Source organism: Dermochelys coriacea, chromosome 9 (assembly GCF_009764565.3).
Source record: "Dermochelys coriacea isolate rDerCor1 chromosome 9, rDerCor1.pri.v4, whole genome shotgun sequence".
NCBI classification, from domain to species: domain Eukaryota; kingdom Metazoa; phylum Chordata; order Testudines; family Dermochelyidae; genus Dermochelys; species Dermochelys coriacea.
The window spans coordinates 13,194,480-13,338,658 of NC_050076.1; the positions used below are offsets into that span (position 1 = coordinate 13,194,480).

Genomic DNA, 144,179 nt, shown 5'->3' on the forward strand with positions numbered 1-144,179 from the left:
TACCAGAAGTACCACTCCACAAAGCCTACACTTTCTGCAGTTTTTATTTATGTAATTTCATTTTTCAATGTTTAATATGTGCACATGAGTGCAAGACCTGGGCATGCAAAAATGTACTATTTTAAACACTATTTGAGCAATATAGACTCTCAGTAATAATCCCCTCTCCATCACTTGTGATAAAACTTAATTATACAGATGGGCTTTGCGTCATGCCCTGAAGTTTAATAAAGATGGGGTAGGTCAGACCCACGTGGCTAGAAAGTTCAAAACCAAAGACCATACTTTAGAACTGGTCAGAAAATTCCATTTTGAGGAAACCAGCATTTTTTGTGAGTTTGTTTTGATTTAGACCATATATATATATATATTATTATTATTATTATTTATTATTATCCCCCCCCCCCAAAAAAAACCTTGTTTCATGAAAATTTTTGGCCTGATCTGGATGAATCCTCCCTCCCTCCCCCCCATCCATCTTTTCTTCTCAGGATGGAAAATTTGTTTTCTGACCAACTGTACTGTACGCAATATTACCTGTACCCAAACTTGGAACTCTGAAGACTAATAGCAAGAGGTAATCAGCTGATCTTACCTATGTCAAAACCCAGGAGGAGAGACAGTCTCTTACTTATCTAGAGCAGCAAGGCATTCCTGAATATTCACCAATACTCACTCAAAATTCAGTGTTTCCACAAACAATCCAGCCAATAGACTAATTCACTGGAATATTTGCTGAAGGTGAATCAAACAGGGCCCATACACACATTCAGTTTTTTGTCTGAGGAAATAATGACAGTTTTTGAAATATTATCGGAGTTTAGAAAACATGACCTGTAATGAAATATTAAAAAACAAACAAACTGGTCACATGTAGTCTTGAGAACAGATTGGGGGAGTAGGAGTACTTGTGGCACCTTAGAGACTAACAAATTTATTAGAGCATAAGCTTTCGTGAGCTACAGCTCACTTCATCCAATGCATTTGATGGAAAAAACAGAGGGGAGATTTTTCCACCAAATGCATCCGATGAAGTGAGCTGTAGCTCACGAAAGCTTATGTTCTAATAAATTTGTTAGTCTCTAAGGTGCCACAAGTACTCCTTTTCTTTTTGCGAATACAGACCAACATGGCTGCTACTCTGAAGATTGGGGGAGTGTGTGTGTTGGGGGGGACCTAATGAGTTTTTAAATATAAGGCTGTTATAAAGAGGATTGTGATCAATTTTCACCATGTCTGCTGACAGTAGGACAGGAAATAATTGGCTTTATCTGAAGCCAGGGAGATTTAAATTATACATTAGGGGGAAAATTGTAAGTATAATGAGTAGTTAAGTACTGGAATAGGTTACTAACAGAGCTTGTGGAGTCCCTGCCACTGGAGGTTTTTAAGAACAGGTTAGATAATACCTGTCAGGGATGGTCTAGATATACTTGTTCAGGCCTTAGTGCAGGGGGATGGACTAAATGACCCCTTGAAGTCCCTTTCAGCCCTAAATTTCTATGATTCAACCTTTTATTCCAAAGCCTTTTCTTTGTCTTGTTAGGCCTTTGCTACCCATTTGAACCAGTACATGTAAATCACCCCATGGGTGGTATTTCTCTGGAGCTGTTTACGCTGTCAGGGTCTGCAGTAATCATCTCCCACTGTTTTTAGTCCCTGGAGGAGCTGTGGTAACCCTCTCCCATGGAGTTGAATACAATTCCTAGCTCACAATGATCCATAGACTGTTCATTAATTTAATACAATATGGTCTCCGAAGACTCTGCATGTGGCTGCAATATCTGTCATGTGGTATAATTATTTCCCAACCTAAAAAAAAACCTCTGCAGCTTTTACTTTGTAAATACAGTCACCTAACTTAAATGGAATAGACTGGTGTGCTTTAAAATAACCACCAGGAAAGTTGCCTTCCAACAATTCATAGCACATTAGAGGTGAATGTGGTTGTTATTTCCCTTAAAATTTGGAAGTTGACATTACTGAAATAGTCCAATTCTTCCTGGCTATCATTAGAAGCTCTGTTAAATTGGCATTTTTATGTATTTACAGTCAGCTGGAGCTACTTGTTGCTTCTCAGATCCTGTAATGACAGAGGGATCACATCAAGGCTGCATACCTACAGAACAATGATCAATTTCTAAAAACTCTAATCAAGTCTTGTTACTTATGAGGCCGTATAGCTGCTATATAGGATTTGTATGCATTTTATTATTATTATTTTATTAGGTGAAATATTTCTAGCATTCTATTTTATAAAATTGTCCCAAAGGGTAACTAAAGAAGCATGAAGAAAAGGAGTACTTGTGGCACCTTAGAGACTAACAAATTTATTAGAGCATAAGCTTTCGTGAGCTACAGCTCACTTCATCGGATGCATTTGGTGGAAAAAACAGAGGGCTGTTAAAGAAGCATGGTGATACAGCATCAAAACTATTCGAGAGTTTAGTTTTTTAGTAGCTTTATTATTCTGAAGTCAAATACAGTCACTGGCCAATTCCCCTTCCAGTCATGATTACAAGGACCCAGTTCCTATCTAATCCATAATGACACATCCCACATCCATTTGCCATCACAGGCTAACTACAGCTAGAGACTGGGAGTGGATGGGTCATTACACAAAGTAAAACTATTTCCCCATGTTATTTCTCCCCCCCATCCCCCACTGTTCCTCAGACGTTCTTGTTAACTGCTGGAAATGGCCCACCTTGATTATCACCATGAAAGGTTTTCCTCCTCCCCTCCCCCCCCCCCACTTCCTGCTGGTAATAGCTCATCTTCAGTGATCACTCTCCTTACAGTGTGTATGATAAAACCCATTGTTTCATGTTCTCTGTGTGTGTACATAAATCTCCCCACTGTATTTTCCACTGAATGCATCCGATGAAGTGAGCTGTAGATCACAAAAGCTTATGCTCAAATAAATTTGTTAGTCTCCAAGGTGCCACAAGTACTCCTTTCCTTTATACATGGAAAAGTAGAGTTAGGAAAGCATTTAGGTGTCTTTAATGTGCTAAGTGTTTGGAACCTACTTTTGAAAAAAGTTCATTGTGCTGTTGGCTTTTGCTCTTTCTTTAATCTCCCCCTCTCATCTGGTCTGTTCATCAGGTTTGTGGGGGCAAGAGGAAAGCCAGCACCATGTGACCAGTCAGCTTGCCACGTCTAACACCAAGCACTCCAAACACCGTAGGCCAGGGTTAGAGGACCTCCAATCAAGAATAAATCTGGATTGATTGTATTTTTTAAAATAGCTTTAAACCTAGTGGCTTCTTTATACCAGTGAAATATACAGGATCCCATTCCAACCCAGTCATGAAAGAGACTGGAGACATGGATGTGTTCCTCAGCCCACTCTACTGCCACGCTTGCCATCTTCCCTTTCTCTCGTGTAAATTGCTGCTTTATTATTCAGCATCTGACAATCTCTGGGTTTATAATCACTTTCTGCAAGTAATCCTTCTGAGTGGAGAGAGTCAACTAGTTCTGGAGTAATCCTAGTGAAGTACCTTGTGTGTCTCCGATGCAAGCGTTGCAAGAGCATATAGAGAATATTGTGTGTTGGCTAAGAGCATGGCTAGTGGTTTCTGAAAACTATATCATTGGCCAAAAACCTTCCCTAAGGTGCTACAACCCTTTGTTCTGTAATAGCAGTTCTAGGCTGGCTGTGCAGGTGCTCTGTCTTGGCATTCCAGAGGAATTTTTTTCTCTTTCAGTCTTCTGTACACCCCCTGCATAAAAGCTATTCACTCAGAACATGTAGGAAAGTTGAAATCCTGCTGTCTCTGATCTCTTAAGAAAAGCTTTCTCAAACAGTGACATATTTGTGAGGATTAGAGCAAGACAAATTTTTTCAGATAAATAGATTATTTGCCGAAAAATGTAGTTTTGGGTCGAGTGAATTCAGGTCAAATTCTGCAAATAATCCAGACTAAAGGAAAAGTGTAAATAAAGAATGTCAAAAATGTTGAAATATTTTGACTTTTCTTTTCAAAACATTTTGTTTCAAATTGTAGCTAGATTTAATCTTTAAAAAGAATTTAAAAAACAAAACGAAGTATTTATCCTCAGAAGCAGTGACTCTGAAAAAAAAGTTTGGGGGGTCATAGTGGATTATCAGCTGAACATGGACTCCCCGTGTGATGCAGTGACCAAAAGAACTAATGTGATCCTTGGATCCATAAATGGGAATCTCAAGTAGGAGTAAAGAGGTTATTTTAACTTTGTATTTGGCACTCATGCTACCACTGCTGGAATACTGGGTCCAGTCCTGATTACCAAGGTTCAATAAGGATTAGGGTGTCCAGATGTCCTGATTTTATAGGGACAGTCCCTATTTTGGGGTCTTTTTCTTATATAGGCTCCTATTACCCCCCCCACCCCCATCCCAATTTTTCACATTTGCTGTCTGGTCACCCTAATAAGGATGTTGATTAAACTGAAGAGGAAAGAGAAAATCCATGAATGATTAAAAGATTAGAAAATCCTTATAATGCCTCATAATAATAGATAAAGCCTCGTTGGTTTTTTGGGGAACTTTCTTATTTAATTTTATTCATTTCTCCCTACACCTTGGGGGTTGGGTTTTGTTCCCGGAGAGGGATCGTAGGCTTGGATGGAGTGTGGGGGGTCAGGTCCCTCCTGAGAGGTTGGGAGGCTCGTGGGGGATGGAGGAGGGAGTGGGGGAGGAGGGTTGCCGAATGGCCTGCCCTACAGTTTGCCGTACAATGGCAGTGCTTGCAGTATTGACAAACCTAGCTGTTCAAAAATCATGAGTCAGGCTCAACAAAAGGCATGAGATTGGCTTTAAAATCATGAGATTATGTAAAAATAATAGATTTGGTGTTCTTTATTTGCCTTCTGGTTTTTGAGCCTTTTAAGGTGCACTGGGGTCACATTTTGAAGCTTTCTCACAGCCAGGAGGGCTAGAAACTTATTTTTTCTCTAAGAATGAAGGCTGAAATCTCACATAGCCACTTGACTCCAGCAGCTGGAGCTTTAAGGAAATGTAGTGGGGCAATTGCCCCACTTTGGCAGAGGAGGGGTTAATAGCAGCTGTTGGAGCGGTTGCGCAGAACCCAGCCAATCAGAGAAGGGCAGAAAGGAAACCAATCAGGGCTAGGCTGGGCTCTATATAAAGGCTGCAAAGCAGAAAAGACAGGAGTCTCTCCCTGCCAAGCAAGGGAGGAGGATTGGCTCCCAGGGATAGCACATTAGATACAGCTGTGCTGGGTATGCTCAATGGAGCAGAGGAAAAGCTTTAGCCTGATACTTGCCAGGCTGGGGACCCTGATGGAAAGGGCTAAGAAGGTGTAAAGGCCAAAGAGAAGTGGCCCAGGGAGCATGAGCAGTAGAGGGGAGAGAAGGAGAGCAGGACCTGGCTGCCACCAGAGGGTCCCTGGGCTGGGACCCAGAGTAGTGGGTTCTGGGTAGCCCTGGGTCCCTCCCTTAGACGGCACCTATCCGTGGATAAGCGTGGACCAATACAGACTGTGGCTTGCCCCTGAGGCAAAGGGATAGACTTTGGGGCTGCAGTTGGCCATGATGGCAGGTAGAGACTGAAGACTGCTGATCCCCCGGAATGGCAGAGAACCGAGTGGGGTACAGCTGGAGGGCTGTGTCCAGAAGGGGACGCCACAAGCCAGGGAGCAACTGGGGTCCCAGACAGCCCAGCAGCGCAGACAATGGGCGAGACACTACTTGCAGAGGGCGCTTCACAGCTGGATAGAGCTAATTCCCTGAGCAACCAGTAGGAGGCGCCATGGTGGTGAGTCAGCACTCCATTACAGGGAAACAATAATTATCATGAGACTCATGACAAAATCATGGGAGTTGGCAACACTGTGCTTGTGTAGTTCTCTGTTCTGGGTGTTGGGACCTGCTATGTGGGTTTGCAGCACCGTTCTGGTTTGGTTCAGCTGCCTTCCTGCCATGATGATGAGGTGGGGAGGGCAAATTTGAGGGAGTGGCTCTCCAACGTTGTGTTCCAGGTTACAACACCTGGATGGGCAGCCAGGCCCAGCCCCATGTGATGGGAGATGCTGCTGAATGGTGTGTCTTTCATTTTATTTGGTTCTCCATTTGTGATAAACGCAAGGCTCTAGTGATAAACTCAAGGAGTGCAATCTATTTAGTTTAAAAAGATAAGGTTAAGCCATCACTTGATTACAATCTATGTGTACCTATATTGATAATGAGCCCTTCAATCTCACAGACAAAGGTGTAACATGATCCAATGGTTGGAAGTTGAAGCTAGACAAATTTTGACTAGAAGTAAGGTGTACATTTTTACAGTGAGAGTAATTAACCGTTGGAATAATTTACCAAGGATTGTGATGCATTCTCCATCACTGGCCATTTTTTAAATCAAATTTGGATGTTTTTCTAAAAGGAAACATAATTTCTAGGAATTGTTTAGGGGCAGTTCTATGACCTTAGAATCTATTTTTTCATTTTGACAAGAAACCAAAAATTATAGTTTTGAGTCAATGGAAAAAACAAATTTCTTCTGATTTATTTTATTTTTTGGTTGGCCACAACCAAAAAATTAGTGATTTGCCCAGCTCTAGTTAGGAACGCAGCTGAGCTTGTTGAAAGCAGTTTTCCAAATGATTTCCCTTCCGAGCAGCTATCATTTCCCAGTTTAACTTTAGCGGGTGAGGGCTGATTAGTTATTTTGTAGCCATGGATGCATATCTCAGGGTTTCATCAAAACTCCAAGAGATGGTGGGAAAAATCACACCATTAATATTTATTTTGAGGAGGGAACACTTAATTACTTTTCTCCATTTAAGCAGAATATCTAGAGTATTATAATAAAGAGCAGTAATGAACATGGGTGGCAGGTATCAAAGGCCAGGGGAGGCTAAGCCTCCCCTAATACAGGCCGTGGCCCTGCCCACGCTCTGCCCTGAGGCTGACAGGGGCTCAGCTCCAGTCAGTGGCCTGTAGCTCAGGGTTCAGGCCAGGGGCTGGGATGCCAGGGGCAGCTCAAGGATCGGGTCAGCTGGGGAGGCTCGGGCCTGCTCAGAGCTCCTTTGTCTGTGGGGTGAGGGGAAGGAGCAGGTCCTCAGGCAGAAGGGATGGGGCCGGGGCTAGCCTCCATGATGGGAGGGTTCACCCACTGTCCATGGTTATGAAAATAATACTATAGGGTTCTAGCCTCATCTGAGTATCAAGTGTTTTCCTCTTGATCACTGAAATAATTGATTTTGCTAAACAGTGCATGTTAATGATGTCCAGTTCAATTAGGGCATTGGTGTGGGAAACCAAGGCTTAAAGTATACTGGATTCAAGAGGGTCATGGCCATCCTTGCCTCCCTCTACCAGCATGAGCTCAGCTATATTAAACCTGACAGATTTAATTCTCAGGAGCATTATGTTCGATTCCATGTTTGCTTTCAGTTTATATGGGTTTGCATTTACTTGAACTTTTACTTCACTTCAAATATGTTCTAAGAATAAAATTAAAATTTAATCAAAGCCTATTTTCCCTGCATAAAATCAAAATATGAAACTAGGGAATTTCTGGGTGAAACAGCTTTCATTAAAGTTGTAGCCTGTACAGGAACTGAAAGGAGACACATTTTTGGAACTGGGTTTTTATAAATATTCGACCATCTCTAGTTACTTGCCTTTTATTGTCTTGTCTATTAACTGCTGAAACTTAACCAGGTACAAGTTTTTATAGATTGGCTGGGCTAACATTTACCAATTGCATGTGTTAACTCAAGTTAATTGGCAATTAATTCAATTTACAACCAAACCAAAATTTCTAGACAGACCTTTACTCTGGCATCTTTTTGGTGTCTCTTGAGCTTCTGCACTCCTGTTTCCTCCTTTTCCCCATTCACCCATAATTCTTTTCTGTAATTCTCAAAATCCAAGCAACCGAGGTGCTATCAGTGTTTAACCCTGTGCAGTCTTTTCCTATGACACTCCAGGGTAGAAGTGGTTTTATTTTTTTTATAATAATCAGTTACATTTTTTTCTGCTGAGGGACAATACAATCCATTGCTTACTAGCATCCATCTGTTGCAGAGCACACAGCACCTGACATTGGGGTGGGTTTATGAACAGAGCCCTGAGAGCAATTAGCATTTGAATTAAAGCTACCTGTGGATAACAGGTGATTACCCTATTTAACAGCTGCTATGTTGTGCTATCTGCCAGCTATAGACAACAGGCTGAGTGAACTGTATGCATACAACTGGGAGTTACTGTGCATACAAATAGAGCAAAATTGACTGAATATTTTTTAAAATTGCAATTATATTTGGGCATTAATTCTAAACATGCAGTCACTGGCAGTGTGTTTAGGTATATGAGGTATTTGGGGAACAACATTTAATGTTAAAGTTTTTAAACATTTTGCAATCTAGCATTTTGTTCAAGTCAAAGCTTGATGTCAACAATCATTTTAAAGTTATTCAGCTTACTGTGAACTGGAAAAACTGTAATAACAAAACACTTAGAGCAAAGCAAAGAAAAATAACACAACTACGACATAGGCTTATCAATTGTGAGCCTTTTAAAAGTACGGTGTTGTTGTTCACCCAGCTGTCTCTTTGCATATATAGCAAGAGGTAGCATGTTATTAACTCTCCCTCCGTAGAAGGAGGGTCTTCTTGAACGTTTGCTTAGCATATGAATGTTCAACTTCATTTTGAGTACATGCAGGTTCTGCCCACTGGTTCTGCATCCAGTGCTATCCTTGAACATTTTCCTTCTTGGTTGCATTTTCATCAGCAACTTTTTCTTTTACTCGAAGTTGTCCTTGTTAATTTATTTGATACATGACTTTTTCAGGTTGTTTTTTAAAAAGCTTTCAAAATAGATTCTATTCCAAAATCTGTTCTAACTGATGGTTTCCTTAAATGATCACTTACATTTTTAAAGTTGTTTTTGCTGGATGTGTGCAATGTCACTGATATCAAGTAGCTTCCTGAGCATGCTAAAAACACAGTCCTCACAAGTGGAAGCACCTCATGTCTTATCCCTTTCCTGGGGAGTATTGCATGCCACATTGCGTGAATCATATGACCAGGGGTGCAACTTGCCCAGAGTGGAGACAGTGTTGCATGATGGGAGATGTAATCCTGCCAGGGAAGCCAGCCTATGTGAGCAAATGGGGGCATCAGGCACCTGAATTACAATTTCCATGAGGCAGTGTGGTACCACAGGAAGATTCAGTTTAATATTGACCTGATTCAAAACAAAATATTTTGGATCACTTCAACAAACTAAAATCTTTTTATATGGATCAAACTAACACGAAATGATTTGGTGTTTTTGATGGAAAACTGAAACATTTTGGCAAAATCAAAATGTCAGTTTTCTGGAAACTACCGTTTCCATTGAAAGCCATCTTCACCAGCTCTATTTTTCAGCAGATGCACTGCCTGCTCTTAGGGTGTGGTTTTTCAGGCAAATGCTGCTGGCCTCTTACAGTCACTAAAACCATTAAAATTATGTCAATCAGAACAAGGAGCTTTTTAGGTATGAAGTACAAATACAGAGGAAAGAATAAAATGCTAATAGCAGTTGACACATGTTCCTATGAGATCAGTGTTTATATAAACTTGCATTAATATATTAGTATAGAAGTACACTTTCTAACATCCTACATCTCCTGGAGTTCAAAGTGATTAACATTAATTGTGCATGTGGAAAACTTAAAATTCTTCGTATTCATTCTAATCCATTTAATAACATGTGATATGCAGTATCATTGTACCCATGTTGGTCTCAGGATATTAGAGAGACAAGGTGGGTGAAGAAATATCTTTTATTGGACCAACTTCACTTGTTAAGAGACAAGCTTTCAACTTACACAGAGCTTAAGCAGTCAGGAAGAAGAGTTCTGTGTAAGCTCGAAAGCTTGTCCCTCTCCCCAGCAGAAGCTGGTCCAATAAAAAATGCCTACCTTGTCTTATTAATAAGACACCTAGATGAATATGATATGTTGAGAAAGAGTTAACAAGACTTTTGTGAATGGAAATCATTAATGTTAGAATTCTTTGAAGCGTCAACAAATGTGTGGATAGGGGTTATTAAGTTGATATGTCTGTCTGGACTTCCAGGAAGCCTTTGACAAGGTCCCACACCACAGGCTCTTAAGCATGGTAATCAGTCTTGGGATAAGAGGGAAGGTTCTGTCATGGATCAGTAACTGGTTTAAAAAATAGGAAACAAAGGGTAGGAATAAATGGTCAGTATTCAAAATAGAGAGAGGTAAATAGAGGGGTCCTCTAAGGATATGCACTAGGATCAGTGCTGTTCAACATAGTCATAAATGACTTGGGAAAAGGGGTAAACAGTGAGGTAGCAAAGTTTGCAGAAAATACAAAATTACCTAAGGACAGGTTTCAGAGTAGCAGCCGTGTTAGTCTGTATCCACAAAAAGAACAGGAGTACTTGTGGCACATTAGAGACTAACAAATTTATTAGAACATAAGCTTTCATGGGCCACAGCCCACTTCATCGGATGTATAGAATGGAACATATAGTAAGAAGATATATACACACATACAGAAAAGTTGGAAGTTGCCATACAAACTGTGAGAAGCTAATTAGTTAAGATGAGCTATTATCAGCAGGAGAAAAAAACTTTTGTAATGATAATCAAGATGGCCCATTTAGACAGTTGACAAGAAGGTGTGAGGATACTTAACTTGGGGAAATAGATTCAATATGTGTAATGACCCAGCCACTCCCAGTTTCTATACAAACCCAAGTTAATGGTATCTAGTTTGCATATTAATTCAAGCTCAGCAGTTTCTCATTGGAGTCTGTTTTTGAAGCTCTTCTGTTGCAAAATTGCCACCCTTAAATCTTTTACTGAGTGGCCAGAGCAGTTGAAATGTTCTCCTACCGGTTTTTTAATGTTATGATTCCTGATGTCAGATTTGTGTCCATTTATTCTTTTGCATAGAGACTGTCTGGTTTGGCCAATGTACAATGTTGCAATGTTTAAACTGCTGAGCTTGAATTAATATGCAAACTAGATACCATTAACTTGGGTTTGAATAGAGACAGGGAGTGGCTGGGTCATTACACATATTGAATCTATTTCCCCATGTTAAGTATCCTCAGACCTTCTTGTCAACTGTCTAAATGGGCCATCTTGATTATCACTACAAAAAAAATTTTTTTTCCTCCTGCCGCTGATAGCTCATCTTAACTAATTAGCCTCTCACAGTCTGTATGGCCACTTCCAACTTCTCTGTATGTGTATATATATCTTCTTACTAAATGCTCCATTCTATGCATCCGATGAAGTGGGCTGTAGCCCACGAAAGCTTACTGTTCCTCTGATATTCTTGTTAACTGCTGGAATTAGCCTACCTGCTTGTCACCATGAAAGGTTTTCCTCCTTTCCCCCCCCTGCTGTTGGTGATGGCTTATCTTAAGTGATCACTCTCCTTACAGTGTGTATGATAAACCCATTGTTTCATGTTCTCTGTGTGTGTGTATATAAATCTCTCCTCTGTTTTTTCCACCAAATGCATCCGATGAAGTGAGCTGTAGCTCACGAAAGCTTATGCTCTAATAAATTTGTTAGTCTTTAAGGTGCCACAAGTACTCCTTTTCTTTTTGCGAATACAGACTAACACGGCTGCTACTCTGAAACCTCTAATAAATTTGTTAGTCTAAGGTGCCACAAGTACTCCTGTTCAAAATTACCGAAGATAATTAAGTGCAAAGTTCACTGCAAAGAATTACAAAGAGATCTCACAAAACTAGATGACTGGGCAAGAAAATGGTAGATGAAAGTGTTGATAAGTGGAAAGTAATGGCTAGTTCTCTGAAAACAACAAGGAGTCCGGTGGCACCTTAAAGACTAACAGATTTATTTGGGCAAAAGCTTTTGTGGGTAAAAAACCACTTCAGGTGCATCAGAAGAAATGGGTTTTTACCCATGAAAGCTTATGCCCAAATAAATCTGTTAGCCTTTCAGGTGCCACCAGACTCCTTGTTGTTTTTGTGGATACAGACTAACATGGCTACACCCTGATACTTCTCTGAAAACATCTGCTCAATGTGCAGCAGCAGTCAAAAAAGCTGCTAATGTTAGAAACTATTAGGAAAGGGATAGATAAGACAGAAAATATCAGAATGCCACTGTATAAATCCACAGTATGCATACCATGGATTTATACACAGTGGCATTCTGATATTTTCTGTCTTGAATACTGCATGCAGTTCTGGTCACCCCACCTCAAAAAAGATGCATTAGAAATGGAAAAAGTGCAGAAAAGGGCAACAAAAATGGTTAAGGGTATGGAGCAGCTTCCATATGAGGAGAGATTAAAAAGACTGGGACTGTTGAGTTTGGAAAAGAGATGCCTAAGGGAGGATATGATAGAGGTCTATCAAATCATGCATGGTGTCAAGAAACTGAATAGGGAAGTGTTATTTATCCCTTCACATAACTCAGGAACCAGGGGGGTCACCTAATGAAATTAATATTCAGCAGCTTAAAACTAACATAAGGAAGTACTACTTGACACAATGCCAGAGTCAACCTATGGAACTCATTTCCAGGGAATGCTGTGAAGGTCAAAGACATAATTCAGTTCCAAAAAGAACTAGACAAGTTCATGGAGGATAGGTCCATCAATGGCTATTAGCTAAGATGGTCAGGGATGCAAGTCAATGCTCTGACTGTCAAACTGGGACTGGATAACAAGGGGATTGATCACTTGATTGCCCTGTTCTGTTCATTCCCTCTGAGGCATCTGGCACTGGCCACTGTTGGGATACAGGATACTGGATTAGATGGACCATTGGTCTGACCCAGTATGGTCATTCTTATGGCATCCACACTACAACATGAAGAAAAATGTAATGCATTTAATTTATCTTGTATCTTTGATCAACTTGTGTACATTCTATCTAATTCATCTCTGCAGGACTAGTTCTTATTTCAACCCCATTCCCCAACAGCTGCCTTTTTAAAAAATTAACTAGCCAGGGAACATTTTCTTCTTCCTCCCTTCCCTACTCCCCCCCAAAAAAACAAACAAACAAAAAGCTTGATGTGCTCTAAGAACAATAGTCTATTCTTGACCAGTGACACGTTTCAGGTCCAGTATTTCACCAATCACCAGGACTTGACATAAATGATTTAAATGTTGTTAGAGATCTGAGTCTGTCTTTTTTCCAGGAGGATGAGGCATTTGTTTACACAGAGATTGGGATACTGAAACTTTAAATTCACTATATCTTAGAGAACTTATTTCAGATCATTCTTAAAGGTGTATATATGTGTCTTTAATACTGTGAATATTAATAGCTCTTCTGGAGATTGTAGTTCATGTGACACATGGTTCATATGAAACATGCATTTGATTCACAAGCTTACACTTTACTTAATCATTACAATATACAATAACCTGCTGTGCCGTTTAATGCCAATATTTTGATTTGCGTGGCAGTTTTTTTTCCAGTGAAACACCGATTCATCATATGTAGATCTTAGAAAATGCAAATACACCCTTATTAGAGTTACTAACATATTAATATATGAAAAGCATATGTCATTTTTGATGCTTTCTTGGTGCTGCAGCTCATTTTTGTGTGTTGTGCATGAAAACTTAACAAAGCATTAATAGCAACTTTAATGCCAGAGCTATTGATAGAATAGCCATTTAATAACACTGTAATGAACATTCAGCTGTTACAGCTTTGGAAGGCTTAATGTGGTGGTTTAAAACAACATTATTTTTTCTCATAATTGTTCTTGGGCTATATTTAATACCAGTCTCACTTCTGCTTACCTGTATCTAACACTAAAGAGAGAAGCATGCAAAAGCAAAAGCTTTGTTTTTCATTTTAAAGAAGGAATCGGCCTCCCTACGTAAAAAGTAATAAGCCTTCAAATTATGTTTTCGCACAATACAGCTACAGAAGAATTAATGCTGAAGCTAAACTAAAGGTTCAAAACCTACAGCAAATGCATCATGCTAAAGGAATACAACATGTTTCTTTTAGAGCAGGGCCAGACTAAAACAACTGACCTGTCTGGACACACCTGAGTACCTGATCTTATTATGCGAATTAGGCAAAATAATTATGCCACAACTTTCCCTGTTATAGTGAAACTTCCCCATGTGGGACACCAATTATCAAAATATATGGTTACAAATTATATCTCAAATCTAAGGAATAGAGGAAATAAGACAAAATATATGGGACAACCACAGAAAGCTCTCTCTCTAGAATAAATCAGCTTTTTACTAAGAGACATTTAAAAAAAAAAAAAAAAAGTGGGGAGAAAATTAGGACCTGAAGTGGGAAATAGCATAATAACTGTTACGCGGAGGAATAAAAAAACCGTGCCATAAATATAATGCATAGATATCTTGTATTTCATCACTTACCCTGAAAATATATAGGGGGTTTCTGATTTTAGGTTTTAAGTGATAACCCTAAATGCAAACAAACAGTAAACACTGTTTCAGAGTAGCAGCCGTGTTAGTCTGTATTCGCAAAAAGAAAAGGAGTACTTGTGGCACCTTAGAGACTAACAAATTTATTAGAGCATAAGCTTTCGTGAGCTACAGCTCACTTCATCGGATGCAGCTCACGAAAGCTTATGCTCAAATAAATTTTAGTCTCTAAGGTGCCACAAGTGCTCCTTTTCTTTTTGCGAATACAGACTAACACGGCTGCTACTATGAAACCTGTCATTATTAAAGGGTCCCAGGTGCACTTAACATAGTGCTGTTTTGAAACAAGACTCAGGCTGGACAAAACATTGAAACCACAAGTTCTCATTAATCAGCCTTGCCCTGCTACACCTGTAATAGGTGTCAGGCCTGGAAGAATGAGTTAAAAAGGAAAAACTGGCTCAGTGACTCACTGAGGAAAGCAGATCTTTAGCTCTTACTTGGTGAGAATAGCCTGGCTAGAGTTAGGAAGCTCACTTGGGCTGCTGCTGGTCAAGATCTCCCTGAGGGAAAGAGGCCTGAAGCCAGATGTTCATTTGAATTCATTTGTAATGACTCATCTCTTGTTGCTGAGGGAGACTGGTGCCTGTCAGAAACTCCTTAATGGAAGATTGGCCTGTACCAGGGACCCCAGATGAGCATTAGCTAGAAAAGACGGACTCACAGTAGAAAGGCAGTGTCTAGCTGTGGATTGGGATAGAGGACTCTCCTTTTTGATTGATATATTTGTTTTGGAACTTTGATACTCCAAAAGGTGTAGAACTTTGGTGTGATTTAACCAGAAGGCTTCATCACCTCAGCAGTAGACCCCTTGCAGATGGTTGAAGACTTTGAGGGAAACTGAAGCAGGGTAAGTGTCATGGTTGGTGAGAAGGGGTGCTGTAGAGGCCAACCCTGCTACATATACAAAAATCATTAACATCCATTGTAATTACTTTCTGACTTGTCTGAATTGGCCTTGTTCACATGCAGTACGAGTTTTTGTTGGCTAACGCTATCGTGGGGGCTGGGGGGGGCTGTGTGTGTGGGGGGGTATCTTTTCTGCACAGAACTTTGACACTTGAACTTCTCAGAGTCCACTGTTTTGATCAAATCTAATCCAAACTGCGTACATATCTGGTACACATAGTGTTCACAGCTGAAACCTCCCAGCATCCTTAAACCTGCAGATTTGTGGTTCACTGACTACCTGAATGAATTATTTTCAATTAATTTGGCACATCTTCAGAGGAACAGATGGCTTCATGTTTATTGCAAAAACAGTATCAAATAAACAAAAACAAAAAATCATTCATGAATCTCCCTGGGAACTCTTCAAATAGAAGAGATCTTGATGATGGTCTTATGATTCCTACTGAAGTATCTAAAGAAAAGGAGTGTTTAACAAGAAAATAACATGTATCCTTTACTAAGCAAAGTATCATATACATGGAGCAGTTGGTTGCATAATAAAGCTGTTATGCATGAAGTTTCTAATAGGACTGCCCCTAGAGTCTAGCAGCTGGGAAGAGAGAAATTAGGGAAATGTGATGTTGAGTGACTTGAGGAAAGAAAAACTTAAAAAATAAACAAACAATAAAGAAACAGAACACAAGGAGAAAGCCCAAGTAATGTGATTGGGAGTATGCATCAGAAGGTTCATATATTTAATTGTCAAAGTTCAAATATGGAAACACAACCTACCCAAACTACTGGTCAAAACTGTTTTCATTGAAATGTTGTTGTTGTTGTTTTCTGTGGAAAATGACTCTTACAGCTGCCCCATTCTAGTAGCATTTGTTCTAGTTGGGTGTTTTATTTTTTCTCTTAGTTATATCTTTGGGAAAGTATACTATTGAAGTTGCTGTTTAATTGCTAATATTTTAGTGAAGAGAAACAGAATATTGATGCTACAAATTATTTTCTCATTTAAGCAATAAAAAAGGAGGACTTCAGATATAGAAGAGAAATGAGAATTGGAGGCAAAGCAATAAACATTATGCATAACATTAAGTGTAACACTGTTCTGCAAGTTGTATCTGGTTTATATCACACAGGTAACATTTATTGTTGAGAGAGAGACCTCTGCCTTCCCCCTCCCCCAGATACGCTGTTACAGTGAGAGGGCAACGTAAGCTTGGCACTGCTCTTAGAGGATTTCTGGTGTGGACAATGTATGAGGGAGTGATACTTTTCACTTCCTCTAGGAAGCTTTTCAGTGAAACCCTCCAAATACAAGAGCCAACTCCAACAGTCTTTACTTAGTCAAAGTCCCATTGACTTCTATTTGATTTCCTCCCAACCCCCAAAGTAAGGACTGTGTAAAGGCCCCAGGATTTGGTGTCATATTTGGGGAATAGAAAATTCTTATGGAAGTGCAGCTGCTCAGATAATTTCCAACCTAGATATCGTCTGTAAGCAGTGCCAAGTTTAATTTTCCATCTTCTCTTAACACTGATTTATTGTTGTGACAGTGGTCTCTGAAAATGTCTGCATATGGAAATAGTTAATAGATGAGGTGCCAGTAAATGGTGTTCAAAAAAATGCAGCGTTCTTCCTGGTTTTGGCCTTACGAATGTCATCTTGTGAGTAGTTCTTTATATGGAGCTCTTAGTCAATTGTGGCACGGATCATACTCAATGTTATGGAGATTTAAGTAGTCAACATTACTGTCAGAAGGTGAGCTGGGCCTGAAAGCCTCTGTTCTGACCTGTGCTTGAATCAGGTGACCAAAAGATAAGTGACAGAAATCTGGATGAGGCCATTGCTATACGAGGGGCTGACTATTTTTTTTTCCACAGAGGGAGGTAGACCAGGGTATGGGCTCTCCATGGCACTCTGAAGCTAGGCAGCTAACTTCTGGGGAAAAAGCAGTCTCCCAGGGGGGAGCCAAAACAACTGTTGGGCTTAAGCAGAAACAAGCCATGGAAGAAATGAGAAGTCTGTGAACCTGAAAAGCCAGGTTGCAGATAGGTGCAGGACAGATAAGAGAGGAAGCATCTGGCCACTCCTCTGTGTAGGACCTGGGGCTCGAACGCAGGATTGAGGTATCGACTGTGCTCCCCAGTATCTCAGCGGTGCCAACAGAAGATGGGGTAAAGCCTTAGTCTTTCTGTCTCTGGAGCTCAAGATTGGTGGGGTGGAGAGGATGGACTATGTGTGAACCTCTGTTAGAAGAGGAAGGAACAACACAAAATGGAGGTGAAGTGGCAGACTAAGATGTGTAGTGTTTAGCAGTTGCCATGTCTCCATGGAGAGAGTGGTCTTATTTCCTATGGATGTAAACAGGGAGTAACCCTAAAGGAAAGGAGATAATGACACCAGCCCTTGTTGTAAAGTTCCTTGAGAACTACTGATGGAAAGCATATAGATAAGAAGAAAAGGAGTACTTGTGGCACCTTAGAGACTAACAAATTTATTAGAGCATAAGCTTTCGTGAGCCACAGCTCACTTCATCGGATGCATATAGATAAGAGCGAGGTGTTATTAATTCTGCTGCTACAGTGGTATAAAACCAGTTTGAGCAAGAGCAGCATCAAGTCCAATGTGAAAAATGGCAGCACCATGGTTTGCTGCCTCTGATGCAACTATTGGAATGCATCCGATGAAGTGAGCTGTAGCTCACGAAAGCTTATGCTCTAATAAATTTGTTAGTCTCTAAGGTGCCACAAGTACTCCTTTTCTTTTTGCGAATACAGACTAACACGGCTGCTACTCTGAAACCTATTGGAATGCTGTAACAATGCTGTTTCAGAGCGAGCAGACACATTGAATCAGTCCAACCAGGGTACTGCAAGCTGTGCACATGTGTGTTGTGCTGAGTGAGCCCAGCATTAAGAACATATTTTATCTTAAGTACTGCAGGGAGGTGGGCTAATATTGATATCACAGCAACATTGTGTGAACCCTAACAAGGGCTAGGGGTACTATCGGTACCAGCAGGTAAGTCAACAAAGTCTCTGATGGAGGGATCTTGCATTCCAAGGCCCTGATCCTGCACTGTGGTCCACCTGCATGGATCACAATGTAGATTCAGGGCTTAGGAAGACAAGTGATATCTCAAGCGTGAATGTATTCAGCTGCAATTAAAAACAGTTATGGAATGATAACTCAGTGTCAGCTATCTCCATGGAATGTAAATGGTTAAATTCAAAGGGGGAGGGGTGGAAATGTAACTGATTTTATTTTAAAGAATGTAGTGTAGTACATGCTTTGCATGAGTAATGTGATTTTTTTATTGATCACTGTTTTACTATGATATAAATGGGGAAAAGTAGATACCCTCTAATGAAGAAACAAGGAAGATAGAATTCAATAATACAGTCATCCACTTCCCATTCTTCCTCGTCTACAGTTCCTTGCTCTTATCTGATTGATTAATGGAATGTCTTCCACAAGGAGAACAGCTTCACGACAGAACTGTTTTGTTGTACAGTAATACCTCATAGTTTGGTAAGAGTTGCCTTTCAATTAACCATTCATTTCCTGGAAGATGCATGCATGTAATTAAAAAAAGTAAAATTATAATTTCTAAAAAACGAACAACCTTCCCCACTGATTGATTTAATAATAGGAAATGAAATCCAATTTTGTAAAGATAAATTAAGGTGTAATTTCTCCACCATTCCCTGCCTCCTTAAAGATTTAAGTAGAGTATGTATGTCTTTGTAATGTGATGCAGTGGTTGCCATGGAAATATTTTTTAAGTTTTAGTGAAAAGTCATGCAGTCAAAGGCATATATAGCCAGAACCTTTGGCAAGGTAATTTGGACAATGGCATTTCTGAATAAATTTTAATGGGCTCTTTTTTAAATGTGGACTCTAGACATCATTCATTCTTTATGAGCAAAAACATTTCATTTTCATTACAGATGGGCAACTATAATCTTGTAACTGCTTCAGGTAAGAGGTAATTTTTGTATTTTCATAGGCTATAGCTCCTTGAAAGACAGTGATCCAGGCTTTTCTGTGGGAGCCCCAGTGAATCTAGCCTATGTGAAATACTTTTCTGTACCCGTTCTATCTTTCAATGGCTTCTTTTTACTCTCTCTCCCCCACTTTTGCCTTCATGCTTTATGCCGTCATTTTACCACTTAGTTTGGCACAATAATGATTCTTGTTTTGAAAAAAACCCCCACAATTCTTACATACTAGAATAATGGAAGGAATTAGATCAAAACCCAAATGGGACCAAATAGCCTTGAACTCGTGTTTTATCTGCACTAAATGAAATCTGAACATCAAAAATATCATGTTCTGTTTTCAAATCTAGAATATGTTCTACACCTGACAATTCAGAGAGGTTTTTTTGTTAGGTTAAAAGAAATCATTTTGATCACTCTCTGACCTCTTGTGTAACAGCGCCTTATCCAGGAATTTCTGCATCCCACCCATAACTTCTGTTAAGCTCAACAGTTAGTTTCCTTCTTTAAAATTGTGCTTGCTTTAAGGATTTTTGTTGTTGGTTGATTGGTTTTAAGAGCTGTGAGAATGTGGATTGTTTGACTTGAGGAAAGTCGCTTTAAGGATACAAAGTTTCCAAGAATAGGAGGAGATGGACAATTTTTAACCCATTCACTGCTATTCCCCATATATACCTCTGCTGTGCTACCATATTCAGCGGCACACAACAGGTGCACTTTACCTAAGAGATCCAGGAATGCAGAGGTCAAGTAGCTAATGGACAAAGGAATGCTGAGACCATTGGGCTGAGAAAGTCTACCCCAAAGGAAGTGACAGCCAGTTGCTGGAGTGATTTCTCATATCCCACAGACACCTGCATCCCGCTCCTAAACCAATGCTATAACCTTGTGTTGTGCTATTGAAATCGATGGAACTATGCCAGTTTACATCACCTGAGAATTTGGCCCCTTGAGAATGTTGTGAAGGGGTGTAGGCTGGACTAATTGTAATAAGCCTTTCCATCTTGAAAACCTGTGTTTCTATGCAAGCCATTTAAATCTGTTAGTGTGCAGTTTGCCTTCTACCCTCACAAAGCCTGTTTCCCTGTCAGTTGTAAGTGAAGTGTCTTCAGGGGAAGGGGAAATAAATCCACTGTTTATCTCTCCACTTTACCACAATCCAAGCAAGCTAGCACCTTCCTTACAATTGTCCATAGCCATTTATAAACTGTTATGATCCTAGGTTGCTGGGTTTTCATTATTTCTATTTATGATCAGAATAAAATTAAGCTAATTTGAGAGAGAACACTCGTGCTGCGAAGCTTCATAACAAGTTGTATGTATTTGACAGACCATAACTGCCTTTATTTTTCTTAGTTTTTTTGACATTTTTTTTTTAATATCAGCATTTCAATTATGCTTTAATCTTCATGGCACTAAACTACATTAAAAGGACTTTTATGATGTTGCTCTGGTAGTGAGGAAGAAAAGGAAAAAACTCCCTTATCTATTTATGCACCTACTTACACTGTGAACATCCAACTGGCCCTGGTCTTCAATCTGTTCATTTTCATTTTGACTGCAATATAACTGAGCCCAGAGAAGAAGTATTATTACTTGTATTACAGCCATGCCTAGAAGCCTTCACTGAAAGCTCAGTGTGTTGGGTACTGTACAAACACATAGAAAAAGATGGTCTTTGCCCCCCAAGAGATTAATTGCAGTCTAAGTAGCCAAGACAAAGGATGGGAAGAGAAACAGGTACAGGAAGGTAAAGCTGGAAAAGATTTTTCAGGTGAATAGTTTGTTTGACAGAAAATGCAGTTTCTGTTGATCAGAAACTATTGACAGACTTGACTTGATTATTTCAGCCATTCACAAAGCAGCAGCAGCAGGAGGAAGTGGAGCTGCTAATGCTGCTTCCTTCTGCCCTTTTATAACTTTTAGCCCAGTAGTTAGGACATGTCCCTGCTTCTCTGCCTACCTCCAGGCACTTCCCCCACCAAATAGCTGTTTGGTGGCACTTAGCAATTTCCATGAGGGAGGGGGGAGGAACGGGGAGCTGCGTGCTCAGGGGAGGAGGCAAAGAAGAGGCTGGTACGGGGCAGGGATTTGGGGAAGGGTTTGGAATGGGTGCAGAGTTGGGGTGGGGACTTTGGGAAAGGGGTTGAAATGGGTGTGGGGAAGGGGTGGGAAGAGGCGGGGCCTCATGGAGTGGGTCGGGGCCAGGGGCTTTTGTACCTTTATGAAAAGGTCAGTGATGCAGCCCTCAGGCCAAAGTACTAGTCCTCGTGTGGCTCTCGTGGTGGTCTGAGTTTGAGATCCCTGGTCCAAAACAAAAAATCTGTTTGTCCCTGGCCATTACATCTATAAAAAATGGCTAGCTGCGGTAGCCTGCAAACAGCACTTAATCTGAGTTCAGTTGGGGCTGTTTGGACACAGCCCTACATTGAGGGGCATCACAAAGTGCATCACTTTAGTGAGAGATATAGGAGGGGTGTGTGTGGGCACTTTTCCTTCTAGAGTGCAGGGATCAAGAGCCCAGCATCATCCCATTGTGGAGATGGGATAGGTCATAACCCTCCATCACCTGTCAGAAGTCTAATGCTGCTTTTGACACTAGCCTTAAGACTCTCAGGGTGAAATCCTGGTCCCATTTGAGGCTGATGAGTGCTTTGCCATTGACTGCAATGGAGACCGGGTTTCACCCCCTGAGCACAAGGTATCTGGTTGTTTCCAGTCTCTGTGCAGGGGCACAAGGGAAGGGTAAGGATGACCCTTGCATCTGCACAACTGACTGTTACTGCCAACCCTTGCCTCTTATACACAATTTATTTGTACACATTTTCAGACAAGCAATATCTTCACCAAAGAAAGAATTTTGAAAATCTTTCAGTAGAGGCACAATGTATAGGATCACCGTATAAGTGATGCCATACTCTAGCAACTTGTCATGTACAGTGTGCATTTCAGGCCTCATTTCACGATTCTTGTTGACTCTCTGGATATGTATTTTTCAAGTGCTGTTAGCTAAGCAGCTGCAGCTTTCAATCTGCCACCACCTTACAGAAGCTAAATCACTCCTTAACTCTGTGTGTTTGACTTCTTCCTTTTTAAAATAAATGGTTAGTTAGCAATGAGGATGCAAAAAGCACAGAAAGGAAAGCTTTATGGAAAGCTTTCCATATCAAAGCTGACCTTGCAGTACTGATTGTAACTAGTTTTTGAATTTTAAACTAAATAAATGCAACATCAAAGGCCAAGACATAAGATTTATAATAGGTTGCCATCAAGCTGTGTGACAAAGTGACTCTTCTCACCAAAGACCCATCTTCTTCTCCCACTGAGAAATCCTAAATTTGAGGTTGAACACACTCCAAGAATGACAGAATAGGTAGCAGTGATATCAATAGTTTGCTCAGTGAGATTTCTCTGTTGGAGATTTTGATGGACACCAAAATGTTGTAAAGTTACAAATCCTTTAGAAGAAGAGAAAAGAAAGGTGATAAAGTGAAACATACAGAATAATAAACTTACCAGCCGTCAGCCCCTGAATACATGAGGAGCAAAAATATGAATTATTTTATTTCCTTTGTTACATAGTGTAACAATTTTTACTGAAACCTCTGTTCATTAAATATCTAGATTTTCTTTTTTTGATGGTAATTAATTCATGTAAGAGACAATTTAAGAATCTCTAAAACACATGTATAAATAGGGTTAATGAAGTCCTAATTAATGAAATCTAAATAGATTATTAAAACAAGTTACCAACTTTGAGCAGGCATTAAACAGAACTTTTTCCCTTCTATATTTAAACATACATTGGTTATATTGTGTAAGCAGACCAGTTTTGTTGATATAGGCAACTAACTGGTCATTTATGTTGTGTATTTTCTGAATTGTGCTTAGAATGTCTCAATAGTAAGGAATGTTTAAGTTGGAATTTAGTAGAATAGCTTTGCCCTGTTCCATATTGACTTCCAAATTATTGCAGTAGCCATATTTAACGTTTATGGCCCAATCTTATGCTCTTTACTAGGTAAAACTCGCACTGAAGTTACCTGAAGTGTGTAATCAGGAAACTTTGCAAATGTTAGTGGTTCCAGAGCTCATGAGCATTGTTAGATATACCTACATCCTCGTAGATAGTTTATACAAAGAAAGCCATCTACGTATATTCACACGCACAGAAAAATATAGTTGTAACTCGTGTAACAATCAGGTCTTGCTGACTGCATACAATTGAAGCTGACAGACTATCAACTGCATATAGAAAAACCAAATAAATGGAAGGACAAGCAAAAAAAACTGCAAGCACTCTGGGATATTTCTTGGTAAGAATTTTCATGGGAGATTTACTAATTATTAGGCCACATTTACTGATTGGCCTAATTAGTTCCTTCAGTCAAATAGTCCTCTTAAGTAAAATAACATGTTGTTGATTAACTAAAGCACTGTATGGAATAACTGACTGCCATGACTCATCAAATCACCTTGTGGCACTCTGGTGTTTAATCATAAGACATGCATCATAAGCTTGGTATGTAATGCTCAGGCTGGGGAAACGCTTAAAGAGCTAGAGTTTGTCATAGGGACATGTGAAACATCTAGCTGCATGTAGTGTCTGATTCACTGGTTACTGAAGTTAATGGAAAGATTCCCATTTACGTCAGAGGACATTGGGTAAGGTCCATGATACACCCTTCAGTAGCTGAAGTTCTGAGGCTTGGAATGGCAAGAATTAAAAGTAGCAAAGTCGTACTTAAAAGGAAGAAAGTGGTGGAAAATGGGAGAGACTGATGGTGGAAATACCCTCCATGTTAATTCAACACACCTCTGCTCAAAATATCCATGTAATAATACGTAGCACTAATATTAGCATTTTCAAAGCACTGCTTACACATTAGTACTCCTGCAAGACAGGAGTATCCTCCTCTCAAACATTGGAAAGGTGAGACATTCATAAGGTGATGCTCTCTCTCTAAATTGTACCAATGTAATTATGAACAAAATTTAGACCAAGGAAGATATGGGGCACTAGATAGGGAGGGCTCTGAGTTACCACTAAGAATTCTTTCCCAGGTGTCTGACTGGTGGGTCTTGCCCACAAGCTGAGGGTCTAACTGATTGCCATATTTGGGGTTTCGGGAAGGAATTTTTCCCCAGGTTAGATTGGCAGAGACTCTGGAGGTTATTTGCCTTCTTCTGAAACATGGGGAATGGGTCACTTGCAGGTTTAAACTAGTGTAAATGGTGGATTCTCTGTAACTTGAAGTCTTTAACCCATGATTTGAGGACTTTAGTAACTCAGCTAGAGGCTAGGGGTCTATTATAGTAGTGGGGGTGTGAGGTTGTGTGGCCTGCAATGTGCAGGAGATCAGATAAGATGATCATGATGATCCCTTCTGACCTTAACATCTATGGGACATGCCCAAGACCACACAACTCAGTTGGGGAGCCCTTTGAGGGCAGGACCACGTTTTTGTTTTCTTTGAACAGCCCTAGCACAACGGGGTCCTACTGATCCATGTTCGGGGTTCCATGGCACTATCATAATACAACTAATAAAAAAACCAAGAAGTTAATATTACAGCTTTCAGAGTAGCAGCCGTGTTAGTCTGTATTCGCAAAAAGAAAAGGAGTACTTGTGGCACCTTAGAGACTAACAAATTTATTAGAGCATAAGCTTTCGTGAGCTACAGCTCACTTCATCAGATGCATTTGGTGGAAAAAGCAGAGGAGAGATTTATATATACACACACACACACACACACACAGAACATGAAACAATGGGTTTATCATACACACTGTAAGGAGAGTGATCACTTAAGATAAGCCATCACCAACAGCAGGGGGGGGAAAGGAGGAAAACCTTTCATGGTGACAAGCAAGGTAGGCTATTTCCAGCAGTTAACAAGAATATCAGAGGAACAGTGGGGGGTGGGGTGGGAGGGAGAAATACCATGGGGAAATAGTTTTACTTTGTGTAATGACTCATCCATTCCCAGTCTCTATTCAAGCCTAAGTTAATTGTATCCAGTTTGCAAATTAATTCCAATTCAGCAGTCTCTCGTCTGTTTTTGAAGCTTTTTTGTTGAAGTATAGCCACTTTTAGGTCTGTGATCGAGTGACCAGAGAGATTGAAGTGTTCTCCAACTGGTTTTTGAATGTTATAATTCTTGACGTCTGATTTGTGTCCATTCATTCTTTTACGTAGAGAGTGTCCAGTTTGGCCAACGTACATGGCAGAGGGGCATTGCTGGCACATGATGACATATATCACATTGGTAGATGCGCAGGTGAACGAGCCTCTGATAGTGTGGCTGATGTGATTAGGCCCTATGATGGTATCCCCTGAATAGATATGTGGACAGAGTTGGCAACGGGCTTTGTTGCAAGGATAGGTTCCTGGGTTAGTGGTTCTGTTGTGTGGTGTGTGGTTACTGGTGCTGAGATTAGAACCTAAAACCAATAGCCAATCTGGTATGAAGGACCCAAATATTGTGTATTATGCTGCAGCAGTGCTAGGAGCTAACAGAGACCAACTCTTCAGAGCTGTAGTGAGTTTGATGGCATTACACCGACCTGGATATATATTAAACAGAGTCCTGTTTACTTCTGCTGCATAAGAATCACAAGGGAAACTGAAATCAATGTTTTCCAAATGGAAAAGAGCAAAGCCATTAGGGAAAGAAATGGTACTTTCAAGCATCTTTGAAAGGTAACACAAACAATGCAGAGAGGAAAAAAAATCTTAAAAATAAAATTTAAAAAGCACTTGCCAGTTCCTTTTCACTCTAAATTTAGCTTGCTTTTCAGGGTTTCAGACAATGTAGACCCTTAACATTATTTTAGAAGTGTTTTTATGCATGTGTGACTAAATATACTTTGGGAATGGTTTTGTTTTGAATTGCAAGATATACAGATGCTTTGTGACAGGTTTCAGAGTAGCAGCCGTGTTAATCTGTATTTGCAAAAAGAAAAGGAGTACTTGTGGCACCTTAGAGACTTTGTGTATCTCAAGCAACAGAAGGCGCTTAGGGACAGGGGGACACGGAGATGACACAAGGAGTGCATGATACAATGGTGTAATGAAACCGAGATCAATGTTAAAACGAATGTAGCACCACCGATGAATACACACAGATCAATACTCTTATAAGCCATAGAGTATAATCCTGCTAAACAGGTCTTGTTGGATAGTACAGTCAATTCTACTAAGACACATTTTTCTACAATTTACTGAATGCGCCCTTGACTTATTTGTCCCAGAGGCTGTATTAAAATGTCCTCCTTTTGGAATTTAAAGGTTCAGAGCTCTGTCTGCCCATCTATAAGATGAGGTATGCATCGCAAAATATGCGTCTGTAAAGGTAAATTCTCAGTCCTCGGGCATATAGAATGGGAGGATGGAGGGGGAAGTCAAAGATGGCTGGAGTTTCATTAAGACTTTGGAAATATTACCTTCCTTTGTTGTTTGTTTGTAGAGAAACATCTTCAGTAGAGCTGGCAGGAAATTTTTTTGTTGAAACAGTTTTGATGAAAGATACCATTTTAACTAAAAGTGAAATGTTTGGGAAAATGTTTCATCTTTGTCAAAATTTCATTTTGGGAGCGGGGGGAGGGAACTGAGCATTTTGATGTTGAAATGTCAACACTATGAAAAATCTAAATGAAAATTAGTTTAGAATCCATCAAAATGTTTCATTTTGGTTGACTTTTGTGGGGGGAGGGGTGGTCATTTTGTGGGAAATTTTTGGGTTTCATAGACGTATAGGGTTGAAAGGGACCTTGAAAAGGCAAGTCCCAGCCCCCTGCACTGTGGCAGGACCAAGAAAACTAGACCATCCCTAATGGGTGTTTGTCCAACTTTGTTTTTTAAAAGATTGCAGTGATGACTACTCTCTGACCTCCCTTGGAAACCTATTCCAGAGCTTAACTACCCCTACAAGTTAGAAAGTTTTTCCTTATCTCTAACCCAGGAGTTGGCAACCTTCGGCACGCAGCCCTTCAGGGTAACCCGCTGGCAGGCCGCAAGACATTTTGTTTACATTGACCATCTGCAGGCACAGTCCACTGCAGTTCACTGTTCCTGGCCAATGGGAGCCAAAGGAAGCGGAAAGCACATCCCTGCAGCCTGCGCCACTTCCAGATTACCCTGATGGGCCACATGCCGAAGATTGCTGACCCCTGGTCTAACTGAAATCTCCCTTCCTGAAGATTAAGCATTTGACTACTTGTCCTACTGTCAGTGGACATGGAGAACAATTGATCACCCTCCTCTTTATAAGAGCCCATTATAAAACGACTGTTATCAGGTCCCACCGCCATCTTTTTTTCCTCAGAACGAAACATGCCCAGGTTTTTTCCCTCATAGGTCAAGTTTTCTAAACCTTCTATCATTTTTGTTGCTCTCCTCTGGACTCTTCCAATTTGTCCACATCTTTCCTAGATTGTGGTTCCCAGAATTGGAAACAGTACTCCAGATGGGGTCTCACCAGTCTTGAGTAGAGCATGACAATTATCTCCAGTATCTTACATACAACACTCCTGTCAATACACCCGAGAATCATATTAGCCTTTTTTGCAGCTCCATCACACTGATGACTCGTATTCAGTTGGTGGTCCACTATAACTCCAGATCATTTTCACCTAGACATTTATTCCTCATTTTCTGTGCATTTGATTTTTTTTCCCCCTTACAATGTGACTTGTCTTTATTTAATTTAATCTTACTGAATTCAGAACATATTCTCCAATTTGTCAATGTCATTTTGAATTTTAAATCTGTCCTCTAAAGTGCGTGCAACCCCTCCCAGGCTGGAGTCATCTGCAAATTTTATAAGCATGCCCTCTACTCCATTATCCAAGTCATTAATGAAAATATTGAATACTACCAGACCTAGGACTGACCCCCCATGTCTACATTAGATACGTCTTTCCAATTTTACATCAAACCATTGATAACTACTCTTTGAGTGTGGTCTTTCAAGCAGTTGTCCTCCCACCTTCTAGTAATTTCATCTAGACCACATCTCCCTAGTTTTCTTGCAGAACAGTGTCAAAACCCTTACTAAAAACAAGGTATAGCACGTCTACTCCCCCCCCCACCACCCCGCATCCATGAAGTCAGTAATCCTATCAAAAAATGGCTTGGCATTATTTGTTTTTGACAAATCCATGCTGACTATTCCTTAAAACTCTAATGTCCTCCTGGTGCTTACAAACTGATTTGACTAAACAATTTTGGAATGGAATAAAAAGTTTAAAAAATCATGAAATTTCCTGCAAAACAGAACATTTGATTTCCACCTCAGCTCTAATGTTTAAGCACAGTCACTAATGCAATATGAGGGCTCAAATCCTACAGAACTTGTCTGAGTTGTGCTCAGAGCTGGCTTTGGGGTGTTACCCATCCCTGGTATTTTAAAGCTTATGAATGTCCTTTTTAAAAAGCTCAGCAAGTTTCCATCTCTCTTTAATGAATAGATAGCCTTGAAAATATAATCTGGTTTCTAGTGTTTTGAAGGATTTTTCTATGTCCCCCCTGGCCCATTAAAGATCTCAGGTTTTCCATATTTCTCCTGCTGCATCCCCACTCCTGATTGCCCCCTTCCAATCCGATGGCTGGTCTTTGGGGTTGGTGAAACCTACAGTCATTGTTCTCTCATTTTTGTAGTGTGATACCAAGACACACCTTGCAGGATTTGGTGACAGCATGTTGCTGCTAATGGCTCTAGCAACTCCAAAGCAACCTGCTTTCTGTAGGGGCACCGGCAAGGCGAATGTCTCTGCTTTACATTTTCTCTTTGAATACGACTTAACAATGGGCGAAGTGCCAATTAAAGAAGCAGTAATCTGCTCCAATTTGGCCCTTTTGTGATGGCATCAACATCCGCTGGCAAGATCATGGCGTAGCTCAGCAAACTACCCCAACAACCACATGTGTTCCTCATGCAATCACAGGTGTACTCACCAAGGGCTGTGCTGCCTGTTAACCTGGGAGTCAGCAATTGTGTGATCAACAATGTTCAGCATCTGCTGTGCAGCGGTGGTTAACCTTAGTGCTCATTGCTACTGTCCAGCATGCTCTTGCTGCTGGATGTTTAAGCTTCAGAGGCCACCCCTTTAGTCCCTGTGTCCTAAAATTTTCCCTATCACGTGTCTAGATGGAGGGTCTGCTTTACTGTCTTCTGTACTGCTTTTCCGAAAGCTTGGGAACTCCAGTGCAATTTGCTCCCCTATACTAGCACTTCTTCCCCCAGCATGTACAATGCTGCTATCTTGTTGGCTGTTGTAAATTCCTTTCTAACTATGGCGTTCTGATTTGTGGGCTCTGTGGGACACTACAACTGCAGTAGGGCCTGCGGATGGAGGACTCCAACTGTGATTCCCCACGTGGCTATCAGTGCCCTACTCTCTGCTGTCAGTGCAAGCGGTCCTGGTGAGAACGTGCTCCACCAGCAGAAGGAGGGTAGCGTGGACACCAACAGCCGATTGAAGTATTGTGTTGGCTGTAGGTCGACTTAAATTAAGTTGACCTAATTTTGTAGTGTAGACAAGCCCTGATAGTTACATCTGCTGCTTTTCTTAGCTTTTTGAGGCCAGAAGGACTATTGTAATAAGATCTGACTTGCTGCATAATACAGGCCATCGAATTTTACTTAGTAACTTCTGCATCAGGCCCATAACTTTTTGTTGAGTTATGAGGCATCTTTCAATACAGATTCAAAGTTTGTCTAAAAGGCTTTGTATAGTGATGGTGAATCCCACACATGCCCTGGCAAACTGTTCAGTGGTTACCCTAGCTATTAAAATGTGCCCTTTATTTCTAGTCTGAGTTTATATTGCTTCTTGTATTTGAAATTCCTAGTCCTTTGGGGTGCCGCATTGCTGTGAAAGAGCCACATAGTCTCAGTAGAGCCTCTTGTGACATTTTTCATTATTGTTGGCACCCTTCAAGACCTTGTTCTCACATTTCATAACATGCCATTCCTTTCCTCCCAGGACCCTATGCGTTTCACTCAGCATTAGCTCTTCTGTCTCTACCAAGTTTGATACTACCAGCTCACTATGATAATTTTCAGTTCCACTGACACTTCCCCTTCCCCTCCTCTTCCAAGGCCATGATTGAACCTATCTACTACAATTGGGTTAGCTGCGTGGTGAAATGGAGGAAAGGAATTGAATTGTCACTGTGACCGACAGCACTCTTTGGGGGATGGCTTCCCTAATGGAATTCTAACTTCCAAAGGTGCGGTGTTGTTTGAAAATCTTAAGCCCACATTCCTTCCAGAATTCTTTCCTTCTGCCCCATGCAAAACCAGAAAAACTGTTAAGGGATCACTTCCTTACAGTACTAACCTGACATCTGCACTGATGATGTAGATGAGTAACTGCAAGTAGTAAGTCTATCCCCCCCCCCCAACAGAAAGAAGCAATGCCAAGTAACACACAAAGTAAAATGTTAGCTGCATAGTTTTAGTCTAATCTGTCACTCCTGGCTGAACTTCTGTGGGAATTATTGCAAGTTAGATAGCATTCCTCTCTGTATACTGATTTGATTGAAAGGGTAATTTATCAAGACTCAGCACCACATTGAATGCTGCACTCTGGTCTGGAGGGTAATGAGTTGTACCCACATCTCTCTCTCCTTTCTCATGTGACCATGAAAGATCATAAGATAAGGTGAGCCTTTGACATCTCATGCAGAGACAGCTCCTCTGGCTGCTCAAAGAGGGACCCTTCATAACGGCTTCAGAATCAGCCAGATCATTTGACCCTCCCAGGAAGATGTGAAATGCATTAATTAGGAGCTCTCAGAAAGCTGCAGAAAGACAATGGGAGTAAAGATACGATCTCCTTGGGCTTCCCTTTTATGAAACAGCCCTGGTATTTGTTTCAATCACAAGAGTGTCCATCATATAACCTTAATTTAAGAAAACATAATAAACAGTATTTCTGTTCAGTATAAAGAGCACATTGGAATACATGCCACTATGTATCAACTGTAATGTATTTTTATAAAGGTCTTATGTGAGCAAAAAATTAAAATGCAATGATGATCTCACAATAAATTCCTTAATCCTTTATTGCCTATTTATGGGATAATCTTTCTACATTTGTGCAATATATGGCTGTGTAGAAAAGGCTTCAGAATGCAGTTATGTGGTTTATTTACCAGAAGATGGCAATGGTGATCTACTACAGTATTCACCTGTATCCACAGGATCCATGAGATTCTGGTGCAACACATCAGACCCCAGTATGAATGAACTGGAGTGTTCAAGAACTGTTTTCCATTCCATTCCTTGTTTCTGAATTGTTTGAGTTGTTGCTAATCATAAGACTTGTTTTGATTGGAACTACAGCTTTCTGGATGTATCTAAACAATCATTCCCAGCATTCTGGAAGCCAGGGTGTTTAAAAAAAACAGGGGTAATACTGTTGAATTAAGCATGCTAAGTGTCAGAAAAATCTAATCATCTATGGATGCGAATGATAAAAGAACATGTTTAGTTTGCTAGTATTGAACATGAACTTCAGCAGTTAATGCATGGAGAGTATATTTGGGGTAAACTATTAAGTCATGTTATCTTTGTCAGTAAAATGGTTTGAAATATAGCCCCAAAGTGTGTACACAGAAACCATATTATAGCATCTGAAATGGAACATGGCCTGCAATACAGTCTGAACTGTCATGTTAACTAACTTTTCAAACTCTTCAATCAGCAGGAATTTTGGCTTAATAAGGGCTGCAGCAGTGATCCCTATGAAATGTGCAGAGTAGTGCTGTGTGCTCTAATGGGTATAGAGCACTTCAGTAGGGGAAGAAAAAGTCTGTGAATATCCTGTGTAATGTTTAAAGGCCGAATTGTTATCCCCTTATCTTATTGGTGAGCACAGACTTGTCTGAATAGTACTATTGGCTTTGTTGGGATGAGTCCTGCAAGTCACTGCTCACCATGGAGATTCAGGTTTCAGAGTAGCAGCCGTGTTAGTCAGTATTCGCAAAAAGAAAAGGAGTACTTGTGGCACCTTAGAGACTAACAAATTTATTTGAGCATAAGCTTTCGTGAGCTATAGCTCACTTCATCGGATGCATCCGATGAAGTGAGCTGTAGCTCACGAAAGCTTATGCTCTAATAAATTTGTTAGTCTCTAAGATGCCACAAGTACTCCTTTTCTTTTTGCGAATACTGATTAACACAGCTGCTACTCTGAAACCTCTCTCAAAGTTGCGACAGAATTTGAATAACTTCAAATTATAAATACATGTCAAAAAGTCATCAGGTGCTTGTGGTTTCTTCACAAGCAGCTAGAGACTAAATCCATGTAATTACTGTTTTCTATTAGACATTTATTCAACCTTAGTGCAGATATGCACCACTATTGAAACGTAGCATCTTCTGGGTTAGGATGTGACATCTATATAATGGTGTATAGCAACATGGCAGAAATGGAAGTGAATTAGATAATTATCCAATGGAAATTGCAGGGAGAATTTTAGGGAAGGCAAATACATTTACCCATCTGGCCCAAACGTTAGGTTTAACTACCTCAGGACTTGTCTGCCCTTAGAATGTTCCAGTGGTGCTGGTATAGCTCTACAGTAAATATACTACCTATGCCAATGGGGGGGGGTTCCTCATTGGCATAGATACTCCTTCTCCCAAAGATGTGGTAGCTAGGTTGGAGGGAGAATTCTCCCATCAACCTAGTGCAGTCTACATCTGTTTAACTGCATTTAACTGGATTTTTCACACCCCTCAGTGATATAGTTACAGTGACCTTATTTCCTAGTGTAGACCGGGCCTCAAGCTCCCACCCTGAACCTACTGAAGACCAAAGCAAATCTACTCTTAACTTCACTTAACTTGGCACAGCAGTGCCAAGCCTTTAGGCCTGATGTATGCTAGAAAATTAGGTTGTGTAAGTCAGGGATGGGAAAAATCCACACCCCTTTAGCAGCGTAATTAATCCAACTTAAGTCCTGCCGTAGACAGCGCTAGGTCAATGGAAGAATTCTTGCACCGACTTGGCTACCGCCTCTCAGGTAGATGGATAACCTATGCCAACAGGAGAATCCTTATTGGCGTAGGTAGTGTCTACACTTGAAGAACTATAACAGCGCTGCTGCAGAAGCTCAGCTGTGCCACTGTAGCATTTTAAGCACAAATAAGCCCTGGGTTTGTTAACGACAAGCATGCAAGACGGTGGTTCTACATCTCCTATAAAGAAGAGATACAGGATAAATGCATTTATTTTACCTTCTTTTATTAAAAAAAAAAAAAACCAGATGGCAGTCTCTTTGTCACCAGTTGTAAAAGGAGTTCAGAGTGGGTTCTGATTGTCACTTAAAAAAGACATGATCTGAGAAAAATCCCCCCCCCCTTTAGTTTATTGTGTAGCAAATGAAGCAATGTGACATACAACCACACTACTTTTAAAAAAACTTTTCTATTATATAGAAAACTAGGTCTTTAAAGCTAGATTTGCTGTACTTTGTGCTCTTGATCTCTTTCTTCTAATCTAGGGTGTAGCTGGCTAGAGAAAAGCACCAATAGACAGAGTTGCAATAATCTTGCTGCTCATAAGTCCCAAGGCAACACTTTCCCAAAGTGTGGGGTGTATTTCTTTGAAGAGAGGCAAATTACTGTTATTGTAGTAATTATTCCTCAGAATGTCTGTTTGTCATATATAAAAAGGCAAACAGACATTCTGAGGAATAATTACTACAATAACAGTAATTTTTATTTTTATATATAAGAAAATAGGTCTCTAAACTCTCATGGTTGCAAAGAAAATCGTCGAAGTCTGAAGGGAGTGTAACAAAAGCAGATATACCTGCCTGCCTTTTCAGAAAGCCTGAAACAATAGCTCTAAGGTGTTAACTGCCCCATTCATTTCAAGGGCTGCTAACTTGGATGACAACAATGTTGGCATTTAAAGTATCCTCATTGACTACTTCACTGTTTATCAAAGCATGCAGGAATGGAGACTATTATGAAGATTCTTAGTGTAAAATGTGGAAGGTTTATTTGGAGGGAAAAACCAAAACCTTTAAGATGTGTATTCCTTTAACAGTTATGTGGGAGGATTACAAGGTGTGTGTGATTGGTTTCTTTTCCCCAAAGAAGGGCTTGGCTTTCAAAGAGTTGGGAAACACTCCCCTAAAATATCTAGTCTTTTAAAGTTCTCTTTCATTAATCCTATCTATAGGGTACTCATCTGCTCTCTGTTAACTTAACATATTAACATAATGTATGACTCCCCTATGGAGTAGGAAAGTCCTATTATCATTTTTTCAATAGAGAATTGAGTCCTATAGAGACTAAGTGACTTGCCGAAGGTCACACAGGTAGTTTTAACTTGGATCATTACTGTTGGGGCTTCTTGCGTTCCGTGTTCTGTCTCTGTGGAGCTCAAGAACAAGCAGCATGCTGTCTGGCTATGGACTCTTTATCAGCTACCTGGTAGTTGGATGCCCTCAACCTCTCTGGGTGATACTGCCATGATAGAGTAACTACATCATTTACATGACATGTAATTCATTGTTTAAGCTGTCAGAAGCCATACACCAGAAGACACCGGGAAGTCTGGGGGCAGAGCAGGGAACTGAAGGCAAGTCTCTTCTTCAGTGCCCTAACCACTGAACTATCCTTCCACACTCATGTTCTGTGTCTGCCCTCACTCTACCACCTCCAGTACCAGGAAGAAAATACAAAATTGAAGCTCATATCCATAACCCTGATTGCAATTGAGGCCTTGATCCTACAATGAACTCCACATTGGAGAACTTTGGTGCAGGGATCTGGTTAGGAGCTCATGGTAAGACCCACTGCCTAAAGGAACAGCTCCACCTTGTCAGCCAACAGGGAGAGTTGCTCTATATTAATCTTTGTCACACTCTCTGGAGTGGTTCATGACCATGAGTGCCAATCTCAGGACAAACTATCAAGAAGTCTCAGGGCACCAACTGGTTGTATGTTCTATCATTAAATTTCACCAACTCACTACAAATGTCAACTCCTGAAGCACTCTAACATGGAGTCACAGGCAGTCACCTTGGGCATTCTGGTCTGGTAACATACATCTTCAACATAGCTTTCAAAGTCCCATTACATCTTTTCACCAGATCATTAGTTTCTGGATGATAGGGGATGGCCTTTGTGCCTCACTCCAAGCAATTCCTATAATGTTTTGAAAACTACTGATGCAAAATTTGCAACATGGTCTGACAAGATTTCAGTGGCGAAAACCTACTCTGCTAAAAATGGAAAATAGGGCAGTAGCAACTGTCACTGCATCTACATTACATAGAGCTATTGCTACAGGGCATCTGGTGGCAGAGTCCACCACAAGTATATATATATCGTTCCATTTCTGGAAGATTTAGTTTGGGGAGCTCTAATGTCTACAATCACTTTGGCAAACACCTCCTTGATTATGGGCAACAGACGAAAAGGATTCTTGCAGGGTTCCTTCAAGCTCTTAAGTGTCTGATATAAGTCTCAACACTTACAGTAATTTTTTATTGTCTGAGAACATGTGAGGCCAATAGAAATTCTGTTTAAACCTGTCACAGGTTCTACACTCCTGAGTGTCCAGCAAACGGGCAATCCATGAGTTAACTGCAGCAACTTCATTCTTTAATTATCAGGCGCAACTACTTGCTTGCAGACTTCTCCTTTTTTCCCTATGGGAACCTTGGTATACAACAAACCTACTTCTACAAAAAATCTATATTTCCCTTCCCCAGCCAGGGCATTATTCTGAGCCAGAACCCTCTCCTGGTACAGGAAATGGTCAGACAATTGAGCTTAAATAAACTCCTTTTGAGTTTGACTTAAATTCAGAGTAGACTCTGGCAAAGCAGTGGAATTCTCAAATCCCTCCTCTGAGACAAACTGCTACTCTCAACAGATGAAGGACTCAGGGCAGCCTTCCTTGCAGCCTTCCCTGCTTTCCACAGACAGCGCAGGTACATGAGGGGAGATCTCACTTAAAACGCTGCACTGCTGTAGCACTGAAGTGAAATGCTCTGACACCAACGGGAGAGCTTCTCCTGTCAGTGTAATTAATCCATCTCCACAAGAGACAGTAGCTAAATCAATGGGAGATGGTCTCTCACCAACATAGCTCTGTCTACACCGGGGGTGAGGTCGGTATAACTGTGTTGCTAGGGGGTGTGGATTTTTCACACCCCGAGCGATGTAGTTATAACGATATGAGTCTGTATTGTAGACCTGTCCTTAGAACCATACTCTCTCTGGCTATCGGTTATAACATTATACTGCTCAGGCATAGCTAAAATGTTGTTGCCTATTAAAATATCATCAGGAAGCAAATTTCTAATGCCTACAATGACCTCAGGCCTCTAGGTGGACCTTAGCCAGAGGCACAATTACAGAGAACTCAGCCAAAGCTAATATATTTAAACTCTGGCCAGGGAGTTGCTCTTCCTCCCTTATCAAAAGTTCCTTAACCAAAGTGACTTGGGACGTTGTGTCCCTCTAGCCCTTAAAATCTGTGACATTTACCTTAGCATCCTTAATAAACTCTTCACTGCCTTCCCAAGACTCAGCCCTAACATAGTTCACTCGGACTTTCACCTCCTGTACTGCTGCTACTGGGGCAATGATAGTGGCACTCACACTGGGGCTTGTGGGTGCAGATCATGGGCTGACCTTCCGTTCTGGACAATTTGCTTTTATGTCGCCAGGAACCCCACAGTGATCACAGAACTACCTTAGTATAGAGGGATTTAAAACCTGGCCTTCCTTGGGTTTTTTATTTCCAGACCTCTCCTCCCTCTTAGTCTTGGGAACAGGGAGATTGGCCCCCTCCCCCTTGATTCAACATATTCATCAGCAAATTCTGCAGCTTCCAAAACTGGAAGTTGTTTTGTCACAGATAGCTGCCTTCACCTTATCTGTAGCTACTCAGAACAATTGCTCGTGGGCTGTCAGATCAGCTTTTAATCATCAACTTCAGGCCCTGCTCCCATTATCCATTTTCTCATCAAATTACACATTTTATTCACGTATTCAACATGAGTGATATTGTCAAACATTTTAAGATTTCTATACTTCAATCAATAGGACTCAGGTGCACTCTTAAGCTTTTCAATACATTTCCATATCACTAAAAACTTGTCTCGCATTACTAGTTAATCTGGTCAAGAGGCTAGGCATCCACTTTATCGTCTGGGATCTTTGGGATCCCACACAGTCTCTCAAAGACAGACAGGAAGTCTTCTACACAGTCAGTCTCTTTTTTTATAAATTGGGCAGACTTCCTCCCACTGCTTGGTGGAGTGTATTCACTGACTAAGGATACTCCAGGTCTTTCAGCCGCAATGTGTGAGCTCTCTCCTCCACTTCTAGTTGTTCGATGCCTCTCTGGTAGGCTTCTTCATCAGTTTCAGCATTGGCTTTGACCGTTGCCGTAGGTTCCATGCGTCTTTGGTGGGCTCTCTCCTCAGTTTCCTCATTGGCTTTGACTGCTGTGTGGGATGCCTCATTCTGTGTCACTCACGTTCTTCTCGGGCTCTCAGGTACTCCAATCAAGTCAACCGCATTGCACTGTCTGAGACAGCAAGGCCATTGCTGCCTGGCCAAAGTTTATGAGCCAAGCTTTCAGTGCCTGATCTGATGCTTTCTTTTTATGGGATATTCCCCTATCTTTACATAACATTTCAAGGTCTTTTGTGTTAAGACCCTCCTCTGACTGATTTACTCATTGTGACTAATCTTTAACCCTTAACTCTCAATATCAAATTTAAACTTGTAACAGCACTGGGGTTATGATCTATAAGCCCAGTTGACCTGTGGCATGTGAATTCTGCCAAGATATCCCCAACTGTCACGCTGTCTGGGGTGGTTCATGACCATGAGTGCAAGCCTTGGGGCAGACTATCAAAAAGCAGGGCAGACACCCCAAACTGGTTGTATATTCTATAATTAGATTTTACTAATCTAGTAACAAATGTGAACTTCTGAAGCACTAGAACAGTCTTACCCTGGAGTCACAGACAGTCCCTGTGAACACTACAATCTTGCCACCCAGGGAAGCTGGACTTAGTGATAGTTGGTTGCTGTACACCAAAGATTCAGGTTGCTTCCAGTCCTCAGAGACCAGTCACTTATACTTCAGATCTCAAACCAAAGACAATGCTTGTAGCCAATCCTATAGTAACTAAGGATTTATTAAGTAGAAAAAGAAATGTTATTTACAGGTTAGAGCAGTCAAACATATAAACACAAATGAGTTACAGTCTATGGTTCCAAAAAGTGACAGAGTTGTAGCAATCTGTTAGCACTGAATGTATTTTAGGGCTAACCCAGGTTGACTCTGGGGAGCTCTGCTTCTGTTTTGTAGCTCCAGCTCTGTGAGAGCCCAAACAGCAAAACAGATGAAAAATTTTCTTGTCATTTTCTTTCTTTCTTCCAGAATTCAAGATGATGGGATGAGCCCTTTTGCACCTAGCCTTTTCATGGGTGTGAAGGGACACACAACAAAGTCTTTGAACAGTGATGTCCCATAGTGGCCCATTTAGTTTTGATAGCACAAGTTTCTTGTTGAGCAGGAGACGATCCCTCCAGACAGGTTCAGGGTTCTAGAGCAGCCTTTTTTTACAGTTGTAATGTAAAAACTTAAATATTTACCTTGTAGCATATGATAAAGATAAGTGAGATTAGTTCATACAGCTATTTATAAGCATTTCATAAAGTCTAAACACAATGTTGTAAGTTCAATACCCATCTTAACATACTAACCCATAGGGAGAAACAGACTGGTTTCCAGCAATGAATTTGTCAGTGTTCGGCTGAGGTCTAACGCCTTGGAAAGAATTGGTACCTGGTTTTCCAGAGTCACAATCGTGCCTCTCACTTCTGTAACATCATCTACTCAGGAATCTCAGATCATGTTGCTTAGGTGGGTAATTGTTGTTGGCCCTATTTTGTAGATGGGGAAATTGAGGCATGGGATGTGAAGTGACTTGCCCAATATAACACACCAAGTCAGTGGCAGAGAATAGAATCCAAGTCTCAGGAGTCCCTGTCCCTTTTTATAAACACTGGACACAACACTCCATGACATAAAGAAACCTGTCATATTCCACCAGAATCCAATGCAGTGCAAGTCAGTACATCATGCTTCCCTACCTCCAGGCACCTACAGCCATGTAGGGAGGCTTCAACCACAGTTTCAACTCTTGAAAAGTTTGTGAATACCTTTGATGCTGATCTGACCTCGTCAAAGCATTTCTCCGGGGAAAGGCAAAGAGGTGCTCATACTAGCAGTTTCACTCCCAAAGTGTATTCCCTCTCCGCTAGAGCTGGACAGGAATTTTTTGATTAAAGGATTTTTTTGTTTTTTGCCCCCCCCCAAAAACACGGATTCATCAAAACTGAAACTGTTTGAGGGAAAGGGTCAGTTTTGACAAATTTCCCAACAAAGTTGCTTTCTTTTAATTATCAGCACATCCCATTTGACATTTTCAGAATGAAGATTTGTGGATTTTCAGTTGGAAATGATTTTTTGTTTAGAAGTTCAGCTTATTGTATACTTTATTAAAAAAAATGGGAGGGAGAGAAAGATCAAACCCAAAATGTTTTGATTGAGCTGAACCAATTTTTTTCCTGTTTGGAATCTCAAATTTTTGTGTGCAAACTATCAGTTTACATATCTCAAAAATCAGGAGGAAGAGGGAAACAATTTCCTAATCCAGCCTGTTGAATTTTGATGCTCTGATTGCAGCACTCATCTTGGGTGTAAGGAGGAATCATGAGAGAGACAGATAAGGACGATCAGTGCTATTCTGTGGATTAACCAGCAGGAAACATTCATGCAGAAATCAGGTTTTTCCCACCTGTCACCTGTTTCCCTTTCCAAACTTATCCATCTTGTCTGTACGCTCTTTGGGACCGGGATTGTCTCTTCCTGTCTTTTTATAGTGCCTAGCACAATGGAACCCCAAACTGGTGGAATTCTCCATGCTACTGTACCATATATAACAATCCCAGTGACCTATAGAGAATCAGGGCTAGACACAGAATTAAGCAATTCATATAGGAGAAAGGGAAGTAAAAATTTGGAATGATAAAGTTGTAAAAAAAGATTCAAAGGGAACCAAAGGGCATCCTCAGCCCACTCTTTGGTAGTAAATACATAAATAGATTTTGTAGGAGTATCATAAAAAACAGACACAAGTCTGAAAAATTCATTAGTTCCTATCGCAACTAAAATAAGCTCTATGAAAACTACTTTGCAATGGTAATATAAAGCATTTGAGAAATTTTTAAAAATTCAAATACGCCATGGTGAACAATGTTTTTGATAACCACATCAAATTTCCTGTTCCTCCCAAACATTATTTTATTGTACAGTTTTCCCAGTAATTATGAAATCAGCAGAACCCTAACTAGCATTACCACAGTCTGGCTAAATATATATATTAAATGATATAAATGGCTGCATAATTTCATTTTCCCTGTAATGTTAACTTCCTGTGCCTGAAGACAAAAGACAGCCCCCCCCTTTTTTTTTGAGCTAGAGAGAGAGCGTTAGAGAGATTGAATGTGATGATATTGAGATGTATTGTAATCCAAAAGGGATCTGAAGTAATTTACAACCAAAAGTTGATCCGCAACACCTTACATAATGTAACTTGATGGAAAGAGCCTTCTAGATATGAATATATTTTTATGAAAAAAGAAAAGGAGTACTTGTGGCACCTTAGAGACTAGCAAATTTATTTGAGCATAAGCTTTCGTGAGCTACAGCTCACTTCATTGGACACTATCTTACAGCCCGTTCAGTATAAGAGCTTATGATGGAAGAGATGATAATTCAACCCTTGAGCAATGCAAACACTTGCCATCTATGTTGAAAATAATTATAATAATAATAGTACCTAGCTCTCGTATAGTTCTTTTCATCAGTAGATCTCAGAGTGCTTTACAAAAGGGTACCATTGTTCTCATGTAACAGATGGGGAAACCGAGGCACAGAATGTTGACGTGATTTGCTCTAGGTCACCCAGTAGGTCCTTTGTAGATTATAACCCAGCTCTCCTCAGTCCCACTCCAGCACACTCACCTGAAAACACAGCCTCCCATATAGTGTAATGAACATAAGGATGAGTGGCTGAGATGATTGTTTCCAACCCCAAGTTTTATAATTAGGATGTTGGTAGTTTCTGGTTACTCTGGCAACTATCACAAAGCAGGTGTTCACAAATAGTAATTCAATAAAAGCCATAAATATGCTTTGATAATATTCACAGTTCTTTTTATTACTGTTTTTATTATATGTCTTTCCTATGAGCATTTGTAAAAGTGATTTATCGAATTCACAAGAATGTTCATGGAAAGTGAAAGTATGCTGAATGCGGCTTGTAAATGTCTTAAAATCTATTATTCTCTGTGTTTATTTAAAAAAAAATCAGACAACCAATTCAACTAGGAAACTGAAACAATACAGTGTATCTTATGTGGCTGGGTGATGCAACAAAAATAATAAATGAAGAATAGTAAATAATCATGGTCATAATCAAAGTGAATGGGTCACAATCCATAGGCTGAAATGTGTGCAAATGAAATGTTTGTACAACTTCGAATAATTTTTAAAAATCGGATGGAATTTCTGAAGGCTCTTTGTTGACCAAACTGTGCTGCTGCTGAAGATACTGGGAGTTGTACCATTGACTTCAATGAGGGCTTTTGAAAACTCCACCTTTTGCTGATCATTCAGAAACAGAAAAGAGGCTCAAGTCATTGAACAACTCATTTGCTAGGATTACTTCACCTACTGTACTGCTAGACAGAAATGTTTCTTCCTTTCATTTTTAATGTTTTGTTTAATTTCCATGTGACCTTGTTCATTCTTTATGATAACATTGCGACAGAAATGTAGTTTGTGGGCAAACTGAACGTTAAGCATTTTAGTAATTCAGTTCAATAATTCATACTTAGTTCAGGTATTTGAAAATGAGACAAATGCAAAGAGAACTCCATTGGCTTCAGAGGTTGCCAGATAACTTCATTACAGTAGTAATAGTTTCTAGAACTGGCTGGAGGACGACAATTCCATTTCATAAAGGACTGCAAGATGGTGAAATGTCTTTATTCCAAATTGGAATCAAACCCCCAAATCTTAAAAATTAGCCAAAAAAAGAATTATCCAGGAAAAAAAAATCCAGAAAATCTTTTGTTTTGGTATAACTGAAATGTTTCATTTAGACATTGACATTTTATATTAACATAAAATTTAAAGGTTTCAGAGTGGTAGCTGTATTAGTCTGTATCGGCAAAAAGAATGGGAGTACTTGTGGTGCCTTAGAGACTAACAAATTTATTTGGGCATAAGCTTTCGTGGGCTAAAACTCACTTCATCGGATGCATGCAGTGGAAAATACAGTAGGAAGATGTGTATATACACAGAGAACATGGAAAAAATGAGCGTTGCCATACCAACACTAACAAGACCAATTAATTAAGGTGGGCTATTATCAGCAGGAGAAGAAAAACCTTTTGTAGTGATAATCAGGATGTCCCATTTCAAAAAGTTGACAAGAAGGTGTGAGTAACAGTAGGGGGGAAAAATTAGTATGGGGAAATAGTTTTTACTTTGTGTAATGACCCATCCACTCCCAGACTTTATTCAAGCCTAATTTAGAAAGTCTTGGGAAAAAAACCCACTGCTTCAAAACCAAACTTCTGAAAAATGTTTCAACATTGTTGAATCTTTTTTTCCAGTTCCAGTTTTTCCAGTTGCGAAATTGATGTGATTTGGCAAAGTGCTTTGATGTCAACAGAACTGCATTTTCTGACCAGAAAAAGGGTTCAGTGGAAGTTTTTTCCAAGCAACTATCCTAGTAATGTTACTACTAATACCTAGTTTTTATATAATATCACTCATCATCTATAGAAATCAAAGCATTTTACAGAGGAGGTAAGTATCGCCCCCCTTTTAAAGATAAACACTTTTGGTTCTTAAAACAAGTAGAATTAAATAATAAAAATTACAGTTCTTCAAAAGTTCCTACTCTTTCTGAATGGGATTTTCAAAAGTGCTTAGTATTGGCCAAGTCTGTAGTTTTATGCTTGTATTTCCTGATTCCTACCACAATTTCAAATGAATTTCAGCAAATTCTCAATAAAATCAGGGAATCTGATCCAACAAACCCAAAAATATTGAAGAAAGTTTGTGGAAAAGATTTGGGCAGTAGAAAACCTGAGGCTTTCTTCCACTCACCATAAGCAACAAGGTGGGTGAGGTAATAACTTTTATTGGACCAATTTTTATTGGTTACACAGAGCTCTTCTTCAGATCAAGGAAGTGTAGAAACATTTTTCTCAAACACTGGATCAATGAAAACAAATCTAGCAGGTCTGAGGATCTGGCTCCCCAGACTCTAAGCTTCATGTTGAATGAATAATGTCAGTACGCAGCAAAGAGTCTGTCCACCTGTTGCTGCTACTGATACCCTGGATGTATTTGAACATTGCCAGTTTATAGAAATTGTCAATGAATATTTTAAACCAAAAGTGTGGAAAGCATAACTCTGTCTTGTCATGAATTAATTTAAGCTAATCTCTTTTTGAGAGGTTTATTATTTATACTGAACCCATAGCATCCCCTCTACACCCCCACATGCACCAACAAGGCTCCAATACTTAAGCTTCCCAATGTTGCAAATAAGATTTTTATACAAACTGATTAAAGTTCTTAGTTTGATTTATCTCTCTAAGCGAAAATAGTCTGGTAGTTTGCCTTGAAGTTAAAAGAAAAAACATACTCTGTCAAATACTATATATGCCTTTTTATGTATTTTGTCATTTCCCCTCTATTAACTATGTCCTACGGTTGGAAAGAAGACTGCACTCTAGCTTATATTTACATACTGTACTTCAGCTTTATTTTTTTGGTTGCAGCCTGTTAAATGTATTGACTGTAAGTCCCTTGAGCAATTTAAGAGTATATGGCTTACATTGTATATCTTTTGAAAGATGCTACTGGTAGCCTATCTTAATGTGTTTATACTTTCTCCTGTTTTTTGTACCAGATGCAATTTGTCTTACATATTCATTGTTTTGTTTAGTACCAAGAAACCATTTCTTCATTGTAAAAATTGTCCACAATAGTTACTGCATACATTAAGGTTAAGGTTTTTCATTGATACCTAAGGGATTTGGGTGACAAGTGAAAAAAATGAATGGGAGCTGCATATCTAAATCCCTTAAGCAAATCCATTCTCCTAATAGTGGGGAAAAAAAAATTTGAGACAGCATGAGACACTCATTCAATTTGCACTGTGCAATATACTGATGACCTCCAATCGTCTCACAAAATTAGAGTGGAATCCAGACCTTCCCCATCCTTTGATGCAGAATTGTGCTTCAGAGTCTGTTTTATGCTGTAAACATCTCTCTCTCCTGCCACTCCCATTCATGGAGTGAACATAACCTTGAAAATGTGTCTCAAATGCAAACTGATGCAGTGTTGTCTATCTGAAACACTAGCCCTCTTACTGGAGCGTACTGTCTTTCATTTCAGTGGAATGTAAATGCTGAAATTTAAATATATCAAGTTGAAGATTCAGATTCTTAACTTACTAACAATCATTTTAGTAGATAATCCTGTTTCTCTTCATATCCCACAATCTCAACAATTCTCCCTAGATGACAAAAGTCCCAGATGTCCTCAACCTGGCTGCCAAGACCACTCTTCCCTTTGAAAGCTTCTACAATGAAATGATGCATTTTCAGTAAAACAAACAAAAGTATAAATGTTTTATTTTTGATTTTTATTCATTTTCATTTTTAGTTAACTAAACAAATGCAAGAGTCTAAATTTAATGAAGTGCCGTGGAATCTAGGGACTTTGTTGAAAAATTTAGGTCTATCTTGCTTGGTGCTTTGAATATACTACACAAAGGGAATTCACCAAAGGCTGTAAATATGTATTGATTCTGCTTTACTGTAATCTGCCACAATGGAACAGGAAGCAAGTGAACTTCTGACTCAGTACTATGTGTAATATTTATTTTCTAACTGAAGTTTCTGGGCTTGGAGGGTACAAAATATAATATGGGAGATGAATCCATTCATCCCTAAATTTGTGGTGTTGATGAGAAGCTCAGAATTGCCCTGTTGAAACTAAGGTTCTGTGTGAAATCCTGGGAGTTTTGTCATTGTCTTCAGTAGAGCCAGGACTTCACCATCTAACTTCAATGTGCATTAGATCAAGACTAATATTTGCGTTTTATGGCTGGATGTTAATTCATACTTAAAGATCACCTCCTCCCCACCATAACTAAGCAATCAATTCATAGCTCATAATTTGTTATGTTGATTTAACCTCATTTTCATATGTAGCAATACACTTTAGAGACAATGGAGTTACAGAAGAGATGAGTTTGGGTCTATATTTAAGGGGCCAATCCAATGCCCATGGAAGTCGATGAGAAGCCAGATCATTTTTACAGGTTTGAGTTATTTACTTTGGTCTTATTTTAATTTTGGGAGTTGTCCTGAAGCATTTTTAATGGATTTCATCCTGACCCCTATATAGTCTAAAAATAACGCATAATGTTTAGGAAGGAAATGTACCTGGCAAAACAAAAGATATATCCATTTTATCTCTCTCATGGATCCATCCTAAGGCATCAGGAAAGATAATTGCCTTAGTTGTATTGTAAATGAATTTATTTTTTCTATAGCTGCCTCTTGTAACAGAAATCGCGATAGAGCAATTTAACTTTGTGTGTAAAGATTGATTTGGACCTCCTGCATCTTCCATGTAAAGTATATACGTGTTTGTATGTAGAATATGTTAGATATTTGGCCAAATTCAAGATGACACCTCTAAACTTCAAAAGTAAGATATCCATCTATTAATAACAGTCAGCATCACCATGGTGTCTGAGTTCCTCACAAAGAATGATAAAATTATCCTTACCTGCTATAATGTAGATGTGTGTATGGCAGTAGTATAACCCCCATTTTATAGATGGGAACAGAGGCAAAGAGAGATTAAGGGCCAGATGATGTAAAAAAGCTTGTTAGGTGCCTAAACTCCTATTGATTTCAATGGGAAGGAGGCTGCTAATATGTGTACGTGCTTTTGAATATCCCACCAGGTGTCTATCCCTATCCTTAGTTCCTAAAGACCCTTGAAAATCTGGCCTTAAACAACTTGCCCAAGGTCATTTAAGAAGGATGTGGTAACGGTGGGAACTAAACTCAAATCTTCTACATCTATGACTTAACTATGAGACCATCTCTCTCATAGATATGCATATAGAAAATAAATACCAAAGGACAGATTCTCATCTCCATGAACCCCATGATAAGGAAGCCAGAAAACTCCATGAGGTGAACCTTGCCTATAGTGAATGACATCTCTAAGCACTTTGAATCCAAGTTCAATGTAGACTGGAGTAATCTCTTTAGCTTGTACTTGTCTTCCTGCTGCTCTGCTTGGCCACTTCTACCTATCAGGGGAAGTTTAAAATGGAGATGAGAAAATTCAGGGAGTCTACTGGCTTTTGGTGCCAGAAATGGCTAGTCTCCCTATTTTTAAGTCCCAGACTGCATTAAGTTCCAACCTAGGTACAGGGAGCTCTTTGAATGGTGGGTGCCCTCTCCATACATGAATTCCAGGGGGATGATCCAGACTATCAATCACTGCGGTTAGTGCTTCAGGCAAATATAGCTGAAAGACCTTGTCTTAGCCAATAGCATAAAAACTATTCATGAAATAATATAGATTTAAGTTATATCAGTCTCTGGTGTTTTAGGGGTGGTTTGGGCTTATGTTGTACTTGTCAAAGAAATATAATTCTCTCTCTCTCTCTCAGTATTTATGGCCCTATCAACATAATTAGCTTAAGTGAAGCTGTATTTAGTTTGATGATAGTTTCAATTTGCTACAACCTAAATCACTGAAATAAATCAATAATTTACAACATAGCAAACACTTGCACAAACCCCCCATTATGCTTGGGAATTGCCAAATGCAGCACAACCACTTGCTTAGCTTCTTCAAGAGCGTTGTGATAATTTTGGATACCAGATATTTTCATTTGCGCAAGCTGAAGATATGTAAAACTGCACAAATAATGACACTGAATGAGGCTTTGATTAGGAGGCAATGACATGATCCTGTTCAAATATTAGTGTTTGGTGTATTTAACATGTTTCACATTTTAAATGATTCAAGCAAGTTACACTGACAAGATTTTTGGTATTGAGGGAAGCACACTTTAATAAAGAGGGAACCTTGTCAGGGCTTGGTGCCAATCAGCTTCGATCAGCTATGTTGCAAACACATTGGATGCCCTCATTCTGAGATGCAAGAGAGAACATGTTTGATATTTTGCACTTTCCTGCTCTATTCTCCTGTGAACTCATATGAGGCAAGTGCTAATTCTCTCTTGTTTCCTATAGTGTATTACTTAAAAATAAAGAAAACGTGCCCATTCTTTTTGTTCTGGTATAGACAAATCATAGGCCTACATTTTTTTTTTAAAAAGTCTCCCCTAATTTTGGGTGCCTCAGTAAGATGAGACATGACAGTGGTGCACAAATTAATGAAAAGTCTAGAGGGAGGGTAAATTGGGTGATCATATTTATCCTTCTTTTTTTCATACTGCAAGAACAAGGTGAGATTCAATGAATTTGAAAGGTGGCAAGGTAAAAACTAATGAAAGGAAATGCCTTTCTCACATATGCCTCCTTAAACTGTGGAACAGGCTTTAAGCAGTCATTGGATAAGAAAGGAGATCATTTTATGGATCAAGAAAAGGAGTACTTGTGGCACCTTAGAGACTAACAAATTTATTAGAGCATAAGGCACTGCCTTATGCATCAGTAACTAGTTAAAAGACGGGAGACAAAGGGTAGGAATAAATACTCAGTTTTCAGACTGGAGAGAGGTAAATAGTGGAGGCCCTCAGGGATCAGTACTGGGATTAGTGCTGTTCATCATATTCGTAAATAATCTGGAAAAAGAGGTAAACAGTGAGTTGATAAAGCTTGCAGATGACACAAAATTACTCAAGGTAGTTAAGTCCAAAAGTAGACTACAGAAAGTAATAAAGAGATCTCACAAAACTGGGTGTCTGGGTAAGAAAGCAGCAGATGTTGATAAATGCAAAGTAAGGCGTGTTGGAAAACATAATCCCAACCATACGTAGAAAATGATGAAGTCTAAACTAGCTGTTACCACTCAAGAAAAAGTTCTCAGTGTCATTGTGGCTAGTTCTCTAAAAACATCTGCTCAATGTGCAGCAGAAGTTTAAAAAAAAAACTCATAGAATGTTAGAATCATTAAGATGGGATCAGATTTCAGAGTAGCAGCCATGTTAGTCTGTATCCGCAAAAAGAAAAGGAGGACTTGTGGCACCTTAGAGACTAACAAATTTATTTGAGCATAAGATTTCGTGAGCTACAGCTCACTTCAAGGGAATAGATAATAAAACAGTAAATATCACAATGTCATTTATGTACACCCATAGTATGTCCACATCTTGAATACTGTGTGCAATTCTGATCAGCCCACCCCCAAAAATATATTAGAATTGGAAAAAATACAGAGAAGGACAACAAAAATGTTTAATGGTATAGAACAGCTTCTATATGAGGAGAGATTAAGAGACCTGGACTGTTCCACTTGGAAAAGAGACGAATAAGGAGGGACGTGATAGAGGTCAATAAAACCATGAATGATATGGAGAAGGTGAAAAAGGAAGTGTTGTTTACGCCTTCTCATAACACAAGAACTTGGGGTCACCCAATGAAATTAATAGGCAGCAGATTTAAATCAAACAAAAGGAAATACTTCTTCACACCTTTCACTGTCAGCTTGTGGAACTTATTGCCAAGGGATATGGTGAAGGCCAAAACTATAACTGGGTTCAAAAAGAATTAGATAAGTTCATGAAGGATACGTCCATCAATGGCTATTAGTCAAGATGGTCAGGGATACAATCCAATGCTCTGGGTGTCCCTAAGCCTCTGTGTGCCAGAAGCTGGGACTGGATGACAGGGGATGGATGGCTTCATAATTGTTCTGTTCTGTTAATTCCCTTTGAAGCATCTGTCATTGGCCATTGTTGGAAGACAGGATACTGGGCTAGATGGACCATAGGTCTGAGCCAATGTGGCCATTCTTATCATCTTAACTCACTGACACAGGATATCATTGAGAGCAAGATAGACAGGGAAACTTTTTTCCCATTCCATTAATATTTTCAAGAGCAACACTTTTTCCCCATCTCGCATTGGGTTCCTTTTTCATGAATTGAAAAATGTACTTTTTTTCATTCTAGATCAATTGAAATGTTTCATTTTGATTTAGATCTTTTTTCTGTCTAATAGCTTACATTTTGAAAGAAAAAGTTGTTTTGACCAGAAAACCAGAATATTTCATTTAAAAAGTGTAATAACAAAACATATTCACAATTTCAAAACTTTTTTTCTAAATATTTTTTTCAAGTTGGGAAATTCATTGAACCTGACTCTTTTGTTAAGAGCATTGGTTCCAAGGGAGGTGGGAAATCTGTCAGGAAATCAGGCAAACAGGATGGCCAGTCATCCTGTTTACCTGCAAAAAGTTTTGACACACCACTTTCCAGTGGGATGTGTCAATTCCATTGAATCAGCATTTCCCAACAAAAAACTGTTTCACTGGAAAAAATTTCAACCAGCAACTGAAAACGGGCTTATAATGGGAAGGGTTTGACAACCTTAAGAGTGGTGCTACCAGCCCTGGCTATAACAGTGTCAAAACTTTTTGTGATGGCAACCTCATTAATCTTTCCATGTATTTCAACAGCATTAACGTGCTGTGTGCAAGTGGAGCTAACTTAGTAAACATACACTCCAGTAACAGAAAATAACTGAGTGTTGTTGCTAGGATTAATTAATTAGGGAATGTTTGTAAAGCACTTTGAAGATGAAAGCAGCATATTAGCATTCAGTGTACAGGAGCTGTGCTTCCTGCCATAACAGAGAGCCTGTGATTAATAACAAAGTCTTCCCCTTTTCCTGGGATGTTGGAATTATGTACCTGAACAAAACACAAGACACAGCAAAGACATTGCTACCTAAAGTCCCAGCTCAGGTGCCTCCTCCACACTCCACATCACTGAACTGTATTAAGTGAACAAGAGGAAACCATTCCAGATCCTTAGCTGGTGTAAATCGGCAGCGCTCCACTGACTTCAGTAGAACCAAGCTGATTGACACCAGCACCCAAAATCCAAACCACATGCATTTTCCTCTTCCTGTCTATCTGGATCAAAGTCCTTACTACAGGCTTTCTGGTTATCACTGTGATCTTTTAGGGGCTCCTCCCCAGAGAAGATCAGGAGGCTATGTATTTTCTGCTGGGTTAACTGGCAGAGTAACAAGGCTACATGCCACGCAAACAGAGTTGGTTAACCTTTGCTTGTCCTGGATAAAGATCCACAGTAGATACAAGTACAAAGTGGGTTTTCATAGTAGGGATCAGCATGATGCAAGGTGGTGTTGGTCCAAGAGACTTCAACTGCTGACACACAAAGGGCCAGTGCACCCCCGCACAAGTATTGGAAAGGCAATGTATTATGGAGATGAGACACCCTTTCATAATTAAGGTTGTAACCAGCTTTCCGTTATAAGTCTGACTTTTTCTTGTTGTGGTGGGGGTTTTTTTTGTGTTTTTGTTTTGTTCCCCTCTATCCTAAAATAAAAATATCCTAAAAGCAAAACAAAACTTTCTGCTTCACATTTTGCTTTAGTATTACATGTACATGTACAGACCGTTTTTTAGTAGTACATGTACCTATAGAGACCTTTTCAGTGCCAAAATTTATCATGAATTGGACATGGCATTTCTGAGAGATGGGATCAAGAAAAAACTACATGTATATCATGATTGGGAAATTCTTTTTTCTTTTTCTTATAGCTCAAAATTGGCTTAGTGAAGAGAGCTCAGAGTTGGATCAATCAATAATCGGTTGAAAGATTTAGAGCCCAGACCCGTATCTGAGAAATTAGACTGAGTTACAAAGTGTACCGTTTGGGCAGAGTTTGGAAAAGTCTGAAATGGTGTGGAGGACATTTGCATTGTGCTGGACTCTCTCCAGCCAACATAATGACTCTTCCTAAATCCTCATGCAGGCATCTGCAGACACACAACTGACAACTCTCACAAACGCAGAACCCATCAACAGTCCACCCTTCCCACACACACACAACACTTGTGAATACAAATCTGTGCTAATGCATTCACTTTTGCACAGTTTTTAATTACCATACAGACTTCTGAGGTGCTCATAATCCATACAACTGTTTTAGAGTACCTTCTACGCTCCTTGTGGGGTTATCTGGACTGTCTAAGACCTACATAGATTCCAGTTAGGTGGAGTAGAACAAAGACTCGTGTTTCTACCAACCCATGCATATTTGATTTTCCCACTCCTCCTTTACACACACTAACATTTTCCACCCTTGTAATTGTTAACTTGACTGCCCTCTGTTATTGGAAGAACTGGTCAGATTAAAGAATTTAAGGTAGCCATTGGTTTTGTCTCCATAGATGTAGTGAAGGTAAAGTCCAGAATTTAATTTGTTTGAGTTATAGACTTTAAGACTTCGACATAGGTTTGAAGAAACTATGGTACATTTCTACAGTAGCGAGCCAATGGCGAATAACAAATTGTCATGCGGGATATATTTTAAGAATCTAATTGGCAGAGATATAATTATCATGATTTGTAGGTTCATAGATTTTTAAAATCCAGAAGGAACAACCATCTAGTCAGACCTCCTGAATAACACAGACCCAATAACTTCAACCAGTAATTACTACATCAAGCCCCAAACTTCTGTGTGAGCTATAGCTTAGCTTTTAGAAAGATATTCAGTCTTGATTTAAAGATGTCAAGGTATGGAGAATCCACCTCATACCCAGGTAAGTTGTTTCAGTAGTTAATTACCCTGATGCTTAAAAATGTGCACCTTATTTCTATTTCTACTTCTATCTATTTCTATTATGTTTATATGAGTACTTCCATGAGACATTTTTCATTGACAGCTTTATAAAAAAAAAAAACTAAAAGCATCCAGGCACAAACTTAATTATTCTGGAGTTAATAAATACATATTTTTAACATAAGTGGTAAAACCCTCAAAGATCATTGAAGTTTTGCCCTCCACTTCTCCCCACCTTCATCATCCCTCAAAAAGCAGTGGAAAGCCAGGTCATTCTAAATCTCTATGCCTTTTCAGAGTGATAGTGGCTAGGAATTTGTTATCTTTGGAGTGAGGAAGGTAGAAAAATACTGTTTTGCAAACCTGCCCCAAAATAATGCAGCCATTTCTGATGATACAAAAGAGCTATAGAATGCTTTTCCCCCTTTGTTATATAACACTACCTCTTTCCCTTTCTTCTCTGGCCTTCCAGTATTCATCCTGAGCCTGAATCTGAGTTTTGGGGGCTTTAAGGGGGCCACTATGTGGATAAGGAGAACCTATGCAGAAGCAACATGGGAGTGGCATGTCTCTTAGGGTATGTCTACACTGCAATAAAAGATGCATGGCACAACTGCAGCTGGCCCAAGTCAAGGGTTTGTGGAGGCTGCAGGGCTAAAATGGCAGAGTCGATGTTCAGACTCAGGCTGCAGCCCAGGCTCTGAAATCCCACAAGGGGAGCGGGTCTCAGAGCTTCTGAGACTCGATGCCACAGGATTTTTATTGCAGTGTAGACGTACATTGCCTTCTGAGGCAACTCTTTTTGTCTACCCCTTACTCATGGCCATGCCTGCAGTCAAAACCTAGCCCAGAATAAGGGCCAAATTCTTCCATCCTCTACTATTTTGAATAGTACCTTCCTCTGCAAATAGTTCCATTGATTTAAATGGGAGTACTTGTGGAATAAAACTACTACACAATGAGCCAGGTTTCAGAGTGGTAGCCATGTTAGTCTGTATCAGCAAAAACAACAAGGAGTCCTTGTGGCCAAGGACTAAAGTGGCCAAGGACCAAGGTCTAAGGTGCTACAAGGACTCCTTTTTGTTGTTACAAGGAGCCAGGCTAGTTTCTAAATAAATAAGTGCAAGAGTGTGCTTGAATTTATATATACAACAAAAACAAGCTGATGTGATTAAACAGTCTCCCAATAACTTGGCCCTTTTCTCTTCTCCATCTGACAGGCAAGCAATCAGACTAAATTTATTCCATATGTTTATTTTCCTTGTAACAATATGAGTTTTGTTTACATTTCTAGTTACTGTGAGGTAGTAACAACCTTGCAAAATATATTTATTCACCTTTTTAAAAATGAGGATTTAGCAGAAACCCAACAAAGTGTCACCCAAGACACAGTATATTATTTAAGGGAAATAGCAGTTAAAAAGAAAAAGACAAAAGCAAGCTCAATTACAATCCTTAAAGAAAATTAAATTCCGAGTTAAGCTTCGGAGTTTTTTTGAGCTACCAGTAGTTTCCTGGAAGTCACTATCTGAAATTAGTTTTGGGAAATCAGGTTAGTATTGACTTAGTTCATAATGGTTGGCTGTTGCATTTTTGTTGTTTTTGTTTGTTTGTTGTAGAAGATTGATTAAATTATTTTGAACAAGTTCCAAGTCTACGTCCTTATCTGAGGTCGTCTGTGAATAGACCACTAACACACTCTCTAAAAAAGTATTTCAGAGAGTAAATAATCCCTGAAGCCCAAAGCATGTTGTAAATGTCATTATAAATGACAAATACATTGAATTTGGTTCCTGGTCTTTAATATACATCTTTTCTTTGTTTATACCAGCCACTTTCCTGGGCCAAATGGATAGTTGCTCAGATTTCTGTACAATAAAAGGTAATTTTGGCTGTAGTTTAATGAAAGAAATTGTTAGGGATAAATCAAGAGTAATGAGTATTGGGCAACTGAGCTTCAGAGATTTGATTTCAGCATTCATCTTCTGCCCCTCTACCTGACTGACTCTTCTTATTTATTATTTTTACTACAGTCACATTTAGAGGCCACAAGTAAGACCACGGCCACATTGTGCTATGTACTGTACAAATAAATAGCAAAGGACAGTCCCTGCCACCAAAGAGCTTACAGGAAAAATGGACAAGACAGGGGGAAAGTGAGAGAGGAAACATGGAGGTGAAGAGACATGGGCAAAGTCACCTAGTAGGGCAGTGACGAGCTGGGAATAGAACTCAATTCTCCTAAGTCCCAGTCCAGTGCCTCAGTGGACCATGATGCCTCTTGGTTAGTTGACTTGTGGTAGCTCTCAAAGACCGCAATCTGAATCTGGTCTCCATGGTGCGAGCTGTTGTACAAGCACATAGGGAGATATGGTCCATTTCCCAAGAAGTTTATGATCTAACAAGGCAATTAGCAAAGAGGGTACAAAATATAAGCAAAGGGACCTGGGCAATGGTGGGCGCATATCTGATCAGCACCACTTCTTTTTATTAATTATGGAGAGAAGGGTGAGGGAATGGCAAGAGAGGGTGAGTGAATAGGAGCCAAGGGGAAGTGGGACACAGAGAGAGAGAGACAGAAAGGGAATGGAAATAGGAGCCAAGAGGTAGAGGAGTAAGGATGGGTCAAGGGGAAAGATTGAGGCTGGTAGCAGAGGGGGGAAGTTGGTATGAACAACCAGACAGAAAAGTGTCCCATCTTCAAATTGTGACTAGCATTCTACCACTGTGAAGGTATGAGAACATCCCAACTAGGCCCCTCCCAGCCTTGCTACTGCTGCTTCCAACTTCTGCTGTGGGAAGTCCCTACTACTCTGGGGCCTATTTCCATCCCTGAGAGATCCTGCTCTGTTTCCATGTGCCGGGGAGATAGTCTGTGAAGTCTGAAGTTTTCTGCCACACGGAGAAGGTCAGTTTCCCTTCTGGAGTCTAGATCTATGGAGCCTGGGGTTCGTAGATGTGCCTCACTCTACAATACTGTTGCTGCTCCCATCAGTTAGGAAATCTTTACCTATGATTGGGACTGGTGTCATGCTTAGGAGGCTATGCTCTGCTTCGTCAGCCTGTGAGATGTGGGCAGGGTTGGGGGAGATTGCCAGGAACTGATGGCCTCTGAGGTTGTGATTTGGTTCTTCCTATTCTGATTGACCTTTGCTCATACCATACTGGGCATCCATTTAGAGACTTAGGGGTTTTAATTAAACAGGAACCCCATGGGGCTCAGGTTAAATATGTAAGTGGAGGACACCATAGCTATGCTATGCTTGTAGTCATGAATGCACTACATTCAGTGCTTATTGCTCTAGTCTTATTTTAGTGCAACCCAAAGAGGAGGTGAAATTTGTTTCCTAACATTTTCAGTTCTGTAGATGATCCTCTTTAGATCTTTAAGTTAGAGACAAATCCTCCTGAGTCTGTTTCCAAAGCTGATTGAAGCATAAGGAGTGAATCAGTTGAATTAATGACAGGTTTCAGAGTAGCAGCCATGTTAGTCTGTATTCGCAAAAAGAAAAGGAGTACTTGTGGCACCTTATTTGTTAGTCTCTAAGGTGCCACAAGTACTCCTTTTCTAGTTGAGTTAATGTGGCAAAAAACAGCAAACCTGTATCAGGTTTTCTGTTGAGCTTTTTATTTATTTATCTTCAGGTTCTGTCTCGGGTAGAGAGAAAATCATGTAATTTAATGCCTTAAATTTTAGCTGTAATGTCACTTTTTTTTAATTATGCAGATTTTTTTTAACTTGCATAAGGAGGAGCAATATTTTCATGGTGAATGTGCTGATTTTCTCTGTATTAATCTGAATATATTATTGCTAAACTGAATGTAGTGTCGTCTCATAAACAAGGTGGATCCGGACATTTCTCTCTCTTTTCCCGAAGGTGGCTTGGAACATGGGGTTAAATGTACATGGAATCTCAGTGCAAGGAACAAAGGATATTTCAGTTCATCAAAAGTTACCTTCCACACATCTCTTCCTACCTTCCACACATCATTTGATTGGTCTTGGGATCAATACAGCTCACATAGTGACAGTAGTTTCCCTGAAGAGCTTACAGTCTAAATAGACAAGATAGACAAAGGGTAGGAGAACGGGATGGTACATACAAGCAGATGATTGGGAACAGGGGCCCATGGAAATACTTAATACATTTGCAGTCAACAGAGCTCATGTGCTTAAAGTTAAGCATGTGCTGAAGTACCTTGCTCAGGGCGGACAAGACTTATCCAAAGTCCCGAAAGAGAGTCTGTGGCAGAGTTGAAAACTGAACCCAAATCTCCTGTGTCCCTGTCTAGTGCCGTAATCCCAACACAGTCTTTACTCCATCCTTCCACACTACCCTTTGCAGTAGAGGAAACAGTGGGGCAGCAGTTTCAAGAGGTGGATTTTGAGAACTCTTCATTCACCGCCAAGTGAGCATGCATTAAAGCAAATATAATTCCTTATGCTTTAGGTATAAATACAATTTCATTGCCTGTACTAAGGGTGAAGCGTGGTCAATAAATAGCGTAATTTCCTTGCCTTCCATATTGTACAGTAGTTTTTTTGTACATACGCAGTGAAGTTGTACGGCTATGGGGGTTGTATAATGGTAAATAGCTGGTTGCATAGTTGCTTTCCCTGATTTAAATGTATTTTGCACTTGATATGGTGGAAACCTCATAGTTTTCGATTCTTTGGCTTCATTTTCCTTTCACAAGGTTCTGACTTTAATGAGAATCATTGAGCAGAACTGAGCCACATATTTTCTATGGGAAAAGCTACAGGAGGAGAATGCATTTCTATTTATTGATCTCTCTTAACATCTACGTTCCACCAGAAGATGAAGCTGGGGACCAAAATGGGGAGAATTAAGACTGCAGGATGCAAGAACTTTCATATATGCGGAGCCTATTGAGCTCACGAGGTTAGAATGTCCTTAGGCCTCCTTGTATTCAGAATTAAATGCAAAACCTATTTCTTAGCTTTCCCCCAATGATTTCTTTGCATACATACAGAGATGCAACACTCCCATTCACTCATGCAGCAAGCAAACCATAGGGCTAGTTCAAAATTTTCTGTTTAAACTATATTTGATGGAAAATTGGGTTTTTAAATTAATTGTTGCAAAAAATCACTACTATTTTTTTTTAATGACAGGTTTCAGAGTAGCAGCCGTGTTAGTCTGTATTCGCAAAAAGAAAAGGAGTACTTGTGGCACCTTAGAGACTAACAAATTTATTAGAGCATAAGCTTTCGTGAGCTACAGCTCACTTCATCGGATGCATTTGGTGGAAAAAGCAGAGGAGAGATTTATATACACACACACACACACAGAGAATCATGTTCTCTGTGTGTGTGTCTGTATATAAATCTCTACTCTGCTTTTTCCACCAAATGCATCCGATGAAGTGAGCTGTAGCTCACGAAAGCTTATGCTCTAATAAATTTGTTAGTCTCTAAGGTGCCACAAGTACTCCTTTTCTTTTTATTTTTTTTAAATGTTTTGTCAACATTTTCAGGGGTAGAGAGTGGGAAAGACACCCTGTGTTCCAACGAGCTGTACTATAAAATGTTGTCTCTGGGAAGACAGGAAAAATTGTTTTAATTTTTAATATTTTAATAATATGTAGGTGCTCAGATATTATGGGATTGGGGGGGCATACATTACCACCAAAAAAGTTTTAATTGTATTTTGGAATGTTGGTGGCCATATAAGTACCCAAATAGATGTATGGAAACAACATACACAGTATTCCCTTTTTATTACTTGATATCTGACAACTGTCTGCTCTGCGTTATACAAACCATACAGGAAGAAACAACTCTACCTCAAAGGAGCTTAAGACCCAAGTTCTAATTGTGCGCCTATATGATAAGTAATTCTTATTGATGTAAGGTTTTCTTGTGACCCCAGTAATTTTTCCCTTTGGAAATAGATATTTATCCCTTCCTTACTCCATCAGAGCTACTCCAGAAAACAACAGTTTGCCAAATCAGGCCCTTTCAAGGTGGTTGCTTACTATCTAAATAACCTACTACTTTTACTGACAAGTCTCTTGTTGGTGATGGATGTTTTTGTCAGCTGTAAAAGATAAATAATTACATTTGAAACAATGTGTAACGGAAGTCTCTCTCTTAGAGTTCTGTTATCCCAGGAGGGGACCAGTGAGGCAAAAAGATTGGAAAGAGCTTTAGGAGCAGGAGGGAAGGGGAGAAAGGAGAACACACACACAGTAGGTAGGAAACATCCAGCAAAGCCTGTTCTTTAAGGATTACCACCACAGTTTGCATCCCCAAGAACTCTGGAGAACATTCCCAAACTGTACAGGGACTCCTTTTGTGATTTACCAATTCTGACGCCTAACCACTTGGCACCCATCCCACTCTTTTTAGTCCTCACCAAATACAGGCATCAGACTCTTGAATATCAAATGAACCATTAATCTGAGAAAGGACCACAGGTTCCCAGGTAATATACTAAATATCTCATATTTTACTGTCTCTGGAAGTGACCAATTGTGAGCTTGTAACACTGATATAACACACCGAGCATAAAACACCGACACGTACTACATAAATACCACTTGGACCTCTCTTGATACAAGCAGGATATAAATGATGATAGTTTAGTTTCTGGTAAAGCTACAGCCTTTTCCTAAGCAGAAAAAGAGAGTGGGTATATTTTAGATGACAGTTACAGTAAGTAAATGCATACGGTGCTGGTGCTCTCTCTTGCTATTTAGTGATTCATTCTCTGACCTTTCTCCATAGCATCTTACTGTTTTAGTTCCCCAGACTAAAACCTCTGATTATAGCCAGAGCTTTTCCTTAGCCTTCTCTCTTCCCTTATCATTTTTCCTTTCCCTGGGGGAAGGCTTCTATAGTCTGTCTTCTTTTTTTGTTTTATAACCAACAACAGGCCAGGTTCTTGCAGCTAAAGCTGGACAAATTCTTTGTTGCAAGTAATGCTGCAGATTTAGCTGACGTTCAAAAACAAAGCTGTGTGTTTGTGTGATGCCCCCAAATTCTTGTGAAGGGCAATTAACAAAGGGCATGATGAACTTGTCTGAACCAACCAGCATTTCTGAACCCAGATAAATGATCACAAAAGCTATTTTGCAGTATTTAATGCCAGAAGGGTCCCTGGTGGCCATTTTGTCTGCCCCCACATAACACAGGCCACAGAACTTCACCCAGTGACTCCTGACCTCAGCTTGTAGCTGTGCTACAATACATCTTTGAGAAAGGCATCCAATCTTGAACTCCTACCCACTCTACTTGCAAGGCACTTTGTGATGGGATAACCCCAACTCCAGTTGCCAAGGGTTTAAATAATCAGATTACAATGCTTATATTTTATCAATATTTTCTGAATGGAAAAGCACTTATAAAGTCAACATCTGATTTTTTTTAACCCCCTATTCATGTGGCTGCATCACATCTTCAGTATAGTACAAAACAGAAAAAGGCCTTTAAAAATCCTTGGTGAATTTAAAGGAGGTGGTGAAGTTGACTCTGCTTTGTTTAATTTTGGTGGTTAATGTGCCACCCAGAAAATCTGGGAAATGATTTTGCTGCTTTTTTTCCCTAAATGAAAAAGGCATTGTACATCAATTTCAATGACATTGCCATATGTGGCTTTTTACATGACTGCTGAATTTTCTACATTAAAAATCAGGATGATCTAACTGAAAATCTGTTTGTTGATCAAGATGAGAGAGTGATTATATATTTTAAGCCTGAGGTTTTCCAAGGGGCATAAGGAATCAAAACCACCCAAGGTAGGACTTTAGAAAGTGCTTAAGGGAGCTAGGCACTGGGGAGAAGATTTTCAAAGGCACAAATAACACTTAGGCACTGAACTCCCATTGACTTTCATTGAGCGTTAGGCACCTAACTGCCAGATGTGCCTTTGAAATTCTTCCCCCTTAACTCTTGTTGACCATGGCAAAATTTTGAAAAATACTAGTCTTGTGTTAGGCTCCTAAATCATTTTTAGGTGACAAAGGGGCTTGTGCTTCTAAGTCACTTAAGCACTTTTGAAAATCCCATATTTAGGTGCCACAACATGGATTTGGGAAAATGAAAATCATGAAAATTTTGCTCTAACCATCTTTGAAAATCTCCCCAAAGGTGTCTAAAACCTTTAGGGCTCTTTGAAAATTTGAGCCTTAAAATAGAGGCCGGTACAATCAGCATCTCATCACCCTGTCAGCGTGGACCAAGGGATGTGCTGGCCGCCACTTCCTGCAGCTCCCATTGGCCTGGAACAGCGAACCGTGGCCAGTGGGAGCCGTGATCGGCTGAACCTGTGGACGCTACAGGTAAACAAACCTGGCGGGCCACATGCCAAAGGTTGATGATCCCTGCACTACAGTATTAGATCTCCAGTGATGAACCATCCTTATCTAAGGAACAGAGCGGCTTCCATCACAATAGTGAAGCATCATAGGACTTAGAGATGGAAAAGCAGTATCGGCAATCCCAAGAATTCAAACGTCAGGAGTCAGGCCCCCAAAATTATGATATTGCTTTTAAAACCATATTCTTAAAATTGAGTTATTTGCCTTCTGGTTGTTGTGCTTAATTTGTGCTAGGGCTTGCCAGGCATGGCAGTTCATAGCCTCAGCACTTCTTTCAATTATGAAAGTGAAAAAATTGCTTGAGCCCCAGTACCTCTTTCATTACAAATTAACCACTGGTTTGTGGTATGAGCTTTTCTCCAAACCATGGGGACTAGAACTCTACTTTTTAATTATTTAATTAAAGATAGGATTCTCCTATATTTACATGACTCCAGGAACTGGGTCTTCAGAAAAGCACACCAAATACTGTGTGCATTATTTATTATTATGTTTGTATTGCAGTAGGGCATAAAGGCCCCTGCCATGGAGCAGAACCCCATTGTGCTGTGAAACACAGAAGAACAACAACAAAAAGTCTCTGTCCTAAATTTGGCAACATTAGAAAAGTCCTGCACTTATTTATTACATTCATTTAGTGGATCTCCCTCGCTAATGCAAGCTTGTACATTTTCTAGTGGTTTTGATACAAGAAAACACTATTTTCTAGTGTTTTTGTCCACTTTTAAATGTCGCAATCAATTAGCAAATAAAACAGTTTCCCTAGAGATTTAAATAAGTGAGAATGTTTTGGTTGTTTCATAATGAGAAAAAGCGTCAGCTGAAGCACTATTTCCCCTCTTTTAACCCTTTGTATGTTAGTTCATTTTCTAGCTTTTCCTAATATCAATTACTTTCCAAAGCTGCCTTCAATAATACAAAAAAGTATTTACGGAAGTTTCCCCCCCCTTTTTCTCCTGAACATGTGATGAGAAACTGAAGACCACCTTAAGGAAACAAATGTCAGAAAGACCTTTTTTTTGGGGGGGGGGGGGAAATATCAAAACAACTGCCAAGTCATTGCTCGTTTCATGAGCCTTCAGTAACCCAGAAAAGCTTGTCAAAGTCAAAACAGTAGCTCTGCTGCCATGGCAGTCTGCCTGAGCTCTCATCAGAAAGCTTCCTGACAAAAATTTTTTTGGGGAAACAAGACAGTTAAGAAACAGACTTTAGATTGTGAGCTGTTAACTTCAGCACAGAAGAGCATGTAACTTGTAAATGTCACACTCAAACCAGATATTTATTAGTTTAAACTGACATACTTTAGCTTCCCAGTAAGTAGAGAGAAAATATGCCCTATCGCTTGAGATGCTTAAAATTGCAGTACATTGGACAAAGCACTAGAAAATGTTTTCTCTAGCTATTTCTACTGCACAGGCAAAAGGAAAGGCAAAATGAAGTATTCAGTTTTTTGCCCCCAGTTGCTGTGCTGCTATCATTTCTATTTTACAGTAAACTCGGTTTGTGGAAGGTTAGAGTAATTGGCCAAACTCACTTGTCCAGTATATACAGGAAGGATGCTCTAGCGGTAGGGTGACAGCCTTGGGTTTAGGAGACCTAAATTCAATTCCCTGCTCTGCCTCAGACATTCTGCATGACCTTGGGTAAGTCATTTAATCTCTCTGCGCCTCTGTTCCCCATCAGTAAAACATACTTCCCTACCTCACAAGGGGGTTGTATTATCCTCGCATTAAAGATTGTGTCATGCTCAGATACGACAGTGTGAAGGGCTGTAAGTATTTATCTATATAGTTAGCAAAAGCACAGATTATAGACAAGAGCCTGAGCTGGTGTAAATTGGCATGACTCCATTTACTTCTGCTGGTTTACACCACCTGGGGATGCAGCCCTGCATAATTACTGCTCAGACCTCAATATGAATGCAGAGAGTTTCCCCAAATGAAATAGTGGGTTCTTAATTGAAATGGTGGCCATGGCCATTCACCGTCTTTCTTTCATTTTGTTGGTGAGTCTGAGTTTTGTAACTTTTTCATTGTATTAGCAATGAAGACTCACTTTGTGCTGTGAGTCAGGAGACTGCCACAGGGATCTGAGGAGATTAAAATTCACTGACACATATACTCTCTTACAGGGAGAGAAATAAGATTTTATAGCACCATATTTGTGTTGATAACTTCTCCTTGTGGTAGTTAATGTTGTCAGGTTTGCTTGATGTGAAACAGTGAAAATAAAATGTAAATACGAAGCATAGAACTTTCAAACACACCTTTCCCTTTTGACTTAATGTTTAGAGTAAAGAAACAGATTGACAGAGCCAGAAGAGTACCGAGAAGTCACCTACTACAGGACAGGCCCAACAAAGAAAATAACAGAACGCCACTAGCCATCACCTTCAGCCCCCAACTAAAACCTCTCCAACGCATCATCAAGGATCTACAACCTATCCTGAAGGACGAGCCATCACTCTCACAGATCTTGGGAGACAGGCCAGTCCTTGCTTACAGACAACCCCCCAATCTGAAGCAAATACTCACCAGCAACCACACACCACACAACAGAACCACTAACCCAGGAACCTATCCTTGCAACAAAGCCCGTTGCCAACTCTGTCCACATATCTATTCAGGGGATACCATCATAGGGCCTAATCACATCAGCCACACTATCAGAGGCTCGTTCACCTGCGCATCTACCAATGTGATATATGCCATCATGTGCCAGCAATGCCCCTCTGCCATGTACATTGGCCAAACTGGACAGTCTCTACGTAAAAGAATGAATGGACACAAATCAGACGTTAAGAATTATAACATTCAAAAACCAGTTGGAGAACACTTCAATCTCTCTGGTCACTCGATCACAGACCTAAGAGTGGCTATACTTTAACAAAAAAGCTTCAAAAACAGACTCCAACGAGAGACTGCTGAATTGGAATTAATTTGCAAACTGGATACAATTAACTTAGGCTTGAATAGAGACTGGGAATGGATGAGTCATTACACAAAGTAAAACTATTTCCCCATGGTATTTCTCCCTCCCACCCCACCCCCCACTGTTCCTCTGATATTCTTGTTAACTGCTGGAATTAGCCTACCTTGCTTGTCACCATGAAAGGTTTTCCTCCTTTCCCCCCCCTGCTGCTGGTGATGGCTCATCTTAAGTGATCACTCTCCTTACAGTGCGTACGATAAAACGCATTGTTTCATGTTCTCTGTGTGTGTATATAAATCTCCCCACTGTATTTTCCACCAAATGCATCCGATGAAGTGAGCTGTAGCTCACGAAAGCTTATGCTCAAATAAATTTGTTAGTCTCTAAGGTGCCACAAGTCCTCCTTTTCTTTCTGTTTAGAATGTGTGACTTGGCCCTGATTCAACATATGCGCAGGCATATGCCTACTTTGAAGGTGGTGAGAAGTTCACTGACTGCTCATCTGCCTACAATTAGATATGTGCTAAAGTACCTTGACCTTTAGTTTTATCATAGCTCGGGAGGGAGGGCGAAAAATGAAATGTGATGCACAGTCTACCCAGAAATAAAGTACTTTTCAAGAACAAGGATGAAGTTTCTTCTTCTTAGTTTAATAACTACAGAATGTGTACCAAGAGAATAGGAGGAATCATAGAATGACTCATAATCTCTAGAGAGGAAAAAGATTCACAGGTCATTTGTCAGTGGTCTGATCTAAGACTCTTTATTAGAAAAACACCTTGCATCTGTATGGAAAATCTCATTCAAAGAAAACAATTAAACATAAAGACATGAATCAACCTACCACAACCACAGCTATGATCTTCTCTGGACTAAGGTGCTGCTCTTGGATTATATATAGAGCTCCCATTAGTTATCAGCTGGAGTTGCATACACAGATTTCAGTAGGATTTACATCAGGTCCTCATTTCAGACCAAAGTGAAATTAAGAAGCAAACCCACTCAGAAAAAAAGCATAAAATGCTAGGGCTAAGGATTATTTTTGAATCTTCTCTTTAGTTTTAGCATTCATTTGGAATCACCTATCTTTTTTCATTTTAGTCAACATCCTTGATGTTTGTTTTTAATGGAATTTCGTGAACCAAGTTCTCAAATACTGTGGCCTTAATAGAACAACCTAACCCTGTCTTTGGATGCTGATAGAGGCATGTGGGCAAGCTTAATAAAAGTATTTACATTTTTAAGAGATTTTTACAATTTTATAGGTATGCTGTGTGTTCTACTAAAGTCCCTTGTTTGAAAATGGGCTCTCTCTGTGTGAATATGACATATGCTCCATAAAATAATGTCTTACAGTTTTCTTTTTAGTCTATGTAAGCACTGTATTATTAGCCTGGGGCAATCTCTGTGTGTGTCCTCTCAATCAGTGAAATGTCTTTATCTCAATGCTTATCTCACAAGTGAAAATGAAATGAGAATTTTTGATTAGTGAAGAAAGCAGATCTTTTGTAGAAAAGAGTGAGTCTCAAAAGTTTTATAGCGTCAGCTGGTACTAGACAGGCACAAAGAAGATTGGAGGCCTGTTCAAAGCTTTTCTGTTATGTAAAACTGGGCGGAAGATGTCACAAAAATTAGGTTTGTTCCTTGTACTTACTGTTTCTGGATAGGCTGGCCACACCCTCAGAGCAACTTCTTGTCATTTTTGGTATATGTGTGTACAGCATCTAGCACAATGGGGTTCTGATCCTACCCTAATAAATAGGGTTTCTCGATACTACCCTAATAAATAATTATCCTTATTTTAGCATTTCTGCTTCTGATCCTGAGTGGAACCACTGAAAAATGAGGCATGAGAAAATGGGAAAGAGAAGCTTTTTAAAAATTCATTAATCTTTTCTCAACAACAAAAAAGACTTGCTTAGTGGGGAAGGGCAAGATTTTGTCTTGTGTTCTTCAAGCTATCTCATCCATCCTTAATCTGAAATTGCTTTCATATCTGAACCTTCAAAGGAATCCAAAGAGAGACTGGAGGGAGCACACTGTGACCAGTACATTCTTCAGCAAAACACTTTTCCACATGTTTAGTGCAGAGAGCTGACCACAGAAGTATGCTGCATTTTATTCATGTGAGGCATGAACAGGAGAACACAGGAAAACAGCTATTATCCCTAAATAATCTTCTACTACATTGATATGTCCATGAAATAACTTTGAAAGACCTTTGGGAATTCAACACCTTAACCTCTGCCTACCAAACTGCTATTTCAGAAAAGAAATGTGCATAACTACTCTTTAAAGTCCATCTTCCCATAAAACAGTGCGATAAAATGTGTGGTATATGGCAATCTGAGGTTGGATTATTGTGTGACCTAACCATTATATGAACAAAAGAGGAGAAAAAAATTGCACAACAGTTTCATAAATTCCACCTATCCATGAAATAACGATTGCATTCATATTTGCATTTCCATTATACGGAATAGTCTACATTCTGACTTACCAAGCCAATGGTATTTTATTTATTTAAGTTGGATGTTTTGCTTTTTACTGTATGAACAGCTAGGGGAAAAATAGGATCCAATAATATGGCCATTTCACAGTAAATAAATTGCACTAATACAAAAATATAAAAGGAGTGCTCAGAGGCTTTTCTAGGACAAGTTCTGTTCTAGAACTATGCACCCAGCTTTTTAAACTCTTGTGAAACAATAAAAGTTACATTTTTTTAAGTTAAATAATACAAAAATCTTACAGGATTTCCACTTAGGGGTTTATATACTCGCTTATCCCCATGGAAAAGGGTTACATGCTCAATTGGCTGTTCGTCTGCAGAATATTTCTATTGTTCTGTTTCATGCGGATACTCAGCAGTGCAACCCCCAAATTGTAAAGTGTTTCCGGGGCTCAAGGCTAGGATTTGAGTCAGGAAACTGTATTGCATGCAAATCACATACACTTGGGGGAAAGAAATGTGAAGAAAGCTAAAAAGCCTCCTCTGCAGTAAGGATTTGCAAAGGCTGCAACTCCTTGTGGAATATTCCATTGTGTAGGACCTCCAAAACACTGTAGAGTCTGGTGGAGTTCTTAGCAAGGGCTTAGCCTCTTTTGTTTACGGTGGAGGATACAGTATTGGTCCCATATTGATAGCCAAAGGACCATGAAAGTCATATTTATAGTGGGAGGAGCTGGGAGTTGTTCTCTCCCCATTCACGTTGGCTGCCTCCTCCGAGTTGCAAACTTGAGCTGTCAGCACTGAGAAAGCGAACTGGCTCCTCAGTCTCTCACCAGCAAGGGGTGCAGTGCTGCTGTCTTTCTGTGCATCACACATCTGACTTCTACCTGCCTTTCTCACTGTCAGCTCTTATATTCCTTCTCTCTATGTGTGATTCAGATCATAGAGAGAAGACAATAACCTGCTTCTGCACCACCCCTGGCAGCAGCAGACATCACCCCGCACCACCAGCACCCCCTTTTAAAGCACTGGTGATATTGGGGGATAAGGGATGAAGACCATGACAAGATCCTCGTAAGACTTGGGAAGAGACTGAAAACCCAAGGAGGAGAAAGAGACTCTAAATAGGCAATTGGGTGTGAGGAAGAGAGACTGGAGATGGAGGGAGATATGGGTCAAACCAACAGGGGACATTCCAAAGGTTGGGGAAAGATCCCAGGGAGAAATTCTAGAGGGGAGAGAGTTCAAGAGGAGAGGAAAGAGATTCAAGGTGTGAAATCCTGCCTTCTGTGAAGTCAATGGGACTTCACCCCAGAAGTTGGGAGGTAGTCTTACCTTTTAAAAGCATTTTTCAGAATGGTGATTTGGTTCAGATAAATTACTTGGAACCCTTTTATTTCTACAGTGAGGATTCATTTATACTACATTGGTGGTTACCAATTTTAGTGAGACCATTCTATTGTGTTTTCATTCACTTAGATGAGATCCAAGTAGATCTTGCACAAAACACTCACTCCTCTTGAAAGTAAAGTATTATGCTTGGCCTGGAAAGTTGTCATAAAATCAAATTCTACCTTGAAATTTGCTGCTGCTTTGCTTCCAAGACGTATGTAGCTCTGATTTCCCCTTCCCCCGATCTTATCAGTCTAATTGGCAGCACACACTACAATTGTGTGTGTGAACCAGCAGACTATGATGCAATTTTTCTATTGCTCATACTTCATAGAAAGTGGCAACTCACACCTATATGCATATTATTTGTATTCAGAGGAAAGAATCTGTAGTAGAACAGAACTATTTGTCATCATACCTGCTATGGATAAAGTAGCATTAGTTGCATGGTGCATACTGATTCAACAGGGTCATGGACAGATGATAGCTTTCAGGAGTATTTTCAGACTATACCGTGATAAGTGCTTATTGGTGTAGTAAACATAACTTTACAATAGAGAAATGATCTGTACCTAATTTACCAGGAAAAAATCTCAAAGCTGTCTTAGAACACTGAGGGAAACAATGTGAAATAATGACCTGCCACACAATACATCATGCTATCACTTCTGTGCAATTGTCATCTTAAGGCCCTAGTCCTGCCAATGCTGGAGTAGTCGCATTCGGCTCCTTTACTCATGTGCCTAAGGGTTTGCAGGATTGGGGCCTTAAACTCTGCATGGATTCGCATAGGACATATGACCCCCAAACCAATAAGCAAACAGTGGTGAACAAAATGTTTGCAATAGAATCCTAAATAAAGCTTACCTGATTTTAGATTTGGTTACAGACTCAAAATTCATATCATGCTGGTGGAACATTTTACCAAGTTTTGCGAACCTGGGCTGGATTTTGAGGAAGCCCAGGCTAATTTAAGATTTAACAGTGAAATCATACAAAGTTTATTATTTCAGATGACTTCCAACATAAAACTGTGTGAAGTGCCATTTTCAAGTGGGCATTGCTTTGAGAACTTTGAAGGTTGTGTGTTCATTTGAAGTGGAATTTTGAAGCATATCTCAGGGGAATTCAAACCTCTGCAAGAGTAAACCATCAAAAATGTTTGTAAGAATTCCAGCAAAGCCTAGCAGCTAAGTTTTGAACTGCTATGATTTGGTATCCTTGTTATGCTTTTGCTATTTCACAGCTTTTGCTATTTGTACCCAGGTTAGCCAGTGTGCTTTTCAATACTTTTTGCTGCATGCAGAGGGATGTTGTGTGGGTCAGAGAACCATGTGGATTTACCAAAGGATATTTTTCCCCTTCTGTCAGTTTTATAAGTGGAAGTGGATGATATGGGATTTGGGCCTTTAGTATCATTTGAATGTATATCTTTTGTTCATTTCTTTGTAATCATTAAAATTTGCCCCTGGAATGCAATGATATATGTGGGAGATGGAGACTATCAAATGTTCTAAGGAAGAATTTGTCAATGGAAGATAGTAGAATTTGGCAGAGCATAAAGCTACCCTACGGGTCATGAGTAACGAAGTAAACAAGATTATATACAGGTTGGGAATTTGGCTACACTACAAAGCTAATAGCATGAGAAGCGACTTCTAGTTTCCAGCACAGCAGAATAATGAAACACTAAGATAAGGACATTGGATAATGAATTGTAAAAAGGATAAACAACTATCGTATATACATGACTGTATAATCAGAAATAAAATGCTTTTACCAGCAACTGTCTCAGTTGTGCTGCAAGCCAGCCTGCTAACAGCGACAGATATATGGTTTAAGGCTCTCTGGGCAGACTGGGCCCAATTCTGCTCAGATTTTCACCTGGAATCCTCACTGGAATCACTTTTATATTGTACTTCTGAGCAAAAATAGCTCTAAAAATCACTTGAAAGTTGCAAATTTTGATTGTCATCTTAAGCTAGTGTTGGGCAACCTGTGGCTTGCAGCCCACACGCGGCCAATCAGGGCTATCCACTAACAGGCTGTGAGACAGTTTCTTTACATCAACCCATCCACAGGCACAGGCCCCCACAGCTCCTAGTGGCTGTGGTTTGCCATTCCCGGCCAATGGGAGCTGCGGGAAGAGCCAGCTGCCGCTTCCCACAGCTCCCATTGGCTGGGAACAGCGAACCGTGGCCACTGGGAGTTGCAGACAGTCAATGTAAACAAACTGTCTTGCGGACCACCAGCGGATTACACTGATGGGCCGCAGGTTTCCCACCATTGTCTTAGGCCTTGTGTCAGATTTCTCCTAGAGTTAATTTCCCCCTGTCGTGGGGCAGCTGCCCCACTCCTAGAAAACAAGGGTTAAAAGCAGCCCTGGAGAGTGAGAGCAGCTGAGTGAGTAGCTAATCACATGTATGGCCAGCTCAATCAGGGCCCAGCTGGCCCTTACAAAAGGGCTGGGGGCCAGGAGCTGGAAGAGTCTCACTCTACTTTGGAGTGGGAAGGGCTAGTTGCCTGGGAGTAAGGTACTTGAAGTGGAGCAGTGCTGGGGAAGGGCAAAGGAGCTCCAGCCTGGCAAACCCCAAGGCTGCAGGCCTTGGGTAAGGACAAAGCCGGTACTTGGGTTGCAGAGGTGCAGCCCAGGGATAGGCAAAGGCAGCAGGTCCTAACCCCTTGCCAATGATGAGTGGATATTACAGACTGCAGTCTGCCCCAGTCAGCGGGGGCTAGATGATGCCTGGCAGTAGCCACTGAGGCAAGGTGAGTTTAGAGGGTTGGCGGCTCCCCTGGGAGGGGAGACCCAGAGCGTGGGGGTACTGCTGGGGCAGAACCCCAAGGTAAAGGGCACTAGGGTTTGGGAGGGACATAGGACCAGTGCCAGGTGAGACACCGGCCTGCAGAGGGCACTCCATACACTGGAAAAGAGCTAATTCCCAGATGACCAGCAGGAGGCACCGCGTTGGTGAGTCTTTGCTTTGCTACACCCCCTTTACCCACAAAATCATGCTCTCTGGGCAGACTACAGAGTATTTGGAGAGGTCAGTTTCAGCGCATAGCCCTGGACCACAATGCAGGAGTGTTGCACACACCCGTTTCCTCTTCCCTTCTGCAAATGCTGCTTCAGTATGTGGGCTGGGAGAAAGGCTACAATGGCTCCATGGACACTAGATCTATATATACATGGATTTACAGACCTTCCTTTGGCCTACCTTAGTCAGGCCCCCATTGTGGTGTCCCATATAACTTATGTGGAACTGCCAAGGAGACTTTTCCCACAGTTTGTAGGGAGTGCTCTGGTACCTCTCTGTGTCTATTCCACCAGCAGAACCCCTCATGCAGTCCCTGTGCAAGATTTAGAGGTCTTTTCAGTAGCCCTCTGCTCTATGGACCAATTTCATCCCTAGCGATCAGATTTTTAATACAGAGCTATAAACATCTTCAAATAATGGTCCAGATCCTCAGCTGGTGTAAATTAGCATAGCTCCTTTGCCTTAACAGAAGCTATGTGGATTTACTCCAGCTGAGATTCCAGCTCATTGTTTGGTAAATTGACTCTTAATTTGGTGTAAGTGAGCACTCTTTATAAGGTGGCCCTTTGTTTTAATTAATATCTTCCTTAAATTAATAAATCCAATGATGTTCTTCTACCTCCAGATCAGAGGTGGCTGCCTCACTACCCCAGGGTGCAGTTTAATAACCATCTGTGCACAACCCAAACTAGTCAACAATGATGACAACCATAAGTGAGATCCTGTGCATTTTTCTGTTGGCACTCAAACATATTTGGCCATCACAAGATAATGATTTTTTTTAATGTACTGCTTACAGCATTACATTAGCATTTTGTTTAGGCTTAATAGAAATACTAGATGCTCCCAATATGAATGGAAATTCATTGTTGAAGAAAAGAACACAGTGAGGTCGTGTCTCACTTGGAAAGGTAGCAGAAACTAAATGAAAATAAAAACACTTGCCTACTTTTAATGCTTTCAATTGTCCTTTCTCTCCTTGACTTCTTTGTAACAGTACAATCTTTTTATTTCAGATTCACTTATGAAAAAGCCGTCTAGAAAAGGCAAAGCTTGAATATGGATGTACGGTAAACACCTATTTTCCTTCTTACATTATTTATATATTTAAATAGTTCTAAAAGTATGTCTGATATTCATTTGTTTTACAAGCAATAGTGTTTTTAACTCATTTTACAGTTTGATATTGCAACAGCATGCTTTTGACTGGATAGGGCTAGATACTGGAGTCATGGGTGCTGGAACTATGGGTGCTGCCATAGCCCCTGGCATGAAGTGGTTTCCATCATATACCAGGTTTCCAGTTTGGTTCAATGGCTCTCGGCACCCACAGTATAAGCATTGTTCCAGCGCCCCTGCCTGGAGTATTCGTGGTCTGACATATTAAGTGGTATTATCCAGAGACTTCAGAGGATGGATGCTTTCCAGCCTCCTAGATGAATGCAGCAAAAACATTTCATAGAGTTAGCGGATGTTTTGGGCTTAGGGAAGAGGTTGCAAAGACATTTCAATGTCTACAAGTTTAGAGTTAAAATTCACGTCTCAATGACATTTTTTCACAGATGCCTATTTTCAGGCTCACAATTGAAAAAGACAGAGCAATTTTTTAAAAGTAGCTTTACATTTTGTTTCATATAGAAATTTTAAGTTTAGTTTGGATACACACTCAGACTTCATCTGAACTATGAGGGTGCAAAACTGGGAATTAAATCTCACAGGTATAGAACTGAAGTTTGCATTCAGGTACCTCTGGCTGTCGATGAGGCCAGGAATACTACAAAGATAGCCATGGTTAAATTACACAATTTTGTCATTTCTGCATCTTGAATATAAAGGAACAGGAAGTGAGTAACAACGACAAGCAATAATTCAAAAGAATTCAGTCAATTTTTTTGTTTGTTTTAAACTTCAAAATGAAGAATTGGTTTGATCTTTGATCAAAGTTTGGATCATTTCCACTGTTATCAACTCTCAATTTTTATCATGAGTCTTGTGATATTTGGTGTTCTACTTAAAGCCCTACCTCTTGGATTCATGTGGCCGTGAGAATCTGTTTTCATTTTTTAAAAAGGTAAACCTTGTGGTTACAGAGAAAAGCTTGTGCGTGTGATCTGAATATGTCCTAAAGGTCCAAAACCCAGAAAGGTGGGAACAGCAAAAACAAAGAAACAAAAACCCACCAAATGTATTTTTTTAAATCTCATGATGTTTTGGTACCTTGCTCATGATTTTGAACACTTGTTGGCAATGCTGAAATCCTCATACATACTTAATGCTGATAGGTACATGCTATACCTAACTGAAATAACTAAGATAGATTTTTGTCTGACAATTTAATCCATCCGTGGTCTAAACCCTTGTTTTTTAGTTACAGATATAGAAACGCTACATATATTTTGCTTTCCTCCTTCACTGATTATGCTAGTATTTAATGTTACCTGATTCTTTTGTGGCACTACTTGTTATGACTGAATATGTAAAAAAACAAGAAATATCTATGTTTCAACGAAGCCTTTCATATTTGATTTTACTTTGAGAATATTCTTCCACATGACTGTTTTGATATCTGAAGTACAGAGCACTATACCATAACATTCTACTCCATAACATAAAATATTGATAGAAGAGCGTTTGTAGGTTAGTTCTGAACACCATTAGCATTCATTATAAACGTATACATTTCTATATCACATAGATGCTGATTATCTCCCAGGAGCAATCTTTTAGAAGTGATGATTGTATTTAGTGTCCAGTGTGTGTGTGTGTGTGTGTGTGTGTGTAATATATATATACTGTTACTGTATTTATATATATCCTTATGAAGACAGCACCAAGCCTGCATTCTCTTCTGATTTACAATTAATCTGAAAGGATAGGAATTATAACAACAAAATTTTCCAGCACATCATGCATGAGCTAAGAATTGATTGTACTCTAAGAATTAATTGTCCTCAACATCCTCACACTATTGTAAAAGCTTGAAATAATTAAATGTAATGCAGAGTCTGTCAGTTACTTTTCATTTTAAAGAATTGCTAAATTATTACTGATGTGGTTTCATAGGTGATGTTTTTTTGTTTTGTTTTGTTTAAAGAAAATGAAGAATTTAATTTATTAGATTTAATCTTAAGTGATCTATAAGTCTATTTAAAATGGAAGTATATTCATCCCTTTTTCAGGAGTGAAATTCAGAGAACTTTGCAGCATTATCCATGTGGCGCTGCGCATCATGTGCTTAAGACAAATGTGAATAGAGACTTGTATAGATCCCCTGAGCTATGGAATGCATTTCACTGGAAGGGTCAGATCTTTGCTGATTCATACCAGGTATATTGAATTCATTAAATTCAGTGAAACTATGCTGATTATCATCAATGGAGGATCTGTCTCTTAAATATTTAGCAGGAGGTAACTACAGTATTGTGAAGATTCTCAGTGAATTCACTCTGGAAACCTGAGGTCTATTTCAACAAGCACATGTTCCCCTGTCATCCTATTACATTGATCCTACAGCTTAATGGCTCTTCTCCTGCAAGGAAAATGACGATTTCCTAATACATGTTTGTTAACGGTGCTTTTGCTTTGGTACACTGGCTCTTTGAACATGTTGCAGTGGATGAATTTTGAACATAGTGCCATACCTGGGATGAATTTGGGACTATATATTTTTTTTATCTAAAGATTATCATTATTGTGTCTGACTAGCTGTGGGGTAGCGTCTCTGAAATGGTTTGTCTCACTGTGGAATTTTCCATATCACACAAAGTAACCCCACAATTGGCCATGTTAGTTGACAATGTCAGTAAAGAAACCAGACTCTGAATATGCATTGAGATTGGGCTGACCTCTGCATTGGCATGGAGATTGGATTATCTGTCACTGTTGGATGTGATCTGCTTAGGTTAGGGCTGAGATACGTTGGCAGGCCAATATGAGATATGTGCATTGCCACCACCTATATTATTCCCATTTTGACTACCCTTTGCCCGGTGTCCAGGAGGACACATACCAATCTAGGAGCATGATGCCCGCCCTCCTTCCACCCCCACCAATCACACCCATCATTCACCATTACTGGGTGTTAAGGTTGGTTCAGGTTACTCTCAAAGAAGTTCTTTGAGTCTGAACTGATCTGATGCTATTAGCATTCAGGGCAAGGGGGACCACAATCTTCACAGTTCAGACAAACCCTAGGTGGACAAGGGACTTTCCATCAAGAGCAGGTGCTATCTGAAGAGATACTGTCAAGCTTATAAAATTGGTAAATGTACCTTCCCTTGCAGTTGTCCACATAAAGAAAGAACCTTCAAGATTTCATGCATTTGTGTTTATCTATATATCTCAAATTAACAATTGCTACTGCTCAAGATGTATGTTGTTGGAAAGGCGGGCGTGTGAACTTTAGTTCCAGATGACTTGGTACATGGGTGCTATGTAAGAACACAGACATGTAGCAGCTTATGTCACCAACAAGCTGCTTGTAAATATCTATCTAAAGTTCCCTGGCCCCCATTTCTGTAGTATCTGCATTCCTCATAATCTTTAATGTATTTTCCCTAACAGCACCTCTATGAGGTTGGGAAGTGTCATTATCTCTGTTTTACACATCAGGAATTGAAGCACAGAGAGGCGAAGTGAGTTGCCCAAGGTCACACAGGAAGTCTGTAGTAGAGCAAAGACTTGAACCCAGGTCTCTCAAGTTTAAAACCTATCACTGGCCCATACTTCCTGTCTATGTATAAAACGCATTTACAAAGACTGGATTGTTATGAAAATATCAGTACTGGACAACTGTCAAGGTAAACAGCCATTTAGATCTAAAAACCATGACAGCTTCCTCTGAGCATAAAACTCAAAAGATACTTTACAAACATTGGTTCAGATCTTTGCCTGTGTTGCCCTACACTCTGCCAAAGCTGAGCTAGTGGTCTGGAGACGATGGCCCCTGTATAAGAGTGATCCTGATATGGCATACAGGCAAAACAAAAACTTGTATGCCACAGCCCTTTCTTGCTTTTGGTGTAGCAGTGAAGGGAGAAGAGTGATCTCAATGTCACAAGCCAGCTCTGGATTTTTGGCCTCTTTGCAGTCACTAAAGGCCATTGTAATTTACAACACCCCTCAGATGGGTTTTAACACAATGGCTGGTAGAAGGCACATACTGAGAATCACCAGGGTCAGGGCAGAACATTACATCAGCTTTGCACACCTTTATCTGACTGGAGTTGTGGCAGTACCCAGAGATCTGCACCCTTAACTATGTAGAAATTAAGCAGGCTTATATCAGGATTTACCGGTATCTCTTATAATCCGCTTAGGTGGAAAAATCATTGATATCGATTTGGATGCATTTACTGAAAACATACCCAGAGGGGACATCAGTGCATCATCATTTATTAGCGTTTGGAACAAAACAAAAAAGGTGGGAAAAATTGCAGGAATTATTTTTACTTTTTTTTTTAATTTCAAAAAATGTTGAAATTTTTAAATTTGAACAACATGTTTTGATCATCAGAAACTTCGAACCAGCTAGAAAGGTGGATCAAAACCTGCACATTTTCATCACAGAAATTAGGTATTTTCCATCAAAAATTGAATTTGCAATGATATTTTGCTAACAATGTGAAAATCAGAAAATTCTATTCATCTCTAATATTTATAACTCTCCTGGATGGATTTCATGCACAGTAATTTCTCATAAATGTACAGACAGCCTGAGATAGTTACTAAACAAAGAAATTTCAGAACAATTAAAAGCACTGCAAAGAGCATGGCATTATTGTTCAGAGAGGAAAAGGCTTTCTTGGGGCTGAAAAGGGAATAAAGGAAGAAGTCTGTGCCACATTTAACCCATCTTCTATTACAAATCCTAAATCATCATCATCATTCTCCTTTGAAACTGTACCTACAGGACATAAATGGTCCAGATGTAAAGCTAAAGAAATTAAGTAGGAAAGACTCTAGGTCAAAGGGTTCCTGTAATTATTAATGATAAAGTGTTTCACGTCACTGTAATATTAAAAACAATCATGGTCCTGCAGACAGGTGGGAAATAATCTGAACTACAGAAATAATCTGAAATTCAATGGGAAGAAGAAACCTGTAAAAAATAACACTGACAGAGCCCAGTGCACAGAACGTGAGTATTCTTATTTGCATTGCACTGGTGCTTATGTGCCATAATCAGGGATCAGGCCCCATCGTGCTAGGCATTATACCCACATGTAACAAAAAGCCAAGCATTTCCCTGAAGAGGTGATGGTCTATAATGAGGGGTGACAGGTGGATATATTGGCCCGTGAGGAAGTACAATGTAATGGTAAGACCATTATAATTAGCATAAATAAGACATGAATTTGCCATGTGGCAGGTCAACTAAAAGGCAAATGCCATCATAGGCTGCATACCCAACAGATGTTTCATTGAAGATTAGGAGGGTGCAGTAAAAGGCCCTGCTGAAATTTTTGAGTTTGGATACTGCATTCTTAGAGATATATTGTTGCACTCCTTTCAACTCCCTACATTTCAACAAAAATGACCAGGGCCTGGAAGAATTTGACTTATGAGAGGAAATAAAAAAGAAAGCTATTTAGGCTTGGCTTGATTAAGAGATTGCTTAGGGTAGACATAGCAGCCTACAGATATTTGACAAGCATAAACAACAAGGATGAGGAAGAATTATTTAGGGTGATGTTTCATTGTGTAAGTAAGAATAATTGGTTGAAATAAATAAAAGAAAAAATCATCACATTATAGGATAGTCTCGAAGGGTACAGCTACGCAGCAAAATAACCCAACAAAACTCTCCATGGCAGCGATTCTCAAAGCCTAAGTCAGCTTACTCGGGCTCTCAGGTTTGTGCTATGGCCTAAAAATATGAATGTAGACATTCCCACTCAGACTGAAGCCCAGGCTCTGAAACCCAGTAAGGGTGTGGATTTCAGTGCTCAGTCTCTAGCATGAGAGGGAAGGTCTACATGGCTATTTTTAGTCCTGTAGTGCGAGCCTGAGTCAGTTGACCTGAGCTCTGAGACTTGGTGTTGTTTTCTGCAGTGCAGACAAACATCAAGATGAATTGGGGAAATCTGCATCACACGGGACATTTAAAACCAGACTGGACAAAACACTATAGAATGTGCTGTGAGTAATATGCACTAGCAGGGAGATGGAGCCAGTGTGCGAGATCTTTTCCATCTTTACATTCTTTGGTTCTCATCCTGATGGTTCACTGTGACTCCTCTTTCTCCAAACTTATGTGAGATTGATGGGACACCAAATATTATCATAATTCCCAGTTATGCAGAACTTTTAAGTAGGCTATCACCACATTAGTCTATCAGTGCTGTTGAATACTATAATTCAAGTCCTGAAGCACTGTCAGTCAAAAGTAAAGTGGCCACATCCTCTGGTCCTGCTCTAGGTAGCCAGAAATTAGCTGTGCTACCAATGGGTAAGAAAACACCATCTGCTCTTCAGAATTGAAGCTATGATATGTTTTCCCTTTTTTTGTTCAGGTTTCATAACTGATCAGGAAGGTTCCCTTTAACTTTGTAGATAGGAGATTATTTAGTTCATGCTGCTAATGATTATGCTAAATGTCTTTTTAGGAGTCCTCAAAATGACAAACACCTGTCTAATTATTAACATACAGGAACAGGTTTTCATTATGGAAGTTAATAACAGAATGATGATTTGTGGTGTTCTCTATCTATTTTGAAAGGGATGGGAATAGTAAAAGAGACACATAATAACTGTAGCTCACGAAAGCTTATGCTCTAATAAATTTGTTAGTCTCTAAGGTGTCACAAGTACTCCTTTTCTTTTTGCGAATACAGACTAACACGGCTGCTACTCCGAAACCTATAATTGACATTGTAATATCTCAAGATCACTGTCTCTTAATAAGTCTGAGACTTGGAGAATGAGATTGAAGCATAAATCTCTAGAAGAGACTTTCACAAGAATAACTGACAATTATTAGGATAGAAGTTTCAGCGTCAAGTTTTAAGTCTCCCTCTGTCAACAGAAGATGGAAGGACATAAGCCCAAATCTGTAGGCAACAGAGTCACTGATCACCTGGCTGATTACTTTTTCTGTAGGGGAAAGTTGCCATAGCTGGTCTAGTTCTAAAAAACAGATCTCACATATGGTCTTTGTTTTAAGTTGTATTTCTGCCCCACCACAATCTGACTCATTTTGCTCCAAGTCTACAAGACTGAAAAGGGCACAGCGGACTATGTAAGACTTACAGAAATTGCTGCCAATCTCGGGGAAATGTTGTATAATTTCTCACTTATAGATTTATTACACTCAGGTGATTATGCCACAAATAGCAAGATAGCACTAGGGTGAGGAAAATAAGTGAAACAGATTTTCTGAGCATGGCACACAGCAGCAATGATTGACAAGAGACAGGGCCGATTTCTAACTGCAGGAGACTTTTTTTTTCATCTTTTCCAATTTACTGGTGCATAAAGTTCATTCGTGTTTAGCACTGTTAAGAAGCCCAGGAAGTCTTGGATTAGTATCTGACAATCTTCAAAAGTTCAAGAGCTGGGGCTTGGGGCTCAGGGTAGTGGGGTAAGGGCTTCAGCTGAAGCCCCGAGACCCTCTTTCCTTCTGGGCAGAAGCCCCTACCCTACCACCCTGCTGCAAGGTCCCAAGCTCCCCTCCTCAGTCTGGTAGGTGGAGAATGGGGCGTGGGGGACTCCGTGAGCCGCACTTCAACTGTAAAAGAGCCGCAGGTGGCTCATGAGCCACAGTTTGGCCACCACTGGTATATACATTGCAAGTCCCCCATTGCGTGGGTATGAATAGCAGTGAAGATGGTGAGGCACTGCTTAGGCAAGTAGAGGAAAGACATGCCAGTGCCTTAGGGTTAGATTCCCTACACGGCTCTCTGTGCCCAAGTGGTACCTCCCTTGTCTATGCTGCTGTTTTTAGCAGTGTTGTTTCTTGCTGCATCTCCCCTGCAGAGCCTTTCCCCACAGCAGGGGCTGCTGGAGCCTTTTCCTGCTGCCTCCCCCTGCTGGAGCCTTTCACTGCTGCACGTAACTACCCCCCACAGTGCGGACACAACCTGCTTTTCACTATGGCATGTGCCACTGCCAGAGAAGACGGCCTGAGATATATCACAATACCCATTGTAACTGGTGTTACATGTTTGTTGTCCTATTAATGCTGATTCTTTCTTCCCTTTCATGTTTAGTAAGTAGGTCTCAGTTCATTTACAGTTTTCATGATCATTGCCATGGTTATAGGCTAGCTGCCGTTCTGTTCCCTTTTGTGGTGTCTCAGAGCACAGTCCCACAGATGTTAGGCCTTGTGCCTTTCCCTATCCCAGCATGGAATTCCACTGTACTCCCACTCTTAGACTCTTGGCCTACAGGACCCCGCCTATCAACAGTTCTGACCTTGATGGTCTGATGGATTTTGGACAGCCATGGTTCTTCCCTTCAGGCATCTGTGACCACTGGTAAATGCAGCGACCAGACAGCCTTCTTAAACCAAAGTATTGTTTGTTTTGCAGTTGGAACAAGCATTTAGGCCTAGATTTTTAAAGGCATGGAGGTGTTCCTGCGCTCAGATTTGCATTGTCTATTTGATTTAGGACCCGAACTCTCATTTTCAAAACAGATGTAAAAAGAAAAGGAGTACTTGTGGCACCTTAGAGACTAACAAATTTATTTGAGCATAAGCTGTAGCTCACGAAAGCTTATGCTCTAATAAATTTGTTAGTCTCTAAGGTGCCACAAGTACTCCTTTTCTTTTTGCGAATACAGACTAACACGGCTGCTACTCTAAAACAGATGTAGGCATTTAGGTATCTAAATTCCATCAACAGTTGATGATATAGGCTCCTAGGTGCCTAAACTCCTTTTGAAAATGACTTAGGCTCCTACATCAGTTAGGCATTGGAGTACTGTGCACAGAAATGCCTAAATCCTTTTTAAAATCTAGACCTTAGAGAAAAAGGATTTTAAAACAACAATCTACACCCATATCTATTTTATCTAAAGGCTTACCATCCTCCGATAGTAACACAGGCAGTTCTAACTTCTTCAGCTATGTCCAGTGTGGTCCTGGTTGAGAGAGAGTTCTTTTTGAAACCTGCCACAGTCTTGATCTCCCATGTACATGGGCTTTTCTTGTCCTGCCTTTCTTTCTTAACTCTCAAGTGTTTGCTGAGAAGCAGATTATCTTGAGCCATTTCTTTTCTTCCTGCTCGTTTTTCCTTACAGAACCCTATTAAATTAAAACATATAATCATACAGTAAAATTTCCAAAAGCCAGGTTAACATGCAGTATTCATAAAATATGACAGGGGACCTCCAATCCTGCCACAATCTGATACACAACCTTTTAAATTGCTTTTCTGGCTTACATGAGGGATTAATTTGTCTTTATAAATTTTTATTTGGCTGTTGCCAAAGCCAACATTTGCATATGCTGATTTAAAAAAAAAGGTGACTGCCTTCACTGGAGTTACACCAACGGTGAGTTTGACCCATAAACTCTTAATGTTACATTTTGTGCCATCAGAGTAAGACATTTTCTCCACATGTTTGTCAAGGCATGACTTTTCTATTAACTGCTATCAAAGGAATATTCTAATGCTCCAAGAGCAAATTTTCAGTAGCCAATTGCCACCAGAAGCTTCCTACATTAGACACACAGTACTGTGTTTCCATGCACTTCCTTTGCACACAAAGGAATCTACATTTGTGCTTGTAAATGGGCATTTGCATGTGGTTACCAACGGTATAGTCATAAATGGGGAATTATGTACATGCAAATGGTGAGCATCGAAGTATATGGATTATTGAAAATTGATTTTAGACTCTGATTCTTGGCTGCATTGGGGCACATTTATACTACCTTCTCTGAAGTAAAGTGCCCATGTAGCCAGCCATGGGAGGATCATCTGGAAGGTTGTGTCCAGTTCTGGTGTTCACAATTCAAGAAGAAAATTGATGAATTGGAGACGGTACAGAGAAGAGCCTTAAGAATGATTATAGGATTAGAACACATGTTTTATAGTGATAGACTCAAGGATCTCAAGCTATTTATCTTAACAAAGAGAAGATTAAGGGGTGATTTAATTATAGTCTGTAAGTACCTAGATGGGGCGCAAATATTTGATAATGAGCTCTTAAGTCTTGCAAAGAAAGGAATAACACGATGTGATGGCTTGAAGTTGATATGAGACAAATTCAGACTGGAAATAAGGCATAAATGTTTTAACAATGAGAGTAATTAAACACTGAAACAATTTACCAAAGGTCATGGTAGATTCTGCATCATTGACAATTTTAAAATCAAGATAGGATGTTTTCTTAATAATTATGTTCTAGGAATTACTTTGGGGAAGTTTTATGGCCAGTGTTGTACATCAGGTCCGACTGTATATGATCACAGTGGACCCTTCTGGCCTTGTAATCTAGGAATCTATGAAAAAAATGAAATCTCCATGTAGGTGGATCCTCCAGAGGCACACAACTAGTGTAACTGCTCCTGTACTACCTTCCTTCCTGCTGATAGCTTGTGAGGTGTGACTATGAAAAAGAGGCATGGTCAGGGGATTAGTGCACCCTATCGATGCCTCACTGCTATACTGGTTCTTTTTAGGGTAATTTAGAGTACCCATCTGGTTGTTCTAATTTAATCCAGGTGAGTGGAACTATGGCAAATATGGCTCAGGATTAGGGAGCATAAAGGGGGCTTTAAAGCCCCCTCTTGAGTTGTCCTTTATTGTAGATGAGACTCAAAGCCTTGTTCTTTCAGACTCCCATTGACTTCTGTGGACTTTTGATGGCAACTTAAATCGTGACTGTATTAACATTTATGTTGATGAGCGGTAAGTTTGAGGATGGGTTTGAACAAGTGAAAAGTAAACTTACCAACTTGCTTTGCAGGTACTTTCCATCAGTGTATCTCAACCTTTTTGAAACCAGGGACTGGTTTGCTGCCTTCCTAAACTGTGTCAGGGAGATCTCAGGGACCAGCACCAGTCCATGGACCAGTCGTTGACAAACACTGCTCTAGCTATATTTTTTTTTAAACCTAAAAATCTGTCCATTTTTTTTCATTCTGTCTACCTGAATGACTGCCTAATCTCTTCCTGTGGTATCCTAATAGATATTCAAGGTGCTAGAACTATAAATGAAAGGGGGGTATCAGCAGTGTGTTTTTGGTAATGGGTCCTTGGCTATGAAACTCACTTCCTGCCTTGGTTAACCAGAACCTTGTCTGATGACCTGTTCCTATTAGCCAGGGGTGGGCAAACTTTTTGGCCCAAGGGCCACATCGGGATGCAAAAGTGTATGGAGGGCTGGGTAGGGAAGGCTGTGCTCCCCAAACAGTCTGGCCCCTGCCCCCATCAGCCCCTCCCACTTTCTGCCCCACTCAAAACCCCTGACCCATCCAAACCCCCCCGCTCCTTGTCCCCTGACCGCCCCCTCCCCACACCCCATCTAAACCCCCTGTCCCCTGACTGCCCCCCAGAGCCTCCTGCCCCTTATCCAACCCCCCAGTCCTGGCCCCCTTACCATTCCCCTCAGAGCAGCATGTCTGGCCATTGGGCCTGCCACGCTGCCCAGAGTGCTGCCCGCGTGGCTGTGGCGGAGGGGAGGACAGCAGGGGAGGAGCAAGGGGCTAGCCCCCGGGCCAGGAGCTCAGGGGCTGGGCAGGGTGGTCCCACGGGCTGGATGTTGCCCACGGGCTGTAGTTTGCTCACCTCTGTACTAGCCTCAGCTGTTATATGGGTAGGACTGAGGTGGGATTGAATGATGATTGAGAGGAGAACAAGAAAATATTCTGCATGGAGATTGCAATGGATGATATGCTAGAGTGGTGGGAAGGTTTCCTGAAGGATTTTTTTAAAGATAAATTTAATCTATTTGTTGAAATTTGTTGGGTCAGATCCTCAGCCAGGACAAATTGGCATACCTCAGTTGAATCCAATAGTTCCATGCCAATTTAAACCAGGTTCTGGCCCTGTATTTTTTTAAAAAAAACTTGTGATGCACTGACAATATTAGAGAAACACAGAAAAAGTCTAAATAAATACACCTGGCCAAACACTTGTGGCTTGCTTTGGTGACTAGTGTTTTTTTTTGTCAAGCATTGTATGGAAAAGAAATCTGAGTAAAATATCCAGGTTTGTTGATGAAGGATACCAATAGTGGAAATTAAGTAAATGCAATTTTACTTCAGCTGGTAAATCTTCTTATAGTCAAGCTAACATCTCATCAGCAACACTTACTGTAATTACCTCTCCTGCTTTTTACTTGCTGGGGATAATTCTGCCCAGGGAATATTTCTGGGGGATATGTCCTCCAGTGACAGATGTTTGCACTGATACTTCGCATGATAAGAGCAAAAATAGACACCACATCAAATTAACATTCAATGAAAGTATAGTAGCATAAATGGAAGTGGCACAGAACCATTTTATTTCCCCTGCTATCTTCAGACCGTAATTTTGTGGCCCTATGTATAGTTACAAAGGAGTAATTGCTTTTACATTATTGCTGTAACATACAAACATAGTCTAATTCAGCATTAATGTCCAGCTGTCATCTTTCCAAAAGTACTTGCTGTCTAATTATCATAGGTTTGCTGCTGCTTTGAACTAGAAGAAGAGATTCTGCTCAGGGGCATTTTGACGTGGTGATATCTGTTGAAGTGACAGATGTTTATGCTGAAACTGTCTGATGTTTTTAAGGTTTATGCACGTTTCAATAAGTAAGTGTTAAATGATTTCCTGTATCCTTAAAGTTCAGGTTAGAAGATCTCCCTGGTAGAAATGTCAATGCCACACAAAAATAAGGGCACTATTTTCGTGCCAGAATTTTCAAAGCGGAAGAAGCCATAGGGATCCAGCACCAATGCTTGTGTGTGTGACTGACATGGGGATTGCATTGAAATACATGGAGCTGCCCTTCTCTGATAACTTTTCATTTCCCCAGAACAATGTCTTATTAGGATGGGGAAATTATTCCTAAGCATATAAGGGATTTTACTACAGTGAAGTGGTATGATGGTCCTCATTGACCCAACTTTGATTTGCAAGCTGACGGTGAAATTACTTTGGCTTTTGGTATAAACACAGTTAACTGTGCTGGAAAGGTGGTGATGTGATGTCTTGGAATGAAATTCACTCTTGTGCAAAGGACCAGCATAAAGCCTATGCATAATTTAAGCCTTCAATAGGTTTACATGGAATGTATACAGGGCTGAATTTCACCTTTGGAGGATAAATTATGGAATTTCTTTCCCATCAGAATGACTCTTGACTGTAATGTGGTGCAGGAGTTTAATTCCTCATTCAAACAATATGTAATGGGCCAACCAAAAAGGAGGAGGAGGATGACATTGATTGAACAATGTTTCGTATTCTTTGTGTAGAAAGTCATTCATTTAGCAGTGACAAGTTAACAAGAAGTTTTGTCTGTGTGTGTACTTCAGGCTGTGCCATATTTTAAGAAACAGAACTTGGGTAAACTATTTGAGCTCCAAAACTACTTATTAGGGAAGATGTGGAGCAATATATATATTTCTTTTTTTAATCAGGAAAGCACTTATGATTGAATAGATGCGGAAAAGAGAAAGTGAGACTACAGATAAGAGTACTTGCCTATTTCTTAGTATCTTTCAAAGCCAGCAACAGAAATTCAGCCATTTTTCTAGTCCCACATAACTAATAAAACAGAAACCTGAGGCCCCAAGTCTAGGAGCCATTACTCATACAAGCTCAGTTGGACCACTTGCATGAGTGAAGCTTATTTACAATCAGAAACACAATACTCCTGATAAGAGAAGTAAAATCAGGAAATTAAAACAGAAAAGTGCGGGGGGGGGGGGAGAGTTTAAATAACATATGAAGAAGAAAGGACTTGCAATTTATTGGTGTAAAACTATGTTATAGGCCCTAATCCTGTAAGTGGCTCTGTGCAAACAGATCTTGGATCTGTGTAGCACCCCACTGAGTTCAGTGCAGCTCCGTGCTGACAAAAAGGTCCACACAGTGCAGCTCCCTGCTGACAAAAAGGTCCATACAGTGATGAGCTGCCAAAATCTTAATAACCGGTTCCCTGTAAAAAGTTCTGATTTAAGGGATGTGCCCCAGTATGTATTTTTTGTACCAACAGGGTTACCATATGTCCGTATTTTCCCGGACGGCGATTTAAGAACCAAAAAGCCTGATCTGTCCGAGAAAATACGGATGTATGTTAACCCTGCGTAAAGTTCTTTTTTAAAAAGATGGGCCTGAACTAGAGATGAGCTCCGTTTCACATGTGTGGATCCCCGCCACTCCCTGGGGGTGTGCTAGGGTGACCAGATGTCCTGATTTTATAGGTACAGTCCCAATTTTGGGGTCTTTTTCTTATATAGGCTCCTGTTACCCCCCAACCCCTGTCCTGATTTTTTACACTTGCTGTCTGGTCACCCTAGGGTGTGCACGTGTGTGGGTCCCAGCTGCTCCCTGCCCCCCTCATTGAAGCAAGTGTGCAGGGTTACTGCCCTGGGAACTGCAGGGCACCAGTGGACGTGGGGTCAGCTGCAGACAGGGGCATGGGGCAGGACTAGCTGGAGGCAGAGGATGTAGGGCTGGCTGCGGGCAGGGCAGGGGGTGTGGAGCTGGCTGGAGACAGGAGGGTGCGGGGTTGGCTGGAGGCAAGGGGATGTGGGGCTGGCTGGAGACGGGCAGGCTGCGGGCAGGGCAAGGGGTGCGTGTGGTGGGGGGTGCGGCAGGGGTTGCAGGGCCGGCTGGAGAAAGGGCAGGGGGTGCATGCGGCAGGGACTGGCTGCGGGCAGGGCAGGGGGTTCAGGGGTGGCTGGAGACGGGCTGGCTGCGGGCAGGGCAGGGGATGCGTGTGGCAGGGGCTGGCTGCAGGCAGGGCAGGGGGTGGCTGGAGATGGGCTGGCTGCGGGCAGGGCAAGGGGTGCGGCAGGGGCTGGCTGCGAGCAGGGCAGGGTGTGCGGGGGTGGCTGGAGACAGGGCAGGGGGTGCGTGCAGCAGGGGTTGGCTGCGGGCAGGGCAGGGGGTGCATGTGGCAGGGGTTAGCTGCGAGCAGGGCAGGGGGTGCATGTGGCGGGGTTAGCTGCGAGCAGGGCAGGGGGTGCATGTGGCAGGGGTTGGCTGCGAGCAGGGGTGCGGGGGTGGCTGGAGGCAGGGGCTGGCTGTGAGCAGGGGTGCGGGGGTGGCTGGAGGCAGGGGCTGGCTGCGGGCGGGGGTGCGGGGGTAGCTGCAGGTGGCGGTGCGGGGCTGGCTGGAGGCAGGGGCTGGCTGGAGGCAGGGGGTGCGGGGGTGGCTGGAGGCGGGGCTGGCTGCGGGCAGGGGGCGCAGGGTGGCTGGAGGCAGGGGGTGGCTGAAGGCAGGGCAGGGGGTGGCTGGAGGTAGAGAGTGTGGCAGGGGCTGGCTGCGGCAGGGTGGTGGGTGCTCACGGGGAGAGCAGCAGGACGCAGCCCAGGCCCAGCAGAGCAGCCGGGGACCCACCAGGCAGCATCGGGAGCCCCAGGGCCAGGGGTCGGGGGAGCAGCAGCAGCACCAGGGCTCGTTCCCAGGGCCAGGGGCAGCCCACATGGCTCCCGCAGTGCAGCGCCCCCCCCGGTGGCCGGAGAAGGAATTACATCACTTCCCGGCCGGAGCCCATCAAAGCCTCAGCGTCCCCTGCAGGGTAGAGGCTTAACAACCGGTTCTAAAACTGCTTCAAAATTTAACAACCAGTTTGCGCAAACCAGTGAGAACCGGCTCCAGCTCACCACTGGTTACACAGGCCCCCAATTCAACAGCCCATCCTTATTCTGCAAAACACTTAAGCACATTTTAACTTTTGGCAGTTGGGAGAATAAGCATAGGGTTGTTTCATGCTGATCTATGTACACAGAGAGACCTGGGATCTGATGTACCTTTTCCTAGACTCATCTGCTGCCTAGTTAGCAGCTGTAAAGGAAACCCAGCCAATGAAGGCTGCTTGAGGCTCCTGTCTATACACCTACAGGGTACGTCTAAACTGCCCTTAAAAATCCCACAGCATCAAGTCTCAGAAACAGGGTCAGCTGATTTGGGCTCACAGGTTTCAGGTTGAGGGGCTATAAAATTATAGTGTAGATGTTTGGGCTCAGGCTGGAGCCTGGGGTCTGAGACCCCACGAGCCCAAATCTGCCTGAGCCTGCACATCTAGATTGCTATTTTTATCCCCAATGCCTGAGCCCCACAAACCCAAATCAGGTTCTGAGAATTGGTGCCATGGGTTTTATATCGCAGTGTTGACATACCGACAGTGACCTGCATATATCTCTATGAGGGATGGCTTGTGTCTCCCCAGAGACAGTATAGCATTTCCTTTCACATCCCCTGATGACCTTGCTGTCTTAAATATGTCTATCTTTTTGGAAAATAAGGCGGTGGTTGTTTTTTTTTAAACAATTTAACAAACACCTCAAAAATGATGAATCAAGTAACTTATAGTTATAGTCAACTGGTGAATTATTTTACATTTTAAAAAAGCTATATTCACTCTAATAAACAAATATAACATGCTTCCAAATGAAATTATATCAAGCTGGAGATCAGCTATGGGTCAAATTGGAGATAAAATATTATCTAAAAATGTCTCAGTTGATAATGAATATGCTTTCGGGGGGGGGTTACATGATTTTATATGTTTTAATGCATAATTTTCTCTATATTTACAGTAGAGAGGTAGCGTGAAGTAGCTGACAGGTCATTGGAGGCCTGACTATTCCTTGGCAAAGTCTGTTTCCCACTCTGCTGCTGACCAGCTGTGTGACTTTCTATTCCTTTCTTTCCCTTTTATTTGTCTGTCTTTTCTCTCTTGCCTCTTTGGGGCAGGAATTGTTTTCTACTATGTGTTTGTGGCCCCACTGTACAATCTCAGCTGAAACCTCTAAGCATGACTGTAGTAATAATAATATTAACAATTGGATGGACTTTTATATAATCTTGAAACTAGAGCAATAGCAGCATTCCGAGAGAACAATTGCTTTTCAGTTTCTTTAGGGTGATGTAGAAAATGGAGTGTGTTAAAGAATTTGGTAGCATGTGGTGAGTTTATGAAGTTCAGACTCTCTCTTTTTTGTTAAGATAGAAATAGGAATGCAGGCACTTTAGCCTTGCAGGAATTTTAAATAGTCAAAAACAGGTATGCTCTCTTTTGGCATTTTCTCTGACTTCAGCACAAAACACACCTTACAGGCTGCCTTTTTCTTTTTCTTCTTCTTCCTTCTTTCAGATTATTTGTCTGCCTTACTGGTTCTTTGAAGATTTTTATTGTATGAGTTTTTCTAAGAATTTTTACCTCTGAAAATATAAGGTATTAGAGGAATGGCAGATTGTTCCAAGGAAGAAAAAATATTGGACCAGATTCTTCACATAACATGGACAGCTGGAAGCGGATAAAAAACAGGGTATGGGAGATTAAAACATACATTCCAAAGAGAAATGTCAGTCACTATGCAAGAGTTTAGGTTATAGAAGTAGACTCTGATCCTGACATTATCTGCAATATTATTTAAGGAAAACTCTATGAGAAATTCATCAGTCCCAGATGGAAAATTGGAAGTCAATGCCAGGTTCTGGACCATACTGAGGCAATAAAAGCCCATCTATGTGTTTGAAGAAAAGTGGGCAACTCCATGTGGTTTTTAGGTAAAATGCTCTTTTCAGCCATGAGATGAGAGTAAATTATGGCGTGTTCCATTTGCATTAACTGATAGCTTCTTAAGCTTTTTAATAGTGTAACTACATTGGATTAAATGATGAAGCTGAGTCTCTTCTCACCTATGCTGGTGTAAATAAGGAGTAAGATTTCACAGAAATCAATGAAGTTATAACAGTGTGAAACTACCGTAAGGGAGAGGCGAATCAAGCCCCAGTCCATCCACTATTGTGACTTGTTCTGTTGTTCTTCACTGTAAATTGGAGGGTACATGGTCTTACTTTGTTAGTGAAATAATTAGCCTAACTTCAAAAAGGGGCTCATTGTGCCAGTCTGCTTAATACATATTTTTACTTTCCTTCTCCCTCGTGTGTCAGTAAATCTTGCAGAATGAATACTCTAAGGGAATAGGAATGGCAGTAGCCTAATAATAATAATTCTCAATTATTTCCCTTCAACTTAAATAATTAATAAGTAATACGTCTTATCTAATCAAGCTGAGATTTCAACTCAACATCCTTATCTCAATTTACTGAGCCTTCATGACAGCACTATTTCTTTCTGCCTCTTTCCCTTAGGGGACCCCCTTCCTTGAATTCTGGGAGGGGGAGATTAAACTGATAGATGGTATCAGTAAAAGAGTGATTATGAGTTTTCAAAAGCTGATATTATGGCTAGTGCATTGGCTTAAATGAGGATACTGAAATGGATAATAGCTTTCAATTAAGAATGCATGAAACTGTCCTGATGTGATACATTACACTACAGTAATTTAATGCTCTTCTGAAAACAATAAGAGAGGCTGAAATGAAAGGGATAAAATCAGTGATGTACTTGCCACTTCTGCTGATGTTTCTCTTCCAGGTACTATGCATAAGTGGCAGTTTGGCAGTGTATCTTTTTAAACTAGCCCCTTACTACAGCTGGCAGGGTGGTTGCTGGTTCTTTTTTGTCTACTGCTCTACCAAAATGATCAACATACTTTAATTAGCAACCTAAAACATTATAATTTTTTCTGGTCTTAAAATAGATGCATCTTTGAAATTACTTTAGCATAAACAAAGATAGGGAGAATGGTGGACCTGGATAGATAATACGATACAGACTTTTTCACCTCTTGGTGAATGGATCCCAAGCCCATAGAAATCTAGAGGCTGGACCCTCAGGTGATATAAATCACTGTAAGTCTATTGACGTCAGTGGAACTCTACGAATTTACACCAGCTAAAGATTGTCATGCAAAAGTAGACCGGCTGCATGGTGGTTTATGTGAAATGAGTTTTCTGGCTTCAATCTTGTTTCCAGTATTGCGTACCCAATAGAGTGACAAAGACTGAGCTGAAAATTATCTTTTATCTATTGAGGGGTTTCCATCCCAGTCAGGTTGGAGGAACACTGGTGAGTCTGTAAAGTGAAAATTAGGCTTGGTTGAGAATATTCTGTTGATATTGCATATTGATGAAAAATTGGGCTTTTGAGATTTTTCATTTAAGTTGTCTACTTCCTGGGGAGAAATCCAATGTTTACTTAAAAATCAAACTCCCTAAAACCAAAAAATTTTTGGACACGGAAACAAACAAAATTTATTTTGAAATGCTGGCTGCAACACCTCATGAGAAATGTAGTATGGGTGCCTCATGCCTCAGTTCTTCTCTATGGACCAGATTCCCCAGTGGGACTGTATTGCCACACAATATAGATTGGTTTCAGAGTAGCAGCCGTTTAGTCTGGATCCGCAAAAAGAAAAGAAGGACTTGTGGCACCTTAGAGATTAACAAATTTATTTAAGCATAAGCTTTCGTGAGCTACAGCTCACCTCATCGAATGCATTCAGTGGAAAATACAGTGGGGAGATTTATATACACAGAGAACATGAAACAATGGGTGTTACTCTCTAAGGTGCCACAAGTCCTCCTCTTATTTTTAATATAGATTGGGATTCCTATGATGCACTATAGTGGCTCAGCAAGGGGTGCATCATGGGAGATGTAGCCCAGCTAGGAAGACCAGTCCATTGAAGAAAATAGGAGCGTAAGGCATTTGAATTACAACTCCCATGAGGAAATCCCACAACATCATTTCTGAAGTGAAATTTTTGGTTTCCAAGATTTTCACCAATAAAAAGAAACTTCTATAGAAAATTTTGATGAAAATGATATTTTTCATTAATATTTGGTGTTCCTTCCCCATTTGGTATTTATTAAGAAAGCATTATTTTAGAATTCTCTGTGACCTCATACTAGAAAAGAAACTCCCTTTAGCATGATGTGATTTCAATGGGATCTACAGCAGTGATAAGCCAGCAAGCAATAACAGTTCTTTTCAAATGGCAGCAGGATATTTTAACAATACACTGATCTAACCTGACCATCTGCTGAATTCCTTTTTTGTATTCTTCACTTTCAGGCTACTCTCATAGGTGTGGATACTTTCTAAATGTTAGCAAATTAAGTAGAACAGAATTTAGGTAAAATTCTGCTCGTCTTCTTTGCAGCATAAAACCCACAAAATAATCTTAGCCTAATGTGGTCAGGAACCTAATGGAGAATTTGTATTGATTTAGATGCATAGACTCTGATCCAGCACTTCAACATGTGTTTAACTTTAAGCATCTGAATAGTCCCACTGACTCCAGGGGAACTACTAGGTGTTTAAAATTAAATGATGTAATGGTTTGGGACCATAGTAAGTGAATCCTTCAATACCAGGTTTCCACAAGCAATACATATAATGCATAATGATTCAGGTAGACATTTTTGCTTGCATTTTCAAAAGCACTCTGCATAGGTCTTATTGCTCCCACTGAAGTCAATGGTAAAGCTCCTTCTGACATCATTGGGCCAGAGTTAGGCCAGGACGGCACACTTATGAAAATCCCACTGTCTGCTTGCAGAACTGCATGCATTCTCATAAGGGTAAAACCTGGCCCCAGACTGTTTCCTCCCGTGTTCAGTGTGAGCCTGATTCTCCCCTTCCTTGCACCTTGTTCAGTCATTTACACTTGTGCGAAGTGGATGTAAAATGCTGCCATATCAGAATTTTCCACATGCTAAAATCAGTGGTAGCACTTTACACTGGTGTACATAAATGCATAAGGTGCATGACTATAGACATTTAGATCCTCTTTTTCTACACCTCCATTTTCCCTCTTTCTTCTTGTGGAGAATGGCCTTAGGGGACAGGGACAGGTACTAGAAGACCTAAATTCTATTTTCTACTCTGCTGCAGATTTTCCATACGTGCCTGGGCAAGTCACTTGATCTATCTGTGCCTAAGTTTCCACCTCTGTAATATGGGATCATAATTAGATCTAGTCAGAAAATGGTTTTCCAATCCTGTGAAAATTTCTGAAATTTTGAAAAATCATCCTGTCTGGAGTTGGAACAAAAAGTCAATCTTGAAAATGTTCGCCAAACTAAAATCGGGGGGGGGGGGATGGTCCTGTCAACTGAAATATTTTGTTTTGATCATTTCAGACTCCTTAATTTTGATTTTGACCATTTTTTCTATTTTTAAAATATTGCTTTACTCCAATTAGCTTAAATTTCCAAATGAAAACTCATTTCAAAACAGAAAATCTGAATTTTTCATTTCAAAAATGTCAGCATAAAATGTATTGAAAATTTTGAACAAAAAATTCAAAAAGAAATCTGAAGTAAGAATAATTGGTCAAACCAGGCTTTTCATGCAGCCTGTTCTGGTTTTAATAAAACTGGCATTTTCTTTAATAAAAAAAAAAAAGTCAAATTCCAGACCACCTCAAATCATAATTACTTACATCACTCGGCGTTCATTGGATAAATACAAAATATAAATATCCTTTCCATCTCTGCATATTTATAAGAAGTGTAGTAAGCAAAAACAAGCAGGAAGCAGCACAAATTACTGCACTGCTTTCATGAAAAATGTTCTTTTAGGTTATAGGCTACAAAATAGGTCAACTCCCATCCTCTACCTCCCAAATAATAACCTGCCTATGAAGACAGGAAGGAGAAAATATAAACAACATTTGGATTACATTTTGTTGTCACCAAACCATTCTGCGGAAGATGCTAGTATTGCATGTAGATTATCAGGATCCCTTGTCTTCAGAGGTATCAACATCTCTTCTGGGTAATTAATCACATCCCTAATCCTATTGAGACTAACAAATTTATTTGAGCATAAGCTTTCGTGAGCTACAGCTCACTTCATCGGATGCATTTGGTGAAAAATACAGAGGGGAGATGTATATACACACACAGAGAACATGAAACAATGGGTTTTATCATACACACTGTAAGGAGAGTGATAACTTAAGATGAGCCATCACCAGCAGCGGGGGAGAGGGGGGAAGGAGGAAAACCTTTCATGGTGACAAGCAAGGTAGGTTTCAGAGTAGCAGCCGTGTTAGTCTGTATTCGCAAAAAGAAAAGGAGTACTTGTGGCACCTTAGAGACTAACAAATTTATTTGAGCATAAGCTTTCGTAAGCTACAGCTCATTTCATCAGATGCATCCGATGAAGTGAGCTGTAGCTCACGAAAGCTTATGCTTAAATAAATTTGTTAGTCTCTAAGGTGCCACAAGCAAGGTAGGCTATTTCTAGCAGTTAACAAGAACATCTGAGGAACGGTGGGGGGGTCGGGGGGGGGAGAAATAACATGGGGAAATAGTTTCACTTTGTGTAATGACTCATCCATTCCCAGTCTCTATTCAAGCCTAAGTTAATTGTATCCAGTTTGCAAATTAATTCCAATTCAGCAGTCTCTTGTTGGAGTCTGTTTTTGAAGTTTTTTTGTTGAAGGATAGCCACCCTCAGGTCTGTAATCGAGTGACCGGAGAGATTAAAGTGTTTTCCGACTGGTTTTTGAATGTTATAATTCTTGATGTCTGATTTGTATCCATTTATTCTTTTACGTAGAGACTGTCCAGTTTGACCAATGTACATGGCAGAGGGGCATTGCTGGCACATGATGGCATATATCACATTGGTAGATGCGCAGGTGAACGAGCCTCTGATAGTGTGGCTGATGTGATTAGGCCCTATGATGGTGTCCCCTGAATAGATATGTGGACACAGTTGGCAACGGGCTTTGTTGCAAGGATAGGTTCCTGGGTTGGTGGTTCTGTTGTGTGGTGTGTGGTTGCTGGTGAGTATTTGCTTCAGATTGGGGGGCTGTCTGTAAGCAAGGACTGGCCTGTCTCCCAAGATCTGTGAGAGTGATGGGTCGTCCTTCAGGATAGGTTGTAGATCCTTGATGATGCGTTGGAGAGGTTTTAGTTGGGGGCTGAAGGTGAGGGCTAGTGGCGTTCTGTTATTTTCTTTGTTGGGCCTATCCTGTAGTAGGTGACTTCTGGGTACTCTTCTGGCTCTGTCAATCTGTTTCTTCTCTTCAGCAGGTGGGTATTGTAGTTGTAGGAATGCATGATAGAGATCTTGTAGGTGTTTGTCTCTGTCTGAGGGGTTGGAGCAAAGGTGGTTATATCGTAGAGCTTGGCTGTAGACAATGGATTGTATGGTATGATCTGGATGAAAGCTAGAGGCATGTAGGTAGGAACAGCGGTCAGTAGGTTTCCGATATAGGGTGGTGTTTATGTGACCATCGCGTATTAGCACCGTAGTGTCCAGGAAGTGGATCTCTTGTGGGGACTGGTCCAGGCTGAGGTTGATGGTGGGATGGAAATTGTTGAAATCATGGTGGAATTCCTCAAGGGCTTCTTTTCCATGGGTCCAGATGATGAAGATGTCATCAATGTAGTGCAAGTAGAGTAGGGGCATTAGGAGACGAGAGCTGAGGAAGCGTTGTACTAAGTCAGCCTTAAAAATGTTGGCATACTGTGGGGCCATGCGGGTACCCATCGCAGTGCCGCTGATTTGAAGGTATATATTGTCCCCAAATGTGAAATAGTTATGGGTGAGGACAAAGTCACAAAGTTCAGCCACCAGGTTAGCCGTGACATTATCGGGGATAGTGTTCCTGACGGCTTGTAGTCCATCTTTGTGTGGAATGTTGGTGTAGAGGGCTTCTACATCCATAGTGGCTAGGATGGTGTTTTTAGGAAGATCACCAATGGATTGCAGTTTCCTCAGGAAGTCAGTGGTGTCTCGAAGAGAGCTGGGAGTGCTGGCTTACAGTGTGTATGATAAAACCCATTGTTTCATGTTCTCTGTGTGTGTATATAAATCTCCCCTCTGTATTTTTCACCAAATGCATCCGATGAAGTGAGCTGTAGCTCACGAAAGCTTATGCTCAAATAAATTTGTTAGTCTTTAAGGTGCCACAAGTACTCCTTTCTTTTTACGAATACAGACTAACATGGCTGCTACTCTGAAACTAATCCTATTAGCACCAATGGACAACAGCCAAGCTATTTCAGCAAATCTTTATTACTTCTCTTTAAATTCATATAGCATCTAAGATTAAAGAGTAACCTTAGTTAAAGAACAAAGACGGTCTGTTAATTGACCAAAAAACCTCAAACCAGAATCCCCACAAGGGCAATGAAATACCAGAATTCAAGTTTTGTTGCGGGACTTCTAAACCTATTTGGTTTTGTCTCAGTGCATGGCTCATTAACAAAGTTGTAATCTATACCAGTGCTATCCAATCAAGTTTCTCAGGGACTCCTTGAAGACATTACAATAGGAGTTATTCATTAGTCTATGATATGGGTGCCTATCTATCAACCTTTTAATCTGTGGGGGCATTGGCATAATTGTCAGTAGGAATGCTGATGTTTTGCATACAAGCCTCTTAAAGCTTTCAAAGAATGGCACAAGTTTTTATGGTAATTACATGTAGCAAAGGTTTAGCAGAATCCAATGGCTGGATGCGAAATCGAAACAAATTTAGACTAGAAATAAGGCACACATTTCTGAAAGTGTGGGTAAATTAAGCACTGAAACTATTTACTTGGGGATGTGGTGGATTCTGCATTACTTGAAGTCTTTAAATCAAGATTAGATGCCTTTCCAAAAGATATGCTTTAGCTCAGTCAGAAGCTGATTGTCTTGAGGCAGGAACTGCATGGTGAAATTCTATGGCTTCTGTAATGCAAGAGATCAGATTAGATGATCAGAATGGTCCCTTCTGGCTTTAAAATCTACGAATATATAGAGGACATCAAAATATACGTAATGGCTAGACACACACATGATTCACAGGCCCTGAAGTTTAAACAATTTAGGTGCACTGCCATCTGCACAAATGTATTACTCCTGTATTACTAAAGTCAACAGGAATTTTGCAATTGTAATGGGTGAAAGACTGAGCTCAAAATTAGAGCTGAATGAAAATCAGAATTTCTGTCAAACAGGAAATTCTGATATTTGGACTTTTTTTGTCCCAAATTTAGTGTAAAACCTGAAATATTGAAATTTTCCATATCATTAACAGTTCTGAGCAATCTCAATTCCAAATTCTCTAAATATTGTGTTTTGACATTTGTGATCGAAACAAAACATTTAGACACTTCTTAAAATTAAATGTTTCATTACGGTTTGAGCATTAAACTTCATTTCCTTATAGTGCCACACTGCCTCATGGGATTTGTAATTCTAGGTGTCTCCTATGGGCCTGGCTCCCTGGCCAGACTCTCTCTCTGATGAGGCTCTGCAGCCACAGGACTCCCATGATGCACCAGTAGGATCATTCAGATGAAGGTTATGGGGTTCATGATGGGAGATGTAATCTAGCCACAGAGCCTGGCCCATAGGGAAGAATGAAGCACCTGGAACTACAGCTATTATGAGGCAAGGCACCAGAATCAGGAAATGCAGTTTAATATTAAAATGACTTGAAAGAAAATATTCCAGGTCAGGTTGACAAACCTGAAATATTTCAGTTTGGGTCAGTCTGATCTGAAACAAAGTAGTTTGTGTGAAATCGCAATTTTTCAGCAGAACATTTTGATTTTTGCGGAAGCTGCATTTTCTATCAAAAAAATCATTTTGACAGGAAATTCTGAACCAGCTCTACTCAAAATGCTGTTGGCAGTTCCATGCTTTTGTGTGTAACTTGTGTATTCAGCCAAATGAGATAACTGAATATGCAAAGGGTTAATTAGGGTAACATGCTAACACATTACAACCCACATAGCCAAGCAAAATTGCCCACCAAAATGTGGTTCGCTAGTGGGCATCTCTATTAGTTTCAAATCATGCCACTGGTGCCTTTTTTTCTGGACTACTGAGTCATGGTTGTGTGCAAAGAGGACTTTGTTAATTCTTCTTGATAGGGTTATGGCTGTCTTTGTGTGGAGGCATAGCTAGCTGGGCTGCAGAGAGCAAGCAGCCACAGTGCAGTTAGAGATTAGAGTGTCTGATCATCAGTAGTGTCACCTTTTATACTGAAGGGGTAAGCATAGTGATTATTAACTTTCCAGGAGAAGGAGTTACCATGTGATGGTTATGTATAGGAATGTAGATGACTGTACTTCCAGGTACTTGATGAGAGAGGACAGTATATGTGGAGGAAGGTATAAAACCTGACTGTTGCACTTTCTCTGCTCGCTTTGTTTGCTTGAACATTGAAGAGCAAGGAAAGGTAGAGCCATGGTGCCTCGTCCTGCGGTAATAAGCTGGCACACACTGTGCACCCATTTAAAGTGAAGCAGAAGTGTCACTGCGCTGTTCACTCCCTACGAAACCAGGGATTCTGGGGTTCTGGCTATGACAGCACAATCCCTTTACCCTCTTCTCCACCCCAAATATAAGTTTGTACATTTAAGACGCAATCTAAGTGATTTCCTTGTTCTTTGTAGGCTTGTGCTGCAAGGTGCAGGATCAGTGGAGCTATTCATGAGCTTGAAGTTAAGGAAGTGCTTTGCTGGATTGTCCCAGGGAGCTGAGACTCTTGCAGGATCAAAGTGTGGGTGATGAGACAAAGGCTTTTAGGGGTGCTCTGCTCACAGATGTGCCTGCCTATTTACCCTGAACTCTATACCAGAAAACTAAACCTGAAGGAGCTTACATAGGAGAAAAATCAGACAAATGATCTGCAGAAATACTGACGTTAATGTTATCATTAGTATATTAAAAGACTACTTTCCCATTAAATGATTTTTTGTTCTTTTCATGACCACCTAAATGACTAAAGGGTGATAATAACACTCATTATTTTAGGAGCACATTTGCATCCCTAATGAAAGAGCTCCTAACGGGCACAAAAAACAGAAGCAAGTCTCTGAATTAATTAAAATGGTTTGATTGATTAGATAAAAATGCAAACACAAACCACACACAAAGTTAAGATTTTCTTTTATCTTCATTTGAATTTTTTTTAAAGTGCCATAAGCTTTTTGTTCTTTTCCCTGTAACAATGGAACATCAGAACACACAGTCGTATCAGTATAATCTATAAAAGGAAAAGGAGTACTTGTGGCACCTTAGAGACTAACAAATTTATAAGAGCATAAGCTTTCGTGAGCTACAGCTGTAGCTCTAATAAATTTGTTAGACTCTAAAGTGCCACAAGTACTCCTTTTCTTTTTGCGAATACAGACTAACACGGCTGCTACTCTGAAACCTTTCATTATAATCTATGTAACGGCAAATTCTGAAGAAGAAAACTACAGGATACCTTCTTGGCCAACAACCTGTTGAGAATAGTTTACTTACGTATAGGTTTCTTTAGCAAACCCACAGTGTTTCCTTTTCTAGTGAATATGATCTGGCAAAATGACAACTGTAACTATCAACTATCTAGTCTGCTAGTATGTGTAGCTAATAGCAGCCTGGAAATACCAGTGTGATTACAAACTGAACTTTTTCTAATTTCAACACAAGTTTTCGCTGACATTTCAACAACATACAGAAAAAAATGTTTGAAGATTTTTTCACATTTTTGACCACCTCTGTTACAAGTAGCCAACATCTGCGACATGATGTAATTCTAAGGGGCATTGATTTCATCCTGTGAAAGATGTATCGTTTGATGAATCCTGTTAGTGTACTCAGTCATGTAGAGAGCATCAAAGTTTCTTCCCAAAAGGGCATACAGTCTAAATTAAGCAATGTCTTTTAAACACACAATAAACGTGATTATCAAAGATGGTCTAATCTCAAGGCAGGACATATTGTATATAATTCTTACATATATGCATATGCACACACACTTCTTAGCTCACTGATGTTGTGGAACTTCATGGGAGAAGAGTGTTTTAAGAAAGAATTTAAATTGTGTGGTCCTTTGCATGTTTTTAATGTATGTTTTAAATGCTGCAATAAATTAATGGCCAAATTTTGCTTTTGGATTCTCATGGACAGCTTTCAATGAAGTCAATAATACAGGTTTTTAAAAGATTTCAGTAGAGGAATGGAGGCCAAATTCTGCCTTCAAATGTCCTTTATTTATATTGTCTTTTGGATGGAGTAAAAATATAGAAAAAGAAGGGTGGGGATGAAACCTCAAGATCAATTTAATAGGATGCAGAATGTCAAAATGTGCCAGCGTGTGATCTAAGACACTCACAGCACTAACACAGTGAACATACATACATTCATGTTCAGTGATAATATGCACATTTACCATAACCCTACCAAAATATTGGTTCATCACTGATTTAGATATTTAGATGTTCTTTTGGTGAATGAGTCAAATATGGGTTAGTGTCATCATCTACATAGAACCACTTTTTTGAAACAATAAGTAAATATCAAACTATGGCTTTTCTAACCTAGGAAGATGTTTTGTTTTGTTTATTTCTGGGGTTTTTTTTGAAAAAGGTATAATTAAGTTTCATTTGTCCTGAATGTTTTGTCTGAATTCTGTCTGCATAACACAGATGGTCTGTTTGGACCAATGGTTTGGAGTGATATGGCAAGTCTTATGGTCCCATAAAGCCAAGATGCTAGATGCCAAGAATCATTATGTCGTCTACAAACGTTGTGGAGGTCCATTTACTACGTAATGATTCTATCTAAGTTTGAATTCACAGTGAGGTGACTTGGATGCTGCTATTAGGAAGGTTTCAGAGTAGCAGCCGTGTTCGTCTGTATTTGCAAAAAGAAAAGGAATACTTGTGGCACCTTAAAGACTAACAAATTTAGAGCTAGAGCTCACTTCATCGGATGCATTCAGTGGAATATGAATGAATGAATGCATCCGATGCATCCGATGAAGTGAGCTGTAGCTCACGAAAGCTTATGCTCAAATAAATTTGTTAATCTCTAAGGTGCCACAAGTCTTCCTTTTCTATTATTAGGAAGGTAATTCTGTGGGCTTGGTGGAGGGAAAAGATGGACATTGAAATCTGTTTATGTTCTTATTCACAAATCATTATGCTAGTAAGTCAAAACTAAATCAGCTGAGGACAATTTGTCTACTTCGGCACTACTGGTTATTTGGCATGGTTTTGGGTATGCATCCCCCCACTTTAGGTGCGAAGGTACTGCAGAGTAGCACTGTAGAGAGAAACTGCATGCATTTAGGTGCCAGAGTACATGCAATACCAAACATGGGTTCGGATAATGCTTTCTGAAGGGGAGGCGGAAAAAAATGTTCTGTATCCAATTTTGATTTAGCCTCTATTTAAAATTAAAATACCAAAAGGTGACCTGCCATACAGCCTTGGAAAGTGTACATTAAAACATTAAGTCCTTGCTTACAGACAGCCCCCCAACCTGAAGCAAATACTCACCAGCAACCGCACAACAGAACCACTAATCCAGGAACCTATCCTTGCAACAAAGCCCATTGCCAACTCTGTCCACATATCTATTCAGGGGACACCATCATAGGGCCTAATCACATCAGCCACACTAGAGACTGGGAGTGGATGGGTCATTACACAAAGTAAAACTATTTCCCCATGTTATTTTCCCCCCACCTCACCCTCCACTGTTCCTCAGACATTCTTGTCAACTGCTGGAAATGGCCCACCTTGATTATCACCACAAAAGATTTTATTCCTCCCTCCCCTCCCCGCCGCTGGTAATAGCTCATCTTAAGTGATCACTCTCCTTACAGTGTGTATGATAAAACCCATTGTTTCATGTTCTCTGTGTGTGTATATATAAATCTCCCCACTGTACTTTCCACTGAATGCATCTGATGAAGTGAGCTGTAGCTCACGAAAGCTTATGCTCAATAAATTTATTAGTCTCTAAGGTGCCACAAGTACTCCTTTTCTTTTTGCGAATACAGACTAACACGGCTGCTACTCTGAAACCTGTCATTAAAACCATCTACTCTCATTTGGTGTTTTGGATAAAACCATGTGTTGTTTTTTTTAACTGAATCCCTTGTGTCATTTGTCAGTATTACAAAGTACCAAAGAACAAATGTTCAATCAGCCATATCACTCAAGACTGTGCAGTGCAAGGGCTATACACAGATCATGGTCGCTATGAGGGGGAGAACAACTGTTTGAAAATGAACGCAGTCTCCTCACTCGTAGTCCCTTGCTCTATTCACTGACTTATGCTTCCAAAGCCAATCTGGCCTACCTGTCCCCTGTCCCAGAACCCCTCTCCTTCTCTTTGCAGCTTCTCCACCTTCCCTCCTGCTGGATCCTTCTCTCTGTTATCCCCTGGGAAGCAGCAGATATCCAGCAGTGGCCAGGGACAGGTTTAACTATGTCCACTTAAAAGTGGTCTGAATCCCCCATTGTAACACAAATTTCAGCTTTGCCACCAATGCTGTATCAAGACAAATCCATTTAAGCAGCCAAAACCCTGATGTTGACAGTGTGATCTTTGCCTGTATCCATCAAATGAAGTGTTTCATTTTTACTGCTAAAGAGAGAATTTTTTTTTAATGAATGACAGTCTCTGTGCCTTTGTCACTGTAATGATGAAAAGCTCCCACCTGGCAGTGGAAAGTGAGTGGATAAACATCAGACTTAATTATTTATTATATTTTTATATTTTAAAAAATGCTATCCAGAGCTCTAGGTGCATGGAGAATTTATTATTTTATAATGACTCTGTATTTATTCCTCACCCACAATATGCCAGGTGTGTCCGCAGACAAATTGTCCTGAAAAAATAAATAGAAATATTCAGGATAAAACCCATTCCAATTCCTTTTCACACATGTACCCAATCCCACTCAAACATCCCCTAAGAACAGGACAAAAGTTTGAGAAAATAGGTTTTGAAGCGTCACTTGAAGTATTTAGTCATGATCCTGTGGTCATGACAAGAGATGTAGTCATAATTTTTCAAAGCATACATGAAGGTATGGGTCAGTGTGGCCCTTTAGTGGATTGTAGCTCATTTTTGGGACCTCTATGTGTGGTATGACTCTTCTCTTTCTACCTGCAGATATGGTAAGTGGGAATATTTTGGGGGGTGGGGATCTTTTCCCCAGCTGCAATTAACTGGGACAGAGGAGACATTGAGAGCAATCAGTATGCACAAAAGTCTTGAAAAGATTATTTGCATAGTGGTGCTCATTAGACTCAATGCAAATATGTTTTTCCTTACCCCAAGAGTCAGAAAGTTTTATCCTTCCAAGGGATTTATTTTTAAAATGCTGAATGAGGATTATCCACACCCTTTTCTGCTTCACTTACTTAGGGTATGTCTACACTACAAAATTTATAGGAGTCGGTTTTTTAGAAATTGTTTTTATATAGTTGATTGTGTGTGTCCCCAGACAAAATGCTCTAAGTGCACTAAGTGCATTAACTTGGTGGAGTGCTTCCACAGCACCGAGACTAGCGTTGACTTCTGGAGCATTGCACTGTGAGTAGCTATCCCACAGTTCCCGCAGTCTCCACCACCCACTGGAATTCTGGGTTGAGATCCCAATGCCTAATGGGGCAAAAACATTGTCGCGGGTGGTTCTGGGTACATGTCGTCAGGCCCTTCTTCCCTCCCTCCATGAAAGCAACGGCAGACAATCGTTTCGTGCCTTTTTTCCTGAGTTACCAGTGCAGACGCCATACCACAGCAAGCTTGGAGCCCTTTCAGCTCACTGTCACCGTACATCTCCTGGGTGCTGGCAGACGCGGTACTGCATTGCTACACAGCAGCAGCCCATTGCCTTGTGGCAGCAGATGGTGCAATAGGCATGATAACCATCGTCATCATGTCCGAGGTGCTCCTGGCCACCTCGGTAAGGTCGGTCAGGAGCGCCTGAGCAGACATGGGCGCAGGGACTAAAATAGGAGTGACTCGACCAGGGCATTCTGTTTAGTCCTGCCGGCAGTCCTATCGCACCATCTTCTGCCGAGCAGCCAGGAGATGAGGATGGCTAGCAGTCCTACTGCACCGTCTTCTGCCACAAGGCAATGGGCTGCTGCTGTGTAGCAATGCAGTACCGCGTCTGCCAGCACCCAGGAGATGTACGGTAAAAGATGTAAAAGATAGATGGAGTGGATCAAAACAAGAAATACACCAGATTTGTTTTGTATTCATTTGCTCCCCCCTCCCTCCCTCCGTGAAATCAATGGCTGACAATCGTTTCGGTGAGGTCTGTCAGGGGCACCTTGAAAAGTCTGATGGAGATTCAGTCCTGCTTGAAATACTGGGGGGAGGGATAGCTCAGTGGGTTGAGCATTGGGTTGAGTATTGGCCTGTTAAACCCAGGGTTTTGAGTTCAATTCTTGAGGGGGCCATTCTGTGTGACAGTTGTTTTTGTTTCTCCTTGATGTAAAGCCACCCCCTTTGTTGATTTTAATTCACTGTAAGCCAACCCTGTAAGCCATGTCATCAGTTGCCCCTCCCTCCATCAGAGCAATGGCAGACAATTGTTCTGCGCCTTTTTTCTGTGCAGATGCCATACCACAGCAAGTATGGAGCCCACTCAGATCACTTTTGGCAATTAGGAGCACATTAAACACCACACGCATTATCCAGCAGTATATGCAGCACCAGAACCTTGCAAAGTGAAACTGGGCAAGTAGGCGACGTCAGCACGGTGACGAGAGTGATGAGGACTTGGACACCGACTTCTCTCAAAGCACGGGCCCTGGCAATGTGGGCATAATGGTGTTAATGGGTCATGCGGTGGAACGCCGATTCTGGGCCCGGGAAACAAGCACCGCTGGTGGGACTGCATAGTGTTGCAGGTCTGGGATGATTCCCAGTGGCTGCGAAACTTTCGCATGCCTAAGGGCACTTTCATGGAACTTTGTGACTTGCTTTCCCCTGCCCTGAGGCGCAAGAATACCAAGATGAGAGCAGCCCTCACAGTTGAGAAGCGAGTGGCAATAGCCCTGTGGAAGCTTGCAATGCCAGACAGCTACCGGTCAGTCAGAAATCAATCTGGAGTGGGCAAATCTACTGTGGGGGCTGCTGTGATGCAAGTAGCCAACGCAATCAAAGATCTGCTGATATCAAGGGTAGTGACCCTGGGAAATGTGCAGGTCATAGTGGATGGCTTTGCTGCAATGGGATTCCCTAACTGTGGTGGGGCCATAGATGGAACCCATATCCCTGTCTTGGCACCGGAGCACCAAGCCGGTGAGTACATAAACCACAAGGGGTACTTTTCAATAGTGCTGCAAGCACTGGTGGATCACAAGGGATGTTTCACCAACATCAACGTGGGATGGCCGGGAAAGGTACGTGATGCTCTCATCTTCAGGAACTCCGGTCTGTTTCAAAAGCTGCAGGAAGGGACTTTCTTCCCAGACCAGAAAATAACCGTTGGGGATGTTGAAATGCCTATAGTTATCCTTGGGGACTCAGCCTACCCCTTAATGCCATGGCTCATGAAGCCATACATAGGCAGCCTGGAGAGTAGTCAGGAGCTGTTCAAATACAGGCTGAGCAAGTGCAGAATGGTGGTAGAATGTGCATTTGGACGTTTAAAAGCGCGCTGGCGCAGTTTATTGACTCGATTAGACCTCAGCAAAACCAATATTCCCACTGTTATTACTGCTTGCTGTGCACGCCACAATATCTGTGAGAGTAAGCGGGAGATGTTTATGGTGGGGTGGGAGGTTGAGGCAAATCGCCTGGCTGCTGGTTACGCACAGCCAGACACCAGGGCAGTTAGAAGAGCACAGGAGGGTGCGGTGCGCATCAGAGAAGCTTTGAAAACCAGTTTCATGACTGGCCAGGCTACGGTGTGAAAGTTCTGTTTGTTTCTCCTTGATGAAACCCCCCACCCCTTGGTTCACTCTACTTCCCTGTAAGCTAACCACCCTCCCACTTCCCTTCAATCACCGCTTGCAGAGGCAATAAAGTCATTGTTGCTTCACATTCATGCATTCTTTATTAATTCATCACACAAATAGGGGGATAACTGCCAAGGTAGCCTGGGAGGGGTGGTAGAGGAGGGAAGCACCAGGAGAGGTGGTGGAGGAGGGAAGGACAAGGCCACACAGCACTTAAAAAGTTTTAAACTTTAAAACTTATTGAATGCCATCCTTCTGTTACTTGGGCAATCCTCTGGGGTGGAGTGGCCGGAGGCACCCCCCACCACGTTCTTGGGCGTCTGGGTGAGGAGGCTATGGAACTTGGGGAGGAGGGCAGTTGGTTACACAGGGGCTGTAGTGGTGGTCTGTGCTCCTGCTGCCTTTCTTGCAGCTCAACCATATGATGGAGCATATTAGATTGATCCTCCAGCAGCCTCAGCATTGAATCCTGCCTCCTCTTATCACGCTGCCCCCACCTATTAGCTTCAGCCCTCTCTTCAGCCTGCCACTTCTCCTCGTGTTCATTTTATGCTTTCCTGCACTCTGACATTGTCTGCCTCCACGCATTCGTCTGTGCTCTGTCAGTGTGGGAGGACAGCATGAGTGCTCTGTCAGTGTGGGAGTACAGTCTGGGAGAACATTTCATTGTGAGTGCGTTTTTTTTCGCCTTCTAATCTTCACTAGCCTCTGGGAAGGAGAAGATCCTGTGATCCTTGAAGCACATGCAGCTAGTGGAGAAAAAAAGGGACAGTGGTATTTAAAAAGACACATTTTCTAGAACAATGGGTACATTCTTTCACGGTAAACCTTGCTGTTAACATTACATACATAGCGCACGTGCTTTCTTTACAAGATCGCATTTTGCCTCCCCCCATCGCGTGGCTAACCCCCTCCCCTCCCCACTCCCTGTGGCTAACAGCAGGGAACATTTCTCTTCAGCTACAGGCAAACAGCCCAGCAGGAATGGGCACCTCTGAATGTCCCCTTAAGAAAAGCACCCTATTTCAACCAGGTGACCATGAATGATATCACTCTCCTGAGGATAACACAGAGAGATAAAGAACGGATGTTGTTCGAACATCAGCAACATACACTGCAATGCTTTGTTCTACAATGATTCCCGACTACGTGCTACTAGCTTGGCATGGTAAAGTGTCCTACCATGGTGGACGGAATAAGGCTGCCCTCCCCAGAAACCTTTTGCAAAGGCTTTGGGAGTACATCCAGGAGAGCTTTATGGAGATGTCCCTGGAGGATTTCCGCTTCATCCTCAGACCTGTTAACAGACTTTTCCAGTAGCTGTACTGGCCGCGAATGCCAGTGCAAATTAATCATTAAACACGCTTGCTTTTAAACCATGTATACTATTTAAAAAGGTACACTCACCAGAGGTCCCTTCTCCGCCTGGCAGGTCCGGGAGGCAGCCTTGGGTGGGTTTGGGGGGTACTGGCTCCAGGTCCAGGGTGAGAAACAGTTCCTGGCGGTTGGGAAAACTGGTTTCTCTGCTTGCTTGCTTGCTGTGAGCTAATGACAAACTCATCATCATCATCTTCTTCGTCCCCAAAACCTGCTTCCATGTTGCCTCCATCTCCATTGAAGGAGTCAAACAACACAGGTGGGGTAGTGGTGACTGAACCCCCTAAAATGGCATGCAGCTCATCATAGAAGCGGCATGTTTTGGGCTCTGACCCGGAGCGGCCGTTTGCCTCTCTGGTTTTCTGGTAGGCTTGCCTCAGCTCCTTACGTTTCACGTGGCACTGCTTCTGGTCCCTGTTATGGCCTCTCTCCGTCATGCCCTGGGAGATTTTCACAAATGTTTTGGCATTTCAAAAACTGGAACAGAGTTCTGATAGCACGGATTCCTCTCCCCATACTGCGATCAGATCCCGTACCTCCCGTTCAGTCCATGCTGGAGCTCTTTTCCGATTCTGGGACTCCATCATGGTTATCTCTGCTGATGAGCTCTGCACTCACCAGCAGCTTGCCACACTGGCCAAACAGGAAATGAAATTCAAAAGTTCATGGGCCTTTTCCTGTCTATCTGGCCAGTGCATCTGAGTTGAGGGTGCTGTCCAGAGCGGTCACAATGGAGCACTCTGGGAAGGCTCCCAGAGACCAATACTGTCTAACTGCATCCACAGTACCCGATTTCAGCGCTAATCCCCTTGTCGGGGGTGGAGTAAGGAAATCAATTTTAAGAGCCCTTTAAGTCGAAAAAAAGGGCTTCGTCGTGTGGACAGGTGCAGGGTTAAATCGATTTAATGCTGCTAAATTCGACCTCAACTCCTAGTGTAGACCAGGGCTTAGAGAAGTTGCTGGATAATAAATATAATCGTGTTGACTTCAGTGGGAATGTAAAGAGTTTATCTTCTTTCTGGAGTTAAAGAACTTATTACCTCTGGACACCTGAATACAGGTCTGGCATATGTCCAAATAAAACAAAACTTGTGTTTTTAATTTAGCCCCAACCTATATTGCCTCCATAGTGTCTAGTGTAACTTGACACTCCTTGTCTGTAAATAGCCACTTGGCCTATTCACAAAGCCATTGAGAAGTCATTTCACAAATGGATTTATTTTCAGCATAATGGACAGTTTCCACTGAAGAGATGGGTATTTCTGGATGACCGGAGCAGGGATGTTCTATGTTAGAAGACAGATGTATGGAGATGCCTGCAAAGGATCATTTCAGCTGTATCAAGCAATTGCTGGTAGTTCTTTACTTGTATGAACTCAAAATTTCATCCAAAAGTAAAGTAAGGGGAATGAATACAATAAGTATGTCCTATATTTGCTAAAAGTCTCACCTGGCATTTGGTGCTACTTTGTGTATGTGTCTATAGATAGATAGATAGATATAAAACTTTAGAGCTACAAGAGTTAAAGTAAGAAATGAAAAGGTAATTTCATATTAAGAGCAACTCCTTATTGTGGGGGCTGTATTGGAGGAACCTCTGGATCAAATGACCCCAGATTTGAACCACTAACTCTACCCTAACAAGGACATGTGGATTTTAGAGTAGTTTGACATACTGGCTCTTAAACCAGAAGCTTTGTTTTCAGGACAAAACTTCTGAAAGGGGGCACCTGCAGAAGGCAGACAGAGAACAACTGATAATTGCATAATCTGACATAATGTGGATAAAAAGGAATCTGGGATAATGAAGAAAAAACATGGTCTTGATAAATATGACCCCTTGTAAAGTCTAATTGAAATGCATTCAATAATGAAAGGCATAATATCACAATAACTATATTTCAGTTCTGGGTAACTACTTAGATTGCTATTATAGAAAAACTAGTAAAGCATCACAGGAACATAGGCTAATACATTTACAGAAATATCTTTGAATCAAACACAATACCAATGTGATGTACCAAACTTGCATTCATTTGCATTAAAAAAAATTAAAATAAAAGCAAAGACCTGTGTTTGAACTATTTTTCTTTAAGAAGGCTTTAGATCTCACAAGCATGACACTACAGAAATATAATTCATAACAGAGAGAATTGCCTTTATTTTGTTCCCTTACTTGCTATAGCATGATTTTAAAACTTATTGGTTTGTCATTCATGTGCATCAATTAAGTTTTAGTCCTTTCAAGAATCTGACCTGGTTATTGAGCTGGTAAGTATGGTAAATGTCTAAATATAACTTCCTTAGTATGGTTATTTTGATGAGGTGTTCTCATTTTATACAGTTCTGCTTTTCAAAATCTGCTCAAATTAAATCTTTAGATGGAAAAGTAAATTCAAAGAAAATCTCACTACAATTTCTGTGCTACCAAGATTCATTTAAGTATTAGTGTAATTTGGCAAATAAGCATGCACACACCGAATAACTAGTCATTTAATTGCCAAGTAATTAAACGTTAGAATTAACTAGTAGTCCTAGTTGCCAAATACCTAAACATCTGCCACAGTATATTACCACAAGGGTGGATAATAATCACTGTGGGATATTGTTTCTCTTCTCTTCTCTTCTGACTCTTGGGAATGGGCGAAAGGGGATGGATCGCTTGATGATTACCTGTTCTGTTCATTCCCTCTGGGGTATTATCCACTATCGGAAGACACAATACTGGGCTACATGGATCTTTGGTCTGACCCAGTATGGCCAATCTTATGTTTTTACGTTCTTATGGCTAGATTAGATCTTTGGTTATTTGCCAGGCTACATTCAAGACATAGTTGTAAATTGTATTTCAGTGGTGGGTGAAATGATTCCAGTATATGTTGTAAACTGTTTTGAGATAATTAGAGATGAAAGGCACTATTTAAATGCAAAATTGTTATTACAGGGGGGTTGAGCAGCCACTATGAAATACACAGAAGAAATTGTGGAGCAGGACAGAAGAGAGAGGTATAAAGGATTATTTGATCAGGATCCGTGAGATGATATACTAGTCCCATACAACGAAAAACAAGGGCTGAAATCCTGGCCCCATTGAAGTCAATGGGGTTAGGATTTCACCCAAGGAGCATATATATGAATGTACTTAAGCAACAGCCAATTAAGGCCCTGATACAGTAGATAATCTCTATTCAGCAAAGCAGTTACATTTAATTTGGAAATTGACTTCAATTAGACTTAAAAATGTGTTTAGGGAATAATTGGCCACCCTCCCATAGTAAGAAGACAAATAAAGCAAATCCTTTTCAACTGAAAATATACAGGCAAGCTCCTGCTATTGTCCTGAAAAACTTTCCACTTCATGATTGTTGTAGCTTTCCCTTCTTGATGTTTTAAGCTTCCATGAAATCAGTTGAAATATGTCATCTTCTTAAATGAGAAGAATGAAAAACTGGAAACAATTAACATTTATTGAATATTTTGTTTTCATTGCAGCTTATGATCCATGATGATCTTCATTTTTGTTTTCATTATCTGCATTTTGAAAGATAGACATTTTACAATGACTTCTGTTGGCTTCATGCTATTTGTAACATTTTACAGTACGGCATAGACTGTATTTTCTTTGTGATCAAACTCCTCCATTGTTTTGCCTTTGTGTGTTTAGCACAGAGATGTTCTTTAATAAGACTCTTTATGAAAATTAATATCTGGAGAACCATATACTGTGATGGACTGGCTGATGTGTACATTATACCATTAGCTTCTGCAAGATGGACTCAGAACTGCTTAACTGCTTCAAAGCTTGCTCTGAATACTGCTAACAGTGCCTCAGTTTCCCCATTGGTAAACTGTGAATAATATTTATTTAGCCATATTGCATAGTGTTGTTGTGAGGATTAATTAGATAATGGATTTAAAGTGCTTTAAATATGAAACTCACTAACATTCTATGAGTGCTAATTATTATTACAGTTACCCATCTGCTAAGCAGAAGTAGATGACTGGGCCCTTGCAAGTTGGGTTGCCAGTGGAGGAGAAATCTATGACATAGAGTCTGGGTATATTCTAATTGGAACTTTTTATTAGCCTTATTCACCAGTCCTAGAACAGAGATGGTCAAACACCATGCAAGTCAACTAACTAAAACTAACAACATACACTGCGTCTTCCTGAACTTTTGCTGCACACAAAGAAAAATATATTGAAGATTATATGTAAAAGTGACACCTGACATAACAGTTATTTTAGGATTTGATCCAAAGGCTACTGAAGCCCGTGGAAAGCTTCCTATTGGGGGTTCCAAAGAGGTTAGAGCTTGGCTGTTCTCAGTGGTGGCAGATGACAGAACAAGGAGCAATGGTCTCAAGTTTCAGTGGGGGAGGTCTCGGTTGGATATTAGGAAACACTATTTCACTAGGAGGGTGGTGAAGCACTGGAATGGGTTACCTAGGGAGGTGGAATCTCCATCCTTAGAGGTTTTTAACGCCCGGCTTGACAAAGCCCTGGCTGGGATGAGTTAGTTGGTGTTGGTCCTGCTTTGAGCAGGGGGTTGGACTAGATGACCTCCTGAGGTCTCTTCCAACCCTAATCTTCTATGATTCTGTGATTGTCTTCAATGGGTTTTGGGGTCAGGCCCCATCCTATTTGAGAAATTTAACCTCTGTGTCTGTTTTCCTATCTGTAAAATGAGCTTGATAACAATATTAACTAGCTCACATGATTGTGTGGACCAACTAGTTAATGTTTGTAGAATTCTTTGAAGAAGGAAAACACTAAGCAAATACAAAAGGCCAAATTCTGTTCTTAGTTAGATTACTTTAACGGTGTTACTTCAGATTTACCCTGGTGTAACTCAAACCAGAATTGGGCCTTAAATAGTTTTATATTGTTCTTTATTGACTAAATCTTGCTGTACTATATCACAACTCTCTTTAGTTGAAGCTCCATGCAAACATTCCAGGGAAGAGTTGGGTCCTATGTTGTCAAGAAGAACAGATGATTGTTATGTCCCAGATGCTGTATATGCTGTACAATATGTCACTATTTGAAAAAAAAATGTCATATTGGAATCTGTTGTATTTGAATCCATTTTGGATTCCTTCTCTCCTTCTTTGAAGTTATGCTTTATGTTTTTCAGTTGGAATCATTATGCTAAATTCTCTCTGGCAAAAGGAAAACTTGCATCTTTTCACAAGTCTATTGGCTGCTTTACCACTGCATCCTTGTGTTTGGAAAACCACAGCTTGTGAAAACTGTCACATCATGGAAAAACACAAAAGCAAAGAAGAAATTTAAACTACTAAAATGAGCACTAGGGACACAATGGAGAAACCCATCAAACAAAAGTCTGTATGCAAAAATAATTTTGTACCAATTGTGCAGTCTCTGGAGATTTTCAAGAATGCAGGCACTCTGCATTCTATTTTAAAACACTCATAAAATGGCTTGAAATACAGTTACATCTGCAGAAGGGTCTCAAGATGTGACACTTTAGCATTCATTGACAGTGTTCCAGCTTCATCATGCAACTAAATGCACTGTGAAGGTTCCAGGACGTTTATGGTTCATGTAGCAGAGTTGTGAGAGAATACCATGAGCAGCTAGTTAGTAATTTTTGTTCTTGTAACACTTCATATATGAATATCCTAGCAAGTGGTATCTGGCATCTACATTTAATGGACTAAGGTGTGATGGAAAAGCGCTTTTGAATTACCTTTTGGGATAGGTATACACCTTTTAAAAAATCATTAGCAGGATGCAAAGAGCGGAGCTGGGCAAGTTCTAGGCAGCTGAATCAAAGGAATTGGTAATGGTAATACTGTTTTCCTGAGACAGTACCTTGGTCAAAATTAGAAGAAAGCAACAATTTTTGCAGTTCTCTACAATTGCCTCATTGTAACAATTACATTTTGGGCTAGATCTGCACAGGTGCCCGTGAGCTGAAAAGCGAATGTTTTTTTTGCCTTTATAACCCTGAAAATGGGTTACTCACAGTCCCTGTTCTTGTTCATCCTAAAGTGATAGTGATGCGCACTAGCCTTCCCAAAGGAATCGTCAGGAAGAGGCCATGGCCCCTTCAGTGCTGTCTGGTGAAACTGGGCTGGTGGTGCACCTGTGCATGGTGTAGCAAAGCCCACTCTGGCCTTATCTATCCCATTGCTCCTGAAACCATTATGCCAGAATCACGACTGCTGCCTCTGGGAGTTGCAACTTATCCCTCCCTTCTGTGGGCAGTGACCAAAGAACCTCCCTTTAGCCCATTATTGTCACAGCAATTACTGCAAGATTATAATGGTATAATAATGAACTTCAGTATATTCTATATAATGAATATAGGGGGTATCCAAGTGCCAATACCCAAGGAGCTGTTGGTTCTTTAAAACACATGCAGCTAAAAGCATTATGACAGAAAGGGAAATTATCACAAAAGGGGAAATATGCCCACTTTAAGATGAGATCTGGAGCAAAACAGACCTAAGTACTTCCCTTGGCATGTATAGACAACCCAACAGTAAACAAGAGAGCCTAAAAAAGGCTTGAGGCCTGTCCTGGAGGATGCCATAGATGTGGTGAGGGAGGTATAAAAATAAGATAAATAATAATATTGAAACTTTTTTAATGTCACCGTATCAGTCCATGGTACACTCTCAGCTGGAATATTGTGTTTATATCTGGTTTCATTCTATTGCAAAAATCTCTAATGGAAGTAGAGGGTTTCCAGAGGCAGGTGATTAGAAGCAAAAAAGGCTTTTGTATGAAGAGAGATTAAAAAAAGATTGGGACTGTTTAGTTTAAAGAGAAAATGAAAAAGAGGGTCTACAAATTAATGAATAGCACAGAGAAGGTAAGCCAGATGGCCCTCTCTCATACTACAAGAACTAGGCAATAAAACTGAAAGGCAATCAATTTAGGGCCTGAAGTCAATAGGCGTTCTTTTATTCCCTTTCAATGGGCTTTAGATCAGGCTCCTAAAAGAGACAGAAAGAAATACATTTTTACACCACAAATAATTAACCAGTGAAACAAAATATCATTGAGGCTAAGAGTAGATGGATTAGATCTTTATAGGAATATAGAGAGTATCCAAGGTTAAGATGGATAACTTTAAAAAAATCATATAAATCTACATGCTTCAGGTCATAAGGCAACCACTAACTAAAGTGAGTTAGCAAGCAGTTTCCACAAGAGGCATTTCCTTCCTTAACTGTCTGTTACTGGGCTTCTTGCATCTTCCCTTGAAACAATTGGTGCAGGCATCTGTCAGAGCTAGGACACTGGAGTAGAGGGACCACTGGTCTGTGATAGTCTAATAACTTCTTTCTTCCTGTTTGTTCCAAACTCTTCCCCAAAGAGTAATTCCGTTAAGTTTGAGAGAGACCAGGTGGATTTTAACTACAGTATTTATTGGAAACTACAATACAATCCAAGCATGTGATCCCGGGCTACAGTACAGCCAGTAAAAAAAACAATCTGACTCCCTGCTGGATAGTTCGGCGCAGTGTGTCAGTTGTGGGCAGACGAACCTTCCTCTCTGTCCAGAGTCTGTCACCACTCCACCACACAGGGTAACTCTTAGCACAGCCCTATATATCCTAAGTAAGATATGTGCCTTGTGATGGTCACACGTACCTACACAGCATGTCCAGACATGCCCAACTACAGCTCCCCCTAGTGCCCTAAAATGTGAAACGCATGCCAAGGAGATAAACAGTAACACAAGAAGGGCAAAGGTGCCTAACCCCAGGAACACAGGAATGTCTAAGGGTGCAGCCTGTATGGGGGTTCTCCAGTCCCCTAACATGTTGAACAGGCAGAGTATTCCAACAATGCAGGCATTGAATGGAAAAGGTCCAGGAAATCATATAGGTTTGTATCATCCGTTCATTTTAGAAAAGTTAATCATAGCTGATCCTTCTGCACTGAATATGAAATAAGAATTGTTATTAACAATTAATAAGAATAATTACAATGGTTTGTTTGTTAGGATATCAATTATTAACAGTGACTTGGCTTTAATTGTGAAGTACCACTGCTGTTTCTGTTGCAGATTTCATGGCATAATTTACATAGTAATTTTATAGGCAACAGCACCAATTACAGCATGACTACTACAAGAGAGAACAAATGATGATGACTGGTTTTATTAGCTTTTCAATTTTATCCAGTCTTAGTTTAGTGTGCGTAGTAAACAATGCCATGAAAGGAATAAAGCAGGGGAGAAGAGGTTCTCTGCTATTCTCTATTACTGTGCTTGAGGGTATTACTACTTATCCCACCAGTAATCATACAGTATTTGGGGGGATGATCAGGGTTGGGGGGCAATGGAAATCATTCCTCAAGCACTGGATGGAGCCAGGTCCATGACCTGAAAATGTCTGGGGGCGAGGAGGATGGAGAGTAGCAGGCCAACAATCCTACCAGAGAACACCACCAGCAGATGTGGAGAAGCACTGTAGGGGGAAAGACAGTTGTATAGTTTTGTTGGATCTTGCATAGCTTCAAATAGTTTGGATAAGCATACAAACTCAGGTCTCACCACAAATAGAGATGTCCTATTTGGGCTACGTAAAGGATAGTTTGCAGCACGTTTTTACATACAGTTTATTTTAATGCTGGGGTTTGCACATGTTTAATTTAATTCCTCATGCAGTCACAGTTCAGAGGTCAGTAAAGAGATGGTAATGTGGTCAGCCTCAAACCTATCTGTCCAGAATTCCAGTTTAAAGTCACATGGCTAATACACTGGTTCCCATCTTGGTAGCTGCTTCTATTCCCATGGACTGGAGAGGCTAGAGAGGAGAAGCAGCTGCCAAGGGCAGAATCAGTAATAGAGCAATACACAGGTCTTTGGCTATAGGAATGGGCCTACCTCTCTTGCTAATTAGCTAGCGTTCCTGGTCATCCAGTTCTTCTGTGTCTGATGATGCTGAGGGAGAGCAGTCCCAAAGCAATTGGAGATGACGTTCATTTGTAAGATCTGGCAGCCTCCACCCTCCTTGTAGTTGCTGGTGCTTTAGGACTTTAGCTTGACTCCTTACCTCTAAACTTCTGGGACTTTGGAAGCAAAGAACTCACTGCAGATCCTGGCGCTGGTTCTAAAGGAGGAACTCAGGTGTACGAAATGTCATGTCAAGATTTTCCACCAATTGCTCCCTGCCCATTGAATGTAAAGGAAACAGTGAGTGAATAACCACTTTCAGCTCTTCCATTTTGTTTGGGTGGGTTGACAGTAAAACTCGCATTGACTTCCATGGTGTTATGTGAATGGCCTCAGGCCAATTCCTGTGTTTCCTGTATACCAGCAAACACTCATATTTTAGTGTCAGTACTGGGTATGCAAGGGAGGCAGGGAAAAGCATGCTGTATACTGCCTCCTGGAGTTTCCATCCACTTGCTTTTGGGCAAGGTGCCATCTTCTTTATAGAATTCCTTTGGCTTTATGCAGGTGACGTGGATTGGCTAGACACCAGTTGGGGCTGTCCCAGGAGAGACAGGAAGGATTCTCTGCCTGGGAAATCACTCTTTACACCATGACAGTAGGCTTAAGTACTCCTTACAAGGAAACTCAAAGTAATACCTGTTCACTAAAATGTACACAGTCTGGGTCTTTGTCCTGCTCTAGAGGCTGGCCCACATAACCTAATTGTCTACTACAGATAATGACTAATGAGCTACTCCTTTAATTGAAACAGTAGAGACTCATGCTTTTAACATTGAAGATTCTGGATTTAAACCCCATTGATGACCTAAGCATGTATACACGAGGACCCAACAAAAGGCACACAAACAGTAAAAACACAGAAGGTGGACAATCTACCCTCAATCATTTTATTTAAAATTACAAAGACTAGAAGAAACTGATTTAAAGTCTCTGACTGATGTAGAATTTTACCATATTCATTGGTAACCTATTCAAATGGTTAATTATCCTCACAATTAAGGATTTGCAATCAATGTCACAAGGAGGAATATGTCTGATAAGTATTCTAAGTATAATCATTTCCATGAATTAGATTACTTGTACATGGTAAAAATGAGAAGGCAGAACCCAAACGATCCAATCCATCTAAAACTAATTCTGAATTTTCCTGTGTACTCAGATCTAGAGTATTTATAGAAAAAGTACATAAAATTTTACCAACTTAATTTTATTATCAAAGATACTTGATTATTTTAGGAAACACAAACCCATCTTTAAAAACAAAACAAAAAAAGCCTAAAACCATTCTACAGCCTTGCCAGAACCTGCCACTTTGATATTAATGTATCAGTATCTTCAGAACTGAAGTAGCTGAACTTGAATGACATATAGATGGAAAGTCATTTACAAGAGAAAAATTAGAAGTGGACAATATATGGATCCCTTGGGGGGGTGCCATGACCCATTAGCAGAGGAAAGAAAACCTTTGCTGAATAATAATTGGGACTTATTACTAAGATAATTACAAAACCAATTCACTGCCAGAAGGTCTAGACCTTAGCTCCTCAATTTAGAAAGCAACAGCTCTTGATCTGCAAAGAAAAAGTGCTCATGGTTCACAAATACCATAACCTCAACCTCTGTCTGTCATCTAAAGATAATGATTTGGTATTAATTAATTTTAGCAGTGCAGTTACTGTAGAGTTAGACTGCATCAGAAATTACACTTAACATCACTTCACTCATTGTGTTAGTTACTGACTTGAACTAATAGTCAGAAATATTTTAAGGTAAGTTGTTGAGACAAGAGCAAGTCGTGTCACTGGGATGAACTTATTTAATTCTGCTTCTCATAGCGCATCTTTAGTTTAAGAAAGATTATTATTATAACTCTGTGATGTTTATGTTGTACTTGCAAACTTTATACCATAATTAGTGCTCTTAGTCTGCAGCTTTCCAAAATGAACGTATTTCAGTGCTTTGCATAACACAGAATCATAGAATATCAGGGTTGGAAGGGACCTCAGGAGGTCATCTAGTCCAACCCCCTGCTCAAAGCAGGACCAATCCCCAACTAAATCATCCCAGCCAGGGCTTTGTCAAGCCTGACCTTAACAACTTTGAAGGAAGGAGATTCCACCACCTCCCTAGGTAACGCATTCCAGTGTTTCACCACCCTCCTAGTGAAAAAGTTTTTCCTAACATCCAGCCTAAATCTCCCCCACTGCAACTTGAGACCATTACTCCTTGTTCTGTCATCTGCTACCACTGAGAACAGTCTAGATCCATCCTCTTTGGAACCCCCTTTCAGGTAGTTGAAAGCAGCTATCAAATCCCCCCTCATTCTTCTCTTCCGCAGACTAAACAATCCCAGTTCCCTCAGCCTCTCCTCATAAGTCATGTGTTCCAGTCCCCTAATCATTTTTGTTGCCCTCTGCTGGACTCTTTCCAATTTTTCCACATCCTTCTTGTAGTGTGGGGCCCAAAACTGGACACAGTACTCCAGATGAGGCCTCACCAATGTTGAATAGAGGGGAACAATCACGTCCCTCGATCTGCTGGCAATGCCCCTACTTACACATTCCAAAATGCCATTGGCCTTCTTGGCAACAAGGGCACACTGTTGACTCATATCCAGCTTCTTGTCCACTGTAACCCCTAGGTCCTTTTCTGCAGAACTGCTGCCGAGCCATTCAGTCCCTAGTCTGTAGCAGTGCATCAACATCAACATGTGTAGGTAAGTTTGTCACATTTTTTTGAATGGGGCCGATTTGATGGAGACTCCTCAATGAGGAATTGTGAGTAGAACTAACAGTGTTAGATGCTGCCAACACTTCTGAGGTAAAATTCTGGTCCCACTGAAGTCAAACCTCCTATTATCTTCCATGAGGCCAGGATTTCATCCCCGATGTCTTTTGATCCCAGAAGTGCTGCTGGAGTATAATATTTGTTACTGTTGCAGTTTCCAACATTAAATGTTAAGGCAAGGTGTTTTGTTTTGTTTTGTTTTTTGTTGTTTTGAAAGTGGCCTGTGAATTTGGGTGTCCTAAATTTTGGGTGCCAGACTTCAGACACCTTGGACTGGATATTCAAAATGCTGAGCACCCAATACCTCCAGTTGGTATCAGTGGAAATGGCAGAGGCCCAGCACCCGTATCTCCAAAATCAGAGTACTTACCTCAGGTAGGGACCCTAAAATTTGAGGAATCCAAAATTACTGGCCACTTCTGAAAATTTTGGCCTTCATCTATTACTAGCCATGTTGGCATAAGCAATGGTTGGAGTGAAGTTTTCAGATAAGTTGTGAAAAGAGCAACAGAACTGACAAGAAGGTTGTTCCAGATAACAGGTGTTGTAAAGGAGAAGACTCTTGAACTAACAATGGCTATATTGTGGGACAGGGCTGTAGGTCTGGCAGAGAAGGCTCAGGGTATGTCTGTAATGGAAGACAAGATCCATGAGCTTGGTTTAGAACAAAGCCATAGAGAATTTTTTAAAAACAATTACACTCCTCCCTCCTCCATGAGAATCCAGTCTCTCTTTGGCATAGTGATGTAGACCATCCCTGACCTTCACACTGCACGTGAGGTCTCCAAGCTTAGTTAGTATGTCCACAAAAGGGAGCAGGGGAGTTGGCTTGGGAGGGGTCAGATCAGGCTCGCCACATGTACTGATTCATTTAAAATTTCTCCCTGCTCTAAGAACCTCTATAGCAAGTATAATGGTAGTTCTGCCTCTCACCTAGTGGGGCAGCTTCTACCTGCTCCTGCTTGGAGAGATGGAATCTGGAAGGACATTTTTAAATAGGATCCTGAAATGAACAAGGGTCATGGGGAGGAATTTGACGATGAGGTTAGTGCATGGGAGAAGCCAGGCAGTTGTATTCTGCATATGCTCGAGTCTGGAAAGCTAAGAGCAATGCTTTCCTAGCCAGTCATGACAGATGAATCAGGAATGACCTGTTTGGTACTGGTTTACTTGTTCAGTTTAATAAGAAAAAAGGCTGTAGTGACAGCATAGTTTGCACAAAAATGCCATGATAACTTACTGTACAGATCAAACTGCAGTCTCAGTAATTTATTACAGGATTTACTGCACTGCTTATTATTTCCCCGAGGGGCTGATAAATGCTAAAACTTGAGAAATTTCAGAACAGGGAATAAGATAAAATACTGAACAAAGATGTCTTTTGGGGGGAAAAAATGCCAGCAATAAGAAATGGAAATAAGATAAATACGAAATGAGAGAGAGAGTGTGTGAAGCAAAAACATGTGGGAAAGAGCAAATGAGACAAAAAACTGGAGACAAAAACAATACTGGTAGTAAGAACTAAACAAGATAAATATTGTAAGCGATACCAAGGAAGAATGGGGATTAGCACAAGCCTGATATAATAGAAGCTCTAATACACGTTGTTATGTCAATTCCATTTAGCAACTGTGCATTGACGCTTCTAGTGTCACATAAACTTCTCATTCAAGTTCTCTTGCCATGTGTTTTAGACTCAGTTGATTAAGCAGTTAATACCCCACCATTAATGCTCGTGGAATGCTCTGGATGAAGCAGATCTGGTGTAGTTTGGCTGCATGACAAGTGGTCTCGCATGAGGAGTATGGAGGCTCTCAACCATACATCTACTCAGGGTCTTGAAAGCCAGTGTACAGATGAGCTTTGGGGCTGGGGCCATTGAAACTGCGATTGTCAGGTGGATTGTCCTGATGAACTCTCTCCCTTTGACAGGCAGCATGAACACAGCAACTTTAGGGAGACTGTAGCTCTGAGATGACAAGGGATATGCAGGCAATATTTCTGGTGCTGCTCCAGTGGCTTCTCTCCCCCGTCCCCCATCATCCATTTTCCATCAAAAATCTCCTTTATATAGTCTGTTTACTTGATCTTTGCTCAGGGGAGAGAATTTTCATTTTAGGATGGAATTTATACAGCTATTGACGTTCAGGTTCCAGTGATAAGTGTAGTAGAGATAAACACAATTGGATGCTGCTCTGTCATCCTTGACTGTGTTCCTTGTACTAATCATCAGATGGAAATCACATATTTGGATAGATTTGTGCAAATATAGTTATGTGACAATTCAGTAAGCAGTAGCGAGAGTTGCTTTGCATTCTTTAGTGATGCTACCTGGCAAGGAATGAAAACTTTCTTCCAACCCCAAAAGAAAGCCAGTTTGATATATATGCCAATGTTGTATGCCAATAGTGTAAAAGAAATAATTGAGACATAGAGTTTAACGCCAGAAGGGATCATTAAATCATGTACTCTGACCTACTGTTGGTAAGGCCCTTAAATTTCACTCAGTTACCCTTCTATTGAGCCCAATAACTTGTTTGGCTAAAGCATATCTTCCAGAAAGGCATCCAGCTTTGATTTAAAGAAATCAAGAAACAGGGAATCCACCACTTCCTGTGGCTGTTTGTTCCAAGGTTTAATCACTCGCTTTTGTTAAAAGGTTTCAGAGTAGCAGCCGTGTTAGTCTGTATTCACAAAAAGAAAAGGAGTACTTGTTGCACCTTAGAGACTAACATATTTATTTGAGCATAAGCTTTCGTGAGCTACAGCTCACTTCATCAGATGCATTCAGTGGAGTGAGCTGTAGCTCATGAATGCTTATGCTCAAATAAATTTGTTAGTCTCTAAGGTGCCACAAGTACTCCTTTTCTTTTCGTTGTTAAAAATGTGTGCCTTATTTCTAATTTGAATTTGAATTCGAATTCAGCTGTTGGTTCTTGTGGGGGTAAGTGGGTTGGGGCAGCTGCTGGAAGTGCAGCAGGCAGCCACTGGAAGAGACAGCCCCTCAGCATGTCTCAGCCTGGCTATGTGCAGGGAGCAGGCCTGGCTGTCTGGGTATGGGGCAAGGGGTCTTGCTGGGGCCTTGAGTCCAGATTCAGTTGCTGTGGGGCCTGCCAACCCCCACCCCACTCAGGCAGCTAGGGCCCAACTGTCCAGCTCCAGGAATCTTGGCACCAGGAATTCCCCTCCCCAGAAGCTCCTGAGTTGCACAGGGTAGGGGGAGCCAGCCAGAGCCCCACTTTGGATACCTCCAAGGAGGGTAAGCCATGGGGCCATGATTCCTGGAGCTGGGCAGCGGTGGGAGGTCCCACAATGGCTGCTGCCAGGCTCTGGCTCTAGGGGAGGCACCCTGCCCCCAAACCCTTGCTCCCTGCACTATGCTGGGCTTGGATGCACCAATGCCTGTCACTTTCAGGGGCAGTAGAACTGGTGGGGGCTAGAGGGCCCCTAATGAAAAATCTTGGGGGCCTGATCTATGTTTCCACTCGTGCATGGGGGTTGAAGTAACCATGGAACCAGATGGCAGGCACGTCTGCTGCAGAGCCGAGTAGCACATAGGAACACTTGACTTGGGCCCCTTCTTAGTAAATTCAGGTTGCCCCTGGCTACCTTGTATTTTCTTTCCACGAAGGTGCTAAGACACTGTAATCAAATCACCCTTCAATCTTAGTAAATAGATAAACAGATCAAGCTGTCTAAGTCTCTCACTCCTGGCATTTTCTCCAGCCCTCAGATCATTTTTGTGGTTCTTCAGCCTCCAATTTTTCAACCTTCTTCTTGAAATTTGGACACCAGAACTGTATTCCAGGATCAGTCTCATTAATAACGTATACAAAGGTAAAATCACCTCCCTCCTTCTCCCAACTCCCCTGTTTATACATTCAAATCTTGGGTGGAATCCTAGCCCCACTGACATCAATGGGAGTTCTGCCAATGACTCAAGTGAGGCCAGGATTTGACCCATTGTGTGTTAGCATATGTAATAGGGGAAGCAAAGAGAGTGGGTCTGCACTACAGTGATAGCATACTAGAATAGAGGGCAGACAAAAGCAGCAAACAGGGTAACCTTTTTGAGCAGCCCACACATTACTAAATGATTTGCATAGTCAGAGCAGGATATGGGTTCCATTTGCAAAATCCAAATCTGGATTTCAAACAACTCACATTTCTGAAGCAGCTGCGGGGAATTTCAGTTTATCTTCCTAATATAAAGATGGAACCATTCACAAAATTTTGACCCAGTTCCAAGTTCATTTTTCAAACACCCACATACAGGCAGGTGGATCACTGAGCAAATAATGTGGTGCCCGGTGGCCTAGTCCAGATCCTGTGATGGAATAGGTTTAACTGAAAGCAGAACTGGGCCAGTCTGCAATCTCCCCAACATTGGATGGATGAGGTGAGTCCAAGGATGGTGCTCTATCCAGACCCCAACCAAAATTCAAAATGGATTTCTTCACCACTGCAATTTGCTGTCATCAGTCACCTATTTTGCTTGTGTAAGTGCCTGCCCTGCCCCAAGTCGTATGTCTGGGAGATTTTGTGGGTGCAGCTTAGATTCCGACTAGCTATCAGAACAGCTGGAAGCAGTTAAAGATGGGGAATGGAATGCCTAGCAACACCTGAGTTACTGTCTGAAATATATGTTTTCATTTTAAGATAATATAATTGTTTTCAGAAAGATGAGTGCTGAAAAAAAGTAGCTGAAATGCAGCAGCAGCCTAGGCAATGTCAGGTTACTGTGTGTAGGTTTAATTCCTTCATTTCTTAAAGTATTCAATAAAAAACATAATCACCATACCAGCCCTTAGGCAACTGCCTCTTGTTGTTCATATGGTTCTTTGGAGAAAGCTAGTGCTTCTTTGATGAAACGGCAACTCTATATGTCATTTGAATTTTATGCCGTTACAGTATTAAAATACTGAAATACTGATTTATTGTATTTGTTTGCATGGCAACCTGAGGGTTTTGCAATCAGTCTTTTCTGGGGAAACAAATGACAGTTTTCCCTAGTGGGCATATTAAATTTCACATTCCTAAATCAATCTGAGCTGAAATCCTACTCGCGTGCTAATGGTTGTGAATAAAATTTTCACACTCTCTCTTCTAATTTGTACATAGACATTCTCTCTCTACTCTGACATTAGGAAGGAAAAAAATCAAGTGAAACCATATCAACAAATCCCTTAAGGCCATTTTCCACATTACATTGGCCTCTAAAAGCCCTTAACATTTTTCTAAAGCATTAGAAGGACCAGCTTTCAGAAGTTCAACCAGTAGGAGCTGAGAACCATTTCACATGTAGTAACTGTATACCTGAAAAATCTATTTTATCAAGAGAAGGCAACTTAAAGCTACCACGCTTGGCTGGTCTCTTCTATATATAATGATTCAATTACTGTGATATCTACAGACCTGGGACCAAATCCTTTGCATAATAGCCAGTCCCTGAAAGAACTCTGTATGCCACCTACTTCCTGCAGCAGGGAGCGTGGTCAGTGAAATGTGCAACCATTGCTGACATAAGAAAAGGGTACATTCCAGGGACTGTCCAGCAGTTGCACATAGCTAGAATGCAACATGCGCCTACTTCTCTCCAACTTACCATACCCCGATGAACTCCCTGTACCTGAGCACAGCAGGCCAAGTGGTGTAAGAGCTGGCTACACCACCACACCAGGGGGACTCTCCAGCTAAGAAGGTGCAGCTATTCCCTGCTTCCTTTGTGTTACCTGAATGGTACCAAGGGCATTGAGTGGAATAGTTCTTCCCTGGTTATAGATATAATTTAAAAGAGATGGTGGTTTAATCTTGTAGGTTGCCTGTGGTTAATCATATTTCAATAACTAGGCCTTGTTGGGTTTTGGACTAATGGAGTGATTTTTTTCAATGGCACCCACTTCTGCAGCTTCTGGGCATGAAATCAAAGATGTTAGCCAACATAAAATTCATTTATTATGAGACCTTTGTAATAACCCTCCACCCTCATAATCAACTGCTAAAACGAATCCAACAGTAAGTTAAACATTTGACAGAAATAATAGGTCATATCGTGGCTTTCCAAACTCTAATTCTGGCACATCACCAGCAGGAGTGCATTCATTCAAGGTTGGGCATACTTTGCTGAAAATGCTCTGCTGCTGAGCCTGAAGAGTTCAGCCCCAGGAACCAAGAGGAAATATGACCCTGTAGATAAAATACTGTCATGATGGCACATAGGGCGAAAGGAAAGCTCTCGGATACTCCTGGTTGCTAAGAAACAGTTGACATTTACAGTTTGAAAGCAATTTGTATTTAGTATAATACTCAATTAGAAAGTAAGTATAGTGAATTGAAGTGTGCTAACTACTTTCAAATGGGAGATATGAGTACTTTAACAGTGACCATTTTAGGTTATTTGTATTTGGGAAGGCTTAGCATTCCCAAAATGATAGCTTAGCTATTTCCATTATAGTGTAAAAACAATATTAATTCTTGGTAAGGAGGCTGATTTCAGTACAGATCCCTCAGATAATAAATCTGCCTAGCTTCATTAACTTCATTGAATCTATTCCAGTTTACCCGAGCTGATTATCTGGGCCGTAATTTTTAATAAGCTCTGACATACAAGATGACTAGAATAGAAGCACAACTCGCATTAACCTCACAAATACCCCACTATTTTAGAGTCTGCTTAGACTCCTGGAAACATTTAGTTTGCACTGAGCATGCTCAGAGACTCAGCAAAAGTATTAGCGTAGTAACTTTACATTATTATATTTGAACATTCACTCCCACACTAGTAAACCAGTACCTGTCTTTAGAGCTGGCAGCTCAGAACTGAAGGGTGATAGTTTGTATTGTGGAGCACTTAGGAGCTCCAATTCCAGACCAGCAGTCTACTGTGGTTGGAACTGTACAAACACAGAATGAATAGATGGTCCCTGCCCCGAAGAGTTTGCTATTTATTTAATCAGTAGTAGATTGGGGCTAAGAGAAAAATCAAGAGAGAAAGATGGGTTGTATGATTAATGGAATTCCGAGGCTCCCTTTGAATAAGTGGATGGATGGATGCAGTGTTGGCAGTAGGACATGTTTGGACACTATGAACTGTAGAGTTAAGGGACAGTATTGGGTCATACATTTATCAAGTCAGTGTGTGAATATGAAGGCTTTCTTGTTTTTATACAAATAATGAAGGCTTGCTCTTCTGTATTTTTCTCCTTTTGTAGACTGAATTTGGAGTGTATACTTCTACATGAATAATTCAGTATAGTAAAATTGATGGCACAGTTCTTTTGTAAAAGCAGTTATGAAATGAGAAAACAAATTTTACAAGGAAAAGTTAAGAAAAAACATTTCTCTAACAATAGAAAAGATGAAGTTGCTTGGCCATTTACATTTATCTCCTGTGTCCTGAATATTACATCAGATTTTTTTTTTATTCACTGATGGTTCCATAAGGCAACTCATTTCTGATAAGCTGTGTCAGGACTGTTTTAAATATATAAAGATTTATGACTTAATTTTCATACTTAAATGACAAAATCTTCTGGTATGTTTGAGGTATTTGTCTAGCAGTTAGCATACATGTATATTTAGCATTCACATCACTCTTTGTTTTTTGGTTTAGAATATGGAGTAATGAAAAATACCTTTTCTGTTGGAAAGAGCAATAAAATCATCATCATAATGATTGGCCTTGTGGGCATATTTAAATAATAAAATAGACTCCTTCATTGCTGTTTAAGAATAGTGTTGGGGTTAGAGTATAGCTTTCAATTTTTTAACCCTCCTGATTTTCTACTGTTAAATGTTTTCACTGTGCTGCATATATGTCATTAATCATAAACTACCATTGAGATGCCGTAAAAATGCAGTACCCAGACAGTTTTTTCTTTTAAACCTCTTAGTATTATTATTATTTATTATTTGTATTCTGGGCATGCCTCGCAGCCCATTCATAGGCAGGACCCCATCATGGTAGACAAACAAAGAACAAAAAGATGGTCCTTACTGTAAAGAACGCATGATCTATGTTCTATGCAAGTTTTGGGCAAATTGTGTGCAACCCTGTGTGTTCATGTGCAGCCCAAAGTACAATAGAAGTTCTTCATTTCTGCTGCAGAGGTTGGTGGTCATAGATAGTGGAGATCACTCACAGAGACACATCTTTCCCATCTCCATCCCATTACTCATGGAGGAAGGACTGGAATGAACATGCTGGAGGTGTGGTTGAGATATGGCACGTGAGTGCATTGTATGGGCCCATGGGGGAAACCAGCAGGCTGCAGCCACAACTCCCTTAATTTCCTATATACCACACAAGCAACAATAGTTTCACTGCTTACCAGTTAGTGCAGGTTGGAAGTAAAAATGTCACCGTTGACTCCTGTACCTTTCGAGCACATTGTATTTTCCCCCCTAAGCACATGGCCTGTTTGTTCTATTGTGTAGTGTTTCCCAGGATTTGGTTTTTAGTGACTGTTACTGAAGTGCAGGCTCTGGGTAGGTAGAGATTAGTGAATAAATGCAGTATATTAGCTATAAATGGACTGTTTTTGCCAGCTAAGATAATTAATTTATGGTGAAGGCTTTCAGAACAAATGAACAGGTTCAGAAAATATAAACGCACATGTAACAAATGTAATATGTGCAACATATTTGGATTTTACTAAAGCAATTAAAACTGTCACTAAACCTGACTTTAAAAAAGTGGCTTGGGTAAGAATCAACTGGAAACTGGCTGAAGGTCCAATAACAAATAATACCTAGCTCTCGTTTCTAGATCTCAAAGCACTTAAAAAAAAAGAATGGGTATCGTTATCCTCATTTTGCAGCTGGGGAGACTGAAACGCAAAAGGTGAAGAGTTTTGCTTAAGGAAGAATAACAATCTATTGTAATGGGCCAGGGCCTCAGCTGGAGTCAACTGGTGTAGCTCCGTTGACGTCAAGCTGTTCTTGATGTCCGTGTTCTGTACATTGATATTCAAGACACAGCAGGGGTACACATATAAAGTTCCCAGTTCATTGCTAAGTGGCTCGGTAGGCAGGCATCTGAAGTTTGGATCTTCTTTATGCTGGTACATATCACCCTATTGTATTCTTGGTATTCTATTGATGTAGGTTGTAAAGTCCTTGGATTAGGACCTGTCTTCCTCTATATCTATAAAGAATCGTACCTTCCAGTGGCACTTTGGTTTTAATAATAAGTTATTCCGGAATAAAGTTTACAGTTTGAAATAAATATGTAATATTCTGTGACAAGAAATGAGACACAAATAGGGTAAAATGATAGACTTTAAACTATTCTATTCTGTATAGATTTTTATACCTACCCCATCACCACAGTAGCTGAGTGCCTTATGGAGGTACATTAAGTAACACAGCTACCATTGGTCACCTATCGTTTGTTCCCTATTATATCCTTTCCCCGGGAGATAACTGCATGTTCAGTGTAATGGTTTGTTTTGGTAGGATTTTGTTTTTTATATATGCACTGCTCTTCTGTTTATATTAGAGAAGGCATGTTGAAAAAGTCCACCTTGTTCTTAGAGCACCGGGTAACATTTGAGATGGTCCTCATTTGCTGTGGGAATTTATTCTAACGTTTTGAACTGGCCCCCAAGAAAATTCTGTCTACAGCACAGATGAGATTTACACACATGGCAGAAAATGTCATTATTCCTGAAGAGCAGAACTGCTCACCACATTCCATACTCATTATTGTGTTGTGCTTCTTGATCATCAGCATGTTAGTTATGTGCTGCTTGTCAACATGAAAAATAAATAAATAAAAGGCATCTTGTATATTATTTTAGAAATATAACCAACCTACAGGAGAAAAATTTAAGGCAGGTGCAATAATATCCCTTCGTTATCTCTGGCATGTTAGTCATAAGGACATGCATACAGAAAACTGATGGCTGGCAAGATAAGTAACATTTATATTGAAAATGGAGTTGAAATTATTAAAATCTTTTGCTGTGACTCAGACAGTTACCTGGACTTTCAATGTCACACTAAAGTGGTGTTGCATTTTACTGGAATATGCCACAAATGTTTTTGCTGCCCTCAATCTAACAAAGTTCACTTCTTGAAAAGTTAATATACTTATTGACTAAACATGAAGCATATATGTTTTAATAGTATATTGATAGTACTTGTGCTATCTTACTTAAGCAAAGGTGTCATGACAATTTGGTAGAAAGGTGATTCTTAACCAAGAGATGTACAGGAAATAAAACACCTGAATGTTTTATGCTGTGCCCCAAAAGCTTTTCTATACCTGGTACCCATAACCTATCACACTAAAAGAAACATAGCTGGCCAAATACTCGAGTCCTAACTCAGACAAAATCCACTTTTTTGTAGGTAGACTTTTTTTCTTGGATTCTCATCACCATAGTAAACTGAAGTCCAATGGGATTCTTGTATTCAAAGGACTGCAGGATTGACATCATGCTTAAGAATTTACTTAAAAGGGCAAACTAATCAAAGTGTAAAAAGAAATAACTGACCTACACCTTTGCCCAAAACTGTAATGAGTCATTTCTGAGATTCAAAAAACTTTAGTAGCATTCTTATACACTTCTACACTATCTGGATTTGATTATTTCCTGGGGCTAGGCTATATAGCTATCACTATAATACTGATATAATTTATTATTTGTATTACAGGAGGTTGTGATCAGGGCCCCATTATGTGAGGCATTGTACACACTGAGTAACTGACAATCCCTGTCCTGAAGAGCATACAGGCCAAATGGACAGAGCAGGAAAAAAGAAGAGGGTGGGAGGAGAAACAGAAGCATAGAGATGGGAAGTGGTTTAACTAACATCACACAGCAGGTCAGTGGTAAATCTGGGAATTGAACCCAGGTGTCCAGAGTCCAAGTCCAATGTCCTATTTGTTGTATTTTTCTGGGTAATAACAATCTATATTCTCAAATAGTTATTACTTATAACTCTACCCTTAGCGATAATACTCCATTCAAGTGTAATTTAATATTCTTCTGATCTGAAGTTTGAGAGTTTGTTTTCTCTTAGTGGCAGAACATACTTTACTGACAGCATAAATCCTCTGTTTATTTTCTTCTTTTATAACACAGTTCAATCACTATTAAATCAAAACCCATTGAAACTCTCATCCCATCAAAAAAATGACTCTTTCAGCAGTTGCAGTTGTTGCTTGAGGAAAATGGATAATATAAAGCTAGTTCAATTCAAGAAATTCCAACAACGTAAGAGAATATTAAATGATAGATGTTATGTCAACTTGATTGCCAGCTCAAGACAGCAACATTTTCAGAATCCTGACAGGATTAATAAGAAACAAAGATTTTTTAGATGGAATGATGACAAATTCACACTCAATCAACTTGTTTGCACCACTATATTGTATCCTATAAATTTATAAGCAGAAGGATTACTCTGAGAAAATTTAAAGGAATCCATAAACCTGCATTTCAATAGTATTAAGATTATTGTAATAAAGCTGTGTCTATTAAGACTAGCAAAATAGTGCCCAACTGGGGTCCTGTTGAGCTAGGCACTCTACAAACACCTACTGAGAGACCATCCTTTCCCTGAAGAGTTTACGGTCTAAGCAGACAAGAAAGAGAATGGTAGGAGGAAAAACAGAGACAGAAAGAAGTGCTGTGAATTCCCAGGGTAACATAGCAGGCCAGTGGTACAGCCTGGAATAACTCTCACGTCTTCTGAGTCCCACTCCAGTGCCCTATCCACGAATTTAATGTTTTAGGCCCATGTCTTCCATGCCTTACCCCGGGAAACAACATCTGCATGGTGTCTTCTGCATCTTCCTATGCTGTTCCTTTTCTGATAGCCATTTTGTTTCTCCTTTGGTATTTTAAACACCCTGGCAACAAAATGATGTGTTGCTATAAATTGTCACTCATACACTGTAATCTTTCCCTCTAATTTACAAATGTCGCTCTCTGGATAAATTTACCTTGTTCTGAACTCCAGATAGTTTACTGTTTGTTTTAACGAAACCTCAATCCATTTTTGTTTCTCAGCTGTCCTGTCCTCCTCAGTGACCGATAAAGTCACGTTATTTGGATTAATTAACACTTCCCAAATTTGAACCATATGAAGCTTTGTCTAAATTTAAAAGATTTGCCAATATAGTTATACCATCAAACCCTCTGAGTTAGACACAGTTTATACTGGCAAAAAAGTCCTTTGGTTGGTATAGCTTCTATAGGTTACCTACGTGAAATAAGCTATGCCAGCAAAAGGACTTTTTTTTGCTAGGATAGCTATGCAGGATAAAATCACAGCCCTAACCAACATAGCTATGCAAAGAAAACTTCTCAGTGTAGACCAGGCCTTAGACTTTAAAACATGGCTAGAAAAGGAGTACTTGTGGCATCTTAGAGACTAACAAATTTATTTGAGCATAAGCTTTCGTGAGCTATAGTGTGGCTGATGTGATTAGGCCCTATGATGGTGTCCCCTGAATAGATATGTGGACACAGTAGGCAATGGGCTTTGTTGCAAGGGTATGTTCCTGGGTTAGTGGTTCTGTTGTGTGGTGTGTGGTTGCTGGTGAGTATTTGCTTCAGGTTGGGGGGCTGTCTGTAAGCAAGGACTGATCTGTCTCCCAAGATCTGTGAGAGTGATGGGTCGTCCTTCAGGATAGGTTGTAGATCCTTGATGATGCGTTGGAGATGTTTTAGTTGGGGGCTGAAGGTGATGGCTAGTGGCGTTCTGTTATTTTCTTTGTTGGGCCTGTCCTGTAGTGGCTGAACTTTGTGACTTTGTCCTCACCTATAACTATTTCACATTTGGGGACAATGTATACCTTCAAATCAGCGGCACTGTTATAGGTACCTGCATGGCCCCACAGTATGCCAACGTTTTTATGGCTGACTTAGAACAATGCTTCCTCAGTTCTCATCACCTAATGCCCCTACTCTACTTGTGCTACATTGATGACATCTTCATCATCTGGACCATGGAAAAGAAGCCCTTGAGGAATTCCACCATGATTTCAACAATTTCCACCCCACTATCATCCTCAGCCTGGACCAGTCCACACAAGAGATCCACTTCCTGGACACTATGCTGCTAATAAGCGATGGTAACATAAACACCACCCTATACCGGAAACATACTGACCGCCATTCCGACCTACATGCCTCCAGCTTTCATCCAGACCACACCACATGATCCATTGTCTACAGTCAAGTTCTACGATACAACCGCATTTGCTCCAACCCCTCATACAGAGACAAACACCTACAAGATCTCTATCAAGCATTCTTACAACTACAAAACCCACCTGCTGAAGTGAAGAAACAGATTGACAGAGCCAGAAGTCGTCTACTACAGGATAGGCCCAACAAAGAAAATAACAGAACACCATTAGCCATCACCCAACTAAAACCTCTCCAACACATCATCGAGGATCTACAACCTATCCTGAAGGATGACCCATCACTCTCACAGATCTTGGGAGACAGGTCAGTCCTTGCTTACAGACAGCCCCCCAACGTGAAGCAAATACTCACCAGCAACCACACAACAGAACCACTAACCCAAGAACCTATCTTTGCAACAAAGCCTGTTGCCAACTGTGTCCACATATGTATTCAGGGGACACCATCACAGGGCCTAATCACATCAGCCACACTATCAGAGGCTTGTTCACCTGCACATCTACCAATGTGATATATGCCATCATGTGCCAGCAATGCCCCCTGCCATGTACATTGGCCAAACTGAACAGTCTCTACATAAAAGAATAAATGGATACAAATCAGACATCAAGAATTATAACATTCAAAAACCAGTTGGAGAACACTTCAATCTCTTTGGCCACTCGATTACAGACTGGATTACAGACTAAAGTTGCAATTCTTCAACAAAAAAACTTCGAAAACAGACTCCAACGAGAGACTGCTGAATTGGAATTAATTTGCAAACTGGATACAATTACCTTAGTCTTGAATAGAGACTGGGAGTGGATGGTCATTACACAAAGTAAAACTATTTCCCCTTGTTTATTCCCCCCCCCCCCCTCCACTGTTCCTCAGACCTTTTTGTCAACTGCTGGAAATGGCCCACCTTGATTATCACCACAAAAGTTTTTTTCCCCCCTGTCTCCTGCTGGTAATAGCTCACCTTAAGTGATCAGTCTCGTTACAGTGTGTATGGTAACACCCATTTTTTCATGTTCTCTATGTATATAAATCTCCCCACTGTATTTTCCACTGAATGCATCTGATGAAGTGAGCTGTAGCTCACCGAAGCTTATGCTCAAATAAATTTGTTAGTCTCTAAGATGCCACAAGTACTCCTTTTCTTTTGCGAATACAGACTAACACAGCTGCTACTCTAAAACAGGGATAGATGAAGATGAAATATGGGGGGAAAGAGGGCTGAATTCTAAAATACACAATATACTTACACCAGGGTAAATATTTTGAAGTAAATTAGGTTACTTTGCAAAGACACTGGTGTAAATTCAATCAGAATTTGGTCCACAATTAACTTCCATACACACCCATGACAAAAATCACAGGTGATTAAAATTATTATGTTTAAATGTCCGTATAGTATGATATCAGGTACAAGTGGCATCTGTGAAAATGGTTGGATAGGAGGGAAAGCCAAGTTCAGGGAAGATACCTGGAACTTCATAGAGTAGAGGAGCATTCACTTTACACCACTTCAATAAAGCAAATATTATGATCCAGTATTTTGGAACAATGCTAAGAAATATGCAGCAGGGAACATAAATCCAGAACAAATATATATGTTCTATTCTCAAATGAACCTAGAGCTGCATTGATGGAGAGGGTGAAAGAGGTCTGAAAGTGTGAGAACGCTTGTATTAACCTATTAACTTGCAACCCCTTGAGGGCTTATTCATCATGGTGTCTATCAAAGTGTCAGCCTTTCTATTACCTCTTCACACAGAAGATGTCTGTCCATCATTGTCACACTCTTCTAGGAAGATTATCCATCATTTTGGGTGAAGCCAAACCATTCATTTTCATGACTGTCAACGTTAGTGAACCAAAAAAAGGTGTTTTATTCAATAAAGGAAAAATGATTGAATTGCACTCTTAATCAATTTCTTTTATTACTTAATCCAAAAGGCTGGGATGAGGCTATGCAATTTATTACAACAGCAGCCAGCAGCAGCATTATACCCTAAGATATAACTGTACTTCCTGCTTTTCAGTAGTTTATAAATTTGTCTAGAGACATTTATTCAGACTGAGTTTGTCATACAGGCATATGGTTCCTCAGGAGTGAATGATTTAATTTGTTTATAATCAAAAATTGATTCAGGGACTGGTTGACACAGTGGATTAGTATTCTGGAGCCTTCCAGTTGTAGCTAGTCAGTCTGAATGTAGTTCAGGCTGATGGTGACTAAAGGTATGTTTAATGACAGGTTTCAGAGTAGCAGCCGTGTTAGTCTGTATTCGCAAAAAAGAAAAGGAGTACTTGTGACACCTTAGAGACTAAGGCATGATGCTCAAATAAATTTGTTAGTCTTTAAGGTGCCACAAGTACTCCTTTTCTTTTTAAAGGTATGTTGACTATGTTGTGTTGGTCCCTAAACCACTAAACTTGGTGTGGTCTTGGCAGAGAGGCTAAGAAATGAATGGGCATATGGATTAAACTACCCTTTTACCTCTTCCAGTGGAACCAGTAGATCAGTACTGAGGCCCATCAGCTATACTGAGTGGTGTAGCTGTAGATATTATTATAACTAGAGACCTAACAAATTCATAGTCTATTTTGGTCAATTTCACAGTCATAAGATTTTTATAATAGTTAATTTCATGGTTTCTGATGTTTACATCTGAAGTTTCAGTGTTGTAACCATGGGGGTTCCGACCCAAAAGGGGGTCATGGGATTGCCACCCTTACTTCTGCGCTGCTGTTGGCAGGGGCGCTACTTTCAAAGCTGAGTGGCTGGAGAGCAGCAGCTGTTGGCCTGGCACCCAGCTCTGAAGCCAGCGCTGCCACCAGCAGCAGCGCACAAGTGAGGGTCACTGGGTTTGAGGCTGTTGTCACTTGGGGGAGGGAGGCGGGCCTGGCCTTATGGGTGGGCAACCACCCAGGGCCCCATGGTCAGTCCATGGTTCCCCCCTCTCCTGCACATCCAACCCAAGGCCTCTTTAAACCCCAAGCACTGGGCCTAGGGATGGGCAGGGCTAGGGTCACTACAGCTGAGGGCTTCTACTGTGCTCCAAGCTCCAGTTATTAGTTCCAGTGGGGCTGGAGAGGGACGGGACTTTCACTCCCAAGGCTGGGTCAGACCCATCTCCGAGAACCTCCCCTGGCTGCAGAAAGCTCCACGGGTATGCTGCCTTCAGAAGTGGGTATGATCCAGCTCCAGCAGCAGCCCTTGCAGGGGAAGAGGAAGTCCCATCCCTCCCCAGCACGGTAGGAGCTCCCCTTCCACACACTAGCCAGATTTCCTGGGGGAGATCAGATTTCATGGTCTTTGATGTGTTTTTCACGGCCAGGAATTTAGTAGGGCCCTAGTTATAACATATCATTTCTCAAGCAGTGATATAGATAAAGGTAATCCTTGATCCAAAGCATACGCACTTTTAGTGCCTGAATCTGCAAACATTTAGTATCGGGGATAGTGCTTCCTATTCTGAGAAGCCAATGAGACTATTCATAGTACATTTTGCTTGCGAACATTTACAGGATCAGTCCCAAAAAAGACATCCAAAGAAAGATTATATTCACTGAAATTTCAGAAGAAGGGAATTACTAAAAGATTTTTTTTTAAATTATGTGTGTGATGAGGCAGTTTTTGGATTGGTTTGTTTGGTTTTATGTTTTTTTATTACAAAAGACCTAATCCAATGTCCATTGAAATCAATGGAAAGACTTCCACTGACTTCCAAGGGAAATGGAGCAGACCACAAGGTTTTGATTCAGTCATATATTCAGTTTACAGAATTTTTTTAAAAGCTGAATAGATTAATGTGCTTTAATTTTCTTTATAATTAAAAAAAACTAATCTGGGAATAATAAAATGTGGTGACATGGAATTAAATTAAATATACTGTAGACTAGTTTTGTTCTTTTGAAAAGATAACATTAAAATGGCAGATTTCACTTGGAAAAGTAGTTTCTACAATCATACTTTAGTTTTAATACAAAGCTTTGCTACTCATTGTAATGGTCCAGTTCTGCAAACACTTACTACCTAACCTTGGCTTTTTATTGAACTCCACTTGTGCAACTACATCTGTGAGACCAGGCCCCTGTCTCTGTGTGGAGCCTATCCAGCTGTCATTGTGCAATGCGTTCCATAAGTAGTCCCATTGATTTTAATGGGAATATTCATGGGAGAGAGCTAGGTGGCCAGTATTTCAGACCCCGATCCTGCAAAGACTTATACACAAGCTCAAATTTAAGCACATGACTAGTTCCATTGAGTATGATTATTATTGTACATTGTGTAGCTTAGAATAGAAGAAGGGGATTTGGGAATTGTGAGGGACATGGAGAAAAACCTGGTTATGGGGGTGGGGGAGAGAGAGAATAATGGAACATATGGAAAGAGAAAAGGGAGATATGAAAAGGTTTAGTTAAGCTTTGGATCAGGTTAGGGAGTTATTGAACTAAATTGTCAAATATTTTGAGGTCCCCCGCCTCACTATTTAATAGAAAGAAGTGAGAATAAAAGAGTTCTGAAAATTCTTTGAATAGTTGTTATTGGAAGATTCACTATATTTTAGCCACTGTTATGAAAGTGTTCAGAACAATATATTTAATAATCATTATTACATGCAATTTCCTGCCAGAGTATAATAGTGACTGATTTTTCATTTCACTGCTGGAAACCAAACTGATCATACTTTAACCTTCACATCAGCTTCAACAATGTGAAACTATACAATAAAGTGAATGCAGCAATGTTAGACAGATTTTTTAGGAGTTTGGATTTTGGATTTTGATGTCCTATGATCTTAACAAGGGTTCTCATAATTTCCATATAAAATAATATTTTTCACAAGAATTTCCATAATTGTGATGTCAGGTGCAAAAATTCCCTACTGTATGTTAATGCCTTGTTAAGGTTTGGTTATAATTGTGCAAAAGTAAAACAATTGCTAGCTCTTGACAAATGATCAAGAAAAATGTCAAAGGGCCAAACCCTGAGTTCTATATTTTAAAGATTCAAACTTTAGTATGGGGTAAAGCTCCAATGGCAGGAGGTTGAAGTTAGATGCATTCAGATTGGAAATCTGATGAAATATTGTAACAGTGAGGATAATTATCTTTTACCTTGGCAGGGGTAAACTCACCATTTGGAGATTTTTATGGCAATACAATGTCTTTCTAAAAGATGTGCTGTATTAGCTAGGCAAATGCTCTTTCAGAATATGGTCCACGGGGCCTGATCTGAAGCCCGTTGAAGTCTGTGAGGCTTTGGGATTCAACACAGACAAGGAAGGGGTTGTGTCACTACCCGCCCTACAACTCTGGTTGCCTTAAATGCTATGCTGTGGTGGCTCACAGCCCTGACTCCAACAGCCAGTGTACAAGCATGCAGATCACACCCTGGCTTTCACCACCCACTTACTGTTTGCAGAGTGACCCCAACACCCTCCCAGTCTGACATTTCCCCCAAACTGTCTGCCCAAATTTCAAACACTATGCTTTAATCAAAGGACTGAACTGGTTTCTAGTAAAAGTAAAATAAGTTTATTAAACAAAAAGTCATGTGTTTAAGTAAGACCACGTAAAAGGCATAAAGATAGAAAGGTTTACAAGCAAACCAAAGTAAAAATATGCTTCTAAGGCTAAAACCTGATTTAGCAAACTAGAGTCTCTTGTTCAAAGAAGGGTTTTTCACCAAGTCTCTTTCCAGCATGACTGACCAGACTCTGGCCAGGACTCTTCACCTAAGGAGACAAAGGGACTGAACAGTCCGCTCTCTGTTAACATCAGGTAAGGTGCAACTGTTCAGCAAGAGGGCTGAAGGCTAGAGGGCAGACCCAGATGGTTTGTGGGAAATTCAGGACTGGGAGGCTTTTGGGGTCATCCTGCAAAAAAATAACTGGCTGGTAGAGGCTAATGTGTGACCTGCATGCTTGTATGCTGGCTGTTGGTGACAGGGCAGTGAGCCACAGCCACATAGCATCTAAGGCACCCAGAGTCACAGGGCAGGCAGTGTCACAACCCCTTCCTGGAGGTTGAACCCCCAAAGTGTCTCAGCTTAATGAACTTTAGTTCAGGCCTGTGATAGTTCCGATATCATTGAGCATTGATGACCAAGGCACACTTCACTAAAAATAGAACATGTGAAAACTGAACTACAAAATCTTTATAGAGCTCTAGACTTCAAGAAATAAGTACTTGGCTAATTTTGGATACCCTGGGAGATGATGTCTTTGTATTGTACAACCTCAGTTGCCCAATAAATGCTGAAGAAAACCCTTCAGAAGGTTGAGTGCCTTCTCACAATCATATTTCCAAGACCCTTATTTTCCAGTGAAGTCTCTCAAGTGATTTCAGGATAATTATGCTAACCTAATAATAGAGCAAGTCAAATTCCACAGAAGTCTTGAATAACAATTGGATTTTTTTTTAAATGCAAAATGAGACTCTTCATGCTATACTTCTCCCTTTAAATTGTTAAGGGTTTTCTTGCAAAGTTTGAACATTCACTAACAACCAGTTGTTCCTTGTTAGGGCAACATTAAATATGTACATTAGTACTAATGATAATACAAGGTATCTTACAACCTTAGCTCAAATTTTTCCCGTTTGGAATGAAGGGGATTACCTTTTATCAAGTGGGAACCAACAGGCACTTTTTATCGAACCCTACTGGGTACCATGAATTCCCCCGTGTTAAGTATAAATAAATTTCCATAGGAAAGGCCTTTGTTTTCTCTCTTTTATGCATTGTTTTTAGTTTTTCTCCTGCTGTAAGAACTGCATATTGTCATTGAGACTTGGAATATGGTCATTTTAGTTTGGATCAGCTCCTAATTAGCTTTCCTGTCCAGAGTATACTTTGGTCTTTCAATATGAATTTTCAAAAAGAAAAGGAGTACTTGTGACACCTTAGAGACTAACAAATTTATTAGAGCATAAGCTTTCGTGAGCTACAGCTCACTAGCTCACGAAAGCTTATGCTCTAATAAATTTGTTAGTCTCTAAGGTGCCACAAGTACTCCTTTTCTTTTTGCGAATACAGACTAACACGGCTGCTACTCTGAAACCTGTCAATATGAATTTGGTTTGCTCTTTATATTCAGTGAAATAATTCTGAGTAGCCATGCCCCCAGCCTGCCTCCCCCCCTCCCTCAGAGAAAAAGGAAATCATGCCACTTTCTTCCTCCTCCTTCATGAATCCCCAAAGTGTCCAGAATCTGAAGTGGATTTGATTCTCCATGATCTCCCTTTTGCTTCCAATTACTTGATTTCCTTTAGATAGATGGCTGAAAAGTTTTGAACGTTTCCTTTCAGTCTCCTTTCACTTTGTTATGCTCAGCTTTACTTTTAACCACCTGGCTTTCAATAGTGTCCTCACAAACCAAGATTTGATCAAATTTGTTGTCCAAGTCTGTTACAGAATTCTGGTCTCATCAGAGCTTTTATTGATTTAATCCAGCCTGGCAAGAATGTAATCTATGCATGTTATTCATTGCCCCATGCTGTTTTCTATCCCCAATCTTATTTTTCTCTCATTCAGAATTCTGATCTTTTATTGTGAGCCCTTTCTGCATCGTGACTCCCATATATAGCATGGAGATTTAGAAGGAGATGCTGGTATAGATTTGGGATCCAGATGCTTCCCCAAAGACTCACAAAGGAAGGGTGAGCTGTGAAGTGAGGGACATTGTGGTTTCAGATGTTTCTTTTGTATGCTCTGTACTCTCTTGTGCTTTATAAGATTACGGATAAAATAGCATGAAGGTATTAGACTCTGTGCAAAGTGTGTTTGTGTGTTGACTGCCCAGTCCGCCTGAGAGATAGAAACTGTAAACCAGAAGCTTCATACCTTGTGGATGGAGTTCTTGGAGAGGAGTGTGTTTAAGTAACTGGGATATCTTGGGGGTCAGCACTAGTTCTTAGGTCTAGGGAAAAGGAGTAACTGATTGAGAGTCAGTGCCCAGGGAATATGCCAGATAAACCAAGGGAGGAACCAGTGATGCAGCCTGCTGAGGCTCTAGAAATTGAAACATCCAAAGGATCCAGAGCAGAGAGGCTTGGATTTCCCTGACAGCAGTCCTAATGTGTAGCCAGGAGGTCCCTAGGATCTGTGCCAGAATAGTTGCATCTACGGTATCTAAGTGGTTGTATGTGAAGCTTTTTAAAGACACTGTTGCAAAGATCTACATCTTTGCTCTTAAATGAAAAGCTGGGAGCAGACGCGTTCATTTGTCTAAGGTAAAGCTAGTTAGCAAGCATGAATTTCAAACAATTCATAAAAGAGCAGCATCTGACCCGATGTCCACTGCTTGGTCTGGGTGCTGACAATTAGAAGAAACTGGAGCTTGCTGTCACAGTTTCAAAGTAACTGCCCCTGTATCACCACCTCCCACCCCATGGTCTGCTCCAGGAGTGCACAGTCAGGTCTCTTGTTCTCAAGGTCTCCCCTGTCTTTGGGCAGAGACCCTTGTCCCACTGCCTTCTGATTCGGGGTTTTAAAGCATAGCTCCCTGTCTTACACTGTGATATCTCCAGCAAGTCAGTCTGTTTAATGGCCAGCACCCATGTGGTGCTTTCTCTCCAAGACCTATGAACAGTGTATTGCCATTGGTTACCAGTTACCACCCAGCTCTTCCTAAGCAAGCATATTTATTCTTAAGGTAAAAGCATTGCAGAGAAAAGGTATAAAACAATAAAAGTTCCTATGCCATACTAAAAACTTACCAGATGTCACCTCTTAGTCTTATGGGGGCCTAGTAGGCCAAAGTTTTTCCAACCCATCCACAAGGACTGGGTCCCTACTGTGGTGAAAAGGTAATGTCTGTTTGTTGGATCAGAAAGAAGGCATTGAGTCAGTTTAAGCATAGTCTTTTTATGCCAAAAGCCTTTCCTTTGGCTATTGGTCTCTGAAAACCCAGTTCAAATCAATATATACAAACCTCCATGGGGTGGTACATTTCTAGAGGTGATGACAACCTGAATAATTCACCTTAATCAACTCCCCTCTGTTTTCAGTCAAGTCATGCTGATGGACCCAGGAGGAAGGACATGAGGGTATTCCTGATCAGGGACTAGCACGCAAATGGATGTGTGTATGATGAATTCTGTTGCCTTGCCTGTATCCTGAGTCAATGTGGACACGAGGATGTCCTGGGATTCTGACTGTGAGAATGTGGGAAGTTTATTTTTGTATGTTACTTTGTGTAATGCTGTAACAGGGTTAAACCATGAGGGAATCATGTGCAAACCCACCATGGCCAGACTCAGGCTGGGGTGGGGGGAGAGGGGCCAACTCGCTGTCTACCCTCACCAGAGAAACTAAGTCATTGCTGAGTGTGTCTGTGGCAAGAGTTTTTCTGGGAGCAGTGAGAACTGGCACAGCTAGGAGGTGCTGTGAGATAAAACTCCAGCTACCCAGTAGGACTACCCTGAGGGGCATCCAACCCTCTGCTGCTCTGCATCTCTGGTGCGTTTCAAGCTGCTGGATCCTGAACCAAGTGACCCAATCTGAGGGGCCTTAGTTGCACTCTCAAGGTGCAGACCTTCTCTCTGGAATCCCCTCTGAGTGGTGGAACCCACTGTCCAGCTGCCTAACCTGTCTCAGCTCAGCACTGACCCTTCAGACTCCCCACAACTTAAATACACCCTCCAGCCAAAACTCCACCCAAAAAGCATAAAGCTTGTGGTTTACAGTTTAACTCTCTGAGGGCCAACATGAAAGCTTAACACATACCGGTAGACAGGCTTTTCACCGAGTCTAGCACCATTGCTCTTTACTTACCAGATAAAGCACAGAGAGTACAAATCCTATAGAAAACAATAAAACATCCTAAATGCAGTGTCCCTCACTAGCTTATCTGTCCCTTGGGAGTCCCCAGGGTACTGTCTATGTGCAGGCAGTGTCCTCTGCCCCCTGGCCTGGCCTGAGACTGTAATAGCCTCCCTCATCTTTATCTGGCGTAAAATGGCTCTCTCCCCCTGGGAATCCCTTTATAGACCCCTGCTGTGGTCACCTACTTTTTTTGGTAAATTTCCACTGCTCCTAAACCCTACTCCCTTCAGACAGGAGGAGAAAATATTTCCTATCAACTAGAACAAACACATTGTCCCAAGATGTTTTACTTTGAATAGACAATTCCTGAGGGCTGATCCCATGCCATTGTCTCTGGCCTGATCGAGATGTGGCACAACCCTGCTGACTTATGATAGAGCCACGAACAGACAAGCTTTCCCGACACAGGAATTTCATGATACGATTCCATAAAATCATCCACAGTTCAGAAGTGGTACAATCAGAACCCCCCAAATGGTCAGATGTTCAAACATCTGTAATGGGAACTAACAATTACTAGTCATCAAAGCCTCCATCATTGCCCCTGCCAATGCTCTGGTCCTTGAAATGAATGGAAGACTGGAGGAGGTATGGAAGAGCCATACCTGGAAGAAAGCAACCGGAGGCATTTTCACAAAGAACTCTGAAACATTTCAAGTTGCTACATCACAAGATTAATGTATAGTTTTGCTATGTTGCTACTGGTTTGCTACAACTTTGCAGTAGTGAGGCTGGTTTGCTAATTGGGTATCATAGCAATCTGGCCCAAAAATAGCAAGTGTGTTGTGAAAGTGATCTTTCTTTCCCTCCTGACTATTAAATATCTGAAGCCCATTAATCTTCTTAATGATGTTATCAATATAATAAAAAGAAGCGTACATCAGAATGTTATATAGGAATTTCTCAGCTGCAGTTAGTGTCCAGCCTCTACCATATGAGAAAAGATGGTGCAGCTACCACTGAATATGAAATACTTTGGGCATTTAGTATAAGTTTATTTTTATGTTATCTATAATAACAGAAAGAAAGAAACATAAAAAAGAAGGATTAGAAGAAAACAAGTATAATAATATGGATACAAATTATACAGTTGATAATTTTCAAGATTGATCTGGCAGCTTCAGTAGCCCAGAAAAGATCTCCATAGTCATAGATGCCAAGGCCAGAAAGGACCATTGTGATCATCTAGTCTGAACTCCAGACCTTACAACTTCCCTAAAATAATTCCTAGAGCAGATCTTGAAAAACCTCCAATTTTGATTAAAAAGTCATCAGTAATGGAGAATCTGCCACGACCCTCAGTAAATTGTTCCAGTGATTACAGACTTTCACTGTTTAAAATGTACCAGTTCATGACTACTCTCAATATTGTCTCATCCTTTAACGAAAACCAGTATTTTTAATGTAATCACAGGTTTCAGAGTAGCAGCCGTGTTAGTCTGTATTCGCAAAAAGAAAAGGAGTACTTGTGGCACCTTAGAGACTAACAAATTTATTAGAGCATAAGCTTTCGTGAGCTACAGCTCACTTCATCGGATGCATTTGGTGGAAAAAACAGAGGAGAGATTTATATACACACACACAGAGAACATGAAACAATGGGTTTATCATACACACTGTAAGGAGAGTGATCACTTAAGATTCATAGATACTAAGGTCAGAAGGGACCACTCTGATCATCTAGTCCGACCTCCTGCACAGCGCAGGCCACAGAATGTCACCCACCACTCCTATGAAAAACCTCACCCATGTCTGAGCTATTGAAGTCCTCAAATCATGGTTCAAAACTTCAAGGAGCAGAGAAGCCTCCCTCCAGTCAACCATGCCCCATGCTACAGAGGAAGGCAAAAAAACCTCCAGGGCCTCTCCAATCTGCCCTGGAGGAAACTCCCTCCCGACCCCAAACATGGCAATCAGCCAAACCCTGAGCACATGGGCAAGATTCACCAGCCAGATACCCAGGAAAGAGTTTTCTATAGTAAATCAGATCCCATCCATCTAATATCCCGTCTCAGGGGATTTGGCCTATTTACCCTGAATATTTAAAGATCAATTACTTACCAAAATCCCATTATCCCATCATACCATCTCCTCCATAAACTTATCGAGTAGAATCTTAAAACCAGATAGATCTTTTGCCCCCACTGCTTCCCTTGGAAGGTTATTCCAAAACTTCACTCCTCTGATGGTTAAAAACCTTCGTCTGATTTCAAGTCTAAACTTCCTGGTGGCCAGTTTATACCCATTTGTTCTTGTGTCCACATTGGTGCTGAGCTTAAATAATTCCTCTCCCTCTCCTATATTTATCCCTCTGATATATTTATAGAGAGCAATCATATCTCCCCTCAACCTTCTTTTAGTTAGGCTAAACAAGCCAAGCTCCTTAAGTCTCCTTTCATAAGACAAGTTTTCCATTCCTCGGATCATCCTAGTAGCCCTTCTCTGTACCTGCTCCAGTTTGAATTCATCCTTTTTAAACATGGGAGACCAGAACTGCACACAGTATTCTAGGTGAGGTCTCACCAGTGCCTTGTATAACGGTACTAAAACCTCCTTATCCCTACTGGAAATGCCTCTCCTGATGCATCCCAAAACCGCATTAGCTTTTTTCACAGCCATATCACATTGGCAGCTCATAGTCATCCCATGATCAACCAATACTCCAAGGTCCTTCTCCTCTTCCGTTACTTCTAATTGATGCATCCCCAACTTATAACTAAAATTCTTATTATTAATCCCTAAATGCATAACCTTACACTTCTCACTATTAAATTTCATCCTATTACTATTACTCCAGTTTACAAGGTCATCCAGATCCTCCTGTATAATATCCCGATCCTTCTCCGAATTGGCAGTACCTCCCAGCT

At 40.7% G+C, this 144,179-nt stretch overlaps 2 long non-coding RNA genes across 2 annotated transcripts; one reads left to right on the top strand and one right to left on the bottom strand.

The window, feature by feature from the left end:
* Nucleotides 1-14,944: 14,944 nt before the first annotated feature.
* On the top strand, nucleotides 14,945-98,501 carry LOC122455885. Its single transcript, XR_006274390.1, has 3 exons — nucleotides 14,945-15,300; nucleotides 71,496-71,549; nucleotides 97,911-98,501. It is a non-coding gene; the product is annotated as an uncharacterized LOC122455885 (long non-coding RNA).
* Nucleotides 98,502-126,707: 28,206 nt separating this feature from the next.
* On the bottom strand, nucleotides 126,708-133,333 carry LOC122455646. The gene is made up of 3 exons (XR_006273995.1): nucleotides 133,240-133,333; nucleotides 130,089-130,183; nucleotides 126,708-126,806 (listed from the first exon to the last, which is right to left on the bottom strand). It is a non-coding gene; the product is annotated as an uncharacterized LOC122455646 (long non-coding RNA).
* Between the last annotated feature and the right edge of the window lie 10,846 nt (nucleotides 133,334-144,179).